This window comes from Melospiza georgiana, chromosome 1, assembly GCF_028018845.1.
Source record: "Melospiza georgiana isolate bMelGeo1 chromosome 1, bMelGeo1.pri, whole genome shotgun sequence".
Classification (NCBI taxonomy): Eukaryota; Metazoa; Chordata; class Aves; order Passeriformes; family Passerellidae; genus Melospiza; species Melospiza georgiana.
In genome coordinates, this window is record NC_080430.1 from 28,815,156 (window position 1) to 28,937,051 (window position 121,896).

Sequence of the window (121,896 nt, forward strand, 5' to 3'; positions counted from 1 at the left end):
CAGTCATAAGAAAAACAGAACTTTGAGGAACAAAATCTTTACATAACTTCAAAAAATCTGACAACTATTTTCTCAGTGTATTTATCACTCAGTTTTACAACTGGTCTCCAGTAACGGAATAAATCATGATGCCTTGTCTAAATAATGTACAACACCATATCAAAAATCCTTACAGAAGTTATCTACTACTATGCTCTATTTGTGTAGCCAATCACCAAAAAGAGGAATATAGGAATTATAGAAACAGCAATTAAAAATTAAATATCCTATGAGGCATCAAAATTCACTTATTTATTGTAACTTTCTCTTTTCTCCCCCTTCCCATTCCTGGCCACTTTACAAGGCAATTTCACCTTTTTTTAAAAAATATATTTCTACTCCCTTAAAACAATGCAAATTTTTCTACAGGACAACGGGACAGGAAGAGGCCTAGAGTGGGAGTACTTATCTCTGGTCCATGAAGCAACTTTCATAGAATGACTGAACTCAATGTCTAAGGAAATACATGAGTGGCCCAAGCATGAGATTCCAAGTGTACTTAAGCCAGTTCAGTAATGTTATCCTATGTACAGCCATTTTGGATGCTATAGGACTAAAGGACCTTGCTGATATACAGGAGAACACCAAGGGTCCAAAAGAAAACTAATTTATTTAGATATCAATGTGATACCCAGAACTGGCTCCCGATGGCCTTCTGGTCATAAACCACAGGATTCTTTGGCTTTCTGGTCATAAAATGAAGACCTTTTTTTATAATCTGAACCCCACTTTGTTTTGAAAGTGGGTAACTGGGACAGGTTATGTAATCAGAGGCTCTCCCACATTTATGCACACAGCCTGCTCCACGTGTTCCAGAGGAAGGATGGAGGAACAAACCACCCAGCCAAGGGACAGGATGGGGACTGAATGTACAGCTTGCAAAGACTTCCAGATATAAAACATCTTTCATTCCCTTGCTCCTGCCCATGGAAAAGAGACTATTCTGGGTATGGAATAAAACAAAGAAGACAGGATAAGAGAGGCCCTGTGAGAATCCCCATGCCACAGAAAGGGACAAAACTCAAGTAAGCTAATAGAATTCCCATATGAAGTTCCACCTTCAGACAGTAGATAAGACTCATCTCAGCTGGAGCCAAAGCCATCCTTTTAAACTGCCTTCCAATTCTTAACCCAAGCATCAAGGTTCTTCCCCAGGTAACAAAAATCTACTTGTATTAACAATTATCATGGTATTGTACTTGTCTGGAATTGGTGCCATATGCAAATCATTCTATTACTAACCCTTTGAAACCAAGGTAGGGACCTGATATCTCACTAAGCAAAGGATTCAAAGGAAAAAAAAGTCATCAGTTCAGAGTAGAATTCTGTCTAAGGAGTAGTTTTGGACTCCAGAAAGAAGACAGCTACATGAGACCTCTCAGGTGTGGAAGACTGAAAAAACCAAACAGCAAACAACAAACCAAAAAACAAACAAAAAACCCCCCAAAAACCCAAACAAACTGCACAAAAAACGAAACCACCACCACCACCCCCAACATAATCCACCAAAACAAACACACATAAATGAGATTTTGAAATTACTATTTAGCTTCATGCAGTGTAATTCTACAGTATAACAGAAAAACCTTGGGATGGACTGTATTTCTCAACCTAGGGGGTTGTTTCACAACTTTCCAATTTCTTAAAAATATTAAGATAATATCAAACCAAAATGATTTTTTCCCCTAGATATTTATCATTTGTAGGAATAATCTGCAACAGACTGTGACTTCTGACCTGAATCCAGCAGAAAATCAGCAAGTCCATAAAGATGAACCTGGACACATCCAGTCTGAAAACAAGATCAAAGTTAGGGCTGGATAGTTAGTTTCTTAATTAAGGCAATTTGAGTAAAAATAACGAAGGCGGAAGTCACATTTCTGCAAAAGCAATTTGGCAGAAGGGCTAGCCCTCTTCTTTATAGTACTTCAGATGAAAAAGGAAGACGCTATTAGTTGCTTTCTTTGTTAAGTGTTTGAATTGAAACCTTGGTGCCACTCGTTTACTATTTGCCAGTAGCGCTGAGTGAGTAATTCTCTGCCTGTAATTTCTTCTACTAAATTAGCCTCTTTTTCTTCCCATGCAATATCCATCAGCAGATCATGATTTTCTCATTTAAATGCACTCAATAAATATGTCTGAATTTTACCCTGCAAACAGATTGCAAATATTTGAAATTCAAGCTGCATCATTTATTTAGGACTGGTAAATCAGGTCACACGGTTTGTTCTCTCTGGTGAAGTAGTGTGAGGAACACTACTTCCTGTGCACACAGTTGTGTGCTCCTCCTTAAAATCAGACTTTCACAAATGCTCACGGGAAACGAAATTTGCATTATTGCTTTTTATATGCCTTTCTGCTTAAAGTAAATCTCAATTGATTGTTCTTTCATCAAGAAGCAAATTTGAATGGACTCTCTGTGACTATGGGTAAAGAGAATTCATTTAAGAACTTTAATGATTTCTTGTGGACATTTTTTGATATTATTCATGCCATGTTTGTTTATTTACCAAAGATGAATTAGATAAAAAAGGCCTTCAGTCCTTAAAACATCTTTACAAAAGACAGGAAAATACCAAAAATCCCAAAAAAAAGAGATAAGAATAAATATTTCCAGGATTCAAAGAGGGGACTGCTGAATCATACAGCAAATTTGGCAAAAGTAGAAAAACAGGAAAATCCCATTACTCCATTTTGCACCATTAATCAAAAAACACAATTTAACAAGCCAGGAATAAGCTCCAATCTACACTTTTTGTTTTCTTTCCCCAGAGCAACAGGATTCTGGTTAAGGATGTTCCTTGTGGACCATAATTGCTGTGCTGTTTGCAAATGTTGGTTTAATTTGGAAGTGTAAAATTATTGTCATGTGATGGTTCCATGGATACAGCTAGTCCACTGTTGAATGGATAACAAGCAAAAAGAATAAAAGAATATTCCAAGATGTGGTCATTTATTTTTGCAGGGGTTTAACTGTTATAAATATAAGCATGCATTTTCTAGGTATTTTGATAATTCAGAGAAATAGATTTTCTGTGAGAGAACTGGGGAGAAAAGGAGTGATTATACACAGCTAGTGAATGGCATCATGGAAAAGCTCATAAATAAATAAAATAAGCATGAACACACACAGGGCAGCTGTCCTAGTTCCCAGCTTCTCAGATGTCTCTTTTCTACAGGCCTTCTCTGCTCTCTCCCTCCTGACCACAGCCAGCTCATTGCTTTACCTTTAAAGCATCTGACAGATCAGCCTAACCAAGATTTTAAATAAGCAAAGGCAAACTTGACCACTCTCCCTTATAGCCACGAGGGCAGACAGACTCTCCAGTAACTGTGCCAAGCACATAAAATCCATATAGAATACTTACTTTTTAAAATTACAGTCATCAAGAACGTTCAATTTGCTCTACCAAAATGCTGACTTGATCTAGACTCCCACAATGTAATACTGTGCATTTCAGCATCCGTCACACAGAATTCTATGGGCCAAAAAAATACTCAAGTAGAAAACTGCAGTTCTTAATTAGTTCTTAGGTACAAAACCTGTCAGGAGCAATCTTTGACTGGATATCATTCAGGCTCTGTGCAGCTTAAGCCAGGCACAGACCAATCCATGGCCTTTGTCTTTCGGTATTTTTATTTAAAAGTTGCTATTTAGCTGTTGACACATATTACATTTCAATATTGTCCCATTCTGAAGAACCAAAACTGTCCCAACTCCAGAAGCACCAACACAAATATTGAACAAAGCTCACCCCTACTCAACACCAAAGCAATTGTCTAAATATAAGTGGTTTAATGAGCAATATTCCAATCAGAGGTTCAGAAGAACATACAGGATAGTAGTAGTAGTAGTAGTAGTAGTAGTAGTAGTAGTAGTAGTAGTAGTAGTAATAATAATAATAATAATAATATTTTTGCAAACCATAATTTTTTAAGAAAGCTGATTAACACAGCTTTGTTCCTAAAATAAACTGATAAATAAATAAATCCATAACCTGAAATTAAATGTCAGGTTTCTATCTGTCTATAATATTAAAAAAAATTATCCACCGAACCAGAAATACACAGAAAGTCAGAATGGAAAGACACACACACACACATATATATATATATATATATATAAAAATATATACATATGTATAGCTAGATATCTTTATCTATCTATCTATTGATATATATCTATCTCAGCATTTCTGGCTATCACATGTTTTTGCATAATGATAGGGCTAATATAACGTAACAAATCCTAAACTGTTTTCACAAGGAGTGGAAAAAAGATGTGTAAAAGTATGCTCTGTCTTGCTTCCTTCTGTTCACAATGTATCTAAATACAACAAATGGTGTTCTTGCTCTTTCTGTCTGTTTCTCAATCTGTTTGGAAAGTAGCCATCATTCTGCAGCCAACCATAATATTTGACACTTCCTGACATCATGAAAGCCACCATCTGTCTATCATTGAAGCCCTGTACTTTTTAAAGACTGCTTGGCTTGATCTTTAATGAAGATTCACTGTGAATGCACAGATCAGTTTAGATAGAAAACTGGAGAAGTCTGACAAAAAGACCGTGCAAAATCATGTTTTAGTTAGATTCAGACACAAAACAAAAGGAATAACAAGACCTTCTTGCAGATACCAAAGAAAAAGTTCAGTTCACTTTCAGTAAGTCCAAGGCGGACTTTCATCATGGAAAGTTTGGAACATAAAACCACATTGAGACAAAAATTAAAAATTATCCAAAAAGCAGTTTTCCTACCTGTACCTAACTAGTTTGCAAATATAGACACACTTCCAGTGTTTGTAAGAGGCATAAAATATATAATATGCCATTCATTGGAAATCACCATGCAATTTCATATTTAGGTATTACTATTTTCAACATCCAAAAAGCAGGTTTTCTTTGCTTTCGGCTTGATACATAAGTTTTAAAGACCCTTAAATACCAAAAATATAGAAATCTCTGTTTTGTAAATATGTGCAAGAAGGAAAGCATAGGGTTTTTGGTTTTTTGTCCAGGACATATCTTAACAGGGAAATTTATTCGCTGTGATATTTTAAGGCATGAGATTTTACCATAATTTTTGCACAAAACAGTGACTCAAGGAGTAACATCTCTACTTGCTTTACTTAGAACAGATTTAGATGCAAACCTTTAGAAATCTGACCTGGAAAAACATGACCTTTGAATACCCCATTTCTGTTTCCTTCATCTAAAAATTAATTCAAGTGTCTCCACATGGCTACAGAGGCCGAATGCTCCACACAGCCTTCAAATCTTCTATAGCCCTACTTATCTACAGCTCCAACACAAACCCATTCATGGATGGAGGGCCAAGACCCTCGTCCCCTTTGGCTGCCAACTCCCCTCTCCTCCTCCTGCACCAGTCTGCCCTCCCCTTTTCTGATGCTGAGAATGGAGATGAAGCATTTCCTGTGCTTTTCTCAGCATGGCAGCAGTAAATGTGGCTGGTCCTTCAGCAAACAATCCAGGTCAGGAGAGAGCACTGTGTACAAGCTCTGTGGGGGCTAAGCACCCTGCAACCACCACCAGTCTCACAGGGTGACAGTGAAAAAGCAGCATTCAACAGGCCAGAAAGCTGCTTGAGGTCCCAGAAAGAGCTTCTAGAAAAGAGACGCAGTGCACTTCTCACCACTACTACCTCTGCAAAACATCACTGCTAGGGTTGAAATTAATGGGCATGAGGACATGAAAGGAAAATGCCTTTCTTCTTGACAATAGATGGCAATTATAATAATTATTATTTTCATTTTGGTAATTACCTCAGAGCTAACCATAATAATTCCCATTGCAAGCAGTGAAATGTGGTCCTGAATTTTGCAGTAAGGACAAATAAGAAGCAACATGGTCTGAGTATGTGTCCAAATCCTCTGTTCAGCCCCATGCCTATCTATTTGTGCACCCTCCCATCCAATGCCACAGTGCCTGGAGGTTGTCCCCGCATCCCCTGCCAATTTATTCTTCCTGCCCTCCTGTCACACCATTCCAAGCCACAGCTGCAGGAGTTGGTCTGCACATGCAGTAGGTTTGCATGGCAATGTTTTGGCAGCTGGGAGGCGACAGGGAGTGGCTTCTATGACAAGCTGGCAGAAGTTTCCCTCATGTCCAACTGAGCCAGCCAGTTCTAAGACTGACCCACTGTTGGCAAAGGTTGAGCCCATCACCAATTGGGGTTGTGCCTCTGGGATAATGTATTTAAGAAACAGGGGGAAAAGAACTGTTTTCTTCTGCTTGTTTGGAATATACCAGGATTCTGTCTTTCACCCCCTCTCCCTCCTTCTTTTCTTTCCCTATCACCATGACACCTGAACATCTCAGAGTCTTTTATTAATTTACCCAAACAATGCTCCTGTGAGCGTGGGAAGTGCTGTTGCCCTGTCTCGTTCTACTATACTGATGGCACAAAGGCAATGAATGTGCCCAGCACAGCAGAGCAGGAATCTGAGCACAGCTTTCCCAATGTCCTCATCACTGGTTCCCATTGAGTCTTCCTGTTCACATTTCTCTTTGTTTTTTCATCAACAGCTTCAGGTTTACTGCTTCAAAAAACTATGTGTTATGATTTTAATAATCAGGTTTTTTCCATAGATAGTTTTTTTCCTTTCACAGCTTTTCCTGCTACATATTTTTTGGTTTATAAAAAATGGCATTTTCTAAAAATATTCCCTTGCTTTCCACATAAATATAGAGCATTGGAAGTTGATTTGGTTGATTAGAAGATTTCATTAAAAGCAAAAGTGGAGTTGCTTTAGAGCACAATAGGCAGAATAGTGATCATATGTTGGAAACTATCTTATAAGATACAGGTACAACCCTACAGTGTGGAGAAGGAATGGCTTTATGTTACCCAGAATGACAGCGATGTAATTGAGGTACCACGACATTCAGTGCTGTGGAATTTTCTTCTTCAAGCCCAAAAAAGGCATTCAAGAAATGCCTCAGGCATTTTTTAAATGTAAGCCTGAGAACAGGGCCTTATACACTGACTTCATCCAAACCCTGTTCACAGAGAATTTTCTCCTTATATGTGTTGTAGACTGTAGAGCAGACACAAAACTGAGTCTGGATTTTTACCTTTCCTTTGTGAAACACATGGAGTTGCTAAATAAATGAGGTGTAAACAGTGTTTATGTATCACTGAAACACAAAAAAAGAAAAGTAGGAGCCATTTGAATGGTGTCTTCACATTAGAAAAAGGGGAGTGAAGAATAACCATCTCTAGCTGACATTGCAAAGTGGGAAAAAAACAGGCTTTTTCCTTGGCACCTTTTTCTCTCTCTTTGAGAATATTACTGGATTCCAAATCAGCAGCATTGATACAGGGCTCTGTTTTGGACACTCATGCCAATGTCACCAGCATCAAAATGATCCATCTCTTGTCTCTTCACTGGGAAAGAGAGAAGGATGACAAATGTTCCAAATACCAGTGTTGATACTTTCAAATATACCTTCATGCTCTAGCCTAGGTGTATCCAAGTGCAGGGAAAACTGGGAAGGACTGCAATCCAACAAAAACAGAAAGGTGAAAAGGACCTAGAAACGACGAAGGTAAATGTGACTAAGTTAGAAAGCAAGTAAGTGATCCAGCCACATACACAGTAAATACTTTCATCCTCTATACATGCCTAATTTCTATTACTCATCAACATTTACTAGACAACACTACATGTTACTAAACAACATTTAGTGGTTTCTAAGTTTTGGTGTACAAACCAAAAGTAAGATGTGATTGTAAATACTACTTCCATTTACTATGGATTTAAGACAAATGCATTTAAATATGGGTATTAAAGGTTTTTAAAAATTAAGCTGCCTGAAAAAAAAATGCCATATTGTTTAAATAAAGAATAAATTATTTGAAGCAGCTGTTCTTGTTAGAATAATATTTTTTCATATTAATTACAAACCTCTTAGTTTGTTTTGTGTGCCCAAAACAAAGGCAGCCTAATCAGTATAAATTCAAGACTATTTTGTGCCGAAATTTGTGAGGACTTACAAAGTTGGTGAAGGCCAAGAACATCTAGGAAGACAACAACACATATTTTGATTATGGCTTTCATCACAATTTTTCTCGAGTTATTCTCCTGTGGACTGTTACCATAGGGGGGAAAAAAACCCCAAACCAACAAAATAAAAGGGAAGCCAAATAACCCCTGTTGCAAATAAAGATGTAAAGTTTGATGTTTTCAGCCTTTGAATCCTGATGCAAAGAAAAGTTATTGTGAGTTAGTAATGGATGCCATTCTTTCATTTTAAAGGAATTTTAAAGAAAATTCAAAATACAGCTCTGCTGAAATCATGTTGCATGCCAGTAATGATAGTGAATCTTCTTGTATAAAGTACTATATCCTGTCTACTACCAGATGCAGCGCAAGACTTTTCTGCTGGCAAATTTTTCAGATTAAATGAATAATTATAGAAAGGGATTGGATGGAAAGTCGGGAGATCTAGTTTAAATCCTACAGCTGCCATATATTTCTGCATGACCAGGTGCTGAATGCTGAAAATCTCTGTCCATTCTCTCAGACAGGGATGCTGATATTTCTTTTTCTCTTTCTTTGAATATTATGTTTCCTTAGAGTATAAAACCACCACAGCAAACACTCCTTCTCTTGTATCAAATAAATTATTTTATCCTTGGTAGGATATGTTATACACAGTTGTAAGATAAATAATCATGTTCCAGCTCTTAACTCAACATTCATAAACTGGAAATTGTAGTTAACTCCTGAGAAGACTAATTTGAATGGATTATGAGAAAGATTAAAATGACAACACAGTGACTTGGGCTAGTCCTTTTAGGTGGAAATGTGTTGTCTTCAATGTCTGTCACGACATCTCTTATTAGATGCTGAAAATATCTGTACAATGAAAATATACATTGAAAACTATCTTTATTTATTCTTGGAGTTTCAGCTCTAGAACTCTTTTCTGAACTAAGAGGGTAAGGAGAGTAAAAAGAGAAAGGAAAGGAGGAGGACTTATTGAAAGTTAAATTATTTCATGCTAATGTCTGGGTACTTTCTGGAGTTCATCCAGGCCCAAACTGCTCTTCAGTTCAGTCCTGCCATTCTACTTCACTGTGGTCAGACAATGAATCAATTCTTATGCTCTTTCTGTCCATTGTCTGTTTTTCTTCCTTTCTCTGCGTAATTAAACATGTGAAAGACTCTTCTATTAGCTCCCTAGAAAGGGCTTAAAAGATAATTGGCCTGATCCACAAAATGGTAAGGAAATTTTATGTATAACACAGCTATCTTCAGTTTGCGTGAACATTCAGCAGGGTCTGGAGATGCTGCCAAACTGGTGCTTCAAAGGATAGGGCCCATAAAATGCTCAGTAGTTTGTATTTATGCAACAGAAGCCATGTACTGAGCTAGCTAATCCACTGTATTCCCCATGGAGGCATCCCAGCATCAGCTACGTTTGCTATCTCTATTCCTGTTTAAAGGTGTCAGCCTAAATTCAAGCAGCTGTCAGCTACCTAGTGGGCTTGGCTCTTTCCTAGCAGTTAATTGTGCAGACACCATTGATTGAGAGGGTGGGCCAGTTGCACGGGTTCTGATTTGCAGGAAAGCAAAGAGGAAGAAAGAGAGGAAAATAAATCCTTTTATTATATACAAGCCAGACATAACAAATATAACCTCAAAGCTATTTGTAAAGTTAGGCAAGCACGCATGATTAATGTGCAGATTATTGTCCACATCTTGATCATGCTATGGTCAAGATACACTGCAAAAACAGATATGAGATGTAAGCAGTTTCTTTTCAATCTTGTTTTATGATTTCAGTTCTTTTATTTTATACTGTTCTGAGGAGACAAAAATCTTTCTGAGAAAACCAAATCAATGAAGTTTGCTGTCCAGAAGGGAATATTAGTATTACCTTTGTAAAACACAAGCCACTTCATCCTGTTAACTCTGTATCAATAGTATGTTAATGCTTGATCATGGCAACCATTCCATAAACATCTAATAATTTAAGAAGTCAGAAAATGGAAAGAATAGAACACAGAGTTAAAAGAAATCTAGGTTTGTTTTGGAAACATTCTAAAGATATTTAAGTTCCCAGAAAGATACAAAATATTTTAATGATTTTTCCCTGCTAGTGTAGATATGTGAGACATAGTCTCTTCTTCAACACTATGAGTAAAGACTTTTATATGGAAATAAAGGATTCCTCAGCATCTTTACTGAAGCTGTAACCAGTATAGCTTAACACATGAGCCACTTGGGACTCTGTTTTTGTGTCCTGGCATAGATTTGAATAAAGGTTTAAGGTACTGAAGTTTTAAGAATGTTATTCTGTTAATATGCAAACTTTCCAGCATTTATTCTAAAAGCTGTACCATAGAAACAAGCTCTTTCTTTTCTTGCATTGTCTATTGTAAAATAAATATGTACAGATGTGTATCTGTGAGCAAACTAAATTTTAACTTGAAATGCTCAGCTATGACAATCACAATATTTCTAGCTTTCATAATGAAAAGTATAACACACACATTTGACAAAAATTCATTGCAAATCAGTTCATACCCCTTCAAAATCACTGACTCTCTGTGGGGTGTCACTCTTCTCTCAGCAGTGACTGACTGAGCAGTCAAATACACCTGACATGCTTTGGGGACTTAAATCCAATGACACTGAAATGGATAAGGCAATGATCTGAAAGGTGGCTTGAAGAATGGTGGATTTGTTAAATAGATCAAGCTCAGCAACAAGATTCATCTAACTCTTCCTCCCCTCACTTTCACAAGTGCTGACTTCCCTAACTTTTCTTCTCCAGTGACCCTTAACATGTTCAGTTGTGATGCCTCCAGCAGGGCCTTAACCTGTATAATTCTCCACTGCCATCACCCACATGTTTTCCACAGAAGGGTATTTCTGATACAGATTTATCAGTATCCAGACAGCAGTATCAGAGCACAGTGTTTGCTTCTAGAAAGATTCAAAAGAATTTCAATGTCCAAAAATTTTAGTAAACTGAAACTTTCTATCCTTAAAAGCTGACTAAGCCAAAAGAAAAAGGTGAAACAAGCTTAAAGGATCTGAGAATCCTATTCCTCCCCCATCCCTGTTCTTTTTCATTTCCCATGGAAATATGATATTTGTTTTGGTACACACAGAATCTTTTTGAAAATCTGACTGATTGCACATTGAGCTTTGTGTGCAACCACTTTGATTTGAAAGCAACTGCATTTTCCAAAATAAAGCAAGGAGCGCTGAGGAGGGAGAGACACAGCTGTATGAAGCTCCATGTCCCAGCAGTGGGTGTGTCAGGTCCCCCCCACTCCTCCAGATGCTTGTTGCTTAGCTTCTGTGTTTTCAGCACAACTTTGGGGGAGTTTCTAGCTTATGGTTTCTGACTCTGCCTAGCAACATTTTAAAGATTTTTTTTCTGTCTGGAATTTTGTCTGTGAATCATTTCAAAGACCATATTTCTGGTGATACATGCTATCAGGCAGAATTAGCAAAATTTTGCCTGACTCAGGCAAACAATATTTGAGCTAGTTTGCGGCATCAGGAAGAACACCCACAAAGAAAGTGCCACTTTTTGTATTGTCTAAACTCTGCTTTTCAACCTACAGGCAATTGGCACCTAGGCCTCTTGAGAATGGTGTCCCACCTTTGTGGTGGGCACAGTGCCACCCTAGCAGATGGCCATGAGTGTTGGCATGCTGAGAATCAGTATGTGCATCACGTTTGAGTACAATAGGTCAGCCTCCCATCCAAGTATGTGGGAATGAGAGTGTCTGTGCTGGGCCTCTGTGCCAATGGTTAAAGGGATATACCATCATTAAGCTAGCTGAAGGAGGAGATTAATTGTTTTAAGATTAAGTCATGTTCTTTATAGCCATTTGGGATCAGCAGTTCTGCTGCTGTTCTCTGGTTACTGGATCACTGAGAGAAGGCAGAATGCATGTATGCATACATGCACACAGACAGCCCAGCCAGGGAGACACCTTCTTGTTTCAACAAAGATGTATTTTTGCCCTATTTGGTACCCCTGCTGAATGGCTCATCTAGGTACAAAAGCCCGATCCATAGAAGCTAGCATATAATTTGAGCTCAATAGATCCCTAAGAGCACTAGAGTATTTGGCATGAAATTTGCCATGGAGCCCTTGAGGGGCCTTTCTCATCCTGAAACCAATGGAGTCTAATTTTGATTCAGTAATGAAAAAAAAGCACCTTGCTGACAAAACGGAATGGACCTGTTCAAGCTCCTTTTTACAATCACATTTAGAAAGTTACTGATAACAGTAGGCATGCTTTCCTCCCTCTATTCTACCAAAATAGTAAAAATTCTTCATAAGTAGTATGGAGGCTCAAGGCATTTAGACTGAATTGTCTTATAACAACCTCTTTTAGTGCAAAATGTGGTAGGAAATAAGACTGCCATTGTCTGTCAATGGCTTCTGTAGTGCAGGCCATAAACTAAGAGCAAGCCAGGAGCATCTGCTTCTCTAGAGAGATGATGACCACTCAGACTTATTGATGTTCTTTGGCCTTATGCATTTGGAACTACATCACAAGATGCACTGCAATTCATCAAATTTCTTTCTTATGTCACTGAATATTCTGTTTGAGCTTCCGAATTTCACTCTTATTGGAAATGTAGACCGTTTAGTCTGCATTGAATAGATATGTCTGTTGTCATCAATTTTAAGTAGACATATCGAAGAGATTTTTTTTTCCTGGAGAGCGAACGAAACCACCTATATATTTTTATAATTTTATGATATTTTAAAATTAGCTTTATGATGCCATCAGGAAGAACAATTTTGAAAGTTTTTCACTACCCTACCAGTTTTTGAGAAAAAGAGACTGATTATAATGAATAAGGGAGCAATTGATGTGGAAGAGCCAGAGTTAAATTTCAGACTTTACCTCACTTGAAATTATTTGAGTTATTAAAAGTAATCATTAACATCATCAGCTGAAATCAAATAAAGGACTCAAGTCCACTTCCAATATCTGAACTCCTTGAACCTGTTCCCTGGAGGAAGCTCTGTTAATGAAAATTATCAAAATATTTTAGATTCAGAAGAAGTATATTCTTGATTAAAGCCAACAATAATCAGGTTTTATAAGAGTATGTCAATTACATCTTACACAGGTAAATCACTCCTTGTCCTTGTATCATCAAAAAACTAAAAAAATTTCATGGCACCATTCTCAAAGCTACCCAAGAGGGTTCAGAAGACTACCTGTTCTCATCTTAATTTTGAAAATTTCCCCTATATCCTTAAGTTACCAACAACAGCTAGACAGGGCTCAGAATCACAGAATCATCTAGGTTTGGAAGAGATCTTAAAGATCATTTATTCTAACCTTCAACCCAGTACTATTATAATTACCCCTAAACAATACCTCTAAGTGCCCCATCCAGACACTTCGTGAGGTCTTCCAGACGTAGCGACTCCAGCGTGGAGGCTTCTGAGCCTACTGGGAAGAAGACAACAGCAATTCCCTGGAGAGATCCACCTTAGGCTCCAGGCATTCCTCACAGCTCAGGGCGAGGAAAGAAGCTGCCCCCATGGTGCTCTGCAGCATTATGTTAATTTGTACCAGTTCTGTCCTCCCCGTTGGCTCTTTTACCCATATGTGTTCAAGTTCTAGTAAATTCTCAACTCCCTGTAATCCCACTGGTTTGTGTAACCCCGCCCGTCCACGCTGGAATTCCCTATTAGTCTCTTCCCTGTGTCCCGCCCCTGAGCCCTGAGGCCATTGGATCCCTGATGCTCCTGTGTGTGTGCCCCCTCTTTCCCTGTAGTTATACCCTCGACTCTCCTTTGTCTTCGTTTTTGGCGCCTGGACCCTTTCAGTGTTGGCTGAAACAAAGCACATTGGACCTCTGTGTCTGGGCCCTCCTGTGCCTTCACTGCTGAGCTGCTGTGTATGTGTGTCTGTGTCTGTGTGTCTGTGTGTCTGTCTGTGTCTGTGTGTCCTGGTGCTCTCATGGGTCCTACCCGTTGGCCCAAGATGTTCTCAGGGAAGGTTGTGTCCGCCACCACCGCAGACTGCAACACTCCAGCACCTCCCTGGGCAAATCATTCCAATGTCTAACCATTCTTTCAGAAAATATGTTTTCTAAAATCTAATTTTTACTTCCTCTGGTGCAACATTTCCTCTCATCCTTTCACTTGAGACATGGCGGAAAAGACCAACCCCCACTTGGCTACAACCTCCTTTCACAGAGTTGTAGATAAGGTCACCCCATGGCCTCATTTTCTCCAGACTAAACAACCCCAGCTCTCTCAGCCCCTCCTCACACAAGAGGTTTTCTAGATCCTCCACCACTCCATTGCCTTTCTCTGGACACACTGCAGCACCTCTCTGTCCTTTCTGAAGTGAGACACCCAAAACTGAGACATCACGGAACTTGAGATGCAGCCTCACCAGGGCTGAGTACAAGAGGCACAGTCACTTCCCTGGTCCTGCAGGTCACGCTATTCTTGATACAGGCCAAGATGCCATTGGTGTTCTGGCCACCTGGACACACTGCTGGCTCATATCCTGCTGGCTAACTGCATCTGCTACTCATCCTACTGTGTCTGCTTGGAGCAATAGGAACACAGTTCCTGTGTGGCCTCCCATATTTCTCAAAAGAAGGAAAAGAAGCAAGCATAGGAACTAATCACCGTTAACACCTACACTCATTCATCTCTATGCTCTAACCACTTGATTATTAAAAGCTGCGTAAGGATCCACAGAAAAGGAGAAGTTTCTGTGTACATTCAGCCTGCATTCAATGACAGGGAACTAATTATGTTAAAAAACCCAAGAAACAATTACATAAAGAAATAATTAATATTCCAGCTACAACTATTGTTTATAAAGAATGTTACATATATAAATGTACATATAATTTATAACCATATAGAGTGATATCATTTGATACATTAAAATAGTAATATATTGTATATCACAACATAATAATTAGAATGCTAACCCATTCTAGATAGTCTTCGAAAACTAACAAAATCACTATTTAAAAAAAACTAACCAATTATTCAAACCATACAACAACACTGAAACATCAAATCATTCCTTGAGAAGCTGAGAATTCTTTTTTGTGCGTTAATTCTGCAATGGGCAGATTAACAAAATGAAAATTGAAAAGCTTTTACTATATCATTTACTTAAGTCTTTGTATTTCAGACTTTACACAAGTGAAGAGCTCCATCTGGAACTTAGTTTTAGTAGTGCTAACCATGCAATAATTTTTTCACCATATAAAAATAAAAAAGTAAAAGTAGAGTTAAAGGTAGAGTTAGAAGTACCATATCAATGATTTGTTCCCAGTCTTTCAAAAAATGACTGAATTAATTGTTAAATAAATAAAATTATCATTTCAATTATGCTTTTAAAAGTATCTGCTCTAGTTCAATACACAGCTTGATATGCTTTCTTCTCTTTTCTTTAATATCTTCCCATGCCCTCGCAAATAATTGTTTTGTTACTTACAATAAGCCAATAGAGAAGGAGATTACTAGTTTTACTGTGTCTTCCTGGGACAGTAAGTGACACACATCTCTGTGCCCTCCTGTGTCTTGAGAAAGAAAAGGAGAGGAGGATAAATTCATATGGCTGGACCTTCCTGTTAAAGTTAGGGCAGAGCCTGGAAAAATGGGAGAAGTTATGACAGCCTCTCTTTAGTCCCCTCAGCAAGATTGTGGAGGAAAACATCTTGATGAAGGGAAAAGAGCAACAGTAATATACTAAATATTCTTTTATAAGACACTTTGAAAACCACTAGAAAGGCAGAACTCACACCTAGAAGGCCATTGTGAAACAGCAGTTATTCCACAGAATAACAAGGAACCTGAAGCTTCTGCGTTAGGAAGGACAATTCTCAAATATTACCATGACCATGGTATATTCCCCCTAAATAGAAAGACAGATTCATCCTTGCATCAGTTTTCTGTTCATGATTTTATTTTACTGTTTTGCAAAGAACCCCTGGATTGAATGAATCTGGCCTTTTCTGCTGTCATTGGTGACTAAAAGAAAGCTAATAAAGCCATTTTTAAGCTGAGCATGTAAAACTTGAAATTTTTGCAATAATAAAGGGGTTTATTTTATTTAACAGAAAAAATTGTCATTACTACTTCATGTATTAAACTAAGTTATACTGCATCTCATTTACATCTGCTTAAGTAACATGTAAATCAACTTCCTATGTTAAGCAGCATAACAGTCAATATGCTTTGTTTTCTGTGAGAATTACCTACCCTCCATCTTTCCCCAGAACTGGACATCCTTTCTGCTAGGCAGTCCTCCAAAGATTTAAAGCAGCTAGGAGAGTGACAAATAGTAGAATGCATTGTCAGAAAACATAGCCAATTATTAAGTTAATTACTATATTTCTGTCCCTGGCTAATTTCTTTTTTTTTTTCCTCATTAAAGGTAGTATCATACAACCTTCAGTTAAGCACATGACATTGTCATACTATGTTCTGTAGTATGTGACCCCAGGGCTATCACATTATGCATGAACAGGCACCCATGAATGACAGTGTCTCAGAGAAAGAAAAAAAGAGATTTAGTTGTATTCCCACTGACCATTGCCAGTAACATGGTAACTGACATGATGCTTGTGCTGGTTTTTGGCTGCAGCAGAGTTAATTTTCTACATTACAGGATTTATAATCAAGTACATCAAAGAGTCAGCATTTTTTGTCTGTCATGCTTTTCCAACATTTTTCTGCTTCTGAAAGTTCTAGTTCTCTTTCAAAGTGTTTTTTGTAAGAGTAGCATCAAAAAGGAAATTGTGAAATTTGAATTATTTAATCAGAAATGTTTTTACAAAAAATAGTCATTCATGATACATCTTATCTGCCCTGTATGACAGTTAAATCTGTGGAGGATTCCACAATTAAGCACATTGTGCTACAAACACATCTGACTGATCTAGAGATATCTTTAGGTAGCTTAAGGCAATCTGGCTCAAACAGCAGGTAAACTAGAGAAGGTAAGTTCACCTATCATAGGCTACACCTCTCCCAGCAGCATGACAAAATGTTATTCCATGAGAGCTTAGCTTTCTAGACTCTACCTGAAATGTGGAGGTACTCAGGCTAAACAAGCACTACTCAAAGCCACAATGATAAATAAAATATAGGCATCTCACTGGCCAAGAAGATGTTCCACTCACCTCAGAAGACTGAGCCAGAGCACACATGCACGCTCCACACTGAAAGGAGGTAGGTTTAGATTGGATATCAGGAAGAAATTCTTTGCTGTGAGGGTAATGAGGGACCAGAATAAGCTGTCCAGAGAAGTTTTTGACACCCCTTTCCTGGAAATGTTCAAGGCCAGGCTAGAAGAGGCTCTAAGCAACCTGGTCCAGTGGAAGGTGTCTCTACCCATGGCAGTGGGGTTGGAACTAGATGATCTTTAAGGTTCCTTCCAACCCAAACCATTCTATGACTGTAAGATGCCCAGCTCCCTGTGTCATTTCTGAAGAAAGCCAACATGTTTACACGGTTTGGTTTGCAAGGTGCCTGATTTACAAGGCAGGACATTATACAAACTCAGTAGGAAAGCAAGATCTAGGTGCAAGGCTGGCTCAAAATTTCATTTCTGAAGCTTTCAAGAACAAGAGACCATGGCCAGCTGAGTTACAGCAGCCCTGAGAATTGTCCACCTGGCTAATACAAAATTACTGAAAAGCCTGTTTCTTTGTCATAGCACAGCCTACATTTTTGCTAACAGTCATGCCTGTAAGTCAGTGAAATCGTGTTTCAAATCCCTTGGCAGCCTTTGGGAGGTTCAGGAGTAAATCTTCATCTCCAGAAGGAAGACTCCATGCAGCACAGAAGACGCCTCAGCAGCTGTGCTGCCTGGCTGGGGGCAGGCAGCCTTTCAGAAGCTGCAGTCTGGCTCTGCAAGGCAGCAGTGGTCCTTGGTGCTCCTAATGGTGCCTCTCTGAGCAGAAGTCAGGGGCCTTTTCTCACAGTCTGGTCTTGTTTTTCTCTTTGTTTGTTTTTCACCTAAACCATCAAATGTAATAAGGCATAAATAGCCAAGGGAACACAGATCAAAACCCAGATCTCACATACACCGTGCCAGCATCCTTAATCAATAAGATAAAGATTTGCTGTCCCACTTATCTGTTTTCATTCTGGCCATCAGAGTTAGGCAGTGATGGAAAGTAGACTCTCTGACTCCCTCTCTTGAATTTAGGTATCTATGTTTTATCAGACAAAGTAGCCTTGTCTGTACAAATGTCATTAACTGTCCCCATTCATTGGGAGCTAGGATTTCTGTATGTGCCAGTGATGCATACTAGCATCCCTGAAAACTGTCTGGCTTCTAGGGACTTCTAGAAAACCTGCCTGGTTCCCAGGGCGGGCAAAAGCAAATCTAACTCCCAAGGGCAAGATCATTTATATGGAAAGAGCGAGGAATGAAAATCCACAGGGAATTTGTAGTCAATCCTCCTACTTTTGTGAAATTATTGTGAAATTTATTCAAGTGACCAAGTCTGTTTTGTTTTAAATGTATATACTTTATCTAAAGAAAAACATTAATTTTTCACTACTTTTACACTATTTTTCTGTCTTCGTCATAAATACATTAATATTATTGCAAAGAATGGAATACAAAGAGGTGAGGGTAGTACACTGAACAATCTGCAGTATTGTGGGCCATCTGATGAGTACGAATTAGGAGTAACACTTCAGAAGTCCAAGAAGTCAAACTGACCTAAAACTGGTACAAGGCCTTTGGTTGGAGGTTTCTTACATATGAAATTACAATTGTGGTCCTCTGGCTGGTTTGCAAAAGTGCTGTGCATTCAGGAGAGGTCACAAATTTATGAAGTCAGTGGCTGCCATATAAAGAGCTCAGTCATCAGGGTGAGAGCAACCTGACATTGTCTAATTGTCGAATAACAAAGTTAAAATTTCCCTGTATTTTAATGTCCTCTTTCTGAGCCCTTTGAAAAGAGTCATAATTTATCAGATCCAAGGTAATTAATAAATCAAAGTGAAGACAGAGAGTATGACCCAGGGCATGAGCCTCTTGTAACTATTCCCACTATTGTTCCTGCCAGGCTCATGTTCCCACTATTGTTCATGCCAGGCACCTCTAACCCCTCAGCTGGAGTCCCAAGAGATATCTAACCTCTCAGAGCCATTTACATGAAAAATTAGGCACCACCAAAACATATCCTTAACAAAATCATATAGTGAAGGGAAGCTTCCTAAGGCGCTGGGAATCTCCTATGTCTAGCTAATAGGAAATGTCAATCATGTCTGCAATCCCTTCTCTCTCCTCTGGAATTTTGATTTTCTGATCTGAGCTGTGGGCAGACACTCCTTTCACACTTGGGACCCTCAGTGCCAAATGCTCTCCTGAAGGAAGCTTTACCAATTGCTCTTTGTGCAGAACTCATTGTTTTATTTCAAAAATAAATCCAATGGAGGAGCCACATGTAATAGCTCGGTGGTTAGAAGCACTCCCTGAGGAGAGTGAAGGGGGACCCTGCTCTCTGCAGCCTGAGGGGGCATCAAATTAGCAGCTCCAGGAGCTGTTCCAGCCAGGGAGCCCAAGGGGTGCCTCCTTCCTCCCGCTCCCCTGAGCAGCCTGTGGCTGTGGAAAAGCCAGCACAGCTTCTGGGGCCAGCACTGCACAGACAGGTCTGGCTGCAGCAGCTAGGAAGTGGTGACTGGCCATGGTTTGTACTGCCAATTTGTTTTGCCTTCCTCACAAGGAGAATTTATACTACTACACCATTGTCCTGCTGTCCTACTTTCCAGCAAGAACCCCTGTAAATATATTAAATATATAGTAAAACCTGATTCACCCACTAGTATTGAGGAGAAAAAAGCAAAAAAGGTAGCAATCTCTCAACATTCCTCATAAAATTCTTTTTATGTGCTATATATTAACTCTTGCAAAGACTGGTCTAACTACATTTCATCGTATTCTCTAAATTCATTTGTTATGCATAATGTCACATCATAGGTCACAGTAACTTTTTTCCAACTCAAGAACAGTAGATTCTAATATCAAATATTTTTTTCAAAGAAAAAGCAGATAATTAGTGGATAGGGTAAGCAGAAGTTTTATCTCTAGAGAATTCACTCCTCACAGATCTCTAATTACAGCAGAAGAAATTGCATGATGTGCATATGCTGTTAAGCGTTAGCACAAGCAAACCTTGAAGAGGGCTGGTACAAAGTGATATAGGATATTTTACTTGCTTGTTTCTTAACACTTCATGCAGACAAGACCTCTACTTTTGCTTCAGCTGCTAATCAGCTTGTCTGGTTACTGGATTTTTTTTTTTTTTTGTTGGCATTATTGATAATTATTTGCATTGCCCTGCTACTTAGGAGACTTATTTACAAGCTGAAATTATGCTACTCCTGCCAAAAAAGCAGGCTCTGCTTCAGCAAGATCGCAATTTAAGGATACATCTGTACTGTACAGGAGACTGCTGCTCATGATAAAGTCATTTCATTTAAAGATATTTCAGATATTTTCTCTCTATTCTGCAGCTAGCTCCATAAATATTATGGAGATGGTGTGATAAGAGGCAACAGATACTGACATATGGGGAAAGACAAGGGAAAAAAGAGGCAATATTGGTCACTGAGATTGATAGGGGTCAAAGCACATCCACATCATAATTGCTGTCAGCTGTTCACTAAAATTTATGGTCCCAAAGAAGAGGGTTTTAAGGAGGGAATGAAAAGAGGATGATAAAGTAGCTGTGTATATGGCTTTTCCCCAGGATGAAGAGTAGGGGGAGAGGAAGTTCAGAAGATAAAACCAGTGAATAGTGAAGACTCGGGTGTGAATAGGAGGGATATCAATGGTGGAGACAGGGTCTGGAGAAACTTAATGGTGAAAGCAATAAATTTCATAACAAATGTGGGAAAAGATGCAGAAAAAGGAAAAAATCAGTCCTTTAAAAGATTGAAGAAAGATGGTAAAGAAATGATTGTAACAGCATTTTACATGAGACCAGACTCTTGTAAAACTTGGACTAAGACATCCTACAGTACTACATTGTTTGTAGTTATTAAATATCCACAAAATTTAGATTCATAGTGACTTTAAAGTTATGTTAAGCCAGTGGCTGAAGCTATATCTACAGACAGAAGAGTGAGACTGCCAGCTCAAGAAGATAATTCATCTTCTACTCTAAGAGAGCTCATGTGAATCTCCTTTTGACTAAGAGACACAATCAAAATCTTTCTAAATACGTTTTCAAATTACTTTGTTGAGTTACTTTTTTTATTCCATTTTTTTATGCACCGTCTCAGTTACATCCAGGCTTCCTGTCTCTTCCTGTTCTCTAAAGGTTATGAAGTTAATTTATCAAAGTGGTTTTAAACATGAAGTGGTAATGAATATTTACACATGCTATGTCTGTCTTTGATGAGATAAAATGTGAGGATTTATTAAACAATTTTCCAATTAAAGATAGTCTACAAAGAACAAAAGATACATCATTGGGCAGAGTAAAGCAGCACAAGTGAAGCTGTTAAAAGCTTATGAATTTTGGGAGTATTGACCTGTAATAATACACTACTTCTTAAAAATCCAGCACTGTTTTCTCAGACACTATTAACTTTTGGTATGCATTGCCCTTTCTAGGATTCTTGGTAGGTTTGTACCCCATGATGCAAATTCCTTAGGAGGCTTCCATCCTAACATCTGTTGTAACCTGTGGATAGTTTATCACATAAAACTGTATTTTCTTGCAGATCTGTAAGGTATAGCATGCCACAGGAGGACAAGTAGAAAAATTGTATTATTTTACCTGTGTCTGGGAAGAAGGGAGTTTTCTTTTAGTGGTGGCTGTCATCATGTACAGAGATGTCAAAAGCTGAATAAGCAGTTTAACTTCTAAACAAGTTATTTTACTGGCCGCACAAAATCTAGGGAAAGCTGCTGTTGAGTCCTACATTATGTCTGGTTTATACTGAGCAAAATTCTCATATATACAGAAATACATCAGACTCTTCAGTCCTCCCACTTGCAAGAAAACCTATGTCAATATTTCTGAAAACCAGTGGGCAAATTCACAGAAACACTGCCAAGTTGAAGAGCTTTTTCAATATTTTCAATATTTTTAATATTTTTTCTTTTGTTATTCCATGGGTCCTGTATGTAAAGGGTCCTGTATGTCATTTCTCTGCATAACTACATTATATTCAGTTCAGATGCTGGTAGGAATAGAAGAAAACAGGATCTCTCTTTGAACTACAAATTGCACTCATGTTCAAGAAGATGTTTATGTTACACAATTATCAGATCAGATTTACCTTGATTTAAAACATTTTCATAACATTTATCAAATGACAAAAAATTAATTTTGTCCTTGTTTTCCTTCAAATCCAGCAGTGTTCTTATTACTAAGAGGGCTGCAAGTGCTAGTTCAAATTCCCAAACCTTTGAAATAAATCCAACAAGTACAGTGAAAATTACTTATTTTTTAAACATCACTAACACACTTACAGGAGGGCCGATAGACATCTGTATATTTTAATGTTAGGAGCGGGGACAAAACCCCAAATTTGTTATTCAAATAAAATAAGCTCTAAATATAATCAGGCTAGATTCAGCTTCAGGCTCAGCTTACCTATAGGCACTTAAAATATCAAGGCATGTTAGAGGAGAGTTCTTGCTGTTGGGAAATCTACACCCACGTGTGAAGGCACAGGAACAGACACGGCTGAGGGGTTACCAGGCATTGACAACATCTTGCACCTTGCTGCTCCAACTCAACCCCAATAAAGCAGTATTATGCTTTTTATATTTCAGTGACAATCTCAAGACATGCTGTGCTGTCTCAGAAGATGATATGGCGTGTCAAAAGGGAAGATCAACTGTGTTAAAAAGGAGCAAGAATTTTTTCAGCAAAATGAACCCCCTCCAATTAGAATTTTTCTAAAATCAACTGTTAGGCATTTTTCCTCTTTTCTTTCACCTGCCTCATTTCAGTCAAAAAAGGCAAAATCTCAGTGCCAGCATCACACATACTGTCTGCAGCTGATGCAAATGAAACTAGTTATTAGCTTTGGATAAAGGAAATATATCTTGACAAATAAGGTTTTTTGTCAACTGTGTATAAAACCTTTGATATATATTCAAAAAACTGAGCTTGAATCTAGATACTCTGTTCTCCTTAAGTGTATATGGTAGAGCACAAAATGAGGTTAACACTTATAAGGGGTAATTTATAGTAGAATGAACAATTGATGTGATTTTACCTTCCAAAATATGAGGGTGATATAAGACTTTTGACTTCATGTGGCCAAAAAGAGCAACATTGTTTCTACTGTTCCTGTCAGTGAGATGCCAGCTGTCAGCCTATGTTTGAATTAAAGTAGCTATTACTGCATAGATCCTAAAATGAATTGCTGCATTCAGAAATCTCTTATCGAGCAGGATTGATCCTTGCTGTAGGTTGAATCAAACAGAATATACATCCACCCATGACTGAGTAACATTTTGACATTTCAGACAGAACATGTCCAGTCTGGTGAAATCTCAGCTGGGGTTAGAGCCTGGTCCATGATGGCAGAGATTGTTGGCATCTTGAGTCAGGCAGCCCTCTCAAACCTGCTACAGGATGGCTTTTCATCCATGGGATGATTTCAGGTTGCATCTATCATTGCAAGTTTTTACAGTAAATCTAAGAGGCAGTTGGGCCTCAAAATATTTCACTCCCACTTTCTTTAATAAATTGCCTTTAATTCATTAATACACTTAAGAATTAATAAATGTAAACATTATTTATATTAGTAATGATAATTAATTAATCAATTAAGTCATAAACAGGTATAATAGTAAAAGTGTGATTAATTTAGAACATAGTTACTGGAATAAACTTTGTAGTTTTTCATAAATATTAAACAAATGGGAATCATAACACATTTTAGAAAAAATATTGGCAGGTAAATTCAAGAGGGGATTGCCTGCAACTTTACTCACTTCTGGCATTTTGGAAGTTGTCTCTACTAATTATGTCACAATCTTTCAGGTTCTCCATGGAGATCTTAGTTGGCAGCAGAAAGATAAATATGTACCAGATAATATTATTCTAAATTAAAACTGCTGTCATTATAATTGAAGGAAATGTTAGCACAGGCAAATTCAGCTCCCTGAAATTCAGAGCCATCACCTATTCAAGTCAATGGGTCAGCATTAATTTTAATTTAAGCTTCTATTGCAGTACATAATGAAATTTTAAAAATCAACATAGAGAAAAGATTACATAGTTAAAGTTTTAAATCCAAAGAGATACATGCATCAGTCCAATCTCACACCATTCCTGCTGCCCCTCCCTACTCTGTCCATTCTCTTCCCAGAGAATGCACTCACTGCTGCCTTCAGTGCCATTACCCTGGTGACTGGATGGTCTTTGCACATAGTCCCACCCCAGACACATCTGCACCAGCGTTCAGATCACTCCACAGCAATTACTGACAAGAAACAGCCCCAGGAGTTCCTGAACACAAGGTGACATCCCACAGCACCTTGAGGGAACTTAAGAATAAACTCTTTTCCACCTTTTGCACTTACAGATTCACACAAACCTTCTACCCTCATGTTGAGAGAAAAATGGAATAAGTAGGTCAGTTAACCTTTGATTGTTTGTGAGACTAGCTCTTCTATTCATCACTACATTGCTCAAGAAATCCAGCCCATATCTAAAAAGTCAAGGAGCCAAGGAGGCTCAATCCAGAACTTGTCCCAGCTGAATGTGATGAATGTTGGTTGGTGAACTTATATGCACAAATGCACGACTGTGGAGCTTGGGGGTTGCTGTTTATGTTCATTTCTTAACACACAGCAAGGTTCCTTTGCCATAAGAAGAAAAGGAATAAGGCTCAAATCATCTTGGTATAGCAATATTTGCCTCTGATTTCTAATTCTGACACAGACCTCCAGTGGAAGCATGGACAAATTCATGGACTCTGCCTCAGTAGCTTGTTTTAGACCAGAGGCTGTTTTTCCTTGCTTCTGAAGGAGTAAATCTTTCAAAGCTGTGCTATAGCTGTGGGAGAGCCAAAGAAGGTAGACATCCCACATTTACTTTTCAGAACAAAGTAAATTAGCCAGGATGCAACTTGCAGATAGAATAACAGAATCATTTAGGTTGGAAAAGACCTCTGAGGACCCAGCACTGCCACGTCCACCACCAAGCCACGTCCTCAGGTGCCACATTTACACATCTTCTAAACACCTCCAGGGTTGGTGACTCAGCCACTTCCCTGGGCAGCCTGTTCCAATGCTGGAAAGCCATTTCAATGTTGCAGCTGGAGGGATCCTAATTCCTTCTTTAGGGGTAACTCAGTATTGTCTACAGAGTGCTCTATATTCACCAACATAGCTGCACAAGCTGCAGAAGCAGCAAACCTGTCCTGCTAACAGCTCGTCTCTGGCTGGCTGTTTGCTTGTTCCCAGCGTATACAACACCCCTGTGTTTACATTGCTTACAAGCAGGGATGACCAACCCCCAGGCAGCAGCAGTGCAGCCAAATCCATTGAGTTCAATGAAAATATTTCTGTTCAGGTCAGCAAACACAGAGTCAGACTCTCTTACATTCAAATGAACAATTAACAAGCAAAGAATAAACTGACACGTGCTCCTGAAGGCTTCAGGAAGAATGAGGAAGCTTCTCTTACAGCTCAATTATAAAAGGTTAAAAGCTTAGGACATCTGATTATAGGACTTCTAAGCCTCATTGATCTAGGGCATACTTGCACATTAAGCAATGAGAAATATTTTAATTGATCATCCTGATTAGGCATGAAGTGTAAGGCTGAGCCAGCTGGGCACTGAGCACTGTCCAGGCTGAAAATCAGTAATCAGAAGTTATCTCTAATTTAACTGGACTTGGGGTCTTTTTTGGTCCTGCATTTTACTTGCACATGCTGTGTTTATTCCTATCTGCCAAAAGTCTTAGCTCCTCTGCAGACTAGCAGCTTGATCTCAACATTAACTATTCCAAACTCAGACAATGCAAAATCAATTTTGCAACCAACATTTGCCAAGACACAGAATATGTTTGTGTCAGCTTTTTGAGTTACCTTTTTTCCCCCCATTGCCCTGTTTCCAACAGTGAGTGGCTCAGCATTTTTTTAAGGTAGGAGGGTTTTTTCACTTTGTGTTAGTACAATGTCTTTGATGCAGATATCTTCAAATGTTTTACAACCATGCAGTAACCTTACTGCATATCATGGGGGTTGCATATTTGTTTATCTGTATAGCTAAATTTACACACATTAAATAAAATCCATATAGCACATACACACATGCACATATGTAAAATAATACAAGTATTAGAACACATTTTGCATTATATGATTATACAATGCTACATGTGGTTGCCAGCTAGGCAAATATCTTACTGCATGATTTCCTTGAGGGAATATGTATTCCCTCAAGGAAATTAAGGAGTAAGATTTTAAGATGGTTGTAAAATATGTGAACATTTCTGAGTCAAAGATTCTGCATATACAAAATCATTGTATATACAGTCATCATTGTCTTTACTCATGTCTGGATGAACTATAGCACATAGCAAATTCTCAGGATCATTCAACAAATCATGAGCACAATTGGGAATAGGCAGCCCTACCCATGAGATACAATTTATTTTCAGTGCTGTGTATTGAGAAATGGAAGACATTACAGAGAGTACTGATGCACCAGTGCTAAACAAAACAGTTTCTTTCTTCCCTGACTTCCTCATTTTTTTGGCAGAAGCAATTTTATTTTTGAACATTTATATTCTTCTTGTAATATAGTGCTTCAAAACAGGAGTGTCAGAAAGTTAAGGTGCAGGAAGATCAATGAAGCTTTTTAAATGGTTTCTAAAAATGTGATAAATCTTTCTTCTAGCTTCTTCTATAATAAGCACAATGTTTAGCAAAGTAGTTAAAGCAATTTGGGACTCCTGCAAATCTGACTTAAGCTGTTCTAGCATCAATATGGAGAGGAACCTTGAAGAATAAGAGGCCCTTTTGTTAGCAACTTTGGCTGTAGCTGATTTACTCTCAACCAACAAGCAGGTTCTAAGGCACTCAAGGTATTTCTCTTTTGTCTGATTAAACCACAGGTAAGAAAACATATAATTAAAATAGTTCTAGCCTATGATTCATAATCAATATTTAGTAGGGTAGCACAGAGATTTCTAAGGCTAATTCAGGGGTACATGATGCTTTCTTAACAGAATGTTAGTGCACACTAAAAGGAAAAAGTATTATCACATGTTGGTGGCCAGGGAATCACAATGTTAGCACCATGGTTTTCCAGCAGTCTTTTGGTCGCTACATGCACAGATGTTCCTAAATACAGTTAAATTAACACTGCTTGCAGTCCATGTCACATGGTCTCCATAACATCAAATCACTTAAGCAGTATGAATTGGTTAACATATTTTATGACTGAGCCATATTAATGAGTATTAAGCATATTTTAACAAAATCAAAGAAAACCAGCCCAATATGTTAGATTTAATAGGTAACTTGGAAAACTAAATGCTTTTTTTCCTGCTTGAAAATAAGAGTCATCTGGTTTTTTGTTACTGTGTGAATATGAATATTCTGATGAAACTGGTGTAGCTGTTGCTTTCTGTTGCTCTCTGTTACTCAGTGTTTTCAGAGCTTGGGAACAGATGGTGCACCACCTGACTCTGCACACTCTAATGTAAGATTCATTGTGCTTCACAGGAAATCAAAGATCAAGCAACATTGCAGAAGGTGAAGCAGCACCTCAGCAACCAGCAACACAGTATGATATAGTCAAGTGGTGGAGCAAGAAAGCAGAATGAGAGAAGGAGAGAGGTAAAGAGAGACATAATAGAAGAAAGAATCCTTTCATTTTCTGCCTTTTTTTTTTTTTTTTTTTTGCTTTATTTTCTTCTTTCTTTTCAATCTCTGATCTATTCTTTGGAAAAGGATCATGTGATTTCAAATGAGCAACTTTAATACTAAGGTTGTCAAAAGTTCAGACCTGCCAAGCAAGATATGAATGCTTAGAAGGAAGAGAGTTGTTTGATTTGGTTGTTGGCTTCAATTTCACTGCAAGAAATTCCTGTTCGCAACATTACCAGCTTTAGAAATTTTTAAAAGTTCATTCTAAATTTCAGTGGGCCTTGTGGCTATAAAGAATTACAGGTATTAGTTACCTGCCTCTCTTCACTTGCTACCCATTCTTCCCTCCTTTTGTCCTGACTTTCCATGCCAGATGGCATTTTGAGGTACCCAGGACAGCGCCATGTAGAACACACATGCCTTACACTTTGCTCATAAGAGGCAGGTAACTATCTGAAAGGATCATCCCCAACTTCTCATTACTAAAATACAGGAATTTGCATAACTCTGTATCCTTAAATATATGTTCCATCTCAGCATCTAGGCCTGACCTAAATCGAAGTGAAGTCAATAGGAAAACTGCTTTTATGATCAGTTTGAAGCTCACCAGAGCAAGCTTTGCACTAAAATACTATAGGGCTGTCTGTTTGCAATATGCAAATAGCAAAGCAAAATACATGGCTGAAACATTTACCACGGCAACGAAAGTAAGGAAAGTCAAGGATCTCCTAAAAAGGAGGGCCAGGGGAGAGTACACAGTGAAAAGAACCATTCACTCAGCCCTCAAACCTATTTGAGTGTCCAGCTTGCATCTGGGTATTTAATGTTCAATGAATTAAAAGTGAGGTAGCTGTTGAGGATCTGATCAAGAAAGTCAGCAAAATTATCAAAGCCATTGAGAAATACAAAAACTATGTTATTATTACAGGGCTCTGATGCTATAAAGAAGATCAGATCTAGGCATAAATATTCAGCAGCAGACTAGAGCAGGACTGCACTGCCTCTGGCTTATGCTGAGTCTCAAGAAAGCCAGGCTGGTACCTGTCACTTAGAAAGTTTAGAGCCTATCTTGTTAGTTCTCGTTTTTAACCCTTCCAGTAAGAGAGTCCTGAATCTTGTAGAGTCCCTGCTCCTCATCCTTGGCACAACCAAGGAAGGAGGTAAATATTAATTTTGTTTATGAAGGCCGAAGATAGATCTACCTCAGACTTAGAGTGTCTGGATACTTGTAAGAAAAAGTGCAAAACCAAAATAAAAAAAACACCTGATTGCCCCACAGGGAGAAAAATGGAACTCAGTACCAGATGAACAGAAGTTACACCAGCCTTGAAGACAGTGAAACATCACAGAAGACAAGGAGCTGAAAGCAGCACATCATTCACTGCATCAGTGCTTCACTGTGCTGCATAGACAGATGATAAGACCAAATCTTACACTCCTCCTATGACATTCCCTTTTGAAACCACCTGATTGCCTCTACACATATGCTTTCCAGTGACGTGTGCCAGCTTTACCGCATACTCTTCTTTTACATTTCTAACAGACCCTATATTTATAGGAATGATGCATAAAGTGATGTTTTTGCTCCAGCTAAAGCAGTGCAACAGGGAGCTGAGCACAGCTGATGTGCTGCCAGTTTGTGTTCACTGCAGTGAGGCTGTACCAGAGGATTACAGTGGTGTAGCTGGAGAGATTAGTTTAGTTATCCCACCCATTTTCTTTATATGAACAAGGTGGTACCTAGTCCCCTTGGTCAGGCACACAGAGAACAACAGCTTTGATGTTTAAGCCTCAGGATTTATAAAGTATCTAGTACAGGGGGGGTGCAAACACAGTTGTGCTATCAGTATGCTAATCATAATAAGAAATTTCATTGGCTTCATAGGTTTAAAATGGACCCTTTACCCTTAAGCATAATAATAACAATAGAAGTTACAAATTTTAGTTTTCAGGTTTTTTTGCTGAAATCTTGATATACAAAACAGCTTAAAGCAAATCCTTATTTGCAGATGGATTATTGTTCTTTGACATATAGAAACTGAAACAATATTTTTGTGCAAACACAGCAGGCTTGAAACACTGCATGTAGAATCAATTGGATATTATGGGTATACATTACCTTACTGTAAGCTTTATTTTTTTCTTTTATTTTTTTTTTTACTTCAGACAATTACAGTGTAAGCTTTGCAAGTAATCCTTCACAAATCACTGCCCATGTAGGTCTCTACATTCAAAAGTGATGTGGTTGGAATAATGATATTTCTATAAAGAAATAGCAGGCAGGAAAAAAAAATTGGCATGCATACATGGCATTAGGGAAGAGATATCTAAATTTCTCTTGGTAAAATCCAAAGCAGCTGAAATACAAAATTCAACAATCTCTTCAATCTAATCAATTTTATATTCTTACAATATTTGCTCACATTAGTAATATCATTTGTTACTTCAGAAGTCACTGCAGTCACTTGGTTTGAATCTTGTAGCTGAGCATGACACAGAATGAGAAAAGATACTTTAGCTTCAATTTGTCCACGATATTTGAAGAAAAATACTTAAACTCTTACAACAAAAACCTAAGGGTATTCGCCAAAGAAGATAGTAAGTTTGAATAGAAAACATCTAGCTATCAATATGATTATCATCGTTATTTATACTGTGTTCTACCCTACTCTGCAAGTACAATTGACTATTTTTAAAATTCAGTAAAGATATCTTAATATTTTTCTTAGATGACAGAGGCACTTTGTGGACTGAGGGATAAATCAGCTCTTCACCAATGAGGGGAATAAACTGTACTTCATCTTTTTCCATAGTTTTTTTCAATTGTCCTCCTTATGTCATTTGTGGCTGTTAAGTCATACTCGAACACAAACTACAGTAATCCTGTCCACTCCTCATCTCTCCCCTGGCCACACAGTTTCAATCCCTCCTTGTCACCCATGCTGGCATTTCTGTGATTTGGCACTGAGCTAATTCATGGAGCTGAGTCAGCTGAGGATCATTTTCTTTTTAAAGGATGGGGAAGAGAGGCAGAGCTGTGACTTTGGCTGGTTGTGCACCACTGTAAAATAATGCTCTGAGGGATGGGGCAAATACAAATACATGAGCTCAAGAGCTCACACCAAAGCTCTTGAGTCCAGTTGTGAGTTTTAAGTGATGCATTGTGCATGTTGGTGTACAGCCTGCTCCTTCAGTAACAGATACAAAGGGGAATGGCTGGAGTGCTTCTAGAAACTCAAAAGTGGTCATTTTTGGAGATATTCAAAAGTTGTCTGGGCACAGTCCTGGGCAACTGGCTGAGTGGAGGGCTTGAGCCAAATGATCTCCATAGGTCTGTTCCAGCCTCAGACATTGATTATGTGAGAATTATCCAGACTGATACTGATCTATTTTTTTCCAAATGGGGTGCTCATCACATCTAGCTCCATTCCAGCTATACTGTAGGCATTCTATTGGGATGTCTTATGAATCAGTACACACTCTTTAACCAGCATCATTGAAAACCTAGGTAGACAGTATCTTAAAGATTGAGTCATGGGTCTTGAATCAACTTCTTAAAAACCCAGAATTTAAACAGTTACTGGGTAAGCCTGACCTGTTCATAATCAAGCTCAGCTTTCAAAGGAAATTAATTTACTTTTTCCCCTTTTACCAATATTGTGTTAATTACCACTGCAAAGAAATGTGCACATATCAGCTTTGAGATGAATACAGAAGGGAATGGGTTTCTTCAGGAAGAAGCTGGGAAATTGTCACAAGCAAGGTTACCATTAAGCCCATACTGGTCCTTCTGCACTACCTTTTCTAGTACACAATAGTAACTCTGAAGCATAGGGTTAAGAGATTCCACTTTTTAAAAATCCAAACTGTACATTGACAATAAGGTAAAAGCCATCAATATAACTAAAGTGGCTCTTTCTTGCCACAGATATGTAGCAAATATTTCATTCCCTCATTGTCACCCGTGCTGGCGTTTCTGTGATTTGGCACTGAGCTAGCTCATGGAGCTTCTAACCTTGGAGCTGGAGATCTGACTTTGCTTATACAGTTCTTTCTTAAGGTACCTCTGTACTTCGTACAATCCAAATAGTGAAGAATTTACAATGAGAGGATTCCAGAAGCTTTATTAAGATATAGCATCTGGTTCTCTTAATCTAAAAGTATTACTTCCTCTCTTGAACAACACAGCTAAAAGTAAGCATGAGTGGATCAAAATCTAGATCTGTATTTCCCAGAGTCTTCAAAAAATTATATTTTTTGGAATAGAAATGTGAAAATTCTTCTCAAAATGGCTTCTCTAGGAACAAAAAAAACACTCCCCCAAAGACCAACCAAGCTAACAAACAAAAAGTAAAAAGCATTATTGGAGTAATGTCTCTCTGCTTATTAGATAATTTGCAGAACAGGATCTTGATCAACCACAACAATGCCTTCTTTGTCAATCAATTATTACCTTTTTATTCCTAATGTCATTTAAAAATACTGGAAACTCCTGAATTTTCATATTCCTTTACCTATAAGAACTTCCACTTGCACTCCTCCCTTTTCCTATTTTATCCTCTCCCTCCTGTCAGTTATTGACTGCTTTTTTCTTCACTTTCCCTGGCCTACCCACCTGTCCCGCATGACTTCCAGAGATTTCCTATCTTCTTTCATACATAACTCATCATCCACACCCTATTTGTCTTTCTCAGTCAAACATTATCTCACTCCAAATATTTGCCTTTCACTCTATCAAGACCAAATAGACTTTCTGTTATCCTGGCCAAACCCAGACAACAACAGTAACCACACACCACTACTCTCATTCAAAGGCTGGGTTGAGCCTGTAGGTCCCCACCCCTGCTACATGTCACCATCCAGGTTGCCTCTCTTGTCCCTACCATGTCTGCTCCTTTCAGGTTTCATCAGCTCTTTGTAGCCTTCTTTTCGTCCTTCCCAAAACATCAACCAAACAGTGGACACAGAGCTTCAGGACTGGTTTTATCAGTCCCCCAAAGGGCTGGGTGAGCAGCACTCGCTACCAGACAGCCCTCAAAACCAGAAGAATGGGAACACAAAGGAGTTGCTGTGTTCCCTGACTCAATGTTTCTCTACAGACAGCTTGAAAGTCCTGTCTTTGTGAAGGTGAGGAGTGTGAGGCTCTGAATTTTATCCAAACAGAATTAATAGCAATCACAATACCAAAAAGGGTAAAGTAATTAATACCTCACCTCTTTGAGAAATGGGGACTTCTTCAGGGTACATCCAGATGTTAGATTCTGGTTCCAGCTTCTTCTCTTTCTGCCATATTAACAGCTTTTGCAATTTTATATTACTCAAGAACAAAATTGTTCCACAAGGAACTCCTGCTTCATGACTCCAAGACATGGCAGTACTACAAGCCTGACTTGCACTCAGATTTCAGACAGACTTGAACTATAGAGAATACATATTACAACACAAGCTTATTGGTCATGGCGACTCCTTGCTGATGTTGCTGTTACTTTAAAAGTCATTTTAATTCTATCCTTGAAAGTTAAGAGCAGATCATACTAACAAAGTCATTTTCCTGGAATCTTTAGGGCTGTGAAAATCGTGATTTCGGCCTTGAGTTTTCTTATGTTGTCACTTTGTTCTCAGAACAGAGACCTTGCCAGCTTTGCTTCTTGGAGAATACTGAAGTAAAACAGCTGAACATCAGAAACAGCTCATGATGAGCTTGTCATTTGTGCTCAACAGCAGGGGCCCCACACTTGGTAACCATTACCACTGCCTAATCTACTGCATGTTTTCTTAGTCAGTAGAGATTAGAGCAATGGTACTTCAGACATCTATTGGGAATAGAGCTAAAACAGAATCATGAAAATTATGTGTAAAAATAAGAATGTATAATATAAACAATGTTACTTTGCTGAATGTTGGCCTAATAAAAATGCTGCTTGTTGCTATGCTGAAGTCCTACCTTTGGGAATTGACTGCAGACTCTAACAACAAAACAAAGAGACTATGGGCATTTGAGGCTTCTATAAATTTAGAAACTCATTGAGAACACTTGTCCACACAGGAGGAAGTTTTCTAAGTTACGTGCTTGGGATTAGGCTGTGTGATTGCCAGCAATGTTAATGGGAGTTATTCTTGCCTCTGAAAATATCAGCCTAACTCTGCAATAAAGTAATTTCCTCCACTATTGGTTTAAGAGCTTTTTGCCAAATTTCTGACCTCAGTTACTTATTTGAAATCCAAGGTTGTTTTCTGGGTTGCGTTGTAATGAATCAGTGCCTGCAGGCAAGAGAAGCAATTGCTCAATAAAATTCAGAGACTACGAGTACATCTAGGACTAATATCGGCTGCTTCTAATACATACTTTTGTACCACTATCCTCCACGCATAAACCACCAGTAGGGGACATTAAATGCATTATAAATAGAAAGCCTGTGAAATATCTTCATAGATTGAGGAAAGGAGTATCAGCTGAGAGAACTGCCAGAAGAATGAATCCAATGCTTAACCAAGGTTAGTTTCTGGCCCCTCTCCTTGGGGCAGGCAGAGCTGTTTGGTGCAATGTACAAATGCCAAAACGTTCAGTGCAATGTACAGGAGACTAAAATGACAACTGCTAGCTTTGCATTCCAGAGAGTCCAGCATCTCTTGAGACATTGTGGCTTACCACTGCATTGCAGTGAACTAAGCACTGGCCCACCGCAGCAATCCAAATGGGCTGTGGGAGGCTGTTTTGCTGGTTTAGAAAATGTTCACTAATATGCAGTAGCTCTGGCAGACCAGGAATAAAGGTTTTTGAGACCTAGGTAGGAGTGGGGGCATGCTTTATAGGCAATAGCCATACATCAATATTTATCATTATTTCAAATTGGGGTGACAACTTAAAACTGAACTACTCACAGAGTACAGTGTAAAAAAAAAAATCATTATATAAAGGTGAAGCAATTTGCTTCTAGCCATTTCAGCATCAAATAATTTCATTACACCAATTAGAAGTTAAGCTGGAAGACATTTTTCCTTCTATGAAACAGTGAATCTGGTTTGAATATGTCTTACGTATTCATGTGAGCCATGTGATACTGTTCCACTCTTTCTGGATTTCCAAAGATGCTATGAAAAGTGGAATATTTTCCAATGTACACAAGACAATGCTCTAAACAACCTAGGCCATGTAAAATTGAGTTACTTGAACAATTTTTCACAGAAAGCTAAGTCAGAAACTACTGTTTAATATTAAATTTATCTAAAAAGAAATTAATTTGACTTAAGTTAACAAAATAAATAATTGTCATGAGATTATAAGTTATCACACGATATTGATAGAAGTAGTTTTTTTATTTTTCTGCCTTTTTTTGTGCGTGCATGAAATCTACATTTTTAAACAGAATAAACAGTTAATTGAAAATAGTATGACTAGGTCTAGTTTAAATGCTATAAGCCCTTTGGGTTTACAGAGTACTGGGCATCTCAGCTTTGGTGTAGTAAAGCAGAGTAAAGTATATATAACTTTAAACACAAGAACAATCCAGCATTTATACTGCTCCTGCATAATTTGCAATTCACTGTGGTTTCTAGCTGACTCCCATCAGTGGAAATTCAGTGGGCCACCACACACCTTGGTCTGATTATTTACACCAAAAGAACCTGTTGAAGTCAGAGATGCTTTGTTATTCCTTGTATATCAGTATTTGTTTAGAAAGAAAAAAGGAACTATGCCTGCATCCCATCCCAACATTTAGTCAAAAGTATTGACTAAGGCAAATACTTGAGTAGGAGAGTAGTTTATATCTTGTCAAGCATATACAGCACACCATAACACATCTAGAATGTAAGGAAATTGTACAGCCTTCTTCAGCTTGGATTTGGGGTAAACTACACTGGCATAGGTGTCCTTTTTTATCAGAAGCAATAAAGCAGATTGTTGCTGCTGCAGTTTGGCAGATGCTGACAAAGGCCACTCAGGTGTTCTTGTAAAGGTCAGGAAAAAACCAACTTGAAAAACACACTGTCTTAGTCACCACAAACAAAAAGCCCAGGTAAGAGCAACACAGCTATGGAAGGGATGGATTTTAGACAATGCAGCACTTCCATTACTGCCACTAGGTCCATTGCAGTAGTGGATTATCACTATTTTTAGAGTGCTGCTTTACTTGCGTTAATCTTTTGCAGTAGAGACATATTCCAAAAAACGTTCATTTTTCCCAGAAAAGTGATTTTCAGTCTTTCAGTGTGTGCTTTACACCTCTGTACTCTAACCTAGAAGATCAGATGAAGAAAAGCAGTGTGACTCAGAGAAGGAGACATTGGTCCTACGCCAAACACAAGAAGTGGTTAAAGGTGTAGTGTGGATTATAAACCGAATAGGAGAGATCAGTCTGATGTTTACATTCACCAGGAATGGCAACAAGATCCTGTATTTATTATCCTCTTCAGCAAAATCTCAATTTGACAAAATTAGGGAATTGGCAAGAATTAGAGTTAAGCAGCAAGTTAGCAATTTGTCTGCTGGGAAATTTGTCTTCTGTCAATTTCCCAGCTAAAAACCGTGAAAATGCAAGTTGACTAGATTGAGAGAAGAACCACCATCATTTCCAAAAGAGAATGCTGCCTTATATCTGCTGATGAAAGCCTAGATCTTTGGTCTTCAGTCTTTTTACAGTATGTTATTTATGGTGTTCTCTCATGTCAGTCCTTTTATCTCATCAGGTTTCACATGAATAATTCACTGAAACTCTGGCTATATGATTTGATTGCTCTTCTAGAATGTATGTTAAATTTAGTTATGCTGCACTTTTCTTAGTGAAGCCTTATTACTGAAACTCACAGTTTAGCAGGATACAATCCCCTCCTCCCACCTTCCAACTGTGGGTTTTGTTGTGGGTTATTTCTTTTTTTTTTTAACAGAATGTCAACAACACAGTGCTAGACAGATCCTCCATTTATACTCTGAGGCTGTATTTTCATCTAGGTTTTCACTTCTCAGAAAGGTCTTAAGTGTCTTGAACTATGTTCTATTCAAGTGTATTTCTTGTAGGATGCCAGCTGCTTTCCTGGCACTAGCCATGAACGTCACTGCTAAATTATGCTCTCTAACACTGCCTCTGACATCTTGAATGCAATGTTTCTAACCCTGACCCCCCTTCTGAATTGAAAGACATGTTGAGGATTATTCCTGTTCTGGCCCATTCTTTCTCACTTCCACTTGTATTGTGTTAGATAACTGAACTAATTGCTGTGACTCAAAAACGTCACATCTTTGCATGTAGTGGCTTGCTATCATCCTCCCAGAAAACTAACACCATGAATAATGTTGCATCAGCAAAGTTTTAAAATAAAGATGATTTAAAAACATTCTTTCTAACTGTGCAACAAGAAGATTATTTGGAAGAGATATTTTCTATTGTCTGCCTAATTAAAGTTTTATATTGACATATAAACCCTGCGCATCTCTTACTGAAGGACTGAATTTACCAGGACTGAAAAATCTGAAGGCCGTGGTCTGAAATGAGAGTGGTCAACAAATCCTTTTTTGTGTAGATACTGATATAATCAGGTGTCCTTAGCTCTGCTTGACTGTTCTGCATACTCAAACTCTGTACAGCATAGAACTTTCCTTTCTGACATGTTGGGACCGTGGCTTTTCCCAACACATTCAATGGGAGTGATGGGAAAGGGCAGAGATTATGACACAGTAAGGAAGTGAGCAGATCTTATTAATTGCATACATGTTTCAATACTTTATGAAGCTTGAGCATGAAGGTCTAGACTATGAAGAAACACATAACACTCATATCAGGAATATCACCTGCATCTAACTGTCTTTGAAATTATTTAGTACAACTTTTGTTTGTAGTTCCAGTTTGAAATCAGGAACATCTACAACCCCAAGCATCAATGCCCTTCAATATCTAATTTCACAGTTTTCTTAACACATATCTCATGTTATTTATTATAGTCAGTGTCATCCCAACACCTTTGTCTGTTCTTGCTACATTTTAAATGGTTTAGCTGGCAAGCCATCAATCATAAATCATGAGACATATTTTAACTTCAACTAAGATCAGTTTAGAAAGAAAACAAGTCTTCTATGGCCTAAATGTGTACATTACTCACATCTATAAGTGATAAATGCCTCTTCTGGAAAATTTTTTTTTTAGAGTTTTGGTATATGTCTATAGAAAGAAACAAAATTTTCCATTTCTTTATGGCCTGGAGCAACAATATTATTGATAAAACCAAGACTTTTAATGTGAGGAAGCCTCTGCAGACATAAGTTTCAGTGTTCAGAAATACATCCATTAAACACAAACTTTCTTTCTCAAGTTATATTTCAGTCACTAGCTAAATGGAGGAATGATATAATCTTAGGAATAACTGCATTTCCTCCTCTGGAGACATAAAGAAGCTGGAATAATTGTTTTTATTTACTCAGTGTATTTTAATGTTTCCCTTCCTGTAAGATATCTTATGCAGACTAGGTCTTCTGTTGTTCTCTAACTTCTGACACAATAAAAAAAACAAAGATATTTTTAAAATATGAACCCATATGGGAATTGGCCATGTGTTTTTGTGGTTTTCTCTACTCGGTGTTAAAGAACAATATGACAACAATAACAAACTCACAATAGAAAATTATGAAAAAAAATCAAAAACATTCAGTTTTATAGTACAAAACAAACAAGTATTTGGAAAAGATAGCAGTCTTTCTACAACGTAATTTTAATTCAAAATAAAATAGATAATTTTGTATATTCCATCAGGTCTATTACTAGCCACATTAAACAGGTGATGCTCATTTCATTTTACAGGTAATTTATTGCAACTGCAACGCTAACTCCAAGGCAGTTCACAAAAAATAATTTACCTTAAGTAAACACCATTTGCCACTAATGATGGGGCAAAACTTGCAGAGCATTTATGAACAGTAACATCTCTCTCTTTCAGTACACATTTGGAAACCAATCTCTGTTGTTTGCAGATGAATTAAGCATGGCTTGAAAAATCATTAAAGCCATCTGCTTTGATGAGAAAAAAAACCTGCTGTGATCATTTTATTGCACTCAGAGAGGCTAGGGACCATTTTACAATATTTTTTAGCATCATTTACCCTAAATTTGACATCCTGTCTAAAAAATGATCAGTATTATCATGTCATGCTTATTTAGAGCTACATGTACAGACAAAGCAGCTTGTACAGGTAACTCAAGGTATTTGTTTTGCTGGTCTCCAACAGATGGATAAGCCTGTTTTTCAACCATTAAAATCTGTAGTTACAACAAACTAAATGTTTATGGGTTCTGTAAAAAGCTTAATCTCCCTCCTAAATGATAGAAGCTAATAAGCATAAAAATATCATCAGTGTTTCAGTTACAAATTAGTTCCCATGGTCCATTTAAACGTAACCTCCTTTTTTGGTTTTTTTCCCCAAGAGTGCTCTGCAGTTATTCTAAGTATAATAAACCAGTAGGTTAATATTGCTGTTTTTTTACTTTCCAAATACATACATTTGAGACCAAATCCACCTCATTTAGCTAGAAATAACTTCTAATAAGTTTCAGAATCTCAACAATTCCATTTTTAAAATACTACTCAAACTCCTATAATTTGATCAGATTTTCCTCTCAAGTAGCTTTCGGCAGTATTTTACTGACTGGATTCCACCACGGCTGACTCCCCTGAAATACTGTACAAGATGTACAATTGCAGCAATGCTCTACCAATAACAACATTTCCTACTCCCTGTTTAGCTTTTGTACAAATAAATGTACTGTACATATGGAAGTTGTTACTAAAATTTGTGGCAATAAAGCCTCCTAACATTAAATGAGTCATATTATGGCGCTTTTTTCAATTCCACAGAAGGGTGGTGAATGGACCACGTAGAAATGTCACTTATTGCATCATCATCCTAAACAGGATGGGCTGCATGTGACCTGAGCTAGGAACCAAGGAGAGGAACCAAGGAGCCATGTGAGGCAGTAGCTGCTGCCTAGAACCACAGGAAGTATTTATAGGTACAAATATTACTTACTCCCTTTTCCTGTACTCATCCAAATCTTTTGGCATGTAACACACTCCCAAATCCTGAGGCCAGTCTGAAATAAACAGGCCCTGGGTATTCCTGTCTGTGCGTTCATCACAGTTACAAGTCCTTAGGGATGATCAATCCAAGTAGACAATCAACACAGCACAAAGCAGCAATGGGACTGGTGGGTTTCAGTGTCTGATGGTCATAACTTCCTTGATCCAGTCTAGAACCTCATCTGCTTTTTCATTACCAGATCACATCCTTCTGCAGTAGGCAAGAACCTCTGTGTAAAATCTGCTTGAAGGCTAGATTGTTCAGGAGAAACTTAATAATTTGAAGTCCTCATTCAGATGCATCTGGCTTTTTTTCATTTATGACTCTCCAGTTCTCTCCATTCTAAGTCTTTGCTAGATATTCCCCTTAAACTCTATTCTTTCTCCAACAACCCTAATTCTTCATATGGCTTGAGTTACAGAATGATCATTTCCTCATTTTTTTTACTTTCCCTCCACTTAATTTCCTTTCACTTTGCATCTCACTTTGTAATGCCTTGAAAAGTGCATACATTTCTTTGTTCACCCCTTCCTTGCCAGTCCTGCACCTTTCCCTTATGGTTATACATGTATGTGTGTTCGAGGGATGTCAGCAACCACACTCCAAAAATCAGTCAACTTATTAAGTTTTCAGTACTTCCTGAATGCTTAGGTGTTCTTCTCTCAACCTCTCCTGTTGCCATTTCTGAAAAAGCCTAATCTTTGTAGCAGGTTTCATGAACAATTGTTTATGCTTAACAATAATATTTGGGGATATTAAATCAATGCAATTACTCCCATTTTGAGGATGGAGAACTTGAGCACAAAAAAAATGAAGACAGTGACCATTCTTGTAAAGTAGTTCAGGTTAAGATCTGAATGAGCAGACAGGTCTCTGGACACATAGCTCTGAGGTTTGTTCATTTTCTCTAGTGCATGTGACAAATATTTTACAACAAATTTTAAGCATACTTTCCGCTAATAAACATTAAAGAAAAGTCACCCACCTGAAATCTTCCATACCAAGGTGAAAACATATAATCTAGAAACTAATTCCACTGTTAGATATGAAAACATAGTTCATCATTGAGAACATCATGCAACGAAAGGAGTTAAATTGACCAGGAACACAGCAAACTCATCATACATGCCCATGTTTCTGGGTGAAGAATGGAGCCCATGGGCTCATTCCTTTCTCATCTTTTCACAGGTGGTTGACCTGTAATTATCATCACTCTACCTCCCTTGTCTGAGAAGTATATCTGCTGATACCCACAGAGATCTTTGCAAGGCCTAAAAGCAGAATCCAGCTGTATCTCTAATGGTGCAGAGAGACTAGAAAGAAATAGCCAGGAATTTCTTTGACTATGTAGAGGATCACATGAAATGTTTGATGACTGCATAAGAGAATAGTTGACATCTATCTCATACATGTAACAGTAGCTGTTAAAGCCTATGCAGTATCAACTATACAATCACAAGTCATTACCTTTCTCTCATTATCTATTCCATGCTATTTCTAAGAATAAAGCATCATATTTGCATAAGAATATTATCTCAGTTACTCAACATTGTTTTTAAAGGCAGACTTAGAAGTTAAACAGTGATATTTTTAAAACAGTACAATGAATATTGTATGAAACAGTCACATAGCAGAGAGCTGAGTGAGATAATGCATCTGCAGTATTTTTCTGTCTCTAATAAAAGATATTTACAAGCATCCGTGATCGGGCTTCTATACTCCTTGAATGACAGAATTGTGCGGTTGATCCCTGAACATCTTAAGCTGCCTTTTAAGATCCATTCTTTTAATTAGGTAAAGTGCCTTGGATCTCATTGCTTTTATCCCCACATATTCTCACACAGCACTTTTCTTTAAAAACTTCTTAGGTTGTGTCACAGACACATACACACACACACACACACACAAAAAAAAAAAACCAAAACAAAACAAAAGTCTTTCAAAATTAACTCTGAGGCAGAATGCAGAATGTTCTTCTAGGTTTGCATGGGAAAAACCTTGTCATTTCAAGACTCTCTGACTGTTCATCTAGTCTCTTTCTAATGAATTCATCCTTCCATTCTCCCCCAAAATCTGCTGAAGAAAAGATGAAAGGTACACTATAATGGAAGACGTACTACCAACTTATATTAGAAATTAAGATTTATGGTTTTGAAGGAGATAGCTGTTCCCCGTGTACAAGATGTAAAATATATAATATACAACATCCAGAATAGAAAGAATTTTACATGTATATTAGTTAATCTTATCATTTCCTTCATCCTCAAACAATTAGTTAATATATTTTCTTTTTCATTCCATTATACTGAAGAATATAAATATTCTGTATCTAAGCTTACAGTCAGAGCCAACTTTTCCCAGCTGGTTAAGAGTTTAAGGAGCACTGCCAATACTTGCTGATTCACAAAGTCATGTTACTCATTCTCTCTTTGTCTGTCTTCCACATTCTCTCTACTCTTTTCCCTATTTTTCTGATCAGTATTGTACAAAAGATGCAATCTTTTCTTTGTTTGCATATTTGTTCGACAAAAAATAGTGTTGATGGTTCTGATAATAGCCAGAGTATGATTTATCTTGATATATTCCATATTCATGTTTCATTAAAATTAAGACACGTTTTTTCTGTCCACTCTCACATCTTCTATGTTCTATACAAATGAGCTACTAAAAGAAGGTTTTCTTCACTTATTTTGAATAGAAGCTATCTTTAAGTCCTAAGAACTATCCAACATTTTCCATCATCTCATTTCTTTGCTCTTTACTTTTCCCAACACTCAAGCATCTGAGCTTTCTTCATCCAAATATGCAGGTAGAGTTGTGACAAATTGCAGCTATAAACTAGAAAAAGTTAGAAGCTACAACTCTAGGTTCCACAGTGAAGCGCAGTATTTGCAAAGTACATTACATCACTGCTATTTTTAGGGCAGCAGCAGTAAAAAACAGATTCCAGACCTCACTTCACAAAATACTGCATGAATATGTAGTAAAGAAAACCTTTTATTCAGAAATCTTATTAATTCTGATCAATCTACTATAGGTGTTGGTGGAAATAGTCCTATTAATTTTACTTACCTCCATGTTGATTTGGGCTTAATCTGTAATTTGCATTATAATGATTGCAACTCACATACAATCTCCTGAAATTTCAGAGGACTTTTGTAAATACTAAGACAAAACAAAACCAAAGCAGCAGAGAATATTTTCCCTGATTTTGGGCAACTAATTTAAGCATGTGCATTGTCAGTGCTGCTTCTAAAAGCCAAATCAGAAAGCAAAGATAGCACTACCTGTTGGCTTTCTGACAAAACCTCAGCTTCTCTTCAATATCCATAGAAAGAGACATGAAGAAAAAAGGTGGGGAATATACCTGTGGGCGGGATGGAAGAAGAGAATGTGACATCTGGAGTGGCATCTGGGATACAGGGCTCAGTACATCATGGCATGGTCCATAAGGATATTCAGAGAATTTTAAAAATTGTTTTGGTTGAAAAAGGCCTCTAACATTGAAAAGCTCAACTACAACCAACCCCACACTGCCAGCCCACCACTAACCACATCCCCAGGTGCCACATTCACTTGTGGTTTTCAGCACCTGCAGGAGCCAAGCAATTCCAGAAGTCACTACTGGCTCAACAAGGGGCATCACCTACTGTGGTCAGGAGAAACCACAAATTAACCACTTGCTGTTTGGAGCATCTACAACCACCAGTGCCTCAGCTCTGCTACAACAGATGTTTCACTGAACCCCAGCAGAGCTGGAATCTGATGGAAGACTGGACATGGATTTATAAAGGATTTCCTCATCTTATGGAAAACTTAATAGATGAGAATAATTTTTTTCTGACACACCTGTTAAAAGTTATTATAGTTCTCATATCACTGAAAAGATGTTTTTTAAAAAATCTACACATAATATTCTGTGTTCCATTTCTGGTTTTAGTTCTGTTAAATTCTCTATGAGTTTTCCAAATGGAGAAGTACTATTGTATTGAAAGCAGTATCAATGATCTATGATAAAGCTTTAGTAATATTATAGTCATTTGACCTAGCCTACATATATGACACAAAAAACTTAGGCACAAAAACCATGGGCTCTTTTCTGTGCTTTTTCTGTCCAAATTTTAAAAAGTTATCTAGCTAGTCATTTCTTTGCTGTGAATTTTTACCTCAGGAAATTATAGAGGCATTAAATTTCTGAGTGAAGTAACAAAAGAAAAAACTCTAGGAACAATTTTCTATTCAATGACTCAAATGATTGCAATTAACAGCTTTCACATTTTCATGAGTTTAAGAAAGAATTTGACCTTCTTAAAAAGAATCAGAAACTGAGTACTCTTTCTCTTAATCGCTCTCCGAAGCTGAGCTAATTTAATTCCTGGATGATGCTGATTTCTTTGCTACAGCAGAAATTTGACCTTATAGCTTATAAAAATTGGTTTTTAGTATAAGTGCATTGGAGATGTTTTTATACAGTATTAATTGATACTTATTGCAAGCTGGATGGCTGATCATTTAAAGCTGTGGTGTCAGGCATGCCTTGCTTGTGGGTCTTTGCGACATGACAGCAAGTACAAAGACTATTAAAATCTCTTTGTGAAAACACACAAAAATCAATCCTCTTCCAGAAGGAGGTGCCCTCCAGCACAATCAATACAAACTGGTACAACAATATCTTATGGTGCTTGTCAGCTGCTTTAAACCTTTTTGCTCAGCAGAGCTCACAAAGTGCTGCTGCGTTTCATCTCTGCTGGATTGTGCCAAATGAAGATGTATTTCTAAATGAGTTGCAGGGGCAAATGCTGCCATCAGTTACCCCTGTCCAGATGGCTTTAAATTTGGCAAGGTTGTAGAAGACTGATCTCAACTTAGATTTCATCCACTAGAGTTAAAGAAGATGAATTTGTTTACTGCCTTGAGACTTTTCTTTCCTCTACTTTAGTTATATTACTGGTTCTTGATGGAAATTTTTGCTCTACATTTTGTTTCTTGCATGCTGGAGAGGCCAGAACATAAAAACAATCTGAGTCATTACAATCTACAGTTTCTTTCACCTTCCTTCTGTTTAATCAATGGCATTAGCTCTAATTACAAGGCAACTGGTGGAAATTAACATCTTCAGGATTTGTGTGCCTTCATCAGGTGCACATCTACCAACTGCTTTAACTTTGCTTTGTCTCTTTGAGGTTGTGCATTTGTCACACCTCTAACACATGGCTGTGAAAATCCTAGGATTTCTGCAAAGACTTGCTTACAGTCAAATATTCTCCCCAGATCACTATGAACCCATGGCCTGATAAGTGGAACTGTTTGGTTCCTACTGCCTATCACCTACTTCAATCAGTTTTATCTGCTGATACATATCCCTTGAAAATAAGCACCAGAAAAACCAGAATGAGAAAGAGCTCTGGCTTAACATAATGTTGCTAGACACAGTAAAATACTCCACCAGCCCAGGACAACATACCCTGCACACACATTCAATACAAAAAGGCTTGTGCAGTGAAAAATTCAAAAATTCATTCAGTATTTTCTGCTCTTGTGCTGTATTTCTTTATGTAATGAGACATCACACACCACAACCAAAACCAAATCCCCTAAAATCTTGTCCAAACAAGCCCCGTCAAATCAAAATCCCTTTTATGGAAATTAACCTTCTGTGAGAAGAACAGAAAACTCAACCAAATAGGCAGCTGCACAACATTGTGAATTAGTACATTAGCCTTTCAGCCTTGGGAGAACAGAATTTAAGTTCTGGCATTAGGCACAAAAGCAAACAATTTTTGAGGTCTCATATGAGTCATGCTCATGATGTACTTTTGATAGCTCATGTTCAAAGAAAGGTCACTGTGATTTGAATGGATAGCACAATAGATCTTTAGCCCCTGTTATTATTAGCTACTTATTTAATTTATTAAAAGTAACAGTGAAAAACAAAGAACCATCCTCCTTGATGAATAAAGAATATGGAGATGAAACAGATCCTGGTTTGTGAGACAGGGAATGGTAGTAAAAATGTTACTTTTTCATTATTCATCATTCCTTTCACAATACAAAATACCTTGGGCATAGATGGAATTGGAAGAGGATAGGAAAACCTCCTAGTAAGTCCAGAGCATAGTTGATACACAAGCATTTGATTAATCTTTTCTCTTATTGAGATTACAAAGCCTCCAAAATCTCCAACTTCATTCCATACTTTTCGGTTGAGTGGAGCTGCCATCATGTGCCCTGGTTAGCAGGAGATGCCTGTGCTGACAGCACACCTGCAGAAATCAGGGATTGGCCCTTGTCATTTGAAGCTGGGGTCCATCCATGCTGGCCACATTTTAAACATCACCTCCTAAGGGCACCAGAGCAGGCAATTCCCAAATGGCAGAAGCAGGCAAGGCAAAAGGCCAGCTTGGCTGAACAGGGATCTTCTTTTGGAAATAGGGCAAAAAAGGAAGGTGCATGTCCAGTGGAAGCAAGGTCAAATGACATGGGAAGAATAGAGAGATGCAGCTTTCTACTTGAGGGAGAAAATTTGTGCGGCCAAAGCTCAGCTGGAGTTCAAGCTGGCCAGAGGACAATAAAAGGAGTTTTTTCAAATATATTGATGGCAATAGGCAGTGTAAAAATAACATCATCCCATTACAGGATGATGATCACCTCAAAAACAGTAGGCAGAGATGTGTAATGCACTCTCTGTGTTTGAAATTGTTCTGTCCATGTTTCAGCAAGGAAGATGTATTTAATACTGTACAATATCCTTCTATAGACTTACAGTGGTCTTATTTTAGTGGGCAATACTAGAATAGTTAATACCCTAAGACAAAATATTTCAGATACTTGCCTTTTGAAATGTTTTTCTGCCACAGGACCCCCAGTAAGATTTGTCAACCTGTCTTAGTATGTTGTTATGTCTGCCTTAGTTTCCTCAAAATGGGATTTTCACAATGAAGGAGTATGAAGCACAGAAGTACTTAAGCAAATGGAAATACATGGGACAAAAAGAAAAAAGGATTTTTCTCATCTGAAGAGGTGAAAAAGCAGATTGCAGTGCTCTGGTGCTGACAGAGATACAGAACAAAAATAAGTAATACTTTGTTACTGCTAAAAAAACAGAGGAAGAAAAACTCTTGGATTTGTAAGGAGAAGAAAGAAAACAACTGGATGCCACAGCCCAGTTCTTTACATTTTTATCTTCATTTGCATTTGTGCTGATTGGTTTGACCTTGCTCAATTCACACCCTCTACACAAGAATAAATGTATAAAGAAGGGGTTGAGGCAGAATGAATCAGTCTTCTCATAGCAGGCATACACAAAAAATGTGTATGCATACACATCCAATAAGGCATACAAGATTAGCTTCATCCATATGAAAATGAGGTGCAGTAGGGAAATCTTGGGCCCAGCCCTATTGAATTCAATAGACTTCTGAGTTCTAGTTTTAACTAAACTGTACAGAAAATTTCATAGAACTACTGGAAATGCTGGAGAATTTACCAAACCATTGAGTGGAGCTCTGCTGCCAGAAAATGTTGAAAAAAACCAATGCTTCTGCTTGTGTTTGGCGTTTGAACTCTGTTCCTTCACAGTTCAGAGTTTCACCTGTGCAGAGAATGTTCATGCATTCAGGAAACCATACATCATTTACAGGTATAAAAAAGGCAGAGGAACCTAAAGTCTGTAGGCCTCAAGGCAGACTCAGAGAAAACACCTGAACTGTGTATATTAAAACATTGTGACTAAATATTTGTCTCTTTAATTTATTTTGACAGAGCTGATTAAATTTCAATCCTAAACTCTCTGCTACCAGCTGTAATTATTATACTTAACCTTCAACTCACTAATTATTTTTCTTTTTCTTGAAGTCTTGTGAAGTCATTCTATTTTACAGTTCTCAGTGGAAGGTGAACATTTTTCTATTGTTATGCAGAAACTTGCAAAAAATAAATGGGTTATCTTATGCCAGTAATGGGAATTTGTTAAATGTTTCTCACAGAACTGCTCAGTCCCTTTCTAATTTCCACAGTTATTTTGGAACTGGACACAGGAAAAACAAAAAGTTTTCTATTTTCAGACTTTGAATATATATCAGTGCAGTCCTTCCTATAGTCTTTTCTTACAGATCTGACTATATTTCGAGGCCTGAGTATATTTTAAGTCCTCCTTGATCCACTTCCATATCTTTTCTGCCCATTTCACCAAAAATTGGCCTGTGTGCTTCCTTTCCAGGGCAATTAGACTGGCTACTTTCCTAGGCTTTTATTAGAAGATTTTATGTACTGGTAAGAATTTAATGCAGCTTTTTTGTCTTAATTCTGACAGACCAGAACAAATACCTTATGGGGATCACACTAAGTTGTATCTTACAGCTTCAGGATGGCAGAATCATTAATGACATTCCTTAATAGAAGCACTTATATATTAATAATGTATACATTAATTACATGGCTATTATATAAAGTGCCTATAGAGTCTATGTACATGAATAGTATCCATGTAGTAAATCACAAAGCTATATGTCAACTGTAATTATCCATTCATTTTTAACTTCCTTTTCCCTGCTCCATTGGGCAATCTCATATTCCAGCAATCTAGAAAAGTTAGTCTTCCTTTCTTTATTTTCTGATAAAGTTTTCCTTCCTTTCTCACAAAATCTGAAGTTTAGGCAAAATAGGAAACACCAATTTCTATCTATAAACATCTGGAATAATTGACAGCTTTTGTTGAAAGAAGTGGTTTGATTATGTGTGTGAGCAGATAAATATTAGCTAACACATCTGTGCTACTTCTCTAAGATGTTTCATTTGGACCTCACTTTCAAAATTCTTTGTCAGGATTTAGGACTTGTCATCACAGTCATTAGCTTTTAAAGCAGAAAAATGAAGAAACCTGTGCCACTATTTAAAATTTTCTAAACACTCGAAGAATATTTTCCTCTTTCTTTTTCTTCAGCATATGAGGTTCAGGGGGAAAAAATAGCTTGGGATTGTTGCAATAAAAGTTTTCTTTATTTGGGCAGGGGGAAAGCTGTAAAATGTACTTCTGTCTCCAGAAACAAACAGTGTGGAAGTAACAAGCAGCTTGGGCACAGTAATACAACTCTTTCATATCCATGTCAATAAAAACCCTATACCACATTGCTCTATGATTATTCCATAATTATGACATAGCAACAGCTGTATTCAGTAGAGTGGGTCAGAGGCTTTAGCTTTAAATCTGAATTTTACCATTCAATAAAAAGGATAAAGGAAAAGAGTAGGAATCTTGATAGCTATTGAGCTTTAAAGGGGAAGCTTATTTTTCCTTCAAAAGCGGGGTCATGAGAAAAGGAAGCTACCATATACCTGCCTAAACATTTAAAACCTGAGGTACTGGAGAGGCTTGCTTTTCTTGGTGTCCTTTTTTGTTACGTATATAGGCTCTTCCAAGGGGCTTTTCTTTAACAATACTGTTACCATCCACTAACTGTTTCAATTTTTTTTTCTCTTGTCAATCCAGAGGTTCATTTTCTTACATAATGATGTTTTCTTTAGCACGTCTCATTGAACACTCCAGATTTTTATAAGCAAATTTGAGACCATTTCACGTAATACAAAAATTCATTGGCTTGAGTTACTTACATGTCCTAGGTGTGCAGTCCAACAGAAGCTGAACTCATCTGATGTCCCAGAACCAAAGGTCTCTTAGCAAACCATTTTAAGCTAATTTTTGTTTCTCATTAATTACAATTTACAGCTTGCACTTGCCAATTTGCACCAAGACTGAAGTTTTAATCTTTTTTCCTTATGATAAATGGTTTTAGGATTCTTTCCTTGCTCTTCTCTACTAGATACAGCTACGACAGCCTGTTCTCCTAATGTATGGAGCTACTGTCTGTCCCATTTAGGGCTGGCATGAGAATTCAGCTCACACTTGCAATGATATTTTAGACTGATACCATTTTGGGACAATGAGTCAGCAGGTCACACTTCTCTGGTTAAATCCTCTTATATAAATTTTCAGAAATACTGACTTCCCGTTATAGTTTATGCACATGGTCACCCCCAAGTAACACAAATCAGCCAAATAAAACTGCCTTTAGTCTCCCAAAAATATTACTAACTGAAGACATCACATACACAGTATTTCCAGAGTTTTTTTGTATTATTTTACATGAGAGATTTTGGTCTCTTTCTGTCTGTGTTTGTCATAGGCATCCCATCAAAATCCAAACCTTCTTGTCATGAGAAATTTGGTCTTGGATCCACACCTCCTTTCAGAGAGTCAGATGCACTGCTCTGTTGATAAAATTGATATAAATGCATGAAGTCACCTGAGGTTTTAAGGAAGAGTCCAAGTCTGATGAAATTATAATACCTACTGCTTAATGTTATCTGTTGAGGCTGGAACTTAGAGCATTATGGAATATGGAATTGATAAATTTAGAGGCAATATGAGAATGGAAAGACATTTATAAGCGTGTTTTTCTCTCTCTCTTTACTTTTGGGGGTTATAACTTCTTAGCCCTACTTCAACCCTATATGTTACTATATAGCCTTAGCTTCCTATATGCAAAAATGTCCTGCAGAGAGCAAATATTATGGTGAAAAGTTAAGTGTTAGTGGTAGTGATATAAAATGAGTATTACTCACTGACTGGTCAAATTTTATTCCTCATTTTTTAAAAATTTCTTCTTTGTTGAAAGACATACGGTTCCCAGCTAAACATAAATGCAGCAATATTTCTCTTTCATCTTTAAAAATAACTCCAACCCAATGTCAGCAGCTTTGTAATCATGCACAGGTCTTTGCAATTTAGTGTAAGAAATTCAAACTACTTAGGTGAGTTGTGTTACCTCCTCTTCAGTTCAGTTAGAGGACCCAAACAAAATGCCATACACAGAACTACCCTGTACAAATAGAAATTTGTGCCTTCATTTCTAATACGCATGTCCAGGTATATCCAAGTCACCTGTAGCCAAAGGTATATTCCTTTGCTGGTCTAGCCTTTCTGGCTAAATCTGAAATATACGTGATTTTTGCTAATATAGAGAATGGCTGGAAGCTCAGGGCAGTCCTTAAGACTTGTAAATGGTCACAAGGTCTTTGTGACAAGCTGGGCAGGCAGCCTGACCCTGCAGATCCCAGATACCTTTGTAGAGGCTAGTGCTGAGCCGCCGGGAGCAGAGACTCCATCACACAGTCTGCCAGCTTGGTCAGGAAAGTTAATCACAAGGATCAGAGGTGTGCGTAGAGCTCCATCAGAGAGCTTTATACAAAAGCAGAATGACTTGCCTACATCAGTAGAATTAAGAAGACATGTACTTTTGTTTAATTTCATGTTTTATTGTTGGTCTCATGCTACGCCCCAGGTCTTGATCATTTGTATAACTTTCTGGATAATGCAACAAGTAAAAAATCCTGTGTATATACTATGCTAGACAGGCATACACATTACCAAATACAGGCTCTGTTAACATAAAGCTACATAGCTGATTTTGAGGAAACCAAGCTGAGTTATACCAACCCACAATCTGCCCCATTATCCTGAAAGGTATTCTTTCTTCTTTTGTGTTTGTGGGTTTTGTTGGGTTTTTTTTAGTATAGTGGGATGAAGTAGACATTACATTTACAGCCCCAAACACTCTCTGCATATTCCAGTATCTTGTTTTTAACAACTACCAAACACTGTGCAGATGATTTTACTAAATAATCATCACTCCAAAGTCAGAACTGGTATTCCTGTCCTTGGGGATATGCTACCAGGGCCATATACATCCCCAGTGCAGCTCTGAGCCTAACACATTTGGCCCACTGACCACAAAGTGCACTGCCTCCAATTACCTTTCCTCTCTTGCTCTTATCTCAGTGTACTGACGCTGCACTTATCTTAGTCCCTGCCTTTTATCTAAAACACTGCAATCTTCCAAGTCCCTTAATGCAGTTCATGGTTTGACTCCTGTTGTTCTCATCTAATATTATCATCCCTTTCTGGTGTTTTACTTTCTCTCTTCCTTTTCCTGAAGCACTCCCACAAGCACCAGGGTCTTAAAAAATCACTGCTGTTTACAGAGTTTATTACTTTCCATAATTTCTTATGATTCTCCTGCAGCATGCCATTCAAATAATTATCTTTGTGATTTATTGTATTGGTCATATAACCTCCTTCTTCCTGTACTAATCAGCTCTGGAGTAGCCGCTTGGTAGAGCCAGATTGCCCCTGACAGACTTTTCCCCATCTCTGTGCTTCCTCACTCAGGCATGCTGGGATAGTGCTCTCTCTGGTCTTCTACATACACACCGAGTTCCTTGCCAGGGCAGACTCACCCTGGCTGGCCAGGAATCAGCCTAAACTGCACATTTCAGCAAATGTCTCAAGCTGAGGAGCTGGTGCCTCTGCAAAAAATCTCTCTCTGCCTCTATTTAGGTGGCATAGCCATATGGCACTGCCCATGCAAGATTTTGACTGAAAGCCACCACAGAAAGCCTTTTGCAGTACATCTAAAATACTCAACACTCTGTACCTGAGCTTCTACAAAGTGCCATTGTACTGATGAGCAGATTGTTCACTAAAATGAGGGAGAGAAGAATTGAACTATCTTCAGACAGATCAGCTGGGTCCTGTCACTGAAGGGAGGGGAAAAGAAAATGGTGAAATCTCCTCATCTTTCCTTTCTAGGGCAGCAGCAAGGAAATACCATAGCCTCTATTGTAAATTACACAGCAAAAATTCTATTTTGGACACCGATTCTCTACCTGGTTACTTGGAAAGTCACTGTGGAAAGTAATACATACAGACATTCCTTCTGAAACAAAGCCAGTCGTGGATACCCAAAAACTACCAAACCCCCCCTCACCCCCAAATCCAGCCAGTGGCTGTAATTTCCTCTCTACCACACAACTAAAAAGCATTTATATGGGCATATGTGCCCACAGAGCTTTGTAAGAGCAAAGACAAAGACACAGAGTTATGGCTTACCAGATCCAAATGCTTGATTGTAACCCTGCCTCAGGGTTACCTTCCTGTAACTCATTTAAAAGCTCATTTAAAACGAACAAAATTTCAAGGTACACTGAGTATTTTTGAGGTCAGCCCAATGAAACTATGTAATAAGGACAATACAGCAGTATTAAAGACATGACACATTGCTAGAGTAAATACTACTATAGCTTTGGAGAGCCTGATGTATGGATAACTTCTTGGAGTTTATTTACCCTTTCTTGTGGTGATGCGTGTTGTGGCATTTTCACACAAAAAAAGTTCTTTGGGAAAATGTCAACAAGATATTTCATAGACATTTTCAGACTATTACATAAGAAGATGGCACACATATTTCCTTCCCACAGAAATTAAATTGGTGTTCAGGGAGAAAACGAATATTTCAACCTCCTGAAGACTGAAGTTCACTTTACCTGCCTCACAATCATGAAAGCTGGGGGGTAAGGGACAGCACTTGGCTGATGCATTTTTGGTGTCTCAGACAGACAGATCTGGGTAATCCTGCAGTTTTAAAAGTCTACTGCCCTTAGCTTTCCATCCTGCTGCTCTGCCACAGATTACTGCTCTTGTAGCAGAAAAAACAAAAGACAGTGCACTGTTGTCCCCTCTTCTGTAAGAGCACAGGGAGGGGAGGGCCCAGTGCTTACTGCAGATACTCCAGTTCTCAGCCTGGTAGCTTAGCAAAATGCAGTGGACTCTGAACTGGGGTTTCTGATGCAGAGGCACCTGCTCTCAGCTGCTACCTCCTTTCCAAGCAGAGCAGCCTCTGATATAAAACCAAACCAAACCAACAAAATCAGAAAAAAAAAACCCAAAAAACAAAACAAACCACAGCAAAAAACAAAACAGAACACCACAAAAAACCAACCAAAAACTCAAACACACAACAGAAAAACCCTCAGATAACCAGAGAACTGAGAAATTAATTTCCTAGTCTCCAATGTTAGAGGAATATTCCAAAGTGATGATTCTTAGTATAAGATACCATATTAATTAAGACTCCCAAAAAAATCTTCAAAGGACACTATTTAGAAAAGTCCTCAGTACTATTAATGTGAGCACTGAATAGGGCTGTTTATGGGTGCTATTACCTGTAATACATGAACTGAAGCTAATGCTCTTCAGAGGAGAAAGTAGAGCCATTAACAACTCAAAGATTTCCTCATAATACCTTTTGTACACATTGATCTGTTTCCTGCTATTAAAAACCAACCAAACAAAAAAACCACAAAGAAGGCAAAAATATTTAATAGATGATATTGTCCCGTGAAAATGGACTTGAAGCCCTACTCAGTCAGATGTCAAGGGCAATAAAACTCTAAGCATTAATCCCTGGGGAATAGTCCCATGTAGCAGAGAATCCCAAAGATGAAAAGATTCTGAGTAAAGGCCTCTTTCCAGGGAATTTCTGGAGAAAAGCATTTATGTATCCCAGTTTCCCCTGGTAACCTCACCAGACCACAGTCAGGACAGCAAGCAGGTTTGGTCTGAGAAGCAGATGAAATTTGCTCTTTCAGTGAATGTAATGTTAAGGTTGTTAATGTAAGAAAGTTAGACTGGTGTAACCTTGGAGAGAAAAGGGCAGACTCTTTGCCATGGAAGTCGGATCCCTAAAGAAAAAGAAACTGTCTTAAACTTGTAATGTTAACTCTCTCAAATGGATTCTGAGGGATTCTGCCAAGTCCTTCACTAACTTCACCTGTGTTCAGCTATTGGTGCAAGTGATCTGGGATGGCACATGAAAGGTGAGCCCCTTCAGCTGTTCCACAGTGCTGGGTCTTTCCAGCGATGCCTCCTGACTTTGCTTCACAGCAGCTCTGCCCTGTCTGCCCCACTGCTCTGCCCAGCAAACAGAGACAAGCTCACTCTATTACAGCTCCCAATAAAAACAGGTGAAAGCTGCATATTCCCTCCACTTGTGGTGCAGCTTGAAAATGAAACCAAAATACCCCCAAAGCAACCAAAGGAAAACCCAGCCCCCTTACCCCAGCCCCAAACATCCCACACTCAAATCCAGTAAGGTATTAAAATGCCCTCTGAAAATGTGTAAGTGTTCTTAGTAGGAATCAATCCCAAAATATACATAGACCATCCTCCCCCCTTTTGTCACTCAAATACAATGCTTTGGGAACCTAACTCCTGACTATAACTCATATATACACACACATTAATTGTACATACGCCACCTGTTTCTTCCCCGTTCTTCTTTTTCTTTTTTCTTTCTTTTTTTTTCTTTTTTGGTTACCCTTTGCAGCAAGCCATTCTAGGCACTGGGGACAGACCATCCTCTCCTCTCCCAAAAGAGTGACCTTTCTGCAGGGGCCTCTCCAATCCAAATGGTTAGGAATCCAATACACAACAATCTTGCAGAAATCAGCTGCCAGATTTATTATTCTACCTGAAAACCCCCAAACAAAACAAAACAAAAAAAATACCCAACCCCAAACAAACAAAAAAGTGGAATAAAAATAGACTTTAAATAAACCTCTTAGGTACATTTTAAAAAGGGTTAATCAGTTCAGTGAAAGACCTTTTTGTCTTCTGCTGAGAGATCATGTAATGTTGGTCTGACTGCTTGTTTTGTTCAGTGAGTCACTACCGTATACAGATATATATATATATATATTCTTCTTAAATATTACACATTCGATGCAATTTTAAAATCTTTTTTTTTTCCTTTTTTTGTCCAACCCCTTTCCCAAATACCCACATCCTGCCACAGCCAAGAGGCGCTCTGTGCTGACATTAAAGAACCAAAACCAATCCAAGGACTTTTCATCAAAGCATGTTTCATTTGAACCTTATTTCAATGGAAACCACATTTTTTTAAACAATATTACTGAACATTTTCCCTTTCCTTTTTGCTAGTTCTGCAATTTTAGACTTCTTTTTCTCAGTTGATCACCAAGTATTTAAGTGCCATTGAGACCTATGAATGACAGAATTAGGTGGCATATTAAGGCATATATCATAAAACATGTTGTCTCATGGATCTGGGTAAATTAAATACCTGCCCAAATGCTTTTTATGCACCTGTGGTTTCTAGTGACCACTACTTCTTTACTTTTGATTAAATGTGTATTAAAATATTCATAACTTAAGTAGTGTCTTAACTGACAAAGGATGGAAGATTAACCCACCACCTAGGACTGTCTTTGAAATCCATCCATTATGATGAAAGTTATTCTTGTCTTTTAATGGTTATGTATTTATTTTTCTCCCACTTCTTGACAATCTAGGAAAACGAGGTACTTCATATAACTACTATTTAAATTTCACCGGGCAAAAAATTAAATCCAATTCTTAGCTTCCTCTCCACCCTTCCAACTTATCAATTATTGTATTTCAAAAAAGGTGCTCATAAATATTTTAAACTTTTGGGGTTTTGCCACTTTTTGTTTTTGTTTTACATACAGAATAGCACGTGTGATTTGTGTCCAAGGTAACCCCTCTCAAAAAATAAAACAATTTGAAAAAATAACAAAACAACCAAAAAAACTCCTCAAAATTTAAATTGTCTTCCGAGCATATCCAATCACATTTACATTTAGTGTCCAAAACAAGTTGATTGGTAACACCAGTGCCAGCACTACAACGTCATACAGCAACTTCATGGTATTCTTTGACAGTTCATCTCTGTTCCACCGAAAATTACAAAAGGTTCTGCAGAGCTTTCCTTAGCAAGCTGAAGCTTACTAGTCATTTGTGGATGCGCATAGAAGCTGCTTATAGCACAGCTATGGCGTAAGCTATTTTCTAAGCAATAAATGGTTCAAGTCATCTATTTTGTCCTGAAATGCTACCTGTAGTTACAGCATTGCTTATAAATGGTCATAGTAAATTCAGCATCAAAGAGAATATTACAGAAAAAGACAGCAGCAGAAGCATTAGCATTATCTAGTATTTATATATGTTATCAACATAACACAGCAGTAAAAGGTTTAAATGCATATTAATGGGTACCGTGTCTAAAAATTACTAAAGTACCTATTTAGTGTATTGGATATTTTTCTCAAGGAGTGCTTGCTGTGTCTAAACAGCATCATTAGATATGTGACTTAGTACAGTTAATTCCTATTGATTAAATAACTTATTTATGTACCAAAGGAAATGGAAGGATACAAAATGTTTTCTCCCTCCTGATCATGATCCTGTATTTAATGCTGACATGATCATCAGAAAGCCTACTCCATGTAATTACTACCCTCAAATGGATCTTGAAAAATCAGCGCCATAGCATGGGCCATATATGTATAGCAATGTGGCACCAGATACAGCATGCAGCTTGCAGTCTGAAGTCAGGGATTTCACTGCTTGGTCACTGTACTTATGGCCAGTCTGTCATTAAATAGGATTTTTTTTTTAAGTCATACACAAAAAAAGAGAAAAAAATAGAAAAAGAATAAAAAGAAAAAAGGGAAAAAATAGGAAAACTATCTGGTTGTTCACAGAGGCAAGGAACAAGTTCTGCCACTGGAAACTTCTAAATTAAATGCTGTGGTATATATGCTTTGCTTCTCTTTTATTACTGCAGAAAAACAATTAGGAATGGCAAGAAAGAAATGCCCTAGGCATGCTGTGCTGATATCATCATCAAAAGTGGTTATTTTGCACAATGAGAATTAACTGTACTACGGATACCCAGAGAAAATGTACAATATCTTATGCCGATATGAAACAAAACAGACATGATATAGCTTTTTTTGTACTTAAAACCTGTATGTTCCCTTCCCAAACTTAAGTAAAAAGCAAACCCACCCTTTTCCTCCTTTTACACAGAATAACATTTAGGTTCCAACCCTCCCCTTTCAAATAAAGTGCGCTGTCCATGGCAGACCATAGGAGTAATGCAACAGGAAAAGCCCCTTTTTAGTGTACTATTTAAAAAACAAACTGAAGTCGATTCAGCTTTCCTCTGGGTCTTGGGAAAGAGGAGAAGCTTAAGGGAGGGGGAAGCACCCCTTCAGTGTCACTGTTGTTAATAGACATAGCCTTCGTTGTAGGGGTGGCTGTTGCAGCAGCCCCCGTCCTGCATGTAGACCATGCTCTCGTCGAAGTGGGACAGAGGCACAGTGTCCTCCTCATTGATGTGGCGCTCCACGTCCGTCTTCAGCAAGGGGCGCTGGTTGTCGGGAAAAGCCATGGAGAAAAGCGCTTCAGGGTCACAAACAAACTTGTACACGTATCTTTCTCCAGCCACCTTGGGACAACACAAAAAGGAAAAAAAAAGGTGAGGTGCAAGGCCTCGTGTTTCGCAGCTCCAAGTTCAACAGTCTTGCAAAGAACTCACCTTTGTTACACAATTAATAACGTGACAGCAGAACTGGTGAGCTAACAACCTAGCAAAGACAAGTGGGACCTGCCAAGGCAGACTGTGCAGAATGCTCTTGATTTTGCCACTCATGACATCCTGTTGGAAAATGAACTAAGTATTCTGCTTCTAAACATTTGTTTGCGACTGCTTCCTATACTTAACCACAAATGGAACCGTTCTTATTGGAAAATGTAAACAAATTGTCACTACAGTGGCAAAATAAAATTACACACTCCGTGTGCGAAGTGGAAAAAAGAATCGCATTGCACTGCAGAGATCTGGATTTCACTTTACACAGATTAATTCATGCTTACGTATAAAAGCACTTTAGTTATAGTGCCTGCTGATTGTACAGGGACAGTGTAAGCAAATACGTAGGCTAATATGTACTTTGCAATTGCTCATGCAAAGCTGGGACATTTGGATTTGCTTATGGAGGGGATATTTGTCCAAAGATCCTAAAGTTTTCCCTTAATCAGAAACAGCCTTAAATGTCTAGGCTTCAATTTCCTAAAAGCTAGAGAATGATAAAAACAACATAAAATTGCTGTCTTATTACAAGCAACAAACAGAAGTCAATATAGTGTGTTCTCAAGTAGCTTATTTTAAAAATTGTGCTTAAAAATATGCATTAGATTGCATGCTCACAATTTATCAAAATGATTTTAAAATAAAATCATATTGTCTGCTTCTTGCAACTCCAGCTACCATAGCAATGAAGTGAGTTAGTGAAGATGGAAAAAGTGTTGCAAACTTAACTCTCTTCTTATGGGTGCAAAATAGTTTGAAGCACCTCCTTAAACTTTCAGCTTATTTATTCTACAAATAGAATTTGGTAGGGACTGTATCTGCAGCAGAATTTTTAAAATCAAATTAATGTCAACAAGTTTGATAGACTAGAGGTTGCACTCAGAAATCAGGCTTTTGCATAACCTGCTATCATTGTTGATTTTAAAAAAAAGGAGGGAAAATATGCATACAAACTTTGTCATAAAGAAACCTTTTTTGCATCTACAACGCCCATTAGTTTTTAACGTACATGAACTGGCCAGACAGAGTGATCCCAGGAAAAACCCAAAACATTGCTATGTCAGAAAAATAAGCATACAAGCTAGCTTTCAAAACATGTGCTAAACCCATTCTTGTAAATAATAAAGCAGTAGTTTAAGATGTAGCAAGTTAGTTGTCCAAAGCACTTGCAAGATTTCCACGTTAAATGGATGTGTGGGTTGGGGCAGCATTATCAGCCTTCTGGTATTTCTATCCCCATCTTTTCAACTTGTTTCACTCTGCTACTTTTTTTTTTGCCTTTGCTGCCTTTGAAGTGTGCTGGCAGCACAGTTGCCTATGCTGCTGAGCTGTAAAATGCAACAAGGAACTCCTCTGCCTGAAGCACCAGTCAGCAAAACCAAACACTTCTGGTTCTCTCTGATCACATCCAGTCTCAAATGCACCTTACAAAGACTCTGTGCACTGTTACATAACACACAAAAATGAATGAGGTGCTGAGCTACTGGAGAACTGTAAGCCAATAATAGCCCAGATTATTGTCCAAGTTGACTACTGCTAGTGGAAAAGGAATGCACTACAACAATCTCATAATCTAAGAAAGGGAACTTTTCAGACTTCACAAATCCTACTGGAAAAGGATAACTTGAGTAACTCTCCCAGTAACCTGAGCTAAGAGCACTGTTTCCATTCATGGAGCTGGCATATGACAAGTTTAAATATGTTCATCATCACTGGTCACAAGACCAATGTGAAGAGACATGGAATAAGTTTTGCAGTCCAAGGTGTTTATCATGATCTTTGATCACACCTGGCAGTTTTGTAGATACAGCAGACTGGCTTCTCCTATTGATTTCTCAGTCAATCTACATGGTACTACACAGCAAGATTTAAAAATCAGCAAGCCACAGTAGGAGGATGGCTTGAATACTGTCAGCAAGACTAGCCCGTAATAGATAAATTATTGTTATATATTTCTCTTAATTCAGTCTATTATAAATATTAAAATCCATTCAAAACCACTATTACTACAACACTATTGGTAAAAATATTAAAGTACTTGGTATGTTAATAGGCATAATTATTCTCCCCTATCTTGCACTTACTAAAGTACCCAAGCACTGGGCAGATAATTTAGATCTGCAAAACATTAATCATACTGTACTCTACCATTTGCCTTTTCCAGCTGCCAGGAAGCTCTTTTGGATATTTTTGAATGTTACTTCTTTCCTTATAATCATGAAATGCATTGTGTGAACTGAAACCACAGACGGTTTTTACATAGAAAAAAATATCTTAATGCATATGCTGTACATAGTAAGTTCAAAAGCTTAGTGTTTGCCAAAGCAGATGAAAAAAACTACCTTAACCATGCAATTACAAGACTCCTTGTAAACTGACCTATGGATTAACATGCAAGACTCTGGTGAAATGTAATACAAAATTAGCTCCTCACCTTTTGCATGATTCCCTTTTCATAATAATAGCGAAGCGATCGGCTAAGCTTATCATAGTTCATAGCTGGCCTGTTCTTCTGAATCCCCCAGCGACGTGCCACCTGCCACAAAAATGGATTAGCAATGATTTGTTAAATGCATTTAACAAGCAGATCTTATCATCAGATACTTTATTTGGGGATGCAGGAGGGAAAACCCTGCAGGTGCAACAAACAGGAAAAGGTTGCGATGACCTGAATTTCCCATGTACTACTATGAATTTTAATTGGATCTGCATCATCATTAAACTTGTAATAGATTTATTGGACAATGTGGTGGATGGTTAGGGGTTTTTTTTTGCTTTTTAATAAAGAAAACCAATGGAAAAATAAAGACATATAAAGAGATGATGGACAAAAAACATTTAGCAAGTTCTACCAGAAAACTTTTGCAAACCTTTCTTCAGTTTGATAGTATGGATAATTTGTACCATGTCTATCTTTTCCTTGCTGCCAGGAAAAAAACTAAGTTATTTTAAACACACATGCATGCATATTTAGTTCATGAACTAATACAGACTGTACTTGGAATGACAGCAGTGTTGCAATTATTAGGAGATACAAGACAAAACAAAAGACAACTCCCAGTCTTAAATACTACTTCAGCAAAAAAAATGAATTATCTGAGGAGGCAGAATAATCACTTGGAAGAACTATATGGTGGAATGAAGAATGGAATAGGAATTTCATAGTTTCAGCTCTATAATTTCCCCTTAAAAATAACAATAAAAAGTTAATTGCAAGTAACTCATGAAGTGATTCCATAGAGAACAATATGCCTTCTGCTCTGACTTATGTTTTCTACTTGACTTTATGCTTCCTGTTTTATTGCTAAAGATAGTTTTGGACAAAGCGACCCTTTGTTTAAAGAGCTTAACTTCTTATTCCTTGCCTGAAATTTAATCGGCTATTGGTGACATTTCAATTACTGTCTGTAAAAATGACTGTAATATCACCTGAGGGGAAAAAAGGCAGAGCTGATGAACTCTTTAAAGCACATTTTATAAAAATGATTGAGAAGTGCATATGCATACAGCTCTGGAAAAAGGACAGAGTAGCCAGCAGCTTCTCTGCAGACTGCTCTGCGAAACTTCCCGTAGGTGTCTGGAGCTGTTTGATGCAAGCCATGGCAACACGCAGCACTAAGAAAAATCTATGATTTTGGTGTCCACCTGGACTATAATTTCTAAAATTTCTTTTGAAAGCATTATTTCCTTTCAGTGGTGCAGCTTTTCAGGGTTATGTAAATTATCACAGTTCTGCTAACTTCAGCTACATTTTAGCTGTACTGAAACACACCTCCAATCACATACATTTATTCCAGCTGCAGATTTGGCCCAGATGTCTAACTTTGATTCACCTAATCATTTTTGTAACACAAAATGACCACATCATTCATTTTTTATCCCTTCCAAGGTTTTTTTCTGCATTAATCGGAGTCCTAAATGTTCCCAACATAACAGGCTTGCAAAATAAATAAATACACAACAAACAACAAAGTAATGGTGAAGAATATGTTACATTTGTGGTATTTTGAGACTCCTAAACAAGCAGTCACGTCCAGTTCCCATCCCTGAACTGCACAGCATTTACCTAGTCCTGCTCTGTAGAGGGGATTCCACTCTTCTACCCTACCTTCCTGCTGAAGGTTGTTGTCCCTGTGACAAGCCTGCATAAATGGACCTATGCCCAATTCTCAGGCTCCACAGTTCACAGGCACTTACTTCCTGAATGAACTGTGGCACTCCAGGAGCTGATACATATTCATTTTTGTTGTCACTCTCTAAGAGGGCGTAAGCCTCCAATAAGGAATGGATGGAAAGGTCATGTCACTGACATCCTAGCTTGCCACAGCAGAACCAACAAGCTCTTTGATTTCCCTTCAATTTATACTAGGCAACCAACAGAATTGTGCGACTTCCCATAGGCTATTCTTATTTTAATTGACTGTTTATGTCAGATTCATGACATTCATGAAAAAAACAACCTAAAGTCCTTTGTACTTCTAGGAACACACAGAGTGAGGCAACCTTCAAGCCTCCTCCAGATCTTGGATGCAATGCTGCTCAAAAAGCAACTTCTACATAGCCAGACATGCAGATGATCTGTTTAAGTTAAATTAGAATATCCAATTCTTCAAGGAATTACACAATAAGAAAAACAGGGGTTTGTTACTTTCCTTTCCTTAGCTAATAAACCTATAAAGTTTTTGCACCATCTGCTGGAAAGCATTTCTCAATAAAATGCTTCAATCTTTAAAAAAATTTGGTATACCTCAAAGACAAGACAAAACTAAGAGAGTAAAAAATATGAGACTAATGTAGGGGGAAAAAATCATGTGCATCATTCACCAAAACCAAACAAAAAACTTTCCAAAGATTTTGCTCTGTTCTTAGGTTAGACAACTAAGGAATCCATGTAGCCTGCTAAGGCTGCAGGCTTGCCAGCAAAGTTTCAGTATCATATTGAATAGAGCTATTCTGAGTTCAAATCCTCAGATACACAATGCCAGGATCTGCCTGGTAGTGGTGACTATCACTAGAGCAGGGGATGCTCAGACAAACGAGATCCAGCACCTAGGTCCTTGCAGCAACCTGCTCCTCAGCCAGACCACGTCAGGAAGGAAAGGGACATCAGTCCTGACACCATCCCCAGCTGCTCCAGCTTCTCCACAGAGCAGTTAGCAGACAATGCAAGTAACATGCAAGAAAGCTTTCAGACTCCTAATGCCAGTAGATGGATGGCAAACAGCAGAAATAGCTGGCGGAATGCAGAAGCAGCCATAAACCCCCAAGCCTTCCCACTCAACACTAACTCAGAGGGGATCCTGTCAGAAAATTTGATGTAGTCCTCTCTATTAGAAAACCATATTCAAGGGGCAAGAAAAGTAAAGCAGAATGATACTGCCTTTTGACAACCCTAATTAAACCCTCCACTTAAATTTTACAACAAAATTCACATCCACCTGATCTTCCAACAATTTCCATGACAGTTTAGAATGCAGGCTAGGTTACATAACATTACCTAGTCCAAAACAGTTTACATAATAAAACATTCAATTTATTCCTGTTTATCACACAAGTGAACTAAGACACGCTTCAGCAAATGTTCATGAATATAAGTAATTTTATCTACCCCATGGTTCAGAAGAGCCATGCATGTGCATGAGTGTCTGCAAGCCTAGGATCTAAGCCTGTACTAAACAATCTAATGAGTCAATCTAATGAATCTAATATTTGGTGTTGAAAGACTAATAAGGGACAAGTTTTCAAAGGATTTTGGGATACAGTTACATCCATAAAGTGATTCTGAAATATGCAGACCCCACAATTAATGTGAACTATTTACTAACTCTAGTACTTGCAACATTTTTATTGTTTTGTGGGACTAGAAGTCAAATCTGTGCTTAGCCACACCTCTGTCCTAACTGAAGCACTTCCCTTGCCAGTCCTTTCTGTCACCCTTCTAAAGCACTACTGAAGCAAAATCCCGAAGGAAAACAAGGCCTAAGTCCAAAAGAGCACAGTTAAGTTTGCAGGATGGGGCAGTGGGTGTGAGGGCATGCTGTCTGTCTAACTCACCTCCTCTGGCTCAATCAGCTTGAACTCCATGCCTCGGCCAGTCCATGCTATGAAGTGAGAGTTTGATGGGTCGTCCAGAAGAGCTACCAAGAACTGCCAGAGCTGCAGCGAGCCGCGCCGCTGGTACGTGGGGCCCTCGCGGTACATGCCCGGCTCCTGCTTGACATCTCCTGCGCACAACGGCAGCAACGTTAGAGGAGCAATGCCCTGGAACACCAGCACTCACTTTGTCAGACAAGCTGGCAAAGCAACCATTAGGGGTAACAAAACAAGGGGAAGAATCAGCCACCCTCAAATGCAACATTCCCCTGTTTGTTGGGGACTTACAATCACATATTAATATACTAAAAAGCATTTAAATTCATTCATGATTTATGGAAGTCTCACTAAGTCTCTCCCCATGTAGGTCTGATAAATACAAATCTCTTGCAAACCATTTTGTAATATCTTCTCTTTGAAAGCATATTAACTAATTTTGAAGCAGCTCCAAAATGTGCAGAATTGTATTTGTACTTTGCACAGGCCCCAGTTTTGGTAAAGTAATGTAGGCTTCATAAAGGAGCAAAACCCTATTGAGTGAAACTTCTCTTGCATGCAAATACTTCTAAGGAAATTTTGACAAAGTATTTGACTTGGACTTAAACAGCATGTCCTTTATGTATAGGTATGTAAATCCTGCAGATACACAAGTTCCTCTGTGGCATATTGGACTTGCATATGACCAAATTACTTTTACTCATATCTACATATTAAATTCCCTCTGAAAAGCAATAAGTTAATTTTTCTCAAATTTTAAATCTAGAAAAACATTTTTAAAAATATCAATAACATTCTACTTGCTGTTCTACAAATTGCCAACTAGAAAACCATCCTGTTACATCCATACTGTCTTTGTTGTTTTTAAATCATATTTATACTGAACAACTCCTGCAAACAACAATAGCTGAAAGGTCTGATGCTGAAGCAGACAGCATTTTTTTCTCCAAACAATGACTGCAATCCTACATATACTGGTAAATTCCTCATTTCAACTATCAAAACAGCAACAAACAGTGTGACCTGTTTAATAAGGAAAGTCAGGAATTTAAATTCAGCCACAACATTAGGATGCTCTGACAGCCATTACAGAATGGCTCTGTGTAGTGAAAGGCAGAATAATAATATTAAAAATGGAGCACTTCCTTTTGTAATCAGGAAAGAAAATTGACTCAATAGCTGTGGAAAACAAATAAATCAGCACAAGGCTTTTTGGTTTATGTGAGGTTCAAATTCCAGTCCTGAAAGTCCTTCTTTTTCAAGGACGGGCTTTTTCCTTGTAATGATAGCTGTGCAATGTGCAAATAGCAAGCACAGTATTATACAGGATCAAATTCTTTCCTTGTGCTGATCTTTGATTTCAAATGAAGCAGCTGAGAATCTACTTCTGAAACATCAAGACTAGTCCTGAGCTTATCCAACTTTTGCTTTACTGACGAGAATTTGATGACACATTTGCTATTTTTCCCTCAAAACATCATGCTGCAAGCATAAACACACCTATTTGCATCAAGAGTTCAGTCTTCTAGAGTACAAGGTGTTCTCTCAATGGGCAGTCATAGAAACTAGCAGCAGACTGCTTGCTTTGCAGGCACAAAAATACTTCTTAACATTTAATTCTTTTACTGTACTTGTATTGCTTTTTCATTTTCATTCCCTTTCCTGTATAATGCCCAAATTAACCAAAAGGTTTTTTAAGGAAGACATAGACAAATGCTACTGTTAACGAGTCTTTACCTCTTGTAGTGCAGGGTCTGATCCCATTCCCATAAATGTACATATAAATCTGACACTGGTGCTCAGATTAGATCCACAATCATTTTTGGGGAACAAAAAAATACCTGACACAATGTGCTTTTAAAAAATGTTAAAAACATCCAAACAAGCTCACATTACAAAGCCACAGTATAAAGCAGACTTTCAATAAAACACTCTGTGACTGTGTCAATGCAATGACAAGGCAATACTGAATTGAGCAGCCTTCAGTTAGGTCTAATATTGTTTAAAACTCTTTTATCTATTTCTTACCAACATAAAAATATAGGTGATACTCTGAAGAATGCGCAATTCTCTGGGTTACTTTCATTTCAGAGTCTCCAGATTTTCAGCAAATACAACAAATGCTGCTAAACACGCAATATTTTGTAATCCATAAGTGAGTCTCAGGACAAAACAAACAAAATAAAGTAGGAGAAAAACACCAATTCTACAGCCCTACTTTTAGCTGTGGTCAAAGATTTGTTCACAAGTTTATCAGGAAATATCTAATCTTTCCTGCTGAAATAAATAAAGCCAGACATACACACACTAACGCAAAAGCTATACTAACAACACTACACTAGCCTGAGTCCACTAACATAATGCCATTCTAGCAAATTTAAGTAATTTGTCTCTAAATTACTTCCCAAAGTTGCAGACTAACAGTCACTGGCAAGAAATACGGTGTCCATCTACTTTGCTTCTAATGAAATAAATCTGAAATCAACTCAGTTACACCAGGAAACTGATTTTACGTCAGAGTTACTGAGGATAATTTGGACCATTCATTTTAATTGACCTCAGAATTCCTCTTAAAAAAAATCTGCTTTAATTGGTAGTGTTGTGAACAGGGCATTGATTTGTTATCAATCCCACTGAAAAATAAACCACTAGTACATTCAACCTAGTGCAAATACATTGGCATAAACACAAAAAATGCCCTATATAGTCACTTCTCACTATTCATCACTTCGTAGACAGCAAAACAAGAGGCTTAATCCTCAGTAAAACCAAAGCTGCTGCTTTCTCCACTGTTTTGTTAATTATAAGTACAGCTTTCATTACATCTCAAACAACAAGTAATATGTGATCATCAGTGCAATGGAAATCCTCTTATGACTTCTCAACGGTACAAAACTGATCTCCTTTGCCACGAGTCTGGATGCAGCATCTTTTGCTGGCAAAAGTCAAATGACATCCTCTTGAAGAGGAGACTTTGGTTTCAAGAAGCAAAGGTCAGCTTTGGTTGGGTGCACCACAAATGGTGTGTTAAGGAATCCTAAATTGGAACATTACAGGGCTTTTTTGATCAGCAACAGAGAAAAGTCCCTCATCTCTTTTTCATCTCCCTGCACAGGAAAAAGAGATGTGTCATACATACCGTCAAACTTCTCTGGAACAACGCAAGTGTCATCATAAAACTGCCTAGGTCCCTTTTCGTACATGCAGCCTGTAAGTTGAAAAGAGAGAGGTGTTTATATAAATGATGCATGGAGAAAAAAAGAGATCACAGGCTCAATGCCAGAGGGAACACTAAGTTATACAGGAATCAGATTAATATCCCACATCCTTTAGACACCGCCCAATCCCAACATTTTGGCCTAAGTACAAGGGTGTTTAATTAACATATGCATTCCCAAAAGACTGTTAATCTCCACCTGCTAAAATGAAAAAGCACCCATATTTCTCTATGATTTATTACAAAATGTTTGCTCATTTCCTGTTTGAACTAGCATGGCTTTTATATTTAACCATTAGTTCCTGCAGATCTTCTCCCTGCAAGACTAAGAAGTACCACTCAGCATTTCCTCCTCACACCCACACAGGTCACCCTCACACACTGCTCCTGATGCTCCTTCCAATTAAGATAATTTTGTAAAATTTTATTTTGTCATTAAAAGACAATGTGGTCTACAACCCATCAGCCTTCCTAGCACACCATTCTGTACACATTCCTGCTATTTCCTATTATGCCCATGTTTTGCCTAACCAGAACTGTATTGCATGTCAATATCAGTTTCACCAGTGCTACTGAGTGAGACAAAACATCTCCTCTCCTGCAGCCCTCTGACCCTCCTTCTGACTGCCTAAGCATTGCAGAAGGCTTTTTGCCTTAAGGTTACAGGGCTTGGTTGGGCTGGTTTCCCACTGTGAAGCTGAGGAGGAGGCCCACCTCAAAATCCTTTTTTCCAATATACTGTTTCCCTGTTTCACAGGCCTGATCTACATTCATGTATTAAAAAAACATTTTGTTTAATGTGCCCAGATAACCAAACAATTCAAACTGCTTTGTGACTGCCCTGTCCTGCCCCTTATTTACTGCTCTATCTTTGTGCCATAAAGTTATCTATTAACTTTGTTCCATATCTTTACTGAAAATATTGAATAGCAACACTCCTGATATCAATTCCTACAGAACTATAATCCATTCAGAGATGATTGCCTGCTGACAGCCTCTTTTAGATCTGTCAGTTGGCCAGGTCTTAATGTATTTAATGTGTACTTTATTGATATTGCTTTGTGCTAACTTCTTAATCAGAATGTAACGCAGAGGCAAATTGAATGCCATAAAAAGTCAAACTATACGATACAAGCATCTTTATCAATCAAACTTTTATTTTCAGTAAAGAACAGAATCAGATTTGACATGACCTTTATTCTGTAAAATTGTTGATTGATTTCCAAATACAGAAAACAAATATTTAGCAAACATCACTGCTTTTTTATGTCATTCATGAAAATTCTGCCACCTCCAACTCCTTACAAGACCATAACATGGATAACATGGGTTTTCCTCTATCTGTGCTATGATTAAAACTGAAACTCTTTTGCCCTTATCCCTGCAGTTTGTTTATATTTTTCCTGATGTCTCTCACCTCCCTTACCAAACTTCTATACTACATATAATTTCATATAACAAGACTTAGAAATTTCCATCTCCTGTTTTACCTTCCTTTTTAAACGCTATCCCTTTTTTTCTGTCTTTATTTCAACCCAGAAGCAGATGGGATTTTAGCCAGATGTGTTATCTTTTTGCTTCTATCTTTACACTAGCAAATGAAGTCTTCCTGGAAGACTTTGATTCATACGTCTATCTGGATTCTCATCAATCTCAAAACCAGATTCCTCATGTTTCTAACATGTGCCCACTGGAAGAAAAATAAACCCTAAACAAACAAGCAGAAAATAATATATTGGTAAGACAGATAAACTAAAACAGGACAGTGGAGGCTATAACCTCTCTTTCACAGTCATCTTAGTTCTGTTGGACTTCTTATTTCTAGTACATGTAACGTTCTGTTACTCAGAATTCTTAATTTTGACAATTATGTAAGCTCTGTCCTACTGAAATCATTGGGAATTCTGGTATATATCAATTTGGGCATAAAGTGCATCAAAACATTACAAAAGTAATAACAAAAGAAAAAACCCAAAACTTTCACTGAATTTGAAGTATAAAATGGATTACTTAACACAGTTAACTAAGCCTGTCATGCTAACAGCCTGGGAAATATCACTTGAGCAGAATGGGTTAAACAGACAAATTTTTAAGTGTGTCTTCCTTTCAACTGCTAGAGGCCTTGAAAAGCAGAAGGAGTTAAGTTCATAATATAATTGCTTCTATGCTGATCAACCATGGCACTAAAAGAAACTACAAAAAAATCAGTGCATCAGAAACTCAACACTGAAAAGGGAAAGAAGGATGATGCAAGTCTTCCCAGAACCAGAATTAAACCAGTGAGCCCCCGATACCCCCAGGCTTTTAATTTTGTTTTTACATTTCACTCATACAAAAGTGATACATAATAGAAAACTTAACTTCTGTTCTGTTTGGGTGAGCCAGGAAGCCTTCTTGCCTCATGTAAATGGAATGGCAGCTAGGCACTTCTGAAAGGAGAAGATGACAATGCAAGTCAAAAGACTGTCAGGAATTAAAAGTGTGCAGATTATCAATGGGACAAGCTGCAAGCACAACAGCAACAGAAAAGGACACAGCTTATAGTGAGAGGGAACCTGTCAACACACAGCATTTCATAGCAGCCCACACCACGCATGGCCAAGGAGAAAGCCATGAAGTGAGGCTCACAGATCCCACCTACCACAGGCACCTGAACTCCAAACCTCTTGTAATCAACTTTGCTAAAAGCTAACTCCCATGGCAACTACACTTTGGACCATTCACCAAAAAACCCGCACCAGTGACCAAGAATATTTTAAACCCTGTGCTTGTATATCTATCTTCGTATCTAATTCAACCCAAAGTTTTTAATCAATTGTGATGAAAAGACTGCCAGTCACACTTATAAACACTACATTTACACAAGGAATGTCAAAGTAAATTTAGAGTAGGATAATGCTTTTTAGACTCTGGTTAAGGACTTGAAGGGTTAATGAAATTTTCTGCAGTTGCTAAGCATTTTATCTAGAAATTTAGGTGTATCTATATCACTCTCCACTTCTATGTGTTTAAAACAAAAAATGACACCTTAAAAAAAATACTGTGCATATTCTAAATACTGATATTTATTTGCTCTTCTTCACCTCTACTCAAATCTGCAGGAAGAATGAGAAAAGCCAAATAGAACTAATGAAAAACGTGTTCTTCAAACATCTTTCTTTTTCTTCCCCTTGTCTTGCACTGTCCCCAAGTAGTCACATCCTGTGCACAGGGACTTGCAAACAGAAACACACCGTAAATGTTTGCCCTTCTAGACCATGTTTAACCTACTTCTTGGATATCAAAAGTCTTGCTCAACAAAGTCTATTTGATCTTGCGATGAACTCCTACCCTAAGCTATGCAATCTGTTACCAGTAACTTGTAACTCTTTAAGAGATGCAAACAGAGGTCGAAAGAGCAGACATTATTTTTCCAACACCGCCTACAGACTCTTTCAGACTGTGATTCCAAATTTCACTGTTCACTGACTAGTGATGAGTATCAAAGATTTGGCAGGATAAGAAAATGAAGTTTTACACTGACTTCACAAACAAGTGAAACACAGGGCAGTAATAATAATAAGTTTCCTCTAACAGTCCGTGGTCCCTCTTGCACATCTGTGCCAAACTCTTCATTACCTCCTCTCTCAATTAAACACTGGGTGCCTGCCTCCTCAGGCCTAGAGAATCTCTAATGTCCCAGGCAGCTATTCTGAGCAGCCACAGGAACCAGTGACTCAGTGATCACCCCAGTCAAGTATAGCTCTGCAGGCTAGAAGTCAAGGCTACAAGCAGTGCTTCACCTGCAAGGAATCATTCATGTTAGCAAGTAGATTGAATTCTAAGGAGAATGGAAAAATCTACGTAAAAAAGAGGAAGCTGTAGAACTGAAACAGATGCTACTTTCTATTTTAGGTAAAGCTTCTCTCGTATTGGCAGCAAAGCCCTTTTTGACTCATGAACTCCGCTCCTGCAAAGTGATAGAGCAGAGTATACTGAATAAAGAATTATGCATGCATCCACAAAGTTGTCTTCTTAGCCAAGTTGGGGTTTCATCTCCCATGCTCTTAAGTCAATTATAATTAACATCTGGAGTCTCTTTAAGGCAAGCATTGTTTGTACCAACATTACTTAATCTTCTGGTTAGCTTGTGCTTAAACAGTCCACAGAGGACCAAAAAAATACAGCAACGAAGAGTTTATTTCTCGTAAAGTAACTAGAGTCTTGTTATCCTAAAGTGCTATCAGTTAATTTATGACTATCAGAGTGGGTCAGACTCTAATCAAATTGTAGAAACATTTCCAAAGTGATTATTCAATCAAATGACTAACATGGTTAATTAGGAGCCATAAACATTGCTCTGAAGTTCATCAAAGTAATGACTTGCCCAGAAAAATTACTGCTAATTAAATTGCCTGCTGCTTTCATTTCTACCTTATCTAATAAAAAGTCCAACCAATGAAATTTAGTATTGCAGTTTTAAATTGTACTAAATGCTTGACTAAGACCCAGAAGTATTTTTACATGCTAAGCGGAGCTACTTCAAAAGAAAACATTTTAGTGCAGAAATTACAGAGCAATTATATGTTTCCTTCTTCTTAAACCATTGTTTCAAGACAACAAATAAGACAGAAGCCATGAAATACTTCCAGGGCAAGATCCAAGAGATGACTGATTTATCATCTTTTTACAAGTTTTGGTCTTTGAAGAAAACATGTGCCTGGATTTAGACACACAACAAGCTTATTTCAGACTGTTAATGAAGCAATTCACATTGTAAGGTTACATCGGCTCAAGAACAGCAGAGCCCCTTAAAAGAAAATAAAAACCAACAAAACAAAATATCTAAAAATATGGAAATGTAAAAAAATTGCTTATCTTTTATTATTCTTTTGGAATACTTAGGGATCATTCTTAATTGCTCTTCTTATTACAGGAACATAGCAATCATCTTAAAACAATGAATATGGTTTTATATCCTAGACCATGAAACCATTCTTTTCACAATAGGTGCTGTTTTAAAAAGTACACATAATCTAGACACTGCAAAAGTGCTTTCTCATCCAGGACGGTCACAGAGAAAAATAATGGAAATAAGCTCTGCTATGCCTCCTTCAAAATACATCCTAGCAGAAAAAGCCCAAACAGACTTTCTCAGGACAAGAAAAATCTGCTGTTGAACTTAGCAGGCACAGATTCTAAGTTTCATTATCAAGTAAGACAGTTGAGTGGTCCCTTGGTAAGGTAGTTCATACTAATTATCATGTCAGAATTTAAGGGGTTAGGTTGTCTCAGCCCTGTATAACTCAGAGCAGATAAAGAATCCTTAAATCCTCTTTTCTGATTGTTATTCAGAGTTAAGGATGAGATTTTGTTCCCACAATCCCACCCTGTACAGAAAATAACAGAATTTCAGCCTGTGTCCTCAGCCAGAACAGACACAGGGAAGATGGAGCTTCTGCAGGCAAAGGGATGAAATGACAAGACTGTATTCTATGGGAGGAAGTGACTGACTGAATTCTTCTGAACGAAGCAGAGCAAAGCAGGAACTGGAAACCTGAACAAGGATTTATTCTTCAGCTGTTCCTGTTTCTGGCTTTACACAGCCCCCCTAACTGAAGGGCAGGTTGTTATGTTACACTCTTACTCTTTTTTAAATTCTTTCTGAATTACTTTTCAGCTTGCTTTATCAACATCAGCTGAAGATCTGGAGGCGCAGGGCACAGCCCATGTGCTGGTGACAAAGCACAGTGCCATACAGAGGCATTGCAAGTGTGCATGTGCAGAGGGACAGGAGATGCAGCCTCAGAAGGCACAGACCACCTGAAACAGGGTGGGAGAGGAAAGCAACTGCCTGCCTGGCCTCACCCTCCCTGTGGCAGCTCAGGTGAAAGCTGTGCTGCACTGGCAGGCAGCTGCCTTAGTCAGGGAGCCTGTTAACAGGTCACTCACATTCACCAAATACTCAGCTTACAGTAAAACATGCCTACTTCCCGACAGGTTTAAAACAAAGTGATAATAAGACTGCGACCTTCTAACTGTTTTCCTGCCCACTTTTCCACTTACACTTTATTACCAAGTAAGTCATATTAGGAGCAGACTCCATAAGGAACTGTTTCAAAAGGACCTGGTCCCCAAAACTTTGAAGGGACTTCACTGGAAACCCTGCAATTTCACTTATATCATGTCCTTCTAAATTGTCCTTTTGGTCTGAAAAGTACTTATGTGAATTTTGGCCCCTATTTCATTAATTCAGAGTTTGTGTGTCTACACAGATAGACTTAAATGTGCCACTTTGCCTTCCCATAGACAAGAAATGCTGCACATGCAGATTCCCTCCCATTGTACCACTGGGTACAGAAGGACATGCACAAGTCCCTTGGGTAGCTGGGACAAACCTGGAGTCACTGCCATGTGCCAGCCTGACCCTGTGAACACACCAGCCATCCCTCCGGTGCCTTTCAGGCTTCCCCTGCACGGTACAAGCACTTCTCTGCTACATGAGCAGGAGGTTGGTGTACTGGGAGAGAATTTTACCAAGCGCAGAGACAAAAGTAGCCTTTTAAAAATAAAATGCTCAAACTAAAACACATCATACTTTTGGCATTAAACTTAAAACATCACAATATCACTGCAAATAACTTTTCTGTGCATGGATTTCCAAGAGCACTGACAAACTGTTTACAAAGAAGCACTTCATCCACCACTGAAACACATTCAGCCTCCTGGTGGAAAGCAGCTGTTTACAACATCACTGAGAAGTTCTGACCAGCTCAAGGTGAAGATAATAGTGAAAACACCAGAAAAAAGGACCTTTTTAGGTAAGAACGGCAGTTCTTCAAACAAGATCACAACAAATTGCTCAGGTAGCACCAGGAGTCACTAAGAAAAATGCATGATTTGTGTTTTGCAGGGAGAAGTAAAAAATTATTCTTTAGGATTTTTTAACCTGTAGAACACATTTAGATTCAAACTCATATCTCCCCAAAAGGAGATATTCAGGTAAAAATACCGGAACTAATTACAAGAATTGCTTAAGAAATTGACCCACCACTCAAATGTTGGTGGATCAAGTTTTAGTTCAACCACCTTTAAAAGCTTTATCCCTTCACAAGTTATGTAATGAACCGAGTCCTACAAACTGGTAAAGTCCTGGCAATACAAAAGTCAGCATTATTTCTTTCAGTAGCAGACAAAGCATGAAAAAATGTAGGTGAAATTACATGGGTGAAAACAAATAAATAAAAAATCTCTACAAATCTATTTTAAAATTAGGCAATCTTTTCCCAAATCATTATGCAATTTAGAAACATTCAGAATGGAAGGTTTTATGCATTTTCTCAGTCATCAGCCTTTGTGCCAGCAATCTAGGAAAAAAAAAACAAACTTACAAGAATGTGCACTCATAGATACACATACACTTCCTTCTAAAAATAGCTGATTAAAATTGTTAAAGTTTAATTTCGTACACCTCATTTCACAAAAACTTGTCAGAGAATTAGGTTTGGCCTCACCGGCTCATGTCTAAGTGGAAATATTACACAGATACAGAAAAAACCTTAAGCAAACATCTTCCTTTCCACAACTTTGGTTTTTAGATCTATGACAACATCCAATGCATTTTGTGAGACCAGATGTCAACAGCCTGTCTAGGCGATGTGTAACTTTTTGTACAGCAGAACAGGAAAACAAAGGCTCATACATTCAGCTCTGAATTGAAATTCCACATGGAGCTGATCTTTTGAGCATACTTTTAAATCATGTATTTGCTTTTATTAACCTCAGTAACTGTAAAATGTGTCTTAAACATTGCTCTCCTTTGAATTCAACAAAAGACAGCAGTATTTTCTCTCTCCCTCGCTCCTTTTGTTGGTAATCTTGCTGCAAAAATGTCTGTGTTGCTTTTTCTCCCCCGCCCCATTCCCTGCCTGTAAAATCGAAGTTGGACAAACACTGCACGGCTGAAGTGACATATTTGAATGGAATTCAGACCAACCAGTTCCTGTTTATGTTTCTGATTTGAGAATGTAGCCTTCTCATTCACTATACATTAGAAACACACCAAGGCCATAAATGGTGTCAGGTTGCAGGCAGGCAGGGCCAAGCAGCATTAATCATTACTTTAAGGCAACTGGCAAAAGCAGCAGCTGAGGGAACACTACACCCTTCAGCTCTGCATAAATGGACATTCCAGGGTTTGGCGTGTGTGGGTTGGCTTTTTTTTTTTTTTCCCTTCAGCATCCATTTTATGAATGAAACTTCAGGCTGCACAGAGTCCATTCATATAAAAGCTATGCTCACAGGGCTCAGTCTCTCGGGATCAATTGGTCTTGAGCAAGGCTGATGTGATTGGTTTAAGGCAGGCTTCAGCCTTCCATTACTGATTTAAAATGCAGCCTGTGTCCATTTGACCTGCCTTAATGCACAAAGAGTAAATCCAGACTGCGCTCTCAATCCTCAAATCAAATCATTAGCCAGTGCCACTTACTGTAACTGTAGATTTAGAGGATATTTATCCATTTCTTTGAAAAACAGGGACTGCAGGACAATTTTTCAGATCGTATTGTCTGCCTTGAAAACAAAAATACATATACGGTCTCCTGCCTGTATACTCACATTAACTTGGTATTCAGGCTTTCCTTTGTTCACAAAGGTAACATTGCAAAATGAAATAATTTCTAACTACAGATTTATTTCAGGCAGAAATAGTGAATAGAGGAAATCAGCTAGATTGACAGAAAGTGAAAAGTTAAATTTGTGCCCTTCACAGCAAACTTCTGAAGTCCAGGTTTCCCAAGTTTCCCTGTCAGATGCTCTTATTTTCTGCCACCACACAGTCCGACAGCAGATTTGTCTTTTAAAAGCAAGCACAAAGTCCAGTGCAGCTTAACTATTGAACAAAATTCACACTCATTCATTGAAGTAACACAGCAAAGACAAGTTCCCAAAACACAAGGCTGAAATATTTTAAACCACAGGGAAAACTGCAAAACCAAAATTGAGGTGAGGAGAGTTCTTAAACTTCCTAACTCAAGAGCAAACCCTGTCCCTTCTCCCCTCCTGCCTTTATGCCATCTGGATTTTCATTGAGAACAATTGTACTTTTGTATATATGAATTTCTTTAAAGCCACAAGACGATGCAGTTCTGAGATGTGTGTACTAAGCACCATACCCAGGAAAAGGATGGAGTCAGTTTTGTTTCACAAAGCATTTTATAAAAATGTGTTCAAAACAGCCTGATTTTAAAAAAGGGGAAAAAAAAAAAAAGAAAAAAAGAAACTTGGAGAGAGAGCTGGAAGACTTTTGAAGCAAGATACAAAATCTTGAGTCACACTGACAGAGCACACACACAATCCATCTACAGTGATTTAGAGGTGGTGCATTAGTACCAATAAATTGCTTTCCATGAGATGTAGTTATGAACAAGGGAATGCAACCAATCAAAGAGAAAATTTAGGTTTATGATCAAGAAATATTTCTTAACTGTGAAGTCTATTTGTCTGTGAAATAATCTCCCAGGGGGAAAAATAGAAACAATAATACTTAGCAATCACACAGAACTTTGTATTTTCAGAGCACAGTACAAAAATTAGTGAATACAATCAAAAACAGTAATGGAAGCACCATGACTTGTGCCACTTTAAATGCTGCACTCGTCAATGCATTTAATGCAGCACTGGAGAATATCCTGGAAAAAGCAAACCAGCACTGCCTCCAATTGACTTTTTCTCTTCACACTAGCATCTCCAAATATCTAAAATTTTTCTTCAGCAATACAATAGAATAACAAACTTTTTAAAAAATAAATTGGTGGGGGGAGGAATCAACCTGCAAATAAATAGAAATATTTTTTCCCCTTGAAATTTCAATTCAGCACTTTCTCTTATGCTATTCTGCAAAATCCCAAATTTAAGAATACGTTGGCTGACGCCTAGGGAAGACTGTGCTACTAGGGGTCTTTTTCCACCTTAATACCCACTGATTTGCTTTCCAAAAAACACCTCACCAGGAATTTGAGAGGATTCTTGCATTTTAACCTGTTTCCAATTATTAGGGAAATACATGTATAACATGGATGGCAGAATGCTACCAACATCCTATTCCTGTAAGAGCAAATTTAGGAGGTTAGTAAGTGTCATAGTTAACAACTTCCTGCACAAACTTTATATGAATCCTTTGCTGCAAATATGATACAGCCTTTTGCTCCACCACTCTTGTCTTGAGAGCACAGGTCAAAACTCTTTGCTCTTTGTGGGAAGGAGAGCCATGCTGCAAACAGCTTAGCAGGAGGAGCCCCTGCTTCATTTGTTACAGGGGATGGACGTTGTCTATGTACTGAAGTTCTCAAGAAAAGATAATACAGCTGAATGGTCAACTTTAGGCCCCAGTAAAGCCATTCCAGCTCCAACAAGTTTTTTCAGAGTAGCCACATTGCTTCTGACAGATTTTTGGTATTATGTATTTTTATACTGCTTATACTGAGACCCTTATCTGATGTTCCCATAATTCTTCATCTAGAAACACAAAGAAAGTCCCTAGGAGCTAAGATTTGAACATATGTAGAGCATAATGTTATTTTAAAAATCACCCAGTTCTAATTGGGTATCCAAAACAAACAGGTTTATGTATCTGATTTGTCTCTCGGCCTCCGTTCATTTCTTTTAACAGAGGGGCAGTTGCCCATCCATTCTCACTTGCCAACACAAGGTATTTGCTTGTGAGGCTTCAGGAATTAAAGGGATGAGCAACTCAGAAAGAAAGACATGGAGGCTAATAATTCTGTCTGGAGGGCTCATTCTTTAAGTGATGTGACCAGTGTCTCGGAAGTGACAGGGACAGAATCCAAATTTTCTAAGGTCCATTCAAGCGCATTAATTGTAAGGCTACCCTGAAATGAAACTGTGAGAACAGCCCTGCCTGTGACACGTTCGGGAAGTACGGAATCTATCTAAATTTCGACAGAAAAATTCCTGGCAATCAGTAAGTAGTACATGCAAGCAACAGTTCCTCCTCTATTCATCTCCATTACCACTGTGGGACAAATTTGAGTTTCCAAAGACATGATTATAAAAAATTCTCAACCAAAATAACTATTTCAATTTTGCAAAATAACTATTTTCAATTGGGCAAAACCAAATATTGGGCAATTGGGCAAAACCAAATATAAGATTTAATAATTTAAGATGTCGCTTTAAAACCTGCTTTTTAGTATTAATTGATACACACACAGCAGGAGTCATACCTTACTATATTTGCAAACACACAACATCATGTAAGAAGGGTTAAGCCTGTGAAGGTCCTGCTCAAAAACAAAGCACAGAAGAGACAAGCTATATCAAGTTTGGCCTTTTTGTTTAAGTACCTGAATACATTACTGAATTCTAGCAGTGCTAACAGTAAAGGAACACCCACTATTAGGCCTTGTAAACAAAGGTCTTCGGAAGCCTTTTGGAGTATATTCATTAATTACACAAAATCTCAAACCTCTGTATGCCTGGCTGCACTTCTGTGACTAAAGTTGCTAGATTTACCATCAAGTACTAAATACATCTGACTGTCAGACATGGGAAAAAAAAAATCCATGGCAGAAAATGTCTGATTGAACCTATATGATGCACTGTGACTTCTAGAAACGTGGACGGATAAGGAAGAGCCTCTACACTGTTGACATTTTTCTTTTTCCATTATCTCAAACATCTCCATTATCTCTATTCTGCAGTAGAAATTGCATACCTGCAATTACAATTACAACTAATTGATCTGCCATTTCCCATGTCATAATTAATGTCATGTTTTAATAGAGTTGTAATCATTCTATAATAATGCTTTTCATTCATCAGCTTCCCACACAGTATAAAAGAACAGTGCACAAAAGCAATGAACTTTTACGAGTCCCTTTCAAAAACATCCCAAAAGGAACATCCCAGTGCATTACAATGAACTTTTTAAATGTGTTTCTATATTCTTATCTGAGCTGCAATAAAATACAATGAAAAAAAAGACTTTTTACTCTGGCATTCCTCCTTCCCTGAACATCCATAGGTGAAAAATGAAATCAATGATTCAGTGACAAATACATTATGTTTCCTAAGGGGTTATTTAATGTACTCTTAGCAAGGATGGAAAATGATGGTTTCTGGAGAACAGATGGTAACAAGACAAAATATCAACAGACCACAGTTGTTGACTGCAATTTATGGAGTGTACAGATGTGTCAACTTAAATGCAGTGATTCTGAGGCCAATAAAAGTACTTCCTGATACCAACAGATTAATTTTTCATGACCACTGGTTACACAGCTATTACATTTTTAAAAACTAATCATTCATCTACAAAAGAAGCAACAATTTTGCTTGAAGATAATTATTATAAAGTGGAATGTTGTTCTTACTGGCACAAAATAAATAGACATGACAGGACTGGATACGAGTTTGTACATCTTCATTTCAGAATAAAATTTCCTGCTTTCTTCCATACAGAATATTCCAAAGACAGATGAATGTTAGCTGCCAGTCCAGATTTAAAGTAACAGTATGCAATAAGGAGATCCCACTTCTGAGCCAAATAAGAAGCATATTTACAAGTGGGCCATTTTTTGACCTTTAATTTAGCAAGATGAATAACAGTGCTTGTGAAGGTTGCAAGGGACTGGCAGTGCCTGAAGCTGCAGTCCCCCATTTATTATCCACTGCCACATGAACTACACAGTCTCTCCCATATGCTCTAGGACCAGAGATACATAACTCCACAAAGCCACAGATCGCAGAACCCTCATCAATGAATGAGTTGAGTTCTGGATCTGATCCTTGTAATTCCATTTCACTTTCATCTTGTCTTATATTTCAGCTTGGAGAAATATTTCACCCCTGGTCCTCTCCCTGTTAAGGGCTAACTCAAATTTTCCTAACGATTGGTTTTTTGCTTGTTAAGAATAAGAAAGAAAATGTTTCCAAATTCCCCCATTCTAACATTGAGATCAACTCTACAACAAGAATTTCACATTAATGAAACCACAAAATACCCCACTAGATAGACAGTGTTAAGTTAGCTACAAAAAGAAAATAAAAAAACTGTTTTAAACTATATCAAATTGCAAGATAGTCTTTCATGAGCTGAAATTTCAAATGACACTTAACTCAGCTGTCATATAGCCTTTGGAAAATAAACTGCAAAAGCATCTAGCCAGAGACTGAACAAGAAGGAAAGCCCTGGGAGTACAGCAGCATCAATAAGAAGGGGGAGTCAGACCGAAGTCAGACAGAACCATCCATTCCCCCTGCCCAAGTCATCATGGATGTGTATGAAAGCAGTGTACCCTCCTCCAGAAGCATAGCTGGGACACGCTGAAATCCCTTCCTTTCAACAGTGGAGCATGCACAAAGCAGGACCGAGGCAGACACTGAAGAGGAGCTGCAGAAATCACTTACACTAAAACTGAACAACATTTTGATTGCATTATCTTGGCTCCATACCAATCAACTGTTTAACCCCACCTACAGCATTCCTCATGTTTTAATCTCAGCTTCTTTTCATACCACCTTTCCAGCTTTCTTCTTTGTAGCTTCCTTCACCTTGTTACTTGGTACTCATAACTCAATTTCTTTTTTGACTTCTTAATTTTCTCATTCTTTTCCCAAGTATAATATAAATATTATGTTGAAATTTTGTCAAACATTTACAGTATTATTCCCTTGATTTTTCTATCCTTCCTATTGCTTATCTTTTCTATTTTGATCAGAACCTATTGAGAGCAGATTCTGCCACCACCTCCTCTGTTTTGTACTGCCTGTAGAGCAATAAGGTTCCATTCCAGTTGCCCTATAAGCACAATCATAATAAACATTATTAATAGCAACAGTGTATTCTCTACATCAGCAACCTGGCATCTCAGATTATGTACCTCCACAAAACACAGCAGTATGCACAAACTGAGGAGCTGACACCAATTTGGCCGATTCTTCTCCCTCATCGGTTTTATAGCTGTATAAACCCCACTTCAGTGGAGTTACTCCTGATTTAAAGTAATGCAAGCAAGAGGAGAAAGAGTTCTCTATTTCTGGCACACAAATGGAAGAACTCATAAAATGGAGCTCACAAATTCAAAGATGAGATAGTACAGAACAAGTTCCCTCTTAACAAAGCAAATTTGCACCCATTACTTTCTTCCTCAACTTCTTTAATGTTTCTGGACAGAGACATCTAGAAAATGAAGCCTTTTAAAGAGCAAGAAATGGTGGCACAAGTCACACTGTATTATGTAGCAATCTTAATACTTTGTAAGCTGTCTCACACATAATTTGTGAGATGTGTCAAAAGAGCAAGTTTCAATTCATACAATCAAGACATCAATAGCACTGGCTTGGAGTGAAATATTGTTTTGCTATGCAGAACTAAAGGGGAATCTCACCTACCTGAATCATATGCAAAATCCCTAGGTTCCTGTTTAATCATCAGAGGAGGGGGGAAATTTTGACTGGCTGCACTGCCAACCATAGCGTTGTGTTCATAAACTGGATCGTGGTACTCCTGCTTAAAACCTTGAGGCGGGAAAGGGATGTTTGGTTCAGACATCTGGCGCTGATATATTGGACGTCCTTCCCTTGGCATTGCAGGCAAAGGTGGGAAAGAATTGCAAGGTTCAGAGAGCTGGCGGCGAAATCTAGAACACAAATCAGAGAGGTCATGTAAAGGACTCCAGCTACGTTCCATTTCCCAAAGATCTTCAGAAGTCGCTATTAGTGGCTGTATCACTTTCTCAAAAACCAACATTTTGCTTATGATCATGCCAAGTGCTCCCATCAGGGTCACTGTCTCTGTACAACAGCGGCAAGCAAAGAAACAAAAATCCCACCTATTAATACCAGCTCTAAGACCTGTCCCCACCACAGGTCATCTTTGCTTTCAATATCTTTGCTTTCAATATCTTCCCTCAACAGAAGAGGCAAACAGGAAATGCACCAGCTCCAAAACAGTAGAAAGACTGACATTCTACCACAGTGACATGAAGGAGGTGTAGAGTTCTCTGCTCTTTCACAAACGTTAGCAACATCTTGCTCCTACTCTAATATACTCTTACCCATCTTACTGTTACACAGAAATCATTCTGACCACAATAAACACATTTTTTATAGAGTATTGTCTGCTCTAACATTTGGAAACATTCCAGAGTAAAAGTCCACTGTTCTGGGGTGGTGTCATGAGAGATCGATTCACAAGGATGGCACTGTACTCCAGCTGTAACAGGAAGGGAATGTCAGCACCCCCGTTAAAGGAGAGGGTGCAAATTTTTGCTACAACAATTAATTACCCTCCAGCTTTAACTTTTCCCCTTGGTTATTTCTACATGAAAGTTGTAATCTGTACAAGCCACACTGCCATTTGGTATTCCCAAATGCTCTTCAGTAGGCAAAAAAGAAGAGAATTTCAAATTATCTTGTTTTACATGAAATGCTACTCTCAAGAGCCTATGCTTGTTTTCTCTTCCATAAAACGTACCTAACTGAACTAAAAGGCCTGAATGTAATTACTTGGACATCTGCAGGTACAGAATCATACAGAAGAATACCAGGATGCTTTTATTCCACTGGACCCTGATGAATTGCACGATATCTTCCAGTTATCTCCTGCAGATTACCACAGTAGTAATCACCACACCAGTAATATTGAGTCCACACTAACCAACAGCAAATGCAATGCTCTTGCAATACAAACTGCTTACCAGTCCTGTTATCACTTATTACAAACAAGACACTTAAAAAATATCCCAAAAAACTTGTGCCTTTCTTTGGAAGCTTCTTTTCACACTGTCACAGAAAAGAAAAATGGAGACCCAATCATTCCTGAGCTTCCTGTACTTCGGGTCTGAACCAGCTTTGATTCACGCAAGCAAAAGACTTTCTTTTGGAGAAAACTGTGTGAGTGAAGTACAATGCAGGAATTTGATTGCACGAGCAATAAAACCCTTGACTATCAACTCATAGGTAGTACATATTTCTACAACAATTTAAACTCTATTACCATCTGTCATAATACTGCTGTAACTTATTCTGACAAATATTTACTATCACAGCTTAATTATAAATACTGTGGAAACTACAGAGATAGAAACTATTACCATGCAGTAGTGGAGACAAAATGAATTTTTCCAATGCTGCTGTAAATACTATAATTTTTGCGGTAGAAAGAGTACTGTGCTGTAACATTGGGGTTTGCAATTCCACCTACACCTGCAGAAAATAAACTTAGAAACTCAAATGTATTATGAAACAGTTAGGCTGACTGGCACTGCATTCATTTCCTTTTTTTCCTTTTTTCATTAGCCAAAAAAAGAAGCAGAAATTATCATTAAGAACTGTCAAGGAGTGAATCAGAAAATTGCAACTTGAAGATAAAATAAGAAACAGGCTCACTCACAAAGCCTCAAAGGAAGTTAATAATACTTGTTGTACTGGAAGCTTTGTATGGAATCAAGCCATTTGTTTATACAAGTGGATTTGTTTCCTGTTGGTACTTGTTAGGACCACTTATCGTTCATATACTCATGCCCTGTATGAAGATGTATGGGCTGTATGTACTAGATATTAATGCTATCCTGTGCCACCAATGCATGCTCCAAAAACACTGTGCCTTGAGTTATAGATGCTTATATGAACTCACATAGGCAGGTCATTTGTTTAAGTGACATTTTCTGAATACAGTCATTGTAGTAGTATCTCACCTTGTAAATCACAAAAATTTGAATTTCACAAAAATATGAAGTACATGTGTGCTTCATACACAAGATTCAAAATAAACAAGAAAATGGAAAAAAAATATCTCCCACTACAATTCCATCTTTCTTTAAAAATGGAGAAAAATGAGATGATTTTTTTTCTTCCTTGAGTCAGCTATTTTGGACTTTACTAGAACACATAATGTTCTATAATAGAAGGGAAGCATTAGTGCAAAATGCCCTAAAGAACATGGATATCAGAGATGGGGAGGGAGCAGAAATTATGTAAAGAGCCTACAAAGCTTGCACAAAGCAAGGGTTGTGGGTACAGAAACTATATTAGGATGTATGCAAATGTCTATAAATACTGAAGTTAGGGTTGACATACCGGTTCAGTTCTTTACAAGCAGCTTTATGACAAAATATTTCTTTTCATCTGAAAAATCTTACTACTGTTCTCTGCACATCAGCCATTTAGCTTCAGCTGATTTCAGTCTCCTGGCAGCTTGACTTTGGTGTATGTACAGGAACACATTTATCCACCCTCCTGTAATCTAATCCACTGCCTGCCTTCACTGGGGGCCTTTGTGGCTAGACCACAGTCCACAGCTGGGGAGGAGATGGGGACTATGGCAGGTGAAGGGGCCAATTCAGTGTTTCTTGATGGCCAGAAGGGCTTGTAGAGAACCTTGGTGGTATTTAAAGCTATCTCAGCAGAGGACAAAACAGCAATATTAACGTTAGCAACCTCCTTCAAAAGTGATCTGCACAAATCCCTGGAGATAACAGCCCTTATTAGAGCAGAAACATGCAAATCACACTCCCAACAACTGTTTTTCTTTTCAGGTCTTTCTTAATTTGATAATGGTTAAGAGGTAAAACAAGTTTCTGAACATATATCTCTTTACACACCATTGGAATTTTAAATGTTCCAGGGTAATCAAAACTCAGCATACAAAAACAGGTTCATGCAATAAAGGCTGGAGTAAACAGAATTCCACAAACAAGTGCTTGGGCTGAAAAAACAGGGGAATCCACTGAACATATCTGTTGCAAAACTGAGCTAAGACAGTTGTCTGGGGATTTCTAACATATCAAAACAAAACAGGGTGACTTAAGGACAGTATAAGCTTTAATTCTAGTCTCTAACTCTTGTGGCTTTTACTCAGACTAATGTTATTTAAGCACGGTTTATGTTGGCATCTTTTTTTGAAACACTACATTACAGAAGGGCTTGGAAAAACGATCCACCCTCCTAAAGAATATTCTGAAGCAGGAACACTGCAACATAGCCACTTATCCCTTAGATAGGTGAACTGCTTAGCAAGAGGCCAGATATTTATAGCTAGGAACATGCTTGCTAGTGACTTCATCACCTTGAAGGGCTTTCTAGCCTCAAGTGAATCACAGAGCTAGAGAAGAGCTCAGGTTGGAACCTTGAAAAAACATTGTGTCCAGCCTTTCGTGGGAAAGGGAGCCTAGATGAGATTATCCAGCATACTGTAATCACCCTCACAAGACAGAACCAACATGTAATTTAAATTCCGTCCTGCCAATATGAACTCATACACTAGTGCACCAAGCTGGGTGCCAGCCTTTCATGAACACACACATTTCTGACACTACCAACCTTGCTGGTTTCCACCCTTGATCCCCCAGCCTAAAAGGGAAGAGCTGTGGGCAGGAAGCCAGTATTACCCTATATAAGAGCCACAACTGAACACCTTCCCATGTTTTGTGTTTTACCTGTGATCCATGGGGAAGCTGTTGTCTGGAATGGACTGGGATGGAGGGAGGTGGGCAGGGAAGACGCGGTCAGGTTTCGGGGTCTGGGCGGAGTTTGGGGAGGCATGGTGCAGCGGCGACACGGGAGTGCTGGATGGCGTCGGTGGGTTGGAGGGCCTCATTCCCACTTGTGGTTTCTGATCATAGGCACTATTAGTAAAGCAAGGGAAAAGCAAGGTAGGTTATTTTTTCCAAAGAAAGAAGAAAAAGCAAAACTGTAGCATCTACATCCAGAAAAAAATCACCACAAGTGCCCCATTTAGAAGCTTTTGATTATAGTTAACTTATGAACCAGTTTTGGGCAGAAGAATTCTCAACTTTACACTAGGAAGAGCAATGAAGAAGTCATGTTAGAGGCAAGTGATTTGGCACAGCATTTGCTTCTCTGAGACACAGAAATGTATTTTTAAAGGACTCAGTCTTACAGTCACATTCTAACAGGAGGTATACAAAATACATAAAAGTAGAAGCACCTGGACTAGAGCACAAAGAGCTGACAGTGCCTGTCAAGGCTCTTTTTCTTTTGCACAAACCACAAAGTGAGACAGTAAAACAATACAGCCAGAGGGAAGTGATCTGACCCAGAAAAACAATGGTATGCTGGCTTAGCTACCCATACTAGGATGTCAGCAGCCTCTCCTGACAGGTTTTTTTACCCCTTTCTCTCTCAAACTGCTGGTCCTACAAATACATAGATGCTATTTTCAGGGGTTTCTCACATCAGGAAAGGACTTGAGAACACTTTGATCATCCCTGTTTCTAACCAGGAGAAATGCAGACATTAGGAATAGTAAGCACAAGCTTGTACGCTTTTCTACATCAGCTCCCTTAGCACCCATCAAATCCATCAACAGATTCATTTGATTTTTGAAACCAAAATCACTCCTTATAACTGGCAAAAGTGCCAGTCTTTTCCTTTTTTTACCCCATTCATATCCAAAAAGTTAAATGCTATAATGCTTTAAGTGCTAACAGTTTTCATACTACATTGATGAGAATCAAAGCTAGATGAAAGATTCTAAAATAGACTGAAATGTCAATAAGAAATCTTTCACGGCTGACACTAAAGGAAGGAGTGACATGTAAATGCAACCAAAAGAAAGTCAATAAGGAATGAAGAGGTATCAAGCCCCTCCACCACCCACAAATAAATAAAGCTTTTATTATCTATGCCTATAAAAGAAGACAACTTACTTTTGAATGCAACTAATGAAACACTGTTTTAAAAGGTAATCACCCAGGAATATACACATACAACATCTTCACAATTTGTCAAATACCTAATGTGTTGCTCAGACCTGCCAATCCCTTGCCTTTTACACAGATCTCTCTTTCCTAATGCACATAATGCATTTTGAAATGCAGCTCACAGAAAACAAGATATTCCTTTCTTCTATTTCATGCTTGTGCCCTGGGTTTTTAAACTCTGGCTAGCTCCCATGGAGGAGGAATGGAGGATGTGCATTTTGATGAAAAACACTGCTTTAAAATTATTATGTAAGTGTTTGACACAACTGTAAACAAATCCATCAGTGTTCATCAGCTAAATGCATTATCTCATCAGTCTGTTATCTGCTGAAGAGGTAACTTTTCTAAGATCTCTATTATGGTTTTATTACTCTTTCGTCAGTCCTCATTTAAGCCAGCAGTTCTCACTGCAAATATGCTCCTAATTACTTTACCTGACATTGTACAGGCACTTTTCCCCATAACTGAACTTGAATGGTTGCTCTTGACTGCAAGCGGAGCCAAGTTCCGAACATGGGCTATGGGGTTCCTTCTTGATTTTCACAGGGAGACCATGAAAAGCCACTGGAAAGAGAAGGAGAATGCAATTAAAACCCAAGTACAATATCAACAATTAGCTTTCCCAAGTAAGCTCGACACTGCTAATTAAACACATGATTAATTAAACAATTGTAATAATAAAAACAATATAGGAAATAAACATTTCAAATATTTCTTTGAGTGTCAACTGAAAAATAGACACCAGAGATCCTTCACATTGGCTATTATCACTTCTATTGTTTAATAGCATGATGGCCAGCATCCCATCTCATTAGCAGGAAAATAACAGCCCACTTATATTTGGCTTAACTACTGTAAATGTTGTCAGAGGCAAAATACTTCCCAGGCACCAAATGTTTCTAAGTAATATCAGAGGTTGCTTTTAGCTATAAATGCAATAGTAGTCCACTTCAAAGAGTGTCACACAAACGACTCCAAAACAAATTTAAGATATATCAGCCTCAAGTGTATGATCAGTAATGTTTCTGTCCCACAGAATGCTTGAAAATTTGCAGTGAAACCCCTTGGAACTGGATTATTATATGCACTTTTAATTATAAATAACATCATTAAAAAATCAGAATAAATGGTTTAAGTAATTTTTCTTAAAAATAAGACAAAATCCTGGCCTGACGAAATTCAATAGTAGATGTGATATAGACACAAGCAAAAAAACAAAGTCATATTTTTTAAAAGCTAAAAAAACCCCAGAGGGGGTGTGACAGAAATGCAGCATTAATTAGAAGCACAAGGTGGTCTGTACTAAGGGAAAGGCCAAAGGTAAAGGCAAGGTTAACCAGCAAATTAGTTTACACCAGACAACTTTCCTTATTTCATATCCAATCTTAACCAAAATTAAAGCAGAAGAAAATTCAAAGTTCACCTGACACTGGCAGACCTAAGTAAGTGGCTAGGAGGACAAAGGACTAAAAGACAGTCATGTAACAGCTTGAAAACACACCTTTCAAGTTTTAAATAAAATGAGGTTGTTAATGCATTTTTGAACTCCAAGATGCCTAGAATTCAGAGATAATTTTATCACTTTGATGTTGTCACCAAAACACCATAGTATGAACATCACATTCCAGCCTGACATAGACACTTGTATCTCCACAAACATCCATGTACATGCAGCAGTTCCTGTTAGGGAATCTCAGCAAAAAGCCAGGCTATCATTATATACCATCAAGTAGCATCTTACCCCTTGTCTTGCACCTGAACTTGGGAAAGAAGATTTGTTACACACTACATATCTTCTGATACTAATGCATCTGCATACACATGCCAGGGCTCAGTGGGGAGATAAATGAAATGCTGTCTAAGAAGTGAGCATCAGAACACTAAACTCTGGCATCTGTGAGCAAGATCTGGATTCCAGACTTTTGCATTGGCTTTTCTCATGGTTAGGCAATGTTCAGAGAACTCTTTCACAAATAGATCCTCTCATACCCTATTACATGACACCTTCTACTACTGCCTTTCAGTTGAGTCATCTGCAACATAACACTATTCAATTTTGACACGTATTTTCACAAAACTCACAAGAGTTAGCAGAAAACTCCTATTCAGCTATTATATTTTGTGGACAATACCACAAAAAGTTATGTGGAAAGATTAGAGAAGCAGACAATGAAACATATAGAAATGCATATGCACAGCACAAGAGCTTAGAAAACAGAGATGGAAAATGTGAACATCACAAAAAGAAAATAATTCTTCCTGAATAAAACTGTCTGAACTTGCACTAAAAAAAAGCCCACATGGACTTCCTGAAAAATGATTCTCAAACTTAATAACATGGCAAAATGCAGCTCAATCAGTTTTCCAAAGCAATCACAAAGCAGGCTGATATCCAGTAGTTTGTTTCAGGATGCTTCTAGTGAACTTTTACTGCTGACTGTCCTTTGTACGTCTGGTCAAATAATGCATGCCTATACATTTAATGTATATGATGGGCCCCACAAGTCTGGGACGCTGGCTCCAAAGCTAAGGTAGGCAATCTCTTTAACTTGAATCAAAAAAGAAAACACAACTGCAACAAGACTCTTTTAAAGCCAGTATCACATATTTGCACAAAGGCCACATGCTGCTTTTTTTTTTTTTTTTTTTTTTTTTTTTTTTTTTTTTTTTTTTTTTTTTTTACTTTGCTACTTCCTTGGAGTTAATCTGTTATGAAAAATTACTTCCCTTATTTATTTTTAAATAACGGGAGTACAGAGACTCCCACACTGCAGCCCTGTGCGGAGAACTGGCTGGGTATTTCATCACAGCGCTGAGAGCCTGAACGTCTGCTAACAGGCAGTTTTCCAGCTCACTGGCACAGGCACAAGTGAAAGCAGCACATTCATTTTGTGCAATTTGCTTTACCTTCCCACATGGAGTTGGTGCATGTAAAAGGCTGTTAAGTACTAAATTATTCCTTATCAAATCACCATCATCTGGAGTCATGATCAACACTAATTAAATTACTTTCACTGAACACGGCTCCAGCCTGCTGCCTCAACTGCGAGGTACATTTTATTTTGCTTACTGTACAGTCCTAGCAAGGTACAGGGCACACTGCTAGAAGGCATCTCTGCTGTAGTTTTAATTAAAGTTTACCTCACCTTCCTACCAGCTTTATAAGCTAGGGTAAAGTGTATCAAATCAAGTAGGTTAACACCTTCACTTCATTTAGAGAAAGCATTACAGACCAAAGTGATTTTATATTAGATCTTTATCTTAACTACAGCCAGAAAGATAATGTAGCTGTAAAATTTAAAGCCTTCCTCGGGCAGTCCCCTGACACAGTCACCATGCTAAGCTTTATCTGTAACTCCACTTTTAGAGGTAGAAAGGAAAAAAGATAGGCTGATAAAAATACTTACTGCTTTTTGGGGGCTTTCTTGAAGGCTACTTGCCCTTTCAGGACATGTCTTAAGTGTGGCTGAAGATGACAGACTTATTTTAACTATACAATTTCAAACATTCAAAGCAGTTTTCATACCATCACTGAAACCCTTTGCCCGTCACTTCTGATTTTAGTGTGACTCTCATTCTATAGTGCACCTATTAAAAGAATTTAAACATACACTCTTTTGCTAAACCGGGTTTTATATTATGTTCTCAATCTTCTTTCTTTTGAGGAGAGCAGGGTTGCTTATTTATACAATCTAATTTTAGTGCAGCATACCAGCTACCAACACATTCATATTAACAAAATGACATTTTAAACAACCATCTCCTTACCACTTCTTTCTTCCTGATGGTAAATTCATTTTACTTAACCCCAGAACAAGAGTCTCAACCCTATTAAAGTAAGGGGCTCTCTGCCTTAATAATGGTCTTATTAAACAGTGACCAAGGGCCAAGATTTCATCCCCAGTGATTACTTACAGATAACTACCTCCGAACTTGAAAGGCAAACAATCCTACAACGTGTATTTAGATGGATGCCTTCAACACCTCCTCTCAACTACCACGCAAAGTCAGGCTTATCGGTATCAGAAACAGACCCTTGCCCCACAGACCCTGTCTGGAGCATCTCCAAAGCCAACACACAGATATAAGGCAAGCATGACTGCTGCCATATATTGCAAATTGATGAAGGTATAATAAATTACTGTATGCATATTCTCTGTGCATAAATATGTCTATTTATATCTGCAGAGTAAAAGGGCTTGCATATTATACATAATGTGCTGCTGTACAGAACTAGATTTTATACAAAGCCATAATGATTTCACCACAAAGTAAACTCACATGTAACATGCAAAAACATGGGGTGGAAACTGCCATCCATCCTTCAGAAGTGCTGTTCTACTTTGCTATCTGTCAACAGCCTAATCCCTGAACATTTTGTTCATAATAACACCCAAAGAATGAAGAACCGCACCACTCAAATGAAGAACAATTTTATTAAGAACTCTGAAGCCAAAGGAGGAATTGGTTTGTCTCAGAGGAGTCTGATATGTACACTTTCTAGCCTGAGAAACAGGAAGTGTACCACCTCTGTACAAACAGAACTGAATCTACTTCTTTTGAGAAAGCCCTAAAATGCACTGCATTAAGCAATGGCTTAAAATATTTTTCAATTCAAGAGGTGACTATTCAAGATGAAGAGGAAATTAGGAATATGTTATATGCAATGGCAAGTCATTTCTCCTTTGAACAAAAAGTAACATTTTAACTTTCAAACTTCAGATTCCTGTCCAGAACACATGATAAAATCTTATTTCTGAGGAAGAATGGTTTTAAACATACTTTAAAAAGCCACAAAATATAACTGGTAATTCAGTGATGTTGGCTAATGGCAGGCAATGCTTACTCTACTGACCAAAGAGACAAAGATGTCCTATCCACACTTATGGGTCAGGAACATTTACTATAGGGTATAAAATCAATTGATAGCAGCTGATTTTGTACCACACTTGCTCCTGATAGTGAACTCTGATGTCTCTTAATAATACTATATTCACACGTATTACATTTGAGGTTTTTGAGTACCTGAAGAGAAAAGAAAGAAACAGTAAGTCATGGCCTAAACATGCTGTTTCTGAGCTGTTTTTCAAATTTATGCTCTCAAATCATTCTCTAAACCCAATTCTGTAAATAAACTCACTAATTTTTATCATTAATTAAGGCAAAATGGTTAATATGCAATGTAAGTTTTGAGAGATTTCTAGGGGACTTGACTCAACAGCAAGATGAAAAGACAGAAGTCATAAAAATACTTAAGTTGATACCACTGCAACTCCAGGTACTAGACTGACTGAGGTGAACCAAGATAATACTTGGTAAAATTTCAAATGCAAGAAGGAAAGGCCCCTGTACTGATAAAGGCAACACTGTCACACTCTAAATCTATCTCTCGATACATACAGCAATGCAGCAGGCACTTCAGATACATCAGAGTCTCTCCAAGATTCTTTTCCAGTACATTTACTTCTGCCAAGCCCTCCCCTTCCCCCAACACACAAAAATCCATTACTAAAGGGTCTAATCTCAGCTATCAGCACAGAGTGCCTTTTATGGAGCCATTAAACCATTTCTCTTGTTTACAGTGCCTGAAGAAAGATGTGAATTATGTCTGTGACAAAACAGGCGATAACATTTCTAAACTGCTATCAAAATGCAAACTGAAACACACTTAAGGACAGGGACCCTAATTCATGTTTTTGCCATTTTCCTCGCTCACTATAACTTAACAGCACTCACCTGATGATTCAAACAAACTGTTTATGCTATAAGTACAACAGGTAGGCATTAGTAAAAAAAAAATCTGCTTTTAAACAGTTTGTTGAACAGTTCGTCAAAGAGCATAAAATGCTAGTTATGTCTTAGGTGTTAGTAGTGACCTAGCTGCTCTTATCAGAAAACATTTTTAAAAAATCCAAGCACAACACTGTGGGTTCACGAGTCCTGAAATGCCTTATTTTTGCAACAGTCACCTTAACATTTGAATCATACATTCAGTATAGGTATTTGCTTACCTTAAGCAATGAACTATGAAACTTAATACTTTCTCTATAGCTTTCTAGGTGGGAATGCCAGGCTTTATATATATTTTCCAAAGAGGTTTCAAAAGTGTGCATTCAACTCATGAAACAACAGCCTTCTGCATTCTGGAAGGCATGTATTGATTATTTATTTCTAGATCATTATGACTTGAGCTTTAGACCTTTGTAGACAGCTGCATTCTGAATTTCAACAATAAGAATCAGATTAAAGACGTCAGGATGCCAAAGCAGTGTGCTCTTTCAATTTCATTTTACTATATATTTTGATGATAAGTTTGACTGGTAACTTTGAGATGCTCAGGAGTGATCAGAAGCAGGAATTTGATATAGCTGACCATTCATTCATACTCCAGAGGTTATTGTGGTGCTGCTAGATGAGGTATGCAGCCAGAGAACCTGAAATAAAAATATCATGTAGGAGAGGTGACAGATGAAGAGAGCTGGGAGAGTAAAGGCTGGTAATCAAGAATTGCCATCTAAACTGTTCCAATGATTTTGAATAAAAAGCCTGTAAAACCTAAGACTGCCATAGCTGAAGATAGAAGTGACTTTAAGCATGGACGACTGAGGCAAGATCTGCAGTTGTTTTCACCCTACGTGATCTCTTGCAAAAAAAATGTTTTGTTTCTGACCACTGCAAGAGCTGCAGAAATGAGCAAGACTTGAAGGCTGTGAACTGATTTAAAAGTGGTTGAAGAGATTACATCTACACAGACTCCACTAGGTTCTTCAACCATTTATCTATCAAAGTCACCTCTATCAGATCTTAGCTGAGCTCCAGTCAACTGGATTTCATTTAGGTCCTGCTCTCTGCCAGATATTGGAAGAAGTTGGTGACAAATTGGATATCTGACACACAGATATGCATCATCACTGTGGTTTCAGAGACTATCCTGGCAGTTTATAGAAAAGCTGAACATAGACAAGAGACCAGAACTTTCACTACCTTACAAATGAAAGCTGCTAGCAACGGAAGGGAGGGTGGGGATGGGAGTAATCTATGCATTCCCGTCAAGTATCTTTTTGAAGAAATACATGATCTTGATATTATTCTCCATTTTACAGTTGCATCTAGAAAACTAGAACTCCTTCAAGATCCAGAATTTTGACCTAAAGAGAGCTGGGCTCCATCTAGACTCACCAAGTAGTGACTGCTCACCTGAAACAGGCTGCATATATGTTTGGGTATTGTTGTGTGCACACAGAGTCAAATGAAAGTAAGCATACTGAATATGTAAGCATGTCTCTGCAATGATACATTACATATGGCCAAAATATGTGTAATACTGTGATAAAGAGCAGAAAGATTTTTTCCTTTTCAAATTGATATGTATAACTGGGGAGAAAATGGGTAAGTAGCAAGCAGAAAAAAGTAAAAACTTGTAAATGTGTGAAAAAGCATTCAATAAAAAGCTAGTTCTTATGTGGTAACCTGACTCTAAGTCCAGAAAAGAAAATCTCTGGACAGCCTTTAACACAGAGAATGCTCTGCCACCCCTTGTCTCAGTGCTCTTTCCCAGAAAGTGGGACTTCATCACTGGGCAGCACTTGGCAAAGCCGTTATATATGATTCCATCAATTCAGTCTTCGCCTTGGCTTCAGATCAGATCCTTCCAGCCCCTACTAGCTCAAAAGATAGAAACAGCATGGGACCTCATTTTTTGGAAGCTAGTTCTGAACGATGAGCCCAAGCACCAGCTTTCAAAGCCAACTGGCAAGAATAGAATACGTGGGCAAGATGGATCTATTTGAGAACCTTGTTTAACAAAAAGAAAATACCAGCTTTGAAGTAATCTGTCACCTTTACTGGAAAATATGCAACTACAAATGCACTTTAATAACAGTTAGAACTCATGCTGCAAAACGAAGCAAATTGCTTATTTTCTCTTCCAAACTAAAGCCTACAATATTGTACATGTCAATTAATGGTCTACTTGAATTGCATGAACGCTATGCAATGGTATAGCCTTTACATCCTTAGGGGGTGGGAAAGGATGTGGGGGGAAGGTAAAGAATAAAAGACAGCCCAAAATTGTGGGATTTTTTCCTCAAAGCCTACATGGAATGTTCTCAGATGACATGGTATGAGAATAGAAAACAAATTTATTTTGAATTTGACTTAGGAAAAAGTAGCAAGTAGGTGAAAACAAACTGCAGCACAAGCTGGAATTTATTTTTGTTTACAAACAAGGAGTTGCAGGATGGAAAATAACAGCCCATTTACCTACAATTGATATTGGAAAATTCTGGACATTAAGATCTACAGTAATGCATCCATCTTAGCCAGCACTGTTTGCTAAAATAACTTGCTCTTGCTTTGGAGTCAGGTTTTTTCTTTGCTAATTTTTTAAGCAAAAAGCATTACAGATTAATGACTAAAAGACAAAAAGAATGCATTGATGAAACTCAATTCTAAATTAATTGAATCACATGTTCATCTCTAGATTATGTTAATTCTCTATATTCAACATAATTTTCCCTGTCCTGACTATGATCTGGCATTAATATGAAGTCTTTGAGATTAGCACCCGAGGCCAAAAAAAGTGTTGAAATAGAAAACAGAGAAGAGTTCACTGCACCTACAGGGCACCAAGTCTGCATCAGTATCCATCAGGCAGATTTATACAAGGGCATTTATACTCAGGGAAAAGGTGACCAACAAAACATCACTAAAATGCAGGCATATGCCATTTCCCTGCAGGACACCTTATGTGACAATTAAACATTATGGTCCTGCCCCTGTTCAGCAAAAAAATTCTTCTAGGACCTTCTTCACAAAGGAAAGTAAGTGTCATTCTTTAACTGGAATTTTCTACAGCTTGTGTGCTAAGACACTAAAACATTCTGCCAGTGTAGCTATTTCTGGGCAGCTAACCCAAGACCCTCTTGCCATGACAGATGCAGCCTCCCCTGAGAGGTGGAGGGGTTCCCAGTTAGTGTGGGAGAGGAAGCACAATATTAGAGGTTGTACGCATTCCACTTAATAATTGGTTCACCTCTATAAATCCTCACTTTTAGTGCAAGATATCCCTGATTTGCTTATCTGTGGAGATGCAATTTCTGAAATGCTCATTAGTTACTGAGGGTACACCTGCAGCCTTCTGACACTGGAAGTCCTGAAGGCACCACTGAGATAATTCAGATATTTGTAGCCACTTTGCTTCTCATTTCAAAGGATCATGTCAGTCAAAAACTTCATAGTATATTCACTGAGTATATTCAGTATAACAACAAGTAAAAAGCCCACCCAAAAGGGTAAGCCACTAGACTGGGGGGGTACGGGGAGTAACTTGCAGTAAATATCAATAAAAGATAACCTACTCACTAAAATGCAAAGGTAGACCAATTCCAAGGCAAACTTTTCCAGAGGCTTCTAGTAAATACCTAGGTAAGGCACTATAGGTCCTTTGTCATAAACTGACAGTGTATTTGGGCAGCTGCTACCTGGCTGAACTGCCACACAGTATTAGAAAACTGTCTCTACTCTTCTACCCTCAAGCATGGAACATTTTGGCACAATTGTGGTTAGTTGATCCCTCTTTGCCTCTATCCCCAAAAGATTTTCACTTTCCCGTTAAGAATTGTCTGCAAAGTATTTTCAGGCAGCAGGAGCTGCAGTTACCGAGACAGTTTCTCAACCTCCAAAAGAAGCAATCCCACAGAAATGCTGTCACAGGCACTGTTTTATTCCAATTTATGTCCCCTTCCTGAGGTGCTCTCCTTCCTTTCCAGACAATTTACCTGTCCAGCTGTAGGAGACTCACAGCTGCAGGCAGTCGAGTGGAAAGTGCTGCCAGAGGGTCTCTGCCTCCTAGCAGGTACCTCTAGGGTAAAAGTGAACCTGCTGACTAATACCAGGGGCACCGGATTACTGGGAAGAATACAAGGAAATTTGCAGAACATTGGCGGGAGGGAGAAGGGAAGGATTAAGCTAGGAGGAGTGAACTGGCTCACTTTGATGTCTGAGGAGAGCAGGTGAGGCAGGACCAGGAGCTCTCCCTGCCCCCAAAATAAACAGAAGCTTAAGGCTCTCTGGAGGAGGAAGTGGTAACCTAATAAAATTCAACCAGCTGGGTTCTGTAGCAATTGAACTAAAACACGTGGATAGCTGAAGATGATTATAGGGAGGGAAAAAAAAAATTTCAAAGAATTTTTAATCCCTCTACATTGCATCTGCTACCTCCACATCCACACAGAGAAACAGGGCTGCTCTTCACCTGCATTTGCTTTGTTAAAATCCAGGGAGGAGATCGGGGCACTTGTTCCTACAGCTACTGATAATGTATCTGGCTCCAAAGGCTCCCAGGCACGGTGCAAAAAGAGGCAATCCACCTTTAGAGCTTCTGCTAAAGAGGAAGTTCTTAATGTAAAATCAAGCCTGGGAGAAAACTTAAATTGTATTCCTACCTGGGAATTATCAATAAAGTTAAATGCAAAGAGAAGAGCTGGCCACTATATCAGGGTCTGTGTGCTTTTCTGAGGACAGGATCTCCATTTGCAGCAATTTTCAAAATTTAATTTAAATTGTGAGAGGTAATGGCTAAGCATTGCGTAGTTTCCATTACTAAAATACCCAATAATATCCCAGCATTTTACACATACACACACATGCACACTTTCCACTTCAGGTAACTATGCAGTTTGACATATCAGGTCTGGATTTAAATAGTTTTATAGAAACAAAATTATGAAGAAAACTCTGGAAACTATAACAAGCATTTTTACCAAACATAACAATAAACTGTAAAATTAACAATTTTGTATTTTCTATTTATTGTTTTAAAGGTATCATCACCTTGATATTTAGGAAAGATGCCCACAGCAGAAAACAAACAGGAACTGATTCTGCCTCATCTCACCTCTTAAGGAAAAGTTTCAAGTTACATCAGTATAATTGTTATCTTTGTTGTTCTTTTCTGATGTATTCATGCAAAGAGCTAACAGCCATCTATAAATGTGAGGGTCACTGATCTTGTTCTTGCAGCTGGACAAAATGTGAAAGAAACTGGATTTAATTGTTGGTTCTGCCATAATCCAAACAACCAGTGTCAGAAGATTGATTCTAGTTAGAAGTAGCTCAGCCTCAGGAGCTATAACCAATGCGTCAGTTTGTGTCCCTATAAAAACAGGAATATCCTCATAATACAAGAGCATCCTAATAAAAGATTATCCTTAAGGATAATCATGCTTGTCAGATAGCTACTCAAGTATATGCAAAAGTAAGAGAAAACAATAAATAATGAAATGGACTCCACACTGAGTGCTCTCTAGCATGAATTAAAGAACTAATTTAAAAGATTATTTACAATTTGTTTTTATTTTAGTGGCTCTCAATGTTAGGCACTAAAACTGAACAAAACTGCATTTTGAGATTATTTTTAATTCAATTTTGCCTTTAACAATAAGTATATATTCATAAAACAACACAAAGTCAGGGTAGTTAATGGGATGTTTGTTTACATCATGTGGAGAAAGGGACTGTCACCACTCTAAATACATGTGCCCTCCATGCTTCAATGTTCAATTTTCACAAATGTTCACCAGTAATAACTCTAACAGATCGCTTTTACAAATCATTCAAGCAAGGCTGGAATCTAATTCTCTATTTCACTACTGCAAAACCTGCAGTCTCCAGTGGAAAAGGTGCGGGCCGCTGAAATAAGTCAACAGTAAAATTCAGCTCACAATTTTTATCACTGATTCAACAGGGAAACAAAGAAGCCATTGTCAGAAGTGGTTACGTCTGGGAACATAAAGTCAAGACTATATTTAAGTGGGCCGATTTTCAAAGACTCTTAGCAAAGTGCTCTTTCTGGAGCCAGTGGAAGCTTGACCACCTGCAACCAGGTGCTCGTGTTCAGCACGGATATTTAAGGCTTCTGCTGCTACTTAAAGCATTCCTAATGTATGTGAGACTCGCTGAACATACATTACTAATACACTTGCTGATGCTTTCTGAAGCCAAGCATTCCTAAAGTTTTATGATTATTTTATAAGTGCATACAATCAGTTAGACTGACAATTACATGTTGTATTTCCTATACGCATGTATACATATATATATATATTCACACACACACACTGACTATATAGACTTGTATTAATCTAGCTCCCAAATTCTAATGCAAAATGCTTAAAACTTTTTGGCTTTACAGAATACTGACAGTTTAAAAAGTCCTTGCTGTCTCCATTTCTCGTATTGCTTTGGCCGTGTGAAATGTTTTAACAGATTGTTAAGTAAGGAAACATTGCATTCAGTTACAGCATGAAGACAGAGTATTAAAAAATAATTAAACTGTTTATCTTTTCTAGGTATACATTGTAAGCAGAAAGGAAACAACCTTTGAGCAAAGAGGACCAAATTAGCAAGACTGGGAATTGTTTTTGCACATGTAATTTTTCAAATGTCCTTGATGACGATTCATAATATATAAATTCAAAGACAAAAACCTGGCCAGTCAGTAACCTTCCTATTCAGTGACTGCAGGACTCGGCAGTAAATGTCACTGCTAGAAAATATTTCACTACATTAACTTACTGGCAACCACATTTGCTGAATAAGTTCATAAACAGCCACAGGAAAAAAGACAACCAGAAATAAAGCTGCTAATGATTCACTCTTTTCTAACATGCATAATCCTCAGCTTACAGAAGAAATAAATACATAAGAATAAAGATATCCTTTACCAAAACAGTTCACTTCTCCATTCACCTCATCAAGGTCATACTAGAATCCAGGAACTGGTAAGAGTAATGTCTTGAAGACAAAGAGAATGAAGAATAAGTGAAGGAAAAAGAAAATAATCCTTCTCAGGGAAAAGACAAGCACACGCCTTGATAAAATAATCAGTTTTCCATTTACAAGTTTAGACTAGGTTTAGACCATTCCTAAAAAAAAAAAAACACTGATGACTTCTAAATTTTAAAAGAATTAATAAATATAATAATTTTTGCATATTGATCAGCTTATAAATGGCTTCACTGTATCTACTTCCTAGTACTGAAATGCACAGGACGAAAACAAAAGGACTCAGAACCTGAAACAAGGGCTATTTTTCCTGTAAGCTTACAGAGGGGTACCTCTGTCCTACGTGACACAAACGTGTGTTAAGCATGTCAGTGCTGAACTGACGTCTTGAGGAGTTTCACTCTCTCCTCCTTTTTTTAACTGCTATATCACTTGAAAACTTCACAGCACTCTGTAGGAGAGCCTGATTTCTATCTCCAGTTGCTGAGGCAGCAAGCAGAAATAAAAAGATAAAAAAATTATACAGACCGCAAACACATTTTATGTAAAGAAACATATGTGATATATAAAGTGGATGAACTCAGCTTGCAGACTGCCTCCTTATTTTAGACCATTCCAGAGCTTATAGATTTTCAAATCAGTATTTACACTGCTCTTGAAATACAAAACTCATTTTGCAAAAACACTGCATGGAAAGGAGCTTTAGTATAAGGGTTTTGTATCAAAATAGAATCACAAAGACCCTTCGGTCTGCCTTGCTTGGCTTCAGTGTGAAAATACAGCTAAAAGAAGTTTATGCACATTTTAATACAACTGGAAGTGAAAAAATGTTCTAATACTCCTGATGAAATTAACAACTGTCTGGTTTGTAACAGAAATAATGGTAGTCCTAAGAAAATACTGCTGTGACCACAAGTTACAATGTGAGGATCACTTGTATTTCCACAGACGAGACCTCCACAGAAGGAAGGAGGGGAGGCTCCCTCAGAGAGGAAATAGAAGGTTTTTTCAAATCTGAGAATTCAACATTTTGAATAAAATATGTTTAATGTTTTTGTTTTCATGTAAACAGCCGTTAGGAAGTGACCTGACAGCCTTAAGAAATTACCATTTGAAAGGAAAAAGGTCTACATGCTTCATCTTTGATCTAGGAGACAGATTTATCACAGGACAGGATGACTGAAGTTTATTCATTAGCTGATAACCTTCACATGCAACCCAAGCCTTTAATCTGCAATAAAGCAGCAGACAAGGACAGGGCTGAAGGAAAGGAAACTAACTCAGCTTGGATGAGCAGGGACATGGCAGTGGAAGGGCCGTGGGCAGACAGGGGCACAAAACCCCGCAGGAAGAGCCCTGTCCAGCTGCCTGGGCTCCCCCATGCCCCCACTGCTGGAGACCATCAGCTTCAGACTGGTCCTGGGCAGTTAAACCGGTCTGCATGCGGTGTCTGCTGTCTCTGTGGATGCCCAGAGGTACCTTTCCATTACCAGTAAAATTCACATCACAGCCTGCTGGGCACTCTGAAAGAAAGCTTCCGCTTTAGAAGTTTTAAAAACCAAAAGCTGCGTTCTTGATGGGGGTCTTCTAATTTGTTTCACAGGGCTACTGCCACCACAAGTATTTACATAATCTGTGAGACATTACCACTACTGCAATCCCGGAGAATCTCAAATCTTTGCACCTTCAAAGCTGGAAATTTAGTATAAAAATACAAGCAGATAAGCAAATAAGCAAAAACTGCTTATTAAAATCAAAGCAAGCCCACAAATTCTCTACTATTAAGATCACAAGTTAAAGGCATTACAGTCGACACTCTCCCTCACAGTATAACTTTTTCAAGAATCAAATCTTGCAATTATGGTCACAAGTGTATGGCAGATTTAAATATTTCCAATAATCTTCTAGAGGAAAAAGAAGAAAACCAAAACCCTTATTAGCACAGACTAATGCCCATCAATGAGCTACAAAATGAGTTTTCTGAAAGACACCAAATCCTAATTTCTTTTGAATGTGAATTAAGGAAAAAAATTGGAAAAGGAAAAGGAAAGTTAACAGGTGGTAACAGTTTCAGTCGGCTTTAAACAAAGGAAACAAGTGCTCAGGGATACAATGAAAGAAGCAAGGCTATCTAAGGCAACTATGAAGGGAGATAAGGTGGTCAGCATCGACTCCTCAGTCTGACCTCTCCAGCTCTTACAACAGCAATTGCACTGGACTGTCTTTGTAAAATGCTTTTGAGATCTCCAGATAAGTGATCATTAAGAAAGCTGTGTATCTCACAGCAGAGTGATACATGCATTTCTGTACCTACTTCAAACCAGAAACAAAGATGTTAAGCAACGTGCCCAAGGTCATGCAAAGCTAAAGGCAGGAACAAACCACAGAGCCCCGACTCTCACAGCCCTTAAGAAAGAATCCATCACAGTGGGGCATGCACTAAAAGAAGTAAGCAAATGTCTCTGTATTTGACAACATCTGACCTATGGAAGGAAGTAGTTTCAAGACAAGTGGCAAGAAACAAAACACAGCTGCAGCAAAAGCCCTACCAGGGAATAGCTCAGCACCAGGAATAAGTAGCACCACCTTGCAGGATATTTGTCAGACTGCCTGCTGTAGTACCACACTTGCAGAGCTACACTCAAAGAAAAGGTTATTCCAGACACACAGACTCTAACTAAAGGCATAATAAAATAAAATACAATAAATCTCAAAAAAAAAAAAAAAAAAAGCCACTGAAAAGATGCTGGTGTGTGCAACTTGCCACAACCAAAACGCTACCAACTGTAATTTCTAGAACATTGTGCACTACCAAGACATGACTACCAGCTGCCTATGAAGTGAATCATCACATTAAAAGATGACATTTTTTTCAGTCCACAAAAATCTCTTCTAGAAGCTGCAAAATTAAACTATTCTGCATGAAAACCAAAACTAATACCAGTAAATATACCTCATTTTGACTTCAGTAGACCTGTCAGAACTCCTAGTATGCTGGTGTTTTCTACCTTTATTGTGTGGGGTTTCTTCTCCAAAATATGTCAAAAGAAGGGAAAATTAACCTCTGTCAATTTCTCACCAGCTCTTGCCATACTAAAGCAAGCAGAAAATGCTCTTCTAATTCAGAAATTCACTTTTGAAATTTAAATCACAGAAAGAAAGAGAAAGAAAATAAACCAAAAGAAGCATTTTTAATATGGTAATGTAAAAAAAGAATTCCTTTGTATGCTGCAAATATATAAATAAATATTAAAGCTTTTCCTCATTTAAACTGCATTTGGAATATCCTACACCATTAGTTAAAATGACAGAAGAATACAGCTACCTGAAGCCTATGTAAAGAATCTCTCTTTAACAGGCTTTTAAAGATTGAAGCAGAGCATCTAAAAAGCACATCCCTGAATAATTTAAGATTCCTGGCATCTACATTGAAAGCGCCCCTTTACTAAACCTGGAGGAACAAAAAAAGAGGTAAGAGAAAGAATAAAGGTCATGAAAGATCAGTGACAAAATCACTACTAAAAAAAGTATTTTTTTCTATCTTAAAGTTTAATCAGACGTGGAGAAGCATGGATTTTTACAGCCAGCCCTTCCCATTTACTGTCAACAGCTGTGGTCTAACACTAACATTTACCCCTTGGCAGTGGTAAGGTAAGGCTGTGATGATCTCGGAAACAATACAGGAACAAAATAAACAAGAAGGAAGGAAAATGATCAAGAAGGTGAAGCACAAGACAAATCCTCATTAACCGAAACTCCATAGCAAATAAAAGCCAAAACCTAGAATTTATGCTTAATTTTAAATACATAACTAACATTTCAGGGCAAAAGAAATAAAAAAGAGAAAACTCTGAAAAAGTAGATCCATGCAAATAAATATCATTAAAACAAAATAAACCATGATTATACTATTAAGACACCAGGCAATCAAGTTTGGTGCCGAGTAATCCCCATTCATAACCAACTGTACCAAGGTCGCGTTACAATTCAGTGTTTTGTTGACAATACCAAGTTTTCTTTGCCAACTACATCTTTTAAACATCAGCAAATCCTACCTACTTCCTCTTGTGTCTGTCACAGAAACCATCCAAACAATGGGAGCAAGTAATCTTCACCTCAACAGCTATTGACTTCAAGCAAACTGAACACTTTATTCATTTTTGCTCCTGGAGTGGAAAGTCCTTGCTGTTCTACAGTATCTGAAAGCCTTGCCACTGATTACAACCAGTTCAGGATCTGGCTCCTCCTCAGTATATGAAAATGGACTTGAAACAATAGGAAACCTTATCTGAGGAAGTTAACACAGGTCACCCTTCTCCAAATGTGAATACTGACTCTACATGGAGGGAAAAACAGCTTAATTAGGTTTTATGAATTGGGTAAGAATTAGGAAAAAGTGTCACATGAAGTATGTTGATTAAAAGACCACACCAAAACCTTTTTAGAGCAAACAGATTTTTACATCTTTGCTTTACACAACTTTTCATGTTATTGTTAAAGAATAGTCATTAGGAAGTTACTTGAATGTTCAGCAAACAAGTGAACTGCATTATAGAAGCAGATTTAGAAAGAGACAAAACCAACCTGCCTAAAACAGAATTTTTGGGAAAAAGCCTGTAGAAGATTCCTCACTCTTTCTGTGGAACTTTTATTTCTTGTGAGAATGAAATGAAATTGAAAAACTAAGAAAATGACACTATTTAATATGCAATTCAATATTTTTCCAGTATAATTTCAAACAAAAAAAAGTTTTTATACACATTGTTGCTTCCTAGAACTCAAGAATTTCAGTGCTCACAGAAAGTAGAAAGGTACAAGAAACTGCATTTTGTTTCTCAAATTTCAGCCAAACAAGCTAGTTGTTATCTACTCTAAATTCCACTCACTCTACATAAAATTACAAAAAGGTTCTTTGTGATAGATATGCCAAGTTAAAAATATTTAATAAAAGAGTAAGAGAAGATGGGACTATGATGACAAAAAATTAAGGTTTGAAAGTGCAGTAAATAAGAATTACTAAGATTCTTATGGTAGGAAGGGCCTCTTTCCAGAAACCATAAAGGAGTAACAAAACAAATTTTACTTTTAAACAGCTTAAAGCTTGACATGCTGGATCCTTAGCTAATAGAAATGTGCGTAATTCCAATAACGTCAATAATACCACATGAAGTTATGCTGGCTGTTGATCTCACCCATAATATCTAAAGCCCACACCTAACTATAAATACACACATTATGTTTGCTTTTCAAAAAGTGATTGAAGTTTTATAGCAAGTCATAATTGAAATATTCATGGGCCCAAGCTTGCTTTGAAGTTAAATCCCTGAGTGGACAAAGTGGACTGTATATCTAATCTAAACTAAATGTTTCCCCTAGTTACTAATACCAGTGCAGTTTCACTAGTTAAAATCATTATTACAGATAATAAAGGCAAAAGCCACAGCACTTTAAGGGGCATTCAATCCTGCTCAGTGCTAGGACGCAGCACATGATCTTGGCATATCAGCTCCTCCACTATCTTCCACATCTTGTTTCAAGAGCTGATTTCTTCAGATCACCAAGCTGGTGATTTCTAGGCAAGAAAATTTTCACCACACTTTTTCAAAACTGCCACTGTTACTGAAGCTTCTTAAGTCTCCTTTTAATGTTTCAATTTAACATCACAACTTTCAGTTTAACAGGACAGATCTGTCTCGGCTTTAAAGCCCCTTTCTCAAGCAATGAAGCTATAAATAAAATGTCATTATTTTTTCTACCTGGACTGCAGATTGTAACTGTTTCACTGGAACACTTCTGTTTTATTTACACGCTTTGCACATCACATACACACCCTTATTTCTGTAGCAAAGCACAGTTTAGTTTAGATGCCTTTAAACTAAAGTGGCTGCAACCCCTTCATTGGTATACACTGCCGTCCTTCTTCACATTTGCCTCAATTAAATGTATTAAACACTAAATCTATGACAGCTTGTCCATTCTCCCCCATGTAAAAATAAAAATTAAAATAAATAAAATTAATTTAAGTAGATTTTTAAAAAAGGAAATCAAGTGCTTCTGCCAGACTGCTGCCAGTAATGGCCTCAGTACTGCACAGTTATAGACTATATAGAGCAAGTCATTATAATGGAGTTTGAAGGCAGGCTTGGATCTAGAGAAAACAGTCACAATTGTGCTACTTCTGCAGCAGTAATTTCCCCATGGCTTTGGTTATGTTGATCTCTGTTCCTGTTTTGCAGAGCCCACAGCTACATACATTATATCCAAGTATATGTCTGAAACTCCATAACCTTTGCCAGAGTAACTCTCCAGGAAGCTCTCCTGACCTTTACTTAAGATAAAGAAACCAACTGAAATGAAGAAATAAATGTTCCTTTGATAATACAGTGTAAGCTGTGGCTAAGGAACTTTGAAACACAACAGCATTAATAAAATAGCCATATTAGGAGAATTTCTTTATCACTAAAAGCAGTGGCCAGCTTCAATAGGGCTTTTCATAGTCCACAAATTATTTTCCAAGAATCATTGACTTGTTGTGTAACGATAATTGTGGGTTAATAGAAGCCCCAGTTGAACTTTGTACTCTTACACAAAGGCATATGCATGAATGACTATATTTGGACACAGATCCATATGTAAAGTAACATATCTGATTTTCAATGTATAAATTGTTCTCTCTTTTGTATTATAATTTAATTTTTTTTATAAGTCTTTGAAGACAGAGGTAAAAAAAACAAAACCTCTGTTATAAAAGGCAATTTTCAAAGTTTAAAAGTTACCACGATTGTTGGTTAGCATATGTACAGGAACTTTAACAGAAAAATTAATTTAAATTGTTGCTGTGCAGGGATACTATCCTGCACAGCAACAATTCCAGGGGATTAAAAAAAAAGTGTGGGCTTTTTTTTTTGCCTCACAAAATGCTGTTATGAATACTCTCAATTAATTCTTCTTAAAACAGCTACTTAATAAGTGGAAAAATAATCTAAAAGATTTATAGGAAAATTCAGTAAGTGTGATTTTTTTTTTTGGTTTAAAGACAATTTAAATGCAATTCTTCCTAATCTCTCTATATTAATCTTAATATTTCAGTACATGAATGCCATGTTTAACAGCTATCTGGTTTAGTGAACTGCAGTTATTCACTCCAATAGGATAAACTATTTAAGTTATTCAGCAAAATGGAAAAGCTACCATGTGCTCTGCTGCAATCAGCAGACACTGTTTAGAACAGACATCTGATGACGGGGAGAAGCCTTGCTATGAAGAACAGAACTACAAAAAGAAGCTCCAAGAAGCCTGTGACTGTCAGACGTTTCTCATGCTATGCCCTTGCAATCACCCAATACCACAGAACATCAGGTACAGCAAAATGGAGCCAGCATTTAACTGAATAGGAGCATTCTAATAGGTAAAGGCAAGACTTGAGGGGTACAGGATGATAAAAATAAGTTTAGACTCTTGTTAACTAAGTAGAAAACAATGCAAAGCAACCAGCTTAACATAACTCCTGTTCTCACCAATTAACTCAAAGGAAAATATTGTTTGAGCAAGAAAATGCCACATGCTAAGACAACTTTAGAACGCTTCAGCTGTGGCTGTATTTGACTGATTACGTGGAGAATTTTATTTATTCTTTCATACACAAAACGTGTCGAGCAGCCTGACTTCTGCTCAGCAGAGATGCATCCTCCGTCCCACAGTATCTGATCTGTGCTGGCTAAAAAGCTCCTCTGCACACTCTACAGACAAAGAAACTCCTTCCACCTCCACAACCTAAGGTTTCCGTGCTTCCCTGGGGCTGTGGGTGGAAATGACAGGGAAGGGCCCCATGCTAAAGGTTATACCTTCAGCCCAAAGAAGTTCTTTTGGCTGCACATCAAAATGCCACTTGCTTTATCTACTCATCACACTGATGTCACCGATCAGCAAAAGGAGCTATCACATGACCACAGATGACAAAATAAATAACAAATATGAAGATGCAGATATAAATATACAAATATGTATATTTCAAGAAAGTGATGATTTGTAGTATACTTACAACTTTCAGCCTGATAGTCTGGCACAAACTGCTCATCATTGTCAGGTACCTGAGCTGAAGAAAGGAAAACAAAAACAAAACAAACAAAAACCAAGAATTAAAATAAGCCATTAAAGCATAAATAAAGACTCTTGTGCTTAATTTAAAGCACAGTCAAATTTAAAATTATGATTTTTTGTTTCTTCATTGTTGGGTATGAAAATCAGGGAAGCGCATCATTTTAATATCAGATAAGCCCTGGGGTGAAGCTGTGTGGTGCAGCGTGAGTCCAGAGAAGTCCTGGCACAGAACAATGGGAATGGGAGGATGTGGGGACTCACTGGCCCTGCCTCAATCCCTGTACCAGGATCTGGACCTACCAAGCCACTGGTAAAACTCATCAGTGCTGATTTTCAAAATATCTGCGCATCAAGTCCACATAAAACCAAATCCCACTGATTAACACCAATGCTTCTTTAACCCGAAACTACCAAACCTTTAGCTTAGTTAAAAGTGATTCCAATTGTTTGTGGCAGTCAGCCAACACAGTAGGGATTTTCTGTTATTGTTTGAAATATTCAAAAAGAACTATTTTACCAGACCACAGAATTTCTAGTTCAATGACAACATTTCAGACATCAAAAAAGATTTAGTTAAAACAAAAATCACGACTAACATCCATTTGCCTTTTGTAAGATCGTCTTTGCTTTTAGGAAACTTCCATCACAAACCTGAGCTATTAAATACAATCATTTCACGGTCTGCTGATAGATAATTTTGCTCCTCTGGTACCACATTTCCTTTTCGTTGTATATCTAAGACATTATCCATCTCTCAAACTGTGTGGTAAACTCATTTAAACCATTTAAGCTGAAATAGCACTAAACGTTTATTATAGATGAATACATTCAAATAACTGCAGAACATTACACAGAAGCGGCGTCCTCAGAGCATGACTGTTTCTGGTACACCAAGAGAGATCCAGCTTATCTTCTCTTAACGTTGTCATCTTTTCCTCAACATCTACACCAACTGGAATCGCCGCAGCAAAGCTGCGTAAAATTCCCGTTTAAAAATACTTTCCACAGTTCTTGTCCAAAGACAAGCAAATAATTCATACTATCTTAATTAAAAGTTAACATCTGCCATGATCTGGTTACCCAATAACATTTGAAAGGTAAATGCTGCTTATATAATCTTTTATCGAAACTGTGATTATCAAATGTTCTCAAATATGTTAATTGATAAAATGTGACTTTCGTGCCCTTCAGAACATTTTCTAGTATAGGAAATGCATGTTCCCCATTATATATGTGCAATTTCTACTAGTTTTTATATAATTTGAATTAAAAATATATATTTAATTAAAATTACTCACAATTATTTTGAATGTGCATTACACTGCTCTTCATGGACCAGACCTCCACTCCTTTACTCAGGAAATATTTCTAATGACTTAACTGGAAGTTTTTTTCCTGGGTAAAGAGTTCAGAATCAGGCTCATAATACTGAAAAATTATTTGTTCTGGGTTTTAAAATAAAATTAAAATCCTACTCTCTTAATTGCAGCAAATACCCCTTAAAAGCAAATGACCTTGGAAATGTGCAAATACAGATTTGAAAAGAAGTGTGAGATAAATACACTAAGTGTAATTAGCCTTACTTTTAAAAAAAAAGCATAGCTACTGTTGCTTTGTTGTTCGGGTTTCTAATTAAAAAAAAAACTGAACAAAATCAAACCTGACAGTAACTCATCCTTTTATAATAAACCAGTACCTCTGAGGATATATTGGCTCCTCAAAATTTGAAGTTGTATAAAACACTACCAACCCAAATATACCCAGTATTTTGATGTATTCAATTTCTCTTTCTTCTAGAGAAACCACACAAGTTTTACCAAGAATGAACTCAGGGACAGAATGAGCCCAAATATTAACACTCCACAATTTCTGACATTTCATGCAATTGACTACACGTGAATGTTTGGCATTTTCCTTACAAAAATGCCAACTATTTGATTGTCACAGAAAAATCTGATTATGAAATCAAGGTCTTCTACTTAGAAATCAGTACCTAAGATTTCTAATAAGTCCACTTGTTTTTGAAGCATCTGTGAGTACATTCAGAATTAAAGTAATTGAATCAAGTCACTTGTTTACAGAAGACACATCCCACACATTTTTCTTAAGCCACACACCATTTTCAAATGCAGCAGGGAGACTAGCAGGATTAATTTTTTAACATGCACCTGCATTTCATATATACATGTATATGTAGATATATATATATATATATATATATATATAAATTTGTGAATCTAAGATATCTTTGAAAGCCTCAAAGAAAACAAAACCCCCTTCTGTTTAAATAAAGAGGCTACATTTAGTGGTTGCAGAACAGGGATAGAAATCTCATATAACTTTCCAGAGAGCATCCTCCGTGCACTGGACAGCTTCACCAGTGCTTCATTCTGGTTTTATCAGTTTAATTTGACTTAGTCCAGAAAAAAAATCTGCTGTAGAGATTTATGTATATATCAGTAAGTAAGGTCCTTTTTTTTCCCAGCCATAGTACTCTATGAAAAAAATAAAATATATCTGGTTGAACTGTCATAGAAACTACTACATTACTGCCATTACCACTGATTTGCTCTTGTTTATGGAGTAAACAAGAATAATGTACTTCATTCATGGATCTCCAAAATTTATGAAGGCGTATTTAATAGAGACGGAGCGCATCACTTTATCGGCACTTTAGAAACAGGTGGAGACTATGCTGTCAAAATTTACTTTAAATGCAATATTAACATAGCCTTAAAAGCCTCTGTAGAGAAAGGAACAATGCAAGTTAAAGAGTATTTAAAACCCTACCAAACATAAATATAACAAATAACAGCAAGCAAAACATTCAAACTAGGAACATGCATCTCCAACTGGAATGCAAATTTAGTAGCATAAGTACCTTAGAAATGAACCCATAAGCCTATATGGAGAAATTAAAAGGACCTGCTAACTGGTGGAAATGAGTACTTATTTCTTTCACTTAATCTGATATTATTCCTAAACTAGCAAAACTGAAATTGCGTACGCTCATCCTGCTGAAACGCAAGCACTCATCGTCATGCAGAGGCTCCTTCCACCAGCATCTCGCTGTGAGATGCTGCATCATCGGGACACATCATCCCATCGCTCAAGCAGAGGAGGGCTTTTCTACCTGGATTTTGGATAATCACAGGTAGATTTTGCAGCAAATTAAATAGGCAGGTAAAGACACTTCAACATGAATGTCTGAAAGGAAAATGTAACTTGCAGCGTCACAACTGTCTACGCATTTATCTACATGGCCATTCATTTCCTCTTTTATTCATAAATACTGCAACTTAGCAAGGCCACTATAAAAGCTTCTGTTAACATACACAAGACACAATGCAGAAATCAGCAAAACTTGTTTTTTTACTTTGCCATTCAGAGGGAAATTGAAAAAAGATATCTGAAATGATCACCCATCTGAATGAGAACATTTCCTTGAGCTACTTAATTAAGGGGGTCTGAGAAGGCAAGTATATTCCAAAAGGCTGGTAAAAGGTTTTGAAGGATATTAAGCACGTGGCTTTTACTGCTTATAGCAGAAGCAGCTACATGAGTTCATTCCACATTCAGAGCCATCAAGTCTCAGACTCCTGAAGCAGACAACATCTGCAGCATAAGCTATCCAACTCAGCCTAGAATATTACCAAAAGTTTTTTTTTTCCTTCTGACTATAGCTATAATGTCTCAAGAGGATTTGGAAAGCATGCAGAAATTTAAATTACGATCTTGAAGATGTTATCAGTTTAGGTTTTACAGTTTCACTACCTACTGAGATATGCAAACATTCACAGCACAAAAATACTTAATGCTTGTTTGTAGTTTTTAAAGCTTTAAACACTCTTAGAAAGGCTGAACTGACGACTCATTTTGCAAAGGGAAAGCAATTTGGAGGGAAAAAAAGTTTAGAACTCGGGCCTGTTAGCTTGCTTTCATTGCAAGTAAACAAAAAGTCCCCATTAACAAGCATCCAGGACAAAAGGAGTTAATATTTAATTAAAACCAGCTCTATCCACTGTAACAATGACCTGGAGCCAAACAAGGCAGAAGATGTATGAGTCATTCTTTCTGCCAGTGAATGAGACAGCTGATCTCCGAAGCAATTCCTCAAGACAAGCAGTCAGAACTGGAGTTCTGCCTCCATTCACAAAAACACAGTCCAGCATGAACCATGTGGCCCCAACCACAAGCTTTTCATGTCACACCCTTCCAGAAAGCTACAGCAAAGTAAACTTGAACTTTAGGCATAAACACAGTGATTTCACTGCTTTGTCTCAAGATGCAGCACAGACCTGCTGAGGAACGTTATTTAATAAATGAAAAGTTAAGCAAACTATAAAGGGCTTAAACTTAACTCTTCCTTCTCCCACTCACAAACTGCTTCCAAAAGCTCAGCTGCACTCCAGAGAAAGGTGTTCTTGTTTAAAAAAAAAAAAAAAAAACAAACTGGAAACAGTCCAGAAAAACAAGAAGCTGAAAATGCTTCACTTAAAACTTTATTTTGGGTAGCAGAACACTTCCTGCGGTACTGTGTGCTCTGACCTCATGCTTCACTTTTAGAGCTAAGAGCAATTAGCTTTAAAATATCCATCATTTATTCAAAGTGGCAAAAGAAATTGAAATTGACAGGAAACTCTATATGAGCAGTAGTATTTTGGCCTTAGCTAAAATAAGACTTTGAGCTTCAAAAGTAATGGATCTATTGAGTTTTCTTTGATTCATTGTCAGTTCTGAATATCTGAAAGATTGGCTAAATTGTAAGTATTCTGCAAGAGCTGGGGTGGGGGGGTGTTGGTTGGTGGCTGTACTTTTTCCACGGGAACAACTGTTTCTAACAAAGAAGCATTGGGAAGGTAAAACAGTGATAAATTTCAAGATGGTAAAAAAAATTATTACCCATAAGCACTGGATTTGCTGTCAAAACAACCCCAAACCCTTTTTACATAACGTGAGATGCTCAGACTAATAAACTTAAATGCACTTCCAAACTAGTTCCAGATCTCAAAATTCTTCCTTATGTGAATAATCCCTAGGAATATGAAGATGGGTTTGCAGAATCTGCTCTTCATTTGCTGCTATACTAAAAATGAGAAAAAAAGTTAGTTTTAAAAGGAGTTCTCACATTTAGTATTTTGCTACATGTCTCATGGTTAGCAAACCCTGTCCGCATTTGAAAATTATGATTTTGAATAAAATTATTTACTTTACTAGCAAACAAAAAAAACATGAAAAAGTTTATTGCTACGCAGCCTTTCAGACTTGTAGATTTTTGGTGAGTTTATTTCTTTTGGATTTTTATTTTAATAACATCCCTTTCCTTCATTTTTGCCTAATCTAACTGTTCTTTTTTTTAGTGCAGATATTTATAATCATGAGCTGTATTAGAAAATCAAATCTATCAGATCACTGGAGTCCACAAAAAAAAAAAAGAGAAGAAGATATTCTCTGTATTACAAACTGAAAGTGTTTTCACTTCTTTTAAGAGTGTTTCTTCCTGTCAGGCAGATTTCAGTCATGGAGGTACTAAATAACAATTTCTTGACTCTTACTGCTCCTATAAAAATATGGACAGTTCTTGAATGTGGCTACATACCATCTGCCTTGCACTGGCTAAATTTTACAACCTTTTGGGAGAAAAAAGCTAGTTAGCCAGATTAAACAAAGCCACTCCAACTAGAATAATATTTGAAGATCCAGTACTCTCTTTTATTAAAAGCAATCCTTCAAGACCTAGAAACTATTTCCTTTCACACCTCCTCATTCAAGAAACAAATGACAAGTCAACACTTGCTTAGACATCACTGCAACACTGGTGGGACCTTCACATCAGGAGAACAGAGGGAAGAAACTTATTTCCTCAAGTTCATTCCAAAGCTGGCCAATAATTATTTGAGAGAAATTGCTTACTTTCAGATACTAAGAAGTGGCTTCTGAATACCAGTAGCTGAAGAAGCCATCCCCTCAATTTAGCAGAGTTGCGGTAGAGGCACGAACCCGATACCAGTAGCAGTTATTTCAGACCCCTTTCTGTTTACTTAATCTTTTTGTATGTTTTACAAATCACACAAAGAATGTTATATTTTAGTTTTTTGTGTATTGCCATCTGAAAAGCTTATTAACTTGCTCCAAGAAGCAGATCTAGCGTATAAATTTATTATTTGTCTTCACTTGGGATGCCTTTTATGTATCTTAAACAAGCTGTAGGAGAAATTAGTGTCTAAATAATATTTTTTAAAAATTGGAGTTCTTTGTTAATCTAGTATTCCCCAAAACCAAATGCTTTCACCATAGAAAGGAGACCTCACTCACTCACTAGCAATTTGTTCTCTCTACATTTTGCTCCACAAGTAGGTAGAGTTACCATGACAAGATAACATTAGATTAATATTTTAACCACTTTTTTCCAGTCACCAAACAATTGCTACCTGACAGAACCAATCTGATTCCAAACACATGGAATCAATAAAGTCATTTTATAGTATTATCATGTCAAAATGTTGCCACTGAGTTATTTAAATATACATGATAAAATCCAAATAATATTTGTCTTGATTAGCAATAGGCAAGTTTAACTATTTCAAGGTTGAACATTGAAAAAATTATCAAAGGCTTCCCATTTTCAATTTCTAGCATAAGAAAACTGTTATACTCTATCTTCTGTCTTGCATAACAATTGACACAGGGCAATCTTAGAGTTGTTTTACATCAAAATAATTTAGAGTCTTTCTTACGTACATAATACTACACAGAATAAGAAGTAAAACTCATTTCCATAAAAATCTACTATGCAGCTAGTGGAATACATTTGTGAGCTCTCTGTAAGTAGTATTCAGCTTGTTAATTATGTAGTAATAAAATATTAAACAGGTTACACAAATTGTTTACATTTGGATTAATTCTTTAATACAAGTGAACCTCCCACCATTTTCAAGAGGAAAAGAATACACATATTTTCTGTTTACTTGTTTACCACCAACTTGTCACAGGTGACACTAGCTGTAAAAATCTTCAGGCTAAAATATGTGATGCAATAAGGACAGCTTCAAGAAAAGCAAAACAAAGAGAAATCCACAAGCATTATTTTTTTGTGTCATAAAATGCAACTCACTTTCTTCTCCTAACAAATAAGTATATTTTTGACCTGGTTACACCCCAGTGGGGATCTGAACTTGCGGGAGAAACCTGGTCAGCTGCCACTGCTTTTCTTAAAAAGGGTCAAGATGTTTTAAAATTTCATGGTCATTTCCCTGGCTCCAGAGCACTATGAAAAGAAATATGTAAACAGAAGTGATGCTGCCAAATTGGCAGACTTCTAGCCTAGGAAGGTCCAGAAGAACATAAATGGACACATCTAGCAATGGGTAAACAAGTCTGATTTCAAAATCTGTTTCCTGGCTAAGCTCATCCATATAGACATTTGAGCAGAGCTACAATGCCCTCAAACACCAGCATATTATAAGGAGCAACAGAAGTTGTTAAGGATGGTTTTTTATTTTTTTCGATAAAACTTTGGGATGAAGCTAATAGTTCAATATTTGATGTTGTCATCTTAACTTTTTATTTCAGTTTTAGTTTAGCCTTATGAAAGGCTGTGCAAAGTTTGTTTCATGAAACAGCTCAAACCACGGCATGGCCCAAAACAGAGATTTCTTAAAGTATTTCTAGAACACTGCAAAACCTGTAACATTTAGTTGAAATACAACGTGGACAAATAGTGTTATTTAGATTTATTTCTTTCTGCTATGTAAAAAAAAAAAAAAAGGAACTTTTTTTTTTCATTTTTAAATATTTCTCAGATTATTTTATCTGCCTTTATAAAGGCTTTTCAACCTAGCTGACATGGGACTAGACACCTTGTCTCTCAAACCTATCTAAATTTATTCAGTGAAATACTCTCTGATAAAGAAGATAAAGGCTCTCAAACAAATGATTCTAGTCTAAAATAAGCAGTGCCTTCAGAAAAAAAATTGCCATTACATTAATTTATGTACCTATGGAAGTGATCAAATTTCAGTTTTAAATTCTGCATTATTTTTCAAACTTCCATTATTATCTGCATATGCATTATGAATCTGCCTGCATTTTTTCCTGACTTAAGAGCAAAGAAATTTAACCATTTTTCAGAAATAAAACCATCCATGCCAGTGAAACAATCAATCTGAAAGTCAACCTCTAAATTAAAATATAGTAAAGTCAACCTCTAAATTAAAATATAGTATCTTTTGAGTAGCACTTTAACGTGTTTCTGATTGCTATCATGAATGAGATGATACAATGTAAAGAGCTCCTTAGGAAAATCACCACAGGGAGACAGCTACAGCTGACCATTATACTACAAAAATGATCTTAGTTCAGGACAGCCTGTTTTCAGTTATTAGGGAAGAATTTTATTAGTTCATAAAAATATATCCTCTGTTCATTAATTTCAGGAGGGGTTTTCGATTATACACAGAATAACCCCATAGTAAAACTAACACTAGCAGAATAAAAATGTCATCAAAATAAACATTACCCCACAACTTACTAATAGGTAAAGAAACCCCACAAAAAGCTGTGAAAACAGAATCAGGGTATAAACAAGCAGTCAGCAATATTTCCCTTTCTATGAACACTAACAGCAAGCATTTCACCCCAACATCCCTCCTTTAAAACAAAAACTAAACAAAACAGAAAAATCAAAAACCAAAAAAACCCCAACAACAACAACAAAAAAAAAAAACCAAACCAAAAAAATCAAACACAGAACAACTCTTCTATAAACAGCTATACATAGTCCTGTCCAGGAAAAAACTTAAACATATGTGAATACTCACATTCATTTAAATCAGGATGAATCTGGAGAGATCATTTTAACTTGCATCAAATTTATGTCTATTTCAGATGCACAAGTTTACATAAAAAACTGACCAGAAATATTGAGAAGAGATAATGCAAAAAAATCTTTATGCTTCAAATAAACAGTACTGCAAATATCAAAGAAAAAAAATCAGAAAATGTTGCTGAAAACAAATAGACTTGAACAAGCAAAAAGGTACCTTGCAACTTGTTAAAGTTCTATTGCAGCAGCTCATTTTTGTTACTGTTAAATGAATATATCAACAACTGCTCGAAATTCAGATTTGTACATTATTGTTCTTAAACCTTTTCTCTTCACTAGAATGTGCTCTGCAAGATTATCTGAAGTACTTAAAAGAGCATGCATGTGTAAAACAGACCGATGTTAGTTTTCTAATCACCCGGTAGAGAATCTCACAACTACAAATACAAAGACAAAAATAACATGCAAAATATTTACAGGTTTCTGAAAAAAAAAAAAAAAAGAAAGAAAAAGTACTGGTTAAGCATTTCATACACACCTAATGTTCTGTGTTGTGAACAAGGTGGAAAGAAGACACTTGCACTTAAATCTTGAAGCATCCCGTCCCGATGAACCCAGAGAAACTAATTTCTGCCATCAGAAAAGTACTCCACCAGAACACCAAATAATTATATGTGCTGCTGAAAAGGAAACAGCAAGCCCAGTTCTGGCTGTATGTAGTCTCTCGAGGTACAATAATATAAACCTGATCAATTGCAATTAAAATCTGAACAGAGGCTTAGAACTTGAAGTCTTGGTGCATTAGTTCTTGCCAAAAGCAGATGTGATTGTGAGCTGGAAGCAATTTCTCCTGGTAATTTGTGATGACACTGGGTAGAGCAGCCCCAGAGTCCCCAAAGACAAACTCATCAGAGGCTCTAATGTATGCATGACACATGAGGTGGCTCTTTTAGAGCTCAATTAATTGGGCTGAACATTAAGACAGCAAGTTCAGGACTTTTTTTTTCCCCTCCAGAGTTGTTTTTCCTCTTTTTGCAAGCAGTTTTTTCCCTTACCTTCTGCAAGCCATGTCTCCTGTAATTGGCTCAGATCTTGAAAGAGTTCTGCAAAAAGATAAAGACATGGATAAAATTTTATCTCTTCAAAAGATTAAAATAGGTTCAAAAATATATTTTTCCTTAAGAGCAATATACATCAATTCTGGTTTGGCAGTCAAGTGCACAGAAAAAGCAGGCATTCTGAGGCATCAGTTACTGATTTTTCTACACCTATTAAAAAAAAAACCCAAGCACTTACTGTATTTTCAGCTCCTGAAATAATAACCAGAATCTTAACAGAGCTCTGTAGTATAAAAGGCTCATTCAGCAACACATAGAAAAGTTAAAAATTGTAACATTTCTTACAGGTGAACAATTTCTTCTTATACAATTCAGGCCTCCTCCTGTAATATCTGCCCCAGATAAAGCTTGCTTGGACTTCCACAGTTCTGCCTGAGCAACAACTGAGAATTTTTAATAGTAGGGTCATAACTATCATATAAAAATTCTGAAGCCGTGACCTGAGATGCTGCAATAGCAAAGAGAAATGGGAAATCTTTTGTACTTCCCCTAATGTTTTACTTCATATGACATGAGAACCACCACTATTTCCTCTATGCTGTACTCACTGTATTTCTTTAAAACTAAAACCACCTTCTTCATGGACTGAATTTTGCAGCAGCTTATCTTTTGCAATGCACTGAAATCAGGTACTTATGATGGGTGTAAAGCAGAGCAGCATTCAGCTTACTTGCAAGCCTCAGAAACTCAGTTACGAAAATTCTGTTTGCCAAGACTAAGTAGGATATTTGAACTAACAAATGGTTTATTTTTAATTTACTGTATTTTGAGAGAGACTTCCTCTTTTATGAATGCTGACAGATAACTATTTACATATACCTAAGTGACAGAGGCTATTCATTTATCCTGTGTACTGATACCCTACATGCACATTGGGAAATGATTTAACTGAAAATCAGAAAGTTGCCTTTTTTTGAATCTACTTTTCCAGGCAAGTATGGACTTTGAAAAGCGTGTCAGTGTGTTCTTACCCTGATAAGATTTACATAGGGGTAAGTTATAGGCCTCTACATATCTTCCTGTAGGTCTCGTGTACTTTCTGGGCTGTAGGCGTAGCATAACACAGCCCTTGTAACCTAAAGAAGTGTTAACAGCTACAGCTCTCAAGCTACAGTCCTGGGTGGCTACTGATGGGACTAAGTTACAAACCTTTGGGCCTCCAAAACTTTCTCCACCCTGGGTTCTCTTAATCGAAATTCCCTGGATTTTTAACCCTGTCAGTGTCATACAACAAGAGAAACAGGCCAGCAGGCACCAGAGCCCTGACTATACAGCAAAGCTGGTGAAAATCAAATCTCCACACCCAAATTCTCTCACTCCTGCTACCACTAGTGAAGATATACCAGGGAAAAGGACGTTAAAAGATGGGAGGGATGAAGACTGCCCTAAATATGAAGAGGCTTGATGGTGAAAACCCAGGTGCCATGACTTGTGTCAGATGCCGCAAAGGCTTGTCCTCAGTGCATGACATCCGTGTGCCACACGTGCACAAAATGCAACAGGGTAAGTCAAGGAAAGACTTTCAACTTTATAAATGTATTGCCTTTGCCAGTTTGTTTTGCATTAGTAAATGTAGTTTTCTTGTCTTGTTTATTCAGATTGATCTAGATATATTTATCTCCAAAATAAATAAATAAAGAGCTCTCAAAAAGCTTCTCTGCATTAGTAAGAAAAGGGGGGGGGGTAGGGGGGGAACAACAAGCCCTCACCTTCTGAATCATGAGCCAGGTCTCTGTTAATGAATTTTCTTTTCCTGACATTTGTCGGTCTCTCATTACAGTTTCTCCCACGCGGATTCTATAAACAGGAAAGATCAGTTACTTTAGAAATCTGAGGTTTGAGATTTGGTTGGGTTTGTTTTGGGCTTTTTTAATTAATCAGGAATATGCAAAGTTGGCGTAAATTCTTTATATTTTCAAACGGGGACTTCTTGCCAGCCTTCAATTTCTAACAAAAGATATTGCTGAGCACCTAATATCCTCCCAAAGAGTCCTATATCTAAATGCAACACATTTCTATCTATCTATGTAGGCATCTATTTGTACAATACATATATAATGTGCTCAAGCAGCAACACAATGCCAATCGTATTTTTAGCATCTAAAGTATACAAACCTACACAATAGCCCATAAATCCCCATAGCATAAGCTATGCAGGAGAACCCAGACATGAAATTATAATAGATTGCTTTGTTTCCCTGCGTTACTTATAAAATTGTTTGCAAAGTCCTGAAAGAAAAAAAAAAAAAAAAAAAAAACAGAGAGGGAAAAAAAAAGGTTAATGTTTGCCTCAACTTCATTCTTTTGAACGTTGCAGGCAAACGCAGCCAGAAACTTTGAATGCAGCTGCTGCTGCTCTCGCCTCCCTCATCCGCTAATCATGTGCATGATTTTTTAATCATCCCAAAACTGTCTTTAAAAGAACACGATGCTTTATTGCAATAACTAAGAAGATAGGCTCATCTTGCAAGCAAAGCTCCCAGATGAAGAGTCGCCCCTACAGCCGTAACAAAGCAGAGACTGTGTCTGTAAAACTCCCCCACAGAAATAAGTCGGAGTCAAGTTTATAAACACCAACTTTGAACTGATCACTCACATTGGTGACCATGTAAGGCACTTGCTGGTCATAAAATCCATCCATTCTGCAGCTCTTCCACGAGTCTTAGCTCAGTGTTTTTTATTTACTGGGCATTTGATCTGGAGATTTCCTCGGGATCTGGACTCCAATCAGCCTAGAGGGGAATACAAGATGGCTTTTAGATTTAAAAAAAAAAAAAAAAAAAAAAAAAAAAAAAAAAAAAAGAGACAGCATGAATGAACTGCTTGCATTTGCATACCTAATTAACCTCAAAGAGTCCCATTCATAAAAACAACCCTCCCTTCTCTGCCTTCACCTGGGTTACACGCTCCTGCCAGCAAAGCGCGGAGCACAAGCCCTCGGCGGCGGCGGCGGCCGGCGGGGCGGGAGGTAGGGCTTTATTTACACTGCGCGCCGCGCCCGCGGGCGATCCGCGCCGCCGGCAGCCCCGGCTCTCGCAGCGTGTGCTCAACTCGTAATGGCGAACGCGGGGCTCGCCGCGCACCTCGCGGCGGCGGCGGCGCCCGGCGGCCACGCACTCACCGCCCTCACACACACACACAGACACAGACAGACAGACACACGCACGCACAGACACGGCCCCCCCGCCCCGCGCACCAGCCACCTTCTCCCACAGGATCGCTCCCGCAGCCCCACCGCCGCCGCGCAATCCTGCGGGGCGGCGGGCAAAGTTGCGGGGGAAGACCCACCTGAAGGCCACGCGCGGCGATCGGCTGCAAAAAAATTCCCTCCAAATTTAATAAAAACATTAATTATTCCCCGGCACTTCCCCCTTGGAAGCCGCGAGCGCCACTGACAGAGCTCAATCCCGTGGTTTTTCCTCTCCTCCTCCTCCAGGGGCCCCCGAGCCGCGCCGGCGGATCCCCGCCGCCCATTGGCTCCCCGCGCCCCCCGCCGGATCGCCGATCGCCGCGGCCCGCCCGCCCCGGCCCCGGCCCCGGCCCCGCCGCCCCGCCCGGCCCCGCGGGGGGCGACTCCGGCCGCGGCCCCGGCCCGCGGGGCAGCGCCTCGGAAGCGGCGCCCGGGGCCCGCCGGGATCCCGCCGCGGGCACGCCGTGTCCCCTGCGCCCCCCCGGGCGGCACGGCAACCCCTTCCATTCACAAAATTTAAATTATTTAAAGAAAAAGTTTCGCCCGCCTGACTCCGTAAAGCG

General features: G+C 37.9%; 1 protein-coding gene across 3 annotated transcripts; it reads right to left on the minus strand.

The window, feature by feature from the left end:
* Positions 1 to 55,304: 55,304 nt before the first annotated feature.
* On the minus strand, positions 55,305 to 121,563 carry ETV1 (ETS variant transcription factor 1). 3 transcript variants are annotated; one of them, XM_058030326.1, is made up of 13 exons: positions 121,432 to 121,563; positions 120,740 to 120,875; positions 119,853 to 119,940; positions 118,081 to 118,128; positions 108,143 to 108,196; positions 87,750 to 87,879; positions 86,029 to 86,217; positions 81,983 to 82,230; positions 69,952 to 70,020; positions 67,514 to 67,582; positions 64,339 to 64,508; positions 60,719 to 60,820; positions 55,305 to 58,140 (listed from the first exon to the last, which is right to left on the minus strand). In XM_058030326.1, the coding sequence occupies exons 2-13, from the start codon at positions 120,782 to 120,784 to the stop codon at positions 57,919 to 57,921; spliced, it is 1,434 nt and encodes a 477-aa protein (XP_057886309.1). In that variant the 5' UTR covers positions 120,785 to 120,875; positions 121,432 to 121,563; the 3' UTR covers positions 55,305 to 57,918. The 3 variants fall into 3 exon arrangements, with proteins under 3 accessions (XP_057886309.1, XP_057886318.1, XP_057886327.1); XM_058030335.1 differs by having other exon boundaries at positions 120,740 to 120,896; positions 121,432 to 121,557; XM_058030344.1 differs by lacking the exons at positions 118,081 to 118,128; positions 119,853 to 119,940; positions 120,740 to 120,875; positions 121,432 to 121,563 and adding an exon at positions 117,564 to 117,891.
* Positions 121,564 to 121,896: the final 333 nt, after the last annotated feature.

Excerpts from the sequence above, each read along its gene's own strand:
- ETV1 (XM_058030326.1), bottom strand. The coding sequence starts at position 120,784 with ATGGATGGATTTTATGACCAGCAAGTGCCTTACATGGTCACCAAT. Across the intron at positions 86,218-87,749 it reads AAGTGCCTGTACAATGTCAG|TGCCTATGATCAGAAACCAC; the intron begins GTAAAGTAATTA and ends CTTTACTAATAG. Across the intron at positions 70,021-81,982 it reads GGATTTTGCATATGATTCAG|AAGTGCCTAGCTGCCATTCC; the intron begins GTAGGTGAGATT and ends TTCTCCTTTCAG.